The sequence below is a fragment of the Centruroides sculpturatus genome, unplaced genomic scaffold (assembly GCF_000671375.1).
Source record: "Centruroides sculpturatus isolate CEXI.00-Female unplaced genomic scaffold, Cexi_2.0 scaffold64, whole genome shotgun sequence".
Classification (NCBI taxonomy): domain Eukaryota; kingdom Metazoa; phylum Arthropoda; class Arachnida; order Scorpiones; family Buthidae; genus Centruroides; species Centruroides sculpturatus.
Window position 1 is genome coordinate 871,331 of NW_019384335.1, and position 144,179 is coordinate 1,015,509.

At 27.8% G+C, this 144,179-nt stretch overlaps 1 protein-coding gene across 2 annotated transcripts; it reads left to right on the forward strand.

Moving 5' to 3' along the window:
* Positions 1 to 58,642: 58,642 nt before the first annotated feature.
* On the forward strand, positions 58,643 to 111,178 carry LOC111631585 (probable G-protein coupled receptor No9). Of its 2 annotated transcripts, XR_002757729.1 has the most exons (3): positions 58,643 to 58,920; positions 108,206 to 110,006; positions 110,972 to 111,178. XR_002757729.1 is itself a non-coding variant. In XM_023375852.1 (2 exons), the coding sequence occupies exon 2, from the start codon at positions 108,275 to 108,277 to the stop codon at positions 109,898 to 109,900; it is 1,626 nt and encodes a 541-aa protein (XP_023231620.1). In that variant the 5' UTR covers positions 58,643 to 58,920; positions 108,206 to 108,274; the 3' UTR covers positions 109,901 to 110,200. The 2 variants fall into 2 exon arrangements, 1 of the variants encoding a protein (XP_023231620.1); XM_023375852.1 differs by lacking the exon at positions 110,972 to 111,178 and having other exon boundaries at positions 108,206 to 110,200.
* Positions 111,179 to 144,179: the final 33,001 nt, after the last annotated feature.

A 144,179-nucleotide genomic window follows, 5' to 3' on the forward strand; every position in this document is an offset into this window, starting at 1 on the left:
GCACCTTAGGACCTCACTGTGTTTGGAATTTTTCATTTGTTTCATTTGAATGTCTACTTGAAAAATACTTCAAATTGTACCTCAATTTGAGTACTTTTAAAATAGACATTCAAACTTGCTCCAAGATTTTATTAGACGATTCAATTTCTCAATTTGAGATAATAAAATGTCACCATTAATTAAAAAATTACAATTAAAAGCTCTGATCAATTTAACTCATAACGTCTTAGCTATGCAATTGGTTGTTTTACTCTATCTGTTGAGTGACTCCTTTTCTAGTTTCACTGATTTGCTACTTAAAAAATATTTTAAAATATAAAATGCAAATCTTCAATATTCAAATGTTTTTGTTTTTATTTCGATGAATATACGCCTACTGAAAAATAAATATCTATTCTTTACACAGAAAAAGCCATATGTTATTTTTTTTTATCGATTTTACTAAGAAATTTTTGTTCCTTTAGGCTACCAATAAATGGGCACTGTCTGGAACATTGCCCTTGAAAGTGAAACCACTTTGCGTGAAGCATAATATAGCAATACGTATGTGACTAAAGTACAGTACCATGCGATTGAAATCAGAGATGCCAAGTTTTATTTGCTGAAGCAGGTTAAAATAGACTAAATAACATATCATTCAATGAATGAATAACACAGATGGAGACAACATAAATATGCAATTTTTATTCCAAGTGCTGGACACAAGTGCCGGCTCGCTGGTAACTTTCACCTGAGACGAAATCGAATTTTGTCCACCGCTTCTAGAATGGTTTCCAATAGAGAGAAGCACGTTTAGGGCTGGCATTCTTGTGTAAACTGTTTATAAACAACTTAATGTACATTTATTGTATTTGGCTTATTTATTTTTTCTCATTTTCAACATTTCTGGTCGCACATTTTGCCACCTCTCTCACTTCTCCTCTTGAGGCAATCACGTCGTCGCCTCATCCATCAACCCGGCTCTGCTGAACACACTAAATCTATTGATAGTTGGCCAGGCTCCGGTGCATTGCTGCTGAGATATTACCAATTTCTTTGCTACTTACAACAAACATACATTTTTTATCCTGCTTCTAACAAACGATGAGCTGTGATGACGTCATGTATTCATCATCATCAGGTACCAGATATGAATTTCATGTTAATTCGTTTATGCACATGCAAAAACGAATTAACATGAAATTTAATCATTAATCGATGAATTAAGATTTACTGATTGATGTTTTATAAATAATATATAGGCTTCTACTATTGTCGGTAAATGCAAAACAAGATGGAAGCTGCTATAATTCAAGAAAGAAAAAAATGGAAGAATTAGTTTGTGTTAGTACTGAAACATTAGAATCTTAAACGTGTTTTATAAAATGAGTAAGACACACCATAAAAGCATATAACGCATACTACTTGTAGAAATTTGTGTAAATCTTTTAGCTATTACATCGTGAAACTGAGAAACGTCTTTGATGACTTATAAAGTAAAGGCTAGGCACCCAGATGTTGTTTACACATACACAGAAAAAGCGATATCAGAAGCTATTTGCAAGAGAAAATTTCGTACACTAAGTTATTTTTCAGTCTTGAATATTTAAGGACACGTATAAGCCAAAAAGGATATGTTTACGAATTTCCGAAAAGTTTTTATTCTTTTTGGATTTGCATATCATCAGAGGAATGCATAAATGTGCTGATGGAAACTTATCATAAGGATGTTATTATTGATTTTGTTAGAAAACTGATGCATTTTCATGCATATTCACGTAAAAACAGAACCACGAAGAACTGTAATTTAATTAGCTTCTCCTAATGTGAAACTAAGACTCTTCTATAGTTTACACTTTACCATTAAGTGGCATTAAACTTTAAAACTGTTTTATTCCTTAGCAGATATAACGAATGTCGGTTATAAGGAATCGTTTCCTACGTAGTATTGTGTAGATTCGTTATAAGTAGACAATACAAGAACATTCTATTGAGTAAATTACAGATGTAATGAGAATTAATTATAATTTTTACACGTTTTAAATGTATTATCATATAAAAAAAAGTTACTGCAATGGAGACATCTGACGTATATTATTCAAGAGAAACAGGTAAAAAATATTTATGAAATATTAATTTCAAATATTCTTTTTGTCTGTTTCATTAAAATAATAAATGGTAAATATTTACTTAAATTTATAAGATTAAAAATACACTTTTTTCGTTAATTCTAAACTCGAGTTTATTTTCAAAAAGTATTTCTTTGTTTATATAATATATAAATAAGTTATCTATACAAAGTAGATAAACAAATAATATTCTATCAACAATTTCGAATTTTAAATTTAACAATATTAGATTATTTCGTTTGCTATAATAATCAATGTTGAATTTACTCATTTAAAGACTATTATTTGCTTAATTTTTCCTATTTTTAGTGTATGCCAAAGTTATCAAGTTAATGAAGTCATATTATTGACGTTTACAAGTTAATTTAAACATGACAAAACTCTTAAGGTGTATAAGAAAGATACTTCCTGCATCTTTAAGTATAAAAATAAACGGTCCATTTCATTTTTACTTGGTAAATGGACCAATATTGTATCAATTAATTAACATATAAAAAGCTAAGCTCTAAATCTTCTATTATGTGATAAATTATTTATATTATTTTTTATTACTGTCTGGAAATTAATTATAATTATTGATTACATTAAGATACTGCGATTTTTGAATATAAAATCCGATTAATTTCATTAAAAATTAAAAGATTATCATAACACAAAAAATTTAAAGACTAGAATTATCCAGTTTTTCGAAATCTTTCTTTTAGATAATTTGAAGTCTCCAGCTTCTCTGAATTCATTTTTATAATTATAAATTTTAAATAAGACAAATGATTAACTGAATTAATATAAGAAAAATTATATGCTAATTTTTTAAATATGTAATTTATATTAAACCAAGGCTTTAGCGCCTATTTTTAAATCTCAATTGTTTTGAATAAACTTGCCGTAAAATTCATTAATATTTAACTGAATAAATTAATATTTCGTATAAACTCTAAATAATTTCTTCACAAATACTTACTTATTCCACTTAGAAGAAACTATGCGACAATACGGTCGAGCATGCAGGTACACAGACACCGTATAATTTGTCTACTTATGTTACAACTGCCGTTCCAGATTCCTCATACTGGTAGATAATTGAAGCTGTCATCCAGTCTGGTTCCACAAATGTCCAATGGCCGACAAATCTGCAGACCAATGGACCAAGTAAATGTGACAACTTGACGGCGATATCTTTGGAAAACCCTACTATATATGGTCGAGCATCATGTTGCTAGAAAGGCTACAGACATAACAGGCAATGCACGAGGCTACAGAGTTGTCTCACTTGTCAGTGTACTTCTGTATCGTCCATGTCCTCATACCACTACTAAGACAAAACGCTCAATCAGTGGTAGTGTGTCGCTCAATAGTAGAGGCACGACTGAAGCGGTTACCATCGGTGGTATATATTCTAAGTACTCCCTCCATATTGTAAAACGGGAGTTGGTTATTCCCAAACGAAACCAGGAATCATCATTAAAGATGATACACTTCCAGCCTGTAGCAGCCCATGCTTCTTTGTCATGGCATCACTGCAAACGAAATCGATGTTGGGTTGCTAACGGCAGGATTCGTAGTCGTACATAAAAATTTGCTTACTAATACTGCGGGAACAGGATTCTGTAGTGAGGCTTTCACCTCTCTGGATGATGGACAAAGAGTATTACACCTATTCATGCCTGTTTGATGATAACACAATCATCTCTCCTGATGTCCGAGATGTTCAGAATTTGCTTACCATGTACGTGTGTCCTTAACGTGTTCTACTGCATGCAATTCAGATCAAAACGGCCTGGTGATGCGGCCTTTGTCAAACTCGTCAGCTGTGCGTAATGTTTTGACGTTGTACAGACATGCATAACGTTCGAAGACTTGCATAAATCTAAATATTTATATATTGCATAATTAATCTTTATATATTATAAACAAATTTATACAAACGAGACATTTGATTTTTGTTAAAGAAAAATGTTATGTATTAATAAAGTTATAAAATATGTATAGTTTTATTAAATAATAAATAAATAACCAAGTTTATTTTCATTTGTGTACTCCATAATAAGAATATCAAAATAAAAATACATATAGGGGAGACCGGGGCAAGTTCGGCATGCGGGGCAAGTTTGTCAAGCGCTTTTTTTTAAAAACAAATTAAAAGGAGACTTTGGTTATAGGTTAGGCAGTTGAGTTTTATTGGTGGCTTGTTGAGTGTAGTGTTTTTATTGTTCTCCAACAAGCGTAGTTGAATTATCAAGCAAATTTTCATTTTCGTTCAATTCCATATAATATTTTTTTTCCATTTATATTGAATTGGCAGGTTTTGTTATAATTCCATGATAACGAAAGTTACTTTTCCTGTTAGAAGGATGTAACTTCAACTTATTCACGTGGCCAGATCGTGGCTTGGCATTCTGTTCTCAGGGTTGTACTTAATGTTTCGAAATCATGACTAGCGGGGTAAGATCGGCAACATAAAGCCACATTAGAAGCAAAGGATAAAAATCAAACAGATGATAAATGAAAACATGTTTGCATTTGTTATTCATGTATATATGTCTTTGAACTTGCATTTCGTTGTAATAATATTAAATGGGTGTTGGATTTGTATTTCTTTGTTTTAATAGTGAATTCCAACTTATACATTGTTAATAACATAATTTTATATACGTGCCTATCTTGCCCCATTACTGTTGCCCCTATACCAGGGGCAACTTTAATAAAAATAATTAAAATAATTACAACTTTACAAAAAGAGAGAAGTTGCCGATCTTGCCCCTATACCCGGGGCAACTTCGTCAATTTCTCTCTTCTTGTAAAGTTGTAATTATTTTAATTATTTTTATTTCCAAACTGATTTTAACCAGTTCTATAGTAAGGTAACATTCCAATAGACAATATGCAAAGCTTTTTTTTTTCAGTTTACAGCAGTATTTATTACATAAAATTTAAGTAAAGCTTAACATGCCGATCTTGCCCCGGTCTCCCCTAAAATTAAATTCATGATTATTAACTGACTAAATTCCAGTTGAAGTATGAAACATGGCTTCATCCAGATTTAATTTTATATAAAATTAAAGAACAATTTTTCATTCATTATTTATAAAAATATATATATATATAGGAACCACATATTTATAATATGAATTTTATGACAATTATGCTTATAAAATATAACTATAAAATGTTAATATATGAATACAACCTATTGTTAATAAAAAGATCGTCACGTAAAATTGTAGCAAGTTTGTTGTATAAAATATTATTTCTTATACATGAAAAATAAGAAGTTTTCTTGTTAATAAGAAGTTATTCACTTTACATCGCTGATTTAAGATGTACTTTTTATCTCTGTTGATATAAATCAATGTTTAGAGGAATAATATAGTAGATACACACGAATTACAAATGGGTTTGACAAGTAAATTCATTTGCTTAAGATTGCACTATAGCAACAATATTCCATTGTTCTGTATGAAAAGGCAAACTCACACCTGAATAATTTAGATTATTTACTGTTAGTTAAGTGAAAGGTTATTGAAAGTAGACTTTTAAACGTAACCTTATTTAATTGAAATTTATTTGCAAAACTTTTTCTATCCTACACAACATTCTATACTAAATTCTATGCAATATTAGTGACAAATAACAAATTTAATTAAAATAATTATAAGTGAATGGAGCACAATTATTGGATGGCAAATTTATTCTAGGAATTTTCTAAATCCAGCTCCTAGAAAGATCGATCACAGATTTTATAATTAACTTAATCAAGAATCTATCTAATGCATTCGATATAAAACTAATTAATGTTTAGAATGTATTATTTTACTGTATTATAAATCATGAATTATTTCAAATAAATTCAATAATATTTAACAGTTATTTTAATATATATTAATTAATTAATGACACAAATTTGTTTATGAATATCCTTTGTATTTTGAAAATTATTATCCGGAATAAAAATTTGTAAAAACTAATTTTTTTATGTTCATTTTCTTCCTCGCTGTGTCAGATATTTTCAGTAATATTTTACATTAATACATCGTATAATAGGAGCTAAATATTTTGAAGAATTTTACTCTAGTGATCCATTCGAAGAATCTAGTCATGGCAACCGTCTCCTAAGAGAAATCGTAAGTTGGGGTTTTTTATGATTAATGTTTTTATGTGTTTACTCTAACTTATTTGTTATGTTTTCAATTCCAATAAACAAATTTAAGTTAACAGAAAAATCTCATAACGAAAATAATATTTCAGTCCGTATAAAACTGCAAATGCCGTTGAGAGAAACTGTATTTCAGTACTTTTAAACTTATTAATTTTGTATAATTTCATGTATTTAAAATATAATGGTAATAGTAAACAATTCTAAAATTTATTTACTTCAATTTACTTGTTATTTTTTAATTAAAAGATTATTATCATTAAATAATAGAAGAAAAGGGCTGAAAAGCATATCCTAACGAATTTATGGTTCCAAAGTAAAATGCACAATGAAGTTCAGTAGAAAAAATAATATACACAAATAATAACTAAAAATATTTTTATATAATTGTATTATTTATAAACAGATGTTATAAAAATTAGTGTTTTCGGTTAGTTCGACAATTTATCTTGATAATGCAATTATTGACGGATAGGTATAATCACAGAAGACTAGCTTCAGGTTTTAATTATTATACGAGATAAATAAAGCACATATTAAATTTTAATGTAAGCGTACACATCCGTTGACATATTTTTAACCTCTATAAATATTAAATGAAATCATTTTCTATCAAAATGCCTATAAAATGTTTTCAATTGTCCAGATGACAATTAATTAAAGTCAACAAAATGATCGCAGAATTCGACTTCGATTTCTTCAAAGAAATGAGATTATTGGCATTTTTTCAGTCAGACTTATGTCAGAAATATAATCAAGTGTTAAGTAATATTGTTTTGAGGTCATAAATCTCACTGACCTTTATGAAGCCAAATAACAGGATAAAATTTAGAATACTTTTAAGGTTCCCAAATTTCAAAGTAAAATCATTCTTCCTCAATGATAAAGAAAACAATAACAGAAACCACTGTACAGATTTTTAGATGTAAATAAACTATTTAACAAAAATATATTATATTTCTATTATGGATTAGAAAAAATGGAATTTTTCTCTACAAGCATCCCACATTTTGTTCTCATAATACGTGAATCCTTATTACTAGTATTTTCCTAAATTGAGTCAGGAAAATTGAATAATATTGAAGATGAAAATGTGTTGAAAGAAACATATCACGACAATTCAAACTAACACATAACACAGACAACATGGTAGGAGAATCAATAGTTTATTTATAATTAGCGCTTCTACAACAATTTTCTGAATTACACCCACTCATCTGGGATCTCGAACAGCAAGATGTCGTAATTTTTAATTCTTTAAATTTAAAATTTTTCCATCAAAATGTCTAAATTAAATATACATATATTTAATGTAGACATAAGCTTATTAATCTAAAACTTTAAAACGTTACCAAGTACCAAGAGTTTTCATTGGTTATAGCACATGTGTGAGTAAATTTTGTTACAAATCGGTTTCTTAAGTAGATTCCCTATAGGATAATGTTTAATCTTATTTTCATCGTAATGATGTTTTGATAAAACGAGATAAAATTTAATTAAAAAATAAATAAATTACTTTCGATTAAATGTTGAATTATTTCAATGAATACGAACATTTCTCCAATGACGTTTTACTTTTTATATTAAAGTTTCGTGTAATTTATTTCTAGTTGCTGATGTTATTTTTCTTTTTATTCGAGTTTCTAACAGCTAAAAAGCCATTCATTTAATAAGAACCAACTTCATCAGTGACAATACGAAGTACAATACATTGATAACTTATGAATATCTGACCATTTCTGTATAAATTCCCATTCTTTTCAAATTTCCAAAATCATTTTTTTTAATTTTCTAAGCCGATTTAAATGGTTTTTTTTTCTTTTATTCTAAATTAGTAAACAAAATTTCGCTTTGTAGAAGTGTATTTTTAACGAGACAATCGCCTCCTAGAACGAGAAAATTAGTTTTAGATATGAAAAAATATTACGATACGAAACAAAAGATAATAAATATACATACAATAATTAAGTAAATAAATACTTATTACTATTTACTCACGATATTATAAAGTATTATATTATGTTTAAAATTTTCTTATGGACAGTTAGAAATACATTGACTGGAAAAGGTCTTTTAGTTGGAATGATTTGTAAGGAAAGGTTAAAAATCACCGTTCTAGAGATTTTCTAGAAGACCAGGGATTGAAAATTTGGCTGATTTCTATATGTCGTGTCTCGGCCCTCATCATTAGGCTACCCCCATTGCGGTCATGCAAAACTCATAATACATGTGGAAAAGTGCTTTTTTAGTGTTTACAGGCGAAAAAAATTAAGAATTAAAATACGTTTAATCGATAGTCAATTGTATCTAAACTTTCCAGTCAAATCCTGATATACACAAAACATACAACCTCGATTTTTAAAACTTTCATTAACTAAATCACCTCTAATCGATAACTATTTCTTCATTCTGTTATCAAAACATCCTTATTATCGACACGCATCCTAGAATTACAACAATTTAAATCATTTTAAGAAAAAAAAATACAAAATACACTTTAATAAAATCGATAGATAATAGCAAAACAATTATCTATTTACAAATTATTTGCTATGCAACATTAAGAAATAATGCTGTTGTAGACTTAATAACTTATTATTATGAGAGCATTTTAATTCTCGGTGAGATCGATCAGCCACTGGATAAAAACCAAAATACATTCTTTGATTAAGGAATAGCTAAGCAAAAAGTTACAAACTTAACTTATATATGATAAATTGGAGAAGTGCGGATCAAATTAAACTCAACTTTTATGATAAGACAATGATTACAACCCTATCCCAATGTTTATCAACCTCTTTCTAATAGTGACCCCTAACATAAGGAAGTAAGGATGCTCCTAATTTTTTGGAGGAGCATCTTTACTTCTTTATAAATGTAGAGTTAAGTACAATATCTTAAGATGTGTTATGGTGCTGATCAACAATATAAACGAATGCTCTATCAGGCAATTATATCTGTTCCAATAGACACATTTTCGAAAAGTATCCATCTAATGTAAGTATCCATCTAATGTAAAAAATGCGAGCTAAAATTACAGAATAATCTCAAGTAGTGTGAAAAAATTAGTATTTGATAAATCGATATTTTCGATTTCGATGTTATGACAATGTACGAAAATTAAGTTTTGTTTATTAAAAAAATATACAAATATACGTGCCTTATAAAAAATATTTTCTACTTAATAACCATTTTCTTCAACAAAAACTTGTCTTTAATATTTTTATGGAGGATGGAGGATAAAAAAAAGTCAAATCATCTCCATTTTCAAATTCTGATCGATAACAAATATTTTTTTAAAAAATAAATTAAGTAAAAATCTTAAATTTTAAAACATTATAAGTTGTTGTCATTACCATATATCTTGGCTTATAAAATTCCTATTATTATATGCATCTCATCTTATAAACTTATTAATCTTATTTTCTTCAACTTGTTTAAGTAGACGTTAAATTCATGTTTACCTAAGAAGTGTATTTATTTTATTTTTAATAACTGAATAAATAAATTCAAAAAGTAACCTAATTATAACTAGTAAATAAAGATGGTTTTTAATTTATATAAAACTGAATATGCAATATAATATTTTAAACTTATTTGTCTTGCAAATACAAAGAAAACTCTGTTTTACGTACTCATTATCCGTCCATCATATCTACTATGGAGACGATATGGACTCGATATAACAAGGTCAATTCATTCATACAAATTAAGAAGATATGGAATTAATACAATAATTTATTGTATTAAGTCCATATCTTTTTAATTGACTATTAGTTTATAGAGTAAGTTGACATTTTGGATATAAATTCTCTCCTGAACTACGAATAAATGCTTTAAAGTTTTCCTGGATAGACAAGATACTATATCCATTATTACCAGGAACAATTTGATCTTTATGTAATATACTAATATTCTATAATAACATTTAATTTTATATATTAATATTGTAACATAATTTAATATTTATATATTAAATAATTGCTATCATAAAACGTTTTAGTCTAGACGGTATCACTAAAACTACGACACTAAAGATTAAACAATTATTTAATAGTTATTGTCAAATAAAGTTTCTTAAAACAAGTAATAGTTATAGCTTTAAGAAATTTCAAAGGGGTGAAATTCACTGAGTTCAGTTCAGTTAAATACATAATAAAAGTAGATTTGAACAAATAATTCGAAGAATTGGAAACATCAGAAGACACTGAAATGCCTTATTTTACTATTGACTTCACTTAAAATACTGGTAATTATGTACCGGTATTTACAAAATAAATATGTTTAACACAATATACGTGATTCACTATTTTTATTGATATAATTTTTGATAATATTTTAATACATTGTATTTGCGAATGAATAGAATTTATATCTCACACGTTCATGTTATTCCACAAAAATTAATCTGAAACTCAGGTTTAATATTTAACTCTATGAGCTGATAAAAGCTTATTCTGAACATGATATTTTAATATAAATGAATTAAACATAAAGTGATATTGTTTGACAATGGCTTTTTGAATACATCTGATAGAATTGTTCCTATGTTTCGAATGGAAACATTTTAATTACTTTTAAAAGAACAAAAGAGTGGTAGGATTAGAAAGCTATAATTACTTTTAGAGAACAGTAAAATAAAAATTGATATGTGCTTCACATTTAAAAAAAAACATTTATATTACTTGGCAAGTAAGGTATCTTTGGAAGCCTTCAACAGCCATCTTAATCCAGTACTATAAATACTATGAATCTTCATCAAAAAGACTAACAAGGAATGACAGCAGAAACAACAAAGAAAAATAAGATCAGCAGGAAAGAGAGGAAACAGAAATAAAAGGCTCTCAGTAATTTTGGACTTTCGGAGAAAAAAGAAAGAATGGGTGAAGATAGTTTTGAAGAAGAAAAGTTAATAACTAGAATAACAAGTTAAGATTTACAAGGTTCTTAAGAGGCTGTTGAACACGGAAAAGATCTATTAATGGTATTTTTGTGTTCGACAGCCTGAATAAAAATCTATTCATGTAGTTATCTCATCATCCAGTCAGTTGAATATACAAAGAATATTATCCAAAAATGGCATACAAATAGATTCAATCGGCATATATCTTAATATAATATTAATACAAGCTATATACAAAGTGGAAAACATTACAAATGTGTCTTCAGCTCACTTTATCATTATATTATATTTCTGAAAAGTTTACTTTAATATTTGTAGAGGAGTTTGCCATGTTTTCTTCATGTTTGCAACCCCTATGCAAATATTAAGAAAATTCTCATTATGCAAACAATACTCTCGTCATTCAATTGTTCCCTGATAAGAAAAAATTAAAATATTTGGCATTATAATAAAAATTTAATTTATAATGACGTTAACATTTATTAAAATGTACAAATTTTAAGTTAAATGGATTTATATGCAGGTTTAAATATTAAATTTATAACAATTCATGGCAGATTTAATCTACATTGCAATAATGTTTGCTTTACCTTCTGGGCATAGACTAATAAATTAAATATAAATCATTAATTATGCTCGAAATTTATCAATATATAAATCAAATTTAGACTGAAGCAAACATAACATAAACATAGATTACTTCTAATTTTCAGATTATCTCCCCGGAAATTATTTTGCACAGTGTAATAACAGTATTTATTGGAAAAGAAAATTTGATTTATGATAACAAATCTATTTTCACAACTCGAAAGAACGTATTCCGAATGTAATAATACCTATTCAATTGCTAAAACATGAAGAATGAATGTTTTTATAGAGTTATTGGTGTTATAAAGTTATCTAAAGTATTAAATATATTATTAGATGCAACACGACAATAATATATCTGCTTTAACATATTAAAAAGACCATATTTATACTTTTAATTTATGATAAACCGTTGTTTTCTTATGTAATATCTATCGTGTAGGATGCAGGGTTAATGGAATAAGGCAAAATAACACATAGGCAAACTTTCCAGGAGGACTTTCAGAGGAAACTGGCCCCTACTAAGTGTTAAACACGTGAAAAATCCCAAATAAACTCCATGTCACAATGTATAGATGAGGGGTGAATCCATAATCGACTAAACAGTATTTAGGGGTTTTATCCACTTGGCATATATAGGCGATCTGCCGGATTATATAGGGCAGTAATATGGCTGTAATTATTATTAATTACTTTTAAGTGAAAATTTTAAATTAATTTCTTAATCGAAAAAATTAATGAAAACATTTAAAACGATATTTGAAGAGTTGAAATAATTTAATAGAGAATTTTTGTTCGAATTTAAATAGAATTAAATTAATTTTTAATCTGTGTTATTACATGAATTTACAATTGTTAATAATACTCTTAATATTAAAATTGGAGAATGTTTAAATAGAATTTTCTAATATAGATTTTCTGCATCTTTGCATCTCCATTAAAAAATCTGTAATTTATATTTCCTCAATATTTATCTTTTAAAAATTAATTTTGAAAATCATTCTATTTATAATCTTTTCTCTTTTTTAATGTAGTTTATCATTGAAATTTCTCAAAGAATAAATCAAATTTTAAAAATAAAGAAATTTACTCGATAAAGTAATTGAAAATTCTATGTATCTTTTATTTATATTTTTCTGTGTAATTTTAATATCATTTATATTCTAAATAACTAAAATACAGATATTAGTTTATTTTAAAATGCACATTTTGTCAATTTACAATAGTAATGTCAGGGTACCACTTCACAGTAGATTGAATCTAAATCTACTTACATCAAACCTGTGCCATGATTTACATTTCATTGCGTATTATTTATAAATTTATTGTATCGAAGAACTTATAAAACATAATAAAAATACATATATATAAATATTTCCATGCACATATGAGGTTAGATTTGAGTTATTACAAGTAAAATTTTTCTTTTACAAACATTTCGAACAGATATTTATCAGTTTAAAAAGGGATAATGCTTAATTAATGTGTTAAAAATCAGAAAATTCGAAACAAAATATTAATTTTAAAAATCATTGCAGGTGAAGATCAAATGGAAAATCTTCAGGAAAAATCCTTAACAATTAAAGGGATATAATTAACGTTACACGTTTAAAGTTTTTTATGTGTAATGAATATATTTTTTTACGAAAATATAATTTGAATTTTGTAATTTTTATTGCATTTNTTTTTTTTTTCACTAGCCTCTGAAAGTAGTCTATTTGTTTATATCCACTATTTTTAACGTAAACCAGCGAGGCATTTGTACTAGAATTTTATTTTTCTAACCGGAAAAAAATAATTAAAAAAATTTTTATATCAATTTTGCCAAATGGAAACGTTATTTCTGTAATATTCAATTAAAATAAATAATTTAATTAGCGTGTTCCTGAGATTTATTTCGATCGATAACTGGGCTATAAGAAAGAAAGATATAAAAAAACAACAGAGCGAAACACTGCAGACAAAGGAGGCTACTTCGCTACTTCCAGGCCAAATAATAGACAGAAAAAATATCATTTAGGTCAAACATTGTGGTTTATGTTATAGATTTGTTCTTCAGATAATCCTAACTACAGAAAGAAGATGTTGATCACAAAACACGTCCAATTAAACCTATCCTACTTCTAAACATGGATCGAGGAAATAAGCTGTGAGAAATGATATGTTCTATTCGAATAAGATATCCTGATACGGCTTTTTGTTTATTAATGTTGGATAAAGTAAAATAATGCTATTCATATGTATTAATTCATTGTTTAGTAGACGAGAAATAATATAATAGAATCATTTTCTTTACTTAACATTACGTAAATTGTCATTAAAGAAAATCTGTGCTTGAAAATATACAATTTGTGAATTTTATATTAATAATAAAAGTCATTTAATTTAGTTTTTTAATCAAATAATTAGGATAAATCCTACAAAAATAAGAATTAATAAATTTATGACGTTCGAGACGAAATTATAACAGTTTAAATGAATTAAACTGACGAATCCTATGTATGATTTTATTGAAGATATTGTAAAAGGTTATATTTATTATTATATAAATAAAGAATTTATTTGTTTTTTTTTTTCTTTCTAGGATTGAGTGGTTTCATATAGTGTTTGAATACACTGAAGATCTTGATGGTAACCCAATGTAAGAGTGCCTTTTCTGTTTTGAGTTGAATTCCTATTTTTTTACTTTAAGTTTTCAAGTTCGAGTTACAATTTCGAGTTTTCAAAAGTCCTTCAGTCGAGTTCAAGTTGGAATTTCTCTATACGTCAAGTTTTGTGTTTGGGTTCGGTAGTAAGTATATCAGCATACATATGTTTACCTGTTTGTACCTGATTATTATTACTATTATTTAAATTTATCTTTTATAGAAGTAATATTATAATATAGAAACAACAGCTGCTCTATATGCACACGATCTAAACTTATCCTCATTATCGTCTAATATTACAAGTAGCAAAAAAAGATTCTTCGCTTGTTACATCTGTGGCTAGAATATCAAGGTAAATCCTTGTTATAACTGTTACGTGAAATTGGTTGATAGACCACCACTTGAATGGATTTTCAGTACAGGTAACACAACTTTTTTAAGCTATGATACAACTGCTGCTCTCTGAACATTCTGACTTGCAACTATTGATCAAAAGAAATCCAGAGATTACCCTGTCATTACAAATGTTAGCCTGATTAGTAGTTGTCTTGATTTCGGAAAATGCCTTGTTTTTAATAACATTCTTACACTGGATCCAGCAGCACAGCAGCAGCTTAAATCTTGGATTCACTGCTATTAAAATGTTAGTATTGATATTAACATTTGGGATCTTGGTTGAAATTGCTTTATTTCTAGAAATATTGGCCCCAACATAATAAAAAATTGCATAACTTGTCAAAAACGATTTGCGATTACGTGTGTAATTTACAGACGAAACTTTATCATATGTACTTACGTGCTGGTCTATATATGGGATTTGGTAATAGTACTAAGGAACTTGAAATATATGCTCTGAGGATAAGGCGTTACTGTATACTTACGGTGTTTATAGATGCCTGTTAGTTTCCAGTAAATACCAAGACCTGTGATGCTTGAGTTTTCTGTATTAGAGCAATGTCAATAAACCTTTACTTTTATCTGATTGCAGGTTGTTGTATATCTCGTGCACTTAAATCGTGCTTTTTTCTAGAGTTTGCTCTATGGTATCAGAAGTTCCCATATGCAGCAGAATTATATGCTCACGAGAATTTAAGCTAGGAAAAAGTCTAAAATTTCAAGATTTTTCGAGTTTTAAAATAGAGTAGAAGATGCCAGTTGTGTGGAACACGAAGTAGTCAACAATAAAAGATATTTTTATAGTGTTACATGTTGTGCATTAATTAATGCCAAGTCCAGCAACTTAGTGACATTATTCTAAACGTATTTTAGAACGCTTTATTAAACCTTCTGGCATTATATTTATTATATTTTTTGTAAACTTCAGGAATTAGTTCTGATTATGAATGATTCTCTTTAAAGAAATCATTATCGTAAATAATAGATGCTTCCCTAAAAGTTTTTATTCTTCTTTTGAAGTCTTTCGAAGCCAATAGATTAGATTCAAACCAACTCATACAATGACTTTTTATACTAAAATTATGTAGCATAATCTAGTAATTAATAAATAAAACCAATAAATTCTTGTGTAGAAACATTCTTAAACGATAAACAAACAATATTTTCAATTTAAAACACTGCTAACTGCACAAAAAGTGTTTTTCATAAACTAGCAACTTAGGTACAGTACAGTACATTGAATACAATGTGACATCATATTTCACACCGCCTCTACCTAAGTCTACTCTGCAAACTGTCTATTTGGGAACATGGTCCCATCCACCCTTTGTTAGCCAATCCATATAATTCGCAATAATATATAAAAATATCGACTTATATCAAATACAGAATCAACAGTCTTTGCTATCAGGAAGAGAAATATTATAACATATATGTTACCTACTCACCAACAACAATAAAACAATGTAGAGTGGACCAATATGTCTTGACTTTAAAAAATAATCTACTTGAGGTACGAATTGAAAAAACAAATAACTAAACTTAAAACTGTATACTATACAGCTGTACTAAAAATTAATGAGAAACTGCAACAAATTCATAAATTAAAGCATAATCCCGATACTGCACAGTTAATCGCCTTAGGAAAGAATATTTTAAATGAGAATAAACTTTTTTATATATAAATAATTTGATTACTCTGATACTAATAGTAATATAAATTTTCATATTTTCATTGTTTAATTTAAATATCTTAAGTATACAGTATATGATTTATTATGATTCAGACATGTTTAATAATAAGTAAAAAGACTAGAAACGAAAATTTTGTTTTTTAAAATATAAATCGAATAAGATAAATTTATTCTTACTAATTAATTACCTGTACTACATTAATGTTTAAATAGCTGGTGACTTGAAANGAAATATATACTGTAAATTTAATTTTTTGTTTCTGTGGTTGAAAAATAACATTTTCTGTTACTATTATAATAAAAAAAGTTATTTAGGAATCAATAGTTTAGAATATGGTAAAGTTTTAGTGTTTTCATTGGTATAATTTCACGGATGTATGCTTCGTCTGACATTGGACTCAGGGGTCAAATCCAACGCCTGTTGATACAGTAACTAATTAGCAGTAAATGTAACACAAATTACACAATCCACCTATCCCAGGCCATGAAAAACCACGGCGCCAGATAAATATGTAACAGTTAGTACATTACTCGGCATGAATTTTATCAATAGAAGAGTTTACGGTTTTTTCAGTTTCATTACAACGCATTCTTACAAACACCACTCACGATAACATTCGCAATCGAACCATTATCTAGTTTATTTGTGGCATTTATTCATTTACGTATCACACATCATCGCCGTAAACAACATCGTAAACATAACATAAACAACGCTTCCCAAAATTCATTTTCTAGTTCTTCGTTCCGGGAAGTGAAAATGCCACGCGGTAATCTGGAATGATGACTAAAAGGGCTCTGATACACTAGATACTTCTTTAAAACTTTCCTGGAAAGCGATATAAGGGATATTTAAAAACCAAGCTGAAACTTATATATATATACATACTGGTACATACACTCTGTATATAACAGGAAGACCGGAAAAATCGAAAACACAAGAGTTTTTTAATCTATATGAAGAAACCCATTAGTAAAGACAAATATTTTTATATCAATTGATACTTAAATCCGTTGGCCACTGTATGTATACGACATTAAAACATCTAACCGATTTTTTTCCCCAAAAAATCTAGACAATATGCAGTGTCTAGTATTTCCATAGAGCGGTGGTTGAAGTAACTGGGCAACGTCAGACAACTAGAAAGTGGATAAAAACTTGTCTGACAAAGGAGATAAAAAAATGAAATATAATTTATTTGCACATATTCATGTTAGAAATTGAAATACAGATTTGTCAATTTATAGAAATAAAGGAAACATCTCAAATATTTAATCGTTACAATTTAATATTTGATTAGGAGCAAACGTGGCGATTGTTCGAAATCGCCATGTTCCTAATCAGTTTTGGAAAGATTGAGATTACCAAATCTACATTTTGATACTAGCAAGAAAAAAAAAACATTATAATTGCACTTATAAAGATAAGTAAAAACTCATTTTGTTACTTGTAATAAACATTTTCCGAAAGAGTAAAATCTTACAAACACAACGAGTTATCAGCTTCACGAGGCGGACGAAAAAGCGCGAGCGACGATTTCTATCAGCCACGTGGCTGATAGAAATCGTCACTCAACGTGACATGCTGCCAATTTTTATTTTTTACAATATTTCATGTCCGGCTTTACCCAGTGTCCGGGATGGTCCACTTTCTCCTATATATATATTATTATTATTATTATCTCTTGTGAGGCTTTTCCTTTCATTTGTATTTATTCTAGGATAACAATATCTGGAAATTGTTATTCGTTATAATTATTTTCACTGTTTCTATTACATTTTACTATGATTTTGTAGCAATTTTATTTTTAAGTATGAAAATAGAAACGAGAAATAACAAATGACCAAATTAATATAAGATCTAAAAGTTCTCATACATGTATAACGATTAATGTCTCCAAAACTTTTCGGACTATAGCCCTCTTTTAGTGCGTATATTTCTTATTATTATTTGTTTCAAAATGAATTGTTGTCCTCCCTGTTTTCCAACACTTCTACTTCCCCTTAAATCTTCTACCACCCTCAAAGCTCCCTTGAGTGGTAGAAGATTCAAAGGAGGCTGGTAACTTTGGGAATCACTATTTTAGATATTACAATTGAGCCTGAATTCCAACTAGATTATTTATTATTTACGTATGAAGGATGAGGAAGAAATTCTGATCCTTTCATTCGTGAAAAATCACGAAGATCTGTATTGAAATCAAACTCGGATCTCTTATCGCAATAGAAGTGGATTGTGCTTCTACTAACAACAACAAAAAAGTCATGTCTTTTGACGTTAGAATCGATTTTTAATTTGTAAAATATACGGTAATTATAGAATCTCTAGAATCTCTTCTTTCTATTCAGATTCTTAGAATCAATTCAACTTTGGAAACGGTAATTATAGAATCTCTAGAATCTCTTCTTTCTATTCAGATTCTTAGAATCAATTCAACTTTGGAAAAGCTTGGTTATATAACAGAAAAGTAAGCTTCAAAGAATCGAAAACTGGTCCACATAAATTTAATTTTAAAAAATAGTATTGTTTTTCGAAGAATATAGATTTCAACGAAAATCCTCATTCAGAAAAATAAGATTAAAGACGATTTCTTGCTAAAATAAAATTTTCTGGATGCTTGTCTCGTCAATTCAAGTCACAAACATCCTCAATGATCGTGATTAGAAATTATCATTCATAGATATTCAAATGATGCACAAATGTAATTTAACTCTTCCTCTGTATTCAAAAAATAGTCTTCACGTCTACTGAAATATATACTGTAAATTTAATTTTTTGTTTTCATTGGTATAATTTCACGGATGTATGCTTCGTCTGACATTGGACTCAGGGGTCAAATCCAACGCCTGTTGATACAGTAACTAATTAGCAGTAAATGTAACACAAATTACACAATCCACCTATCCCAGGCCATGAAAAACNTTCATAGATATTCAAATGATGCACAAATGTAATTTAACTCTTCCTCTGTATTCAAAAAATAGTCTTCACGTCTACTGAAATATATACTGTAAATTTAATTTTTTGTTTCTAATACGTTGATTTAATATAAACGAACAAAAATTATTGTCACATCGTCACAATGACGGATTGTAAATTTTAATCATATTCTTAATTTATCTGATTAAATATATATGCTCTCTATCTCAAATTAGTAGTGGCTTACCCCTGTAAATAATACTTTTCCTGATAACAAAAAAGTCATGACAGTCATCTATGTATCTCCATTCTGATAAAAATTATTTAAATTGAAATCATGTTGTCATCGTATATAGATAATTGGGTAAGTTTTCACATCTGGTGTTGAATTTCATCTATTTAACACCGTTATTGAAATTAGGGAGAGAGAGAATGGAAATTTATAGGTCTACAATTTTTTTTCAAATTGTAGCCCAATCACATCATCACTATTCGTTTTCATCACCAGAAAATTTACTTGTTACATTTAAATTTCAGAATGTAAAGTGATTAACTATTTTTTTTAATCTATAATAAAGGTAATCGTCAATATGGCAGATGGAAAAGTTCAATATGAAAGTTGGTGAAGTTATCGTTAGAAGGTGGAAAGATAATCATAAACGAAATTCTGTCAGATGTCTCATTTAATTTAGCCAGGAAACATTCTGAACATATAATTTACTCTTAATACAATAAAATTATTTATTTGTGATCAAAAGTTTCATTTCAAAACAATAATTTGTTTCGAGCAGCTTTCAACTTGAAGCACAGAAAGATTTGTTTACAAATTTCAAAGAATTATGTTAGAAACAGTAAGAAGATTTCAAAATATATTTTATAACCTTCTTACTGTTTCTTACTTAATCTTTTTATACAAAATTATAAATTTTCTTTTCGATAAGAACATCATTATTTGAACTAAGAAGAGGCGACAAAATCTTTTTAAGTGTAAAAATTTAATTATCATCATTATTATCAATTTATTTTCTAAGAATTACCATCTTTAAAACGTGTTTAAAACATCTTAATTAGCTTCTGAGCGAGTAAATCATTGAAGTATTCAAATGCTTCATGAAGAATTAATAATCACATTACATAAAACTTTATTAAAATTAAATATGCATTAAATAATTTTAAAAAATATTCGAGAAAAACTTGCCCAACTGCGCAATTTCCTTACTGTAAACTTAATTGAAAAAAATTATAACAAATAAAATATAAATTTTACATGCAAATTTGATAATTTTAAGTAATATTTAGACATTAAATTTATATATTGATATATTTGTATACTAATATTGTGAATATAATATAATGTTTTTGATAATTGATTCTTTACGATACTCATAATATGTTATTTTTCTTGTTTCATATTTGAGAATATCATAAATTTTAATGTATTAAAACAAATAAATTTTGAAAAATTACTAAATGGCTCAATACTGAATTAAATATTTGTTTAATTTAATAGTCGTGATTTACAATAAAATTGTTTATTTCCATCGATCTTTATAAATTAAAACTGGAAAGTATTATTAATAAAACGTTGAGAATTCTCAGATGTTGCCTGTTGCTTTAAATCAAGATGACTTTTTTAAAATTTTGTTAAAATATATGGCCAAACTGTTGGAACATATTTGGAAACTATCCCATGTAATTTTTCTCATATTTTTTTTTTTTCACTAGCCTCTGAAAGTAGTCTATTTGTTTATATCCACTATTTTTAACGTAAACCAGCGAGGCATTTGTACTAGAATTTTATTTTTCTAACCGGAAAAAAATAATTAAAAAAATTTTTATATCAATTTTGCCAAATGGAAACGTTATTTCTGTAATATTCAATTAAAATAAATAATTTAATTAGCGTGTTCCTGAGATTTATTTCGATCGATAACTGGGCTATAAGAAAGAAAGATATAAAAAAACAACAGAGCGAAACACTGCAGACAAAGGAGGCTACTTCGCTACTTCCAGGCCAAATAATAGACAGAAAAAATATCATTTAGGTCAAACATTGTGGTTTATGTTATAGATTTGTTCTTCAGATAATCCTAACTACAGAAAGAAGATGTTGATCACAAAACACGTCCAATTAAACCTATCCTACTTCTAAACATGGATCGAGGAAATAAGCTGTGAGAAATGATATGTTCTATTCGAATAAGATATCCTGATACGGCTTTTTGTTTATTAATGTTGGATAAAGTAAAATAATGCTATTCATATGTATTAATTCATTGTTTAGTAGACGAGAAATAATATAATAGAATCATTTTCTTTACTTAACATTACGTAAATTGTCATTAAAGAAAATCTGTGCTTGAAAATGGCTATTAAACTTATTCCTTTAACGAAATAAATTAAATATTTGTTTATAAAGTTTTATTTATTATATTTAAAATAGAATAAATATATAATTCTTGTGAAATATTTAACACGTGTAAACATGTTGAGACGTATAAATTCATGCTACTTTTTCGTTCATGCTAAGTACATGATCAACTAATGAATCTATACAGGTTTACTAGATGAAGATAATCTATAATACGGTTTTCTGTGTTGTATAAGGCACATAGCTTATTTTTATGTATGAAAATGTACATAATGTGGTCGTTTATAAGTGATGAAACTCTTCTAACATCATTCATATTCTCCTTTGTGAAAGGATCCTTCTATCCAATCAAAGATTGGGTTCCAATTTTAATTCTAAAGATTTTGTTTTCATCTATTTCTATGCGGATGATCTCATTGCAGCCAGACCTATCCGTAATGGACAAAATTCAGGCAAGCTTAAAATGATTCAACCTTTGAAAACAATTTAATTAACTTAATTAGATTTTCTTTTTTGTCAAATTTTTCTCCTACAAGATCCTTTGAAAATTTTCTAAGATTTGAACACTTTGAATATGGCATATAGAGAATTACATTACAATAAAATAATGGTTCATAGTATATTAATGGAAGTTATAAAACTTGCATTGGTATTGTCGATTTTATATTTAGAGAAGTTTCTAAATTTTAAATATGTTTCTTGATATTTTTCAAGTGTTTCCATTAAAATATTAAATTTTTCAACTTAAAAGTTATTGTGGAAACTTCTTCAACAAAAATATAAATTGTTTTGATATTTTTCTTGGTGTTTAAAAAATATTTTCAAAAAAGTCATTTAAAGAACAGCTGAAAGACTCATTTCTTCGAACTGTATTACGGATCCGAAAGTCTGAAAGTTTTAAAAATATTCCCAAGTTCTTTAGATTTTAGAGAAATGGCTGTGTATTTTGAGGTATGTTTTACTATGATCCATAGAATCCTTAAAGTGTTCATCTGAATATATTAATCATTTCATAAAAATTCGAAACCTCAACAGAAAAAACACGACATTCAAATTAATTGTAATGCAGAATACAGTATATTATCAAGTCTAATTTTAATATTCTTCGATACATTATAACAAAAACTAAACTTTTTCAATTAACTAGGTGCTTTCATTTGATAAACTAAAAGTAATGTCTATAGAAAGTGATTAAAAGACACGGACTAACTACTTTGAAATGAATATATTTGCGAAATACTTTGCCAAGTAATTATCAAAATTATTTATTGCTGCAACAGATCGATTAATATTATAATTAAGTTTCAGAAACAGTTTTCTGAATTAAGTTCAGTTGTATTTGCTAAATTAGTTACATCTCGGAATATATTTTCAGATAATTATAAGGAATCGTCCGCAAATTACGTAACGTTATTTCCATACTTTTCGACTTCCATTTCACCCCTCTGTAACGTTCTATAACTCTATCACATTTACCCAAAATTACATAATGTATAATCTCGATCAACCTCTCAATTGTACAAGGAATAATATGCCACGTACAACAGAGGTACTAAGTGTTACATTACTTTATTAATTACACGTATAACACACAAAGCAATGCCATAAACAGTACTTCAGAAGCAGAAATGCGTTATTCTGTTATCCAATAATTAAAATCCTATCAACACACCAACCCCCTTACGTAATTTATAATTAAAAAAATGATACTTTCTTGTAATTTTAATAGATTTTAATTATAATATAATAAAAACATAAAATTACTGCACAAAATATAGATTTAAATTAAAATTCATTAAAAGAATTCGAAATAATAATTTCATATAATGAAATTTCTGTTATATTAATTTTTTTAAATTTCAATAAATCGAATAGATTAAAACTAATCTTTACTAAATATTAGTAAAAATTACTTTTACTTTCACTTAATTCTTAAGGAGAAATTTAGATATGAAGTCCATCGATCAATTTTTCATTCATTTATTTACGAAATGAAGAAAATTCATCAAGCATTTATCGATCGAAAAGTTGAGTTAAGGTAAATTTTCTTATTTCATTTCGGACGGGGGTTTGATGTAGATTAAGAAGATTTACTGGAAGGAATGTATAAGAGAATTTTCTATGTTCTCCATTGATTTTGTCAGAACCTTTCTCCAAATCGCATATGATACGGTGACATCTTTGGTCCGGAGATTTGTTTCCTCCAAAGAATAAATAGCGAAAGAGCCATTCGAGAAAACAAAGTGAGATTTTCAGCAATCAATTTCTTGCATGCAAAAGAGCTTTAAAATTTCAAATTTTATCTTTAACTTTATGATTTTAATTTACATGTGGCTATAAATTTAGAGAAATTGATAATAAAAAAATAACTAATTCTGAATAAGGAATAAATAATAAGAATTGATGTGAATTTTTAATGAATTTATTTTTCTTCACAATCTTTGCAATTTAAAAAATTGTAGATGTATAAATTCCCACCGTCGCCTGTCTGTCTGTCTCCCTTCCTTAATCTCGAGAAAGGAGTTAGGTAGATAAAAGTCTAAACAAGATATGAAAAGCTTAAGAGCAGGAGGCCCTGATTAACTATACATAAATTTCTGGTGTAAATCGGAAGTCACGTTATTTCAGTTCAAAATGAACTGAACGAAATGGAGTTAGATAGATAACCAGCACGACTCTGTTGCTAACAGTAAAAGTATTATTTGTAGAGGCAAGACACTACTAAAATTGAGAGCATTGTGAGGATGTCACAATAAATAATTGCTCGTGAAAATTCTATTGAAAAGTTTAATGAAGAAAGTTGGATTTTACTGTGATTTTTGTGTTATAAATGAACATGATAATGATAATTAATAGTGGAGTTGACATTATGTGTGGAAACACCGGAAAATATTAGTGCATAAATTTTTTAAAAACTAATGTAAAAATACTTTTATCGTCTTAGCAATGGTAACGTAAGATGGACGGAGTAAAGCATGGAAATACTGTACTTAGAAAAGGGGAAGCTTCCCGAGAAAATTTTTTATGGGAAACGCCCTTATTTAGGTATTATGCACGTTATACACGTGAAAAAACTGGAAAATTCCACGTGACTAGCTCTCCGGTGAGGTGCGAACGAGCAATCAACTCCCAATGCAGTGATGTCCACTAGACAACTGGTTGACCAAGATATAAGCAGAGATGTCCTGAGGGGGCAAAGGAGCGAATTGTCCTAAGCCGCGAGGAATTAGGTGCTTTATACAATTCTTCGTTTATCTCCATTAATATGATAATGTAATTTTCTATATATCTCTAATATGTATTTCGCCTCAGGCCTCCATTACTATGTAGGATGACATACATCACGTATAGATCAAACGGTTTAAGGATAAGAACAGTTTTCTTGTGTTTTCATTATTTTATTGAATTGATAAAAGTTGTAAGTTGTTATTATTGCGCGATTAAAAGAGATTAAAAAAATAAATAATTTCATTAAAATTTTCGAATTTATGACTTTAAGTAAAATATAAAATGATCTGATATAAATCATCGAATTAACGATGCTTTTATGATAGACTGTACTGTACTGTAAGTGTAATACAAGTAAGGCTTTTTTGTTTTCTGTATAGAAATCGAGACTTATGACGTATAATACGCTGAATTCGGACACGGTCCATTCACAGATAAGAAAGACGTGTGCACCATCTAGAACAATGCAATCCGTCTTTGGAAAATGGGAAGTGCTGCAAGATTTAGTAAGAAACTAGAATAAAATAGACTGAGAGAGAAAACAGAAAAGTTGATTTACGAAGAACAGATATCGGTTGTTCGAAATCCTCTGAAATATGGATGGTTTCCACCCAAGTGTTTTCTTCCAACTTTCATAGTATTCTATAGATATTTGACTGAACCAAATCGACCTCTCTATCCGATTTGGCTCTTAGCCAGAACTTGGATTAATCATTGTTTTTACTTGTGGAAATCGTCGAATGAACTTAAATAATGTTTCGGTTCCCCTACAAAATAAAAATAGCAATAATATAAAAAAAAAATAAAAAAAACNCGATTAACTATATACGAAATTCCGGTCTAAACAGAAAGTCACATGATTTCAATTCAAAAATATTCTCCTGAACAGAGTTACGTAGATGACCGGTATGATATGGTAATTATCAGGAAAAGTATGATATACAGGGGCATGACACTACTAGTTTGAGATCGAGAGCATATATTTTAAATTAAATAAATTTAAAATATGATTAAAAATTGCAGCCCAGCATTGTGACCATGTCACAATAATTTTTGTTCGTTTTACTTGAAAATACCCCAAAACAATTTACATCCGTGGTAGTGTATTTTAAAACACGTGACCAAAATATTATACGAACTGTCGCAGTCATCTGTGATTGATAATAGGATAGAATAATCGGAGAAGATTCTGAAACGAAAATTTTATCAGTTCGATATCACGTATTGATCCGTCAGACATCGCATCGTAAATCACAACTTGCGATTTTTATTCGATTTATCTTTTGTTGATTCGCAAATGACAAAATCGTATGGGAATGGCGTCACAAGAACATTTAACTTATGCATAACACGGACCAATGTATCATTTTAACGCGTGATACTGCAACTAGTGATAAAATTTCAAACTTAATATCACCTTAAACCAAATGTTAAATGTTGATTAAAGAAATTTGATTTCAAATACGAATTTCTCATAGAAATAATTAAATAACGCCGAAGAAACTGGATCCACATTTATATTTTTTGTTATTATTCATCATCAAACGGTAGCTAAACAATTTGATATTCTAAAGTATGTAATTTAATAATAAATTGTCTTCGAAGTTTCTACTTTGGTAATTTTTTTCTTACATTTATAACTTGTAATAAGTTTACTTTTAAAGAAAATATTTAATATATTCCATCCAATCTTACTCTACATTTTATTATAGTTTTAATTAAATGATTCTAGAAAAATTTTTTAAATTTTATATTTCTTATTATATAATACAAAATAACTTTAAAAACATGTATTCAATATACTTAATTTTAATCAAATTTTTAATCAAAAATTAATTTATGATACAATGTGTTACGAAGTGTAGAGAGTTCTTATAATAAATTTTCTCATAGAAATACATACCATACGAACGAAAATTAATGTGACATCGAATTGTAATTTTTACTCATATTTTAAATTCATTAAGTTCAAATTCGCGAAATAATGTTAAAAATGATTGATATTAAATTAATTATGATAATGATTATGATAAATTAAAATATGATATGATCGAAAGCATATATTTAATCACAATTTAGTAGTGTCTTGCTCCTGTAAATCATACTTTTCCAAATAGCAGCAGTCACGCCAGTCGTCTATGTAACTCTGTCCTGGGGGAAATTTTTGAATTGAAATCATGTAACCTCCTGGCTAGTTCATATATAGTTAATTTGAGTCTCCTGACCCTAGTCTTTTCATATCTGGTCTCGATTTTCATCTATCTAACATTGTTCTCGAGATGAAGGAAGAACAGACAACAGACAGACAAGAATGGGAATTTATAACTACAATTTTTTTCAAATTACAGCCCAAAAACTTGTATAAACCGGAATCTCAAAGTATCGAATATATTTTTCGTTTAAGCATCTTTCCGTTTTGGATAGGTTTTGTTGTATTCCTGGTTATAATAGGTTACATTCTTGCTTTCAGTATGACGTTTATTTACTACGAGCGAATTGAAATGTATTTTAATTCGATATTAAACAATGAAAGGTTAGTGTTTTACTAGTTTATCTTTAATTGCGAAGTTTTCCAATTTATTTTATAAAATAAATTAACAAATTATTAACAATGTAATTGTTGTTTATATCAAATTACAGTACTTCCCTTATTCAAAAGTTTAAAAGTATGTGTATCGATAATTTTAAATTTTGTTTAATTAAATATATTGATAACACGATCGAATTTTTATTTTATTATTGGTTATGAGTCTGATTTATATTTGAAATTCAATATTTTATTAAATTTATTATTTGCTGATAAAATTATTTATTTAGATTTATATTTAATAAATTATTGTTAATATTGAAGACCAATATTTTAGGAAAAATTTAAATTAATAATACTTCAATAATACAGCATACAAAAAAATACAGTAAAGAAGTAAGATTTTTGCATATAGATTGAATTATAATATAATATAATATAATACAAGTATATAGGCCTAATAATTATACAATATTGATTATAATGTAATATAGATTTATTCAATTTTTTTCCACTATATATTGGAAAATTTTAATAGACTTTCTCGGCATTATTTATTTTCATGCTCTAGTTATTACCTTTAAGTCTTCAGATTGATTCGGGATAAAAAGAGGGTGGGCAATATCTCTCGAGCTAATGATTTGATTTTCCAGAAAATTTCTAGAAACATTTCCTTCTCATTAAACTTTCCTGCAAAACTTCAGAAACTTTTGAGAAAACGCACAGAAGTTATTAAGCTTTAAAGTGGACCTTCAAAGTGGGCCCAAACTAACATCCATAGATACAAAAAAAATCCCAAATTCTTTTGCATTTCAAGTTCTTGTGAGTTTAAAAACATTCTAATTTATATGATAAGAAAATTATAGGCATATATGATTCCTCCGAAACAAGTAATGAGATTTTAATTAACTTTCTTAACAAAAAATTATTTATTTATCAATCAAAATCATCATCAAATCTCTAAATCCATGTTCATATAGAAAATTTCGGAAGTCTCATATATGAATTTTAAATGGCATACGTTTATAAATAAAATTTGCATATGATAACAGCTAGGATAGTATACTGATTGTGGTTGATACCAATGCAAGATTTTGAAACAGTCGAGAACAGAACAGGTAATCCCTGTGGTTGGAATTTAATCAGATTCTTAAGCTCACGTGCATTAATCATCTCGAATGACTGTTATCGAGGGCATCCCATCGAGACCCACTTATATCTTTAAATTAGAAACTTCACTATAGATTTAGAAATAGTTAATCACGGTTAGCAAAAAAATGCAATTTACAGTAAATTTAAATAATTATATTTAAATAATTTACCGGTTAACAAATCATACAAAAAGGAGAGAAATGGATGATGGATGATAGATTTTTTTTTACACTTGAAACAGGAAAGAATTAAAAATATTATCAGCTTTTATTATGAAATAAAACTTTATTTAATAAAAATATATATGTATGTAGACTTTTATTTTATTTTTGACTGTAAATACTAAAGGTTTTTAAATCATAATATTTATGGGTCTTATCAGGCTCATAATAGAAGTGGCGAAATGTTGAGAGACGGGCCTAACACGTCTCTAACAGAACACCTATCGTTGGCCAAGTGGATAAAATTATAGAAAACTGGGACTTGTTAGTACGTTCGTATCTGATCACATGGAGTTTACCGGATGTTTTCACATTTGTAACACCTAAAAATAGGGGGAAGTTTCTCAGAAAGCCTTCCTGGGAGGAACACCCCTCGGCAGATGGTACACGTGTTCGCGTGTCGTATACAAACAAACAGAACACTCACTGGGGTTTTCTACCCTTCAAGGATAATATGATAAATATTCTCTAACTTTATAATGTTTAATTAGAAACGAATAGCTACATATAAAATACATTAGAAAATATAACAAATGATATTCTGATAGAAATATTTAAGTGTAATTGCGAATATTTGATAAATTTTATGAATGTTTATTATAAATATGTGAAATAGTTTCTGTACTAATTGATATTTTATGCGATGATTAAGAATAATCCGATAAAACTATTTATATTGTAGCAATGATATAAACAGATTTCAATAATAAAAGATTTATGGAACGTTTTATAATCCCTTTAATTACTCCATTAACAAGGAACTAATAAAATATTATATTATAAATACTGAGATATTTAAGTGTTGTAGAGAATTTACAAAGTTTAATTTAGTTTTCTATATCTCAGCGATGAATAAATTTCTTACATTTTCTATGTTTATTATGGAATAGCGATAAATAAAATTTCTAATCAATTAAGCGATCAAAATATAAAATATTTTAGTAATTAAGATATTTTTACCATTATTACATGAAATAATTTAAGTTCAATTACACTTATCTTTAAATTAGGGAATAAATCAATTTAAATGTTTTATAAATGAAAAATGCAATAAATAACATTTATATCACCAAGTTAGAAATATTTTAATCATTTTTAAAGCCTTAGCCATTTGTAAATCTATAAATTTATTTCTATGCAATTCAAATAATTTTAATTTGATGGCCGAATGGCTGAAGCCATTAAGGATTCAGTTTACTACTCTGGGGAATCCAGAAACGAAACAGAATGATCGAAAAACCCTGGGAATTTTTCGGGGATGGTCTCATCAACCGGCTGCTCCTAATGTGAGCCTTGTCAAAGGACACTAAGACCTTCATCATAAATGGGTTTGCAGGTATGCTGAAGATCCTCTTAGTATCTTCAGAGCACAACGATTCAAACATGAAAAAATTCAATTAGTTTCTTTTTATTTGTTACTACCTTCTATTATTCTGAAATACAGTAAAAACTGTGTATACCGGAATCGCAAAGTGCCGAATATTTTTTCCAGTTTGGCAGGTTTCTGTTTTGGACAGGTTTTGTTTAAATTAACATAAAAAATCGCTTCCTTCTTAATAATTTTTTCCGTTTAGACAAGTTCCATTTTAGACAGGTTTTACTGTATATTCTAATTAACAGAAACGTAAAATTTGGAAAGTTAATAAAATTGTTGTAATAAAAATCTTTTAGAATGTTTTTCATTAAAGTATTTGGTATATATTCTAAATGGAAATATCAGAATTTATTTCAATTATTCAGGAAAATATCTATAATCATCGTTTAAAATTTTCAATTTTCCAAATTTTGTTGGCTTCAGAGAAAAACCAGAAAATAAATAAATAAATATTTTTATTATTTCTCTAGCTAAAGGAAGAAACTACTTAATTATAAAATATTAGATACATTTATTTGTATTAAAGAATGTATTTGTTTCGTTTTATTGGAAACAATTACTTTAATTAATATGTTATCTGTAAGCTTTAATGCTTGTGGTTTATTCATAAAACGATTTTTAGGACATAATTAAGAAAAAAATATACTTTTTTTTATAAATATCTTGGTTTTCTATATTTGGCAATCATCAATTGAATTATAAGTTTTCAGATAATTAAATTATTTTTCTAACTTGGCCTGTTTAAACAATATAAAAATGATTATTTTATTATCGATCTTAATAAATAGTTTATGCGGTATTTTATAAATTAAAACTGTATCCCTGTACAAGGGGTGTTACTTGATGTTAAAGCTGGAAAGTATAGGACACATTTTCCACCATTGTTTCTTGTTAACCAAGAAATCGAGTAGTGTGTGAAGTGTGTGATACTTTCTTCTGTTGTAAGAAAACTAAAACAGTTGATGTGTTAAAACTGTGTTTACGTTAAAGTAGTCCTTGTTAGTAGATATCTGTAAATGAAACTAATCTCAGTTTGGATTGTGTTAGCTATAGAAATAAATTTTGTAGAATTGAGGGGTTACAATCTACTAAGAATCTGATAAAAACGTAGGGAGTGCAGACAGAGAAGTAAAACATCCCGTATCACGGAGATTTAACCTAGAAGATAAAGGAAATTGGTAATCATGTCATTTTGAAGAGTGGAATTATAACAGAAATATCATTTTATTGCTCTCTTATTCTTGTAAAACGATTTTCTACATTCAATATCATGTTGTCACAAGTTATACTTTTATGTTGCTGGTAATAATAATAATAATAATAATAATAAATAAGATTAAAAATATTTGTTTTGTGATATTTAGAAAAAATTAATATTTCTAATGAATAATTTTTGTTTTCCCTTTTTCGTTTCTACTAGCAATCGCCGAGGGAAACATTGTGATAGAGTCCACTATAGATTCATGCAGCAAACACGCTGTCACAAATTTACCCCAAGTGACGAAGCAAAATTATGACAAATATTTTTCTATTGTTTTAAACGATAAATTAACAATTAAGAACACTGTGTGTAAAGAAATGAAAACACTAAATCATTCTAAAATGACAAATAACGACACGTATGCTCCAATAATCCAGTATTTAATATTAAAAAAACGAAAAAGTATAACAAAGTAACTCCATTTTACCTGTACCTAAAATCTAATTACAGAAAATATAATTAAATTGCTTAAATAAATAAGACGGAACATACTGTATAAACTCAGTTGAATGATTTAAGAACATGAAATAATTAATGTAAATGCTGAAAGTCAGCTTCATTTCACGTAAACGATGTAAGAAAAATTATATAACAAGTAAAACAATAGCTAAATAACACTTTGTACTTTTGCTTTTCGTTGCATTCAATGCAATGACTTCCCTCAGGACATGGCACTTTTCAATTATGTCTAAAATGTTTATTTTCTTTTTGATTTGATTTTCTAAAACAATTTCTTTTTCTATTTATTATATTACACTTTTTATAATTTTCACACATATAAATAATTCCATTAAATTATAATTGCTGCTTTATTTTTGCAAGAGATGCTCGGTAGATATTTTCTTAATGTATTTTTTCTTCCCCTGATTCAACTGTGACTAATTTCTTGTATAGTTTCATAACACTCTGTGTATTGATCTTAGCTTCTGATCTTTCTAAATATGCTACAGCATCGATCTCGGCCACTAACAACGTTAGAAAGATTGATCGAACTAACTCATCGATTTAACGATTTACACTATTAAAATGTCGATTTACCTGTCCTGTTTGAAGATCGAGATGTTGGGAGTAAATGTAATTTTATAGGATTTTCAATGATTCTTCATTATGAAAATTTTAACCATTCGAAAGTATGGGATGAAAGAGGCGATCCGTTATACGAAAATATTGTAAAATTTATAATTTAATTTTATAAATATGTTAAATTATGTTCTTGCTGACAAATCACGTACTTAAAAAGTGTTCGAGAAAATCTTAAATATCAAATATTAAGTGAAGAAACTTAACTGTAAAATAAAGGAGATAAAAATTGGAAATGGAGTGAGCTCTTAAATCATTTTGGATTGGTTGGAGAGGCAGGAAAAGTGTGATTCTATGCTCAATTGCTGTGCTTTAAATGCATGGTCTCCGGAAATAACTTAGAAATAGAAAATAATAATTTTTCATCAAAAATTTTCCAAAAATAATTCATGTGCCACTTACTATTATTATTATAACCTCTACAATCAAAACTACGCTGTAAATATCTAAATTTATAAATAAATGTATGAATTTTTATACTCATTGTTTAATTATTATTATTTTTAATTTTCTGGTTGATGCTACAAATTGAATTATCGCAAAAACTTTAACTATAAGTAATTTCTCATTTTCGACTAAATAATTCTCAGACATAGAATTTATTTTTATAATAAAAAGTTAAATTAACATATGACAAAAGTATATTAACAGGATTCTAGTTTGATTTGAGATTTCCTGAATGAAATGGGAATGTTTCTTTTCATTTCCTTGAAAAGAATGCATATATTCTCTACTCATTTTCTGTAAATATTGATGAAGCCATCATCTAACTCATTATGTAGACTAATTCGATATTTTATTAATTAGATGGCAAACTACTCAAATTTCAATTAACTTTACTTATTTTTCATCGTTGGAACTGAGTAATCCGATATATTATACTGTTTGCATGCTATTTTAATTCTAAATATATTAATTCATGCATGTTTTACTGTAGCATATAAGTAAATTATTTAAAATTTAAACAAATAAGCTCCCCGTAATGCCATCTATTGTTCAATAGCTATACTGTTTGATACTTGGAAACATCGAAAACATGAGAAACTACATTATAAACTTATTTCACTGCCATAAAAAACATATTTTTACATCACTAAACTGCGGACTAATAAATAATAAGATCGTCTTATAAATTAAATTTAGGCCTACGTAGAAATAAGGAAGATTAACAGTTCATAATCAATAAATTTTCTTTCAAATTATCACATATCTTTACGTAATTTGGTAAAATGTGCGATAGGAGCCAGACGAATCTCATATTTAAGCATCAAAAACTATCACGTCAGTAGTGAACTGTAAACATTGTTAACAATGAGAATTCGAAATATTCTCTGCAGTAAATAAGAACGTTTCGAGTGTAAGCTGTGTTAAAGATCATACTACAATAGCGAGTAAGTCTCTGCTCCATAGAATGTTAAACAAGAAAGAAAACAAAATATCCGAAATCCAGTCTAAAGGTGAATCGATGTCAATTCTTGAAATTCTAAACAAAACGAACAAAAATCATTGTGAAAAATTTCTAATCATATTATTAATTTATTTAATTTAAAATATATGCTCTCCATCTCAAATTAGTAGTAGCTTGCCCCTGTATATCATACCTTTCCTGATAACAACAGAGTGATGCCGATCATCTATGAAACTTTATTCTGGGGAAAATATTTGAATTGAAATCTCGTGTATTCTTCTAGACACGTGACTTCAACTTCCTCTAGATCGGAAGCGCTTTCATAATTAATCGGGGTCTCCTGCCCCTATTCTTTCCATATATATATCTAACACTGTTCTCGAGATTAAAAAATTTATAGGTCTACAATTTTTTCAAATTGGACCCCAATCATACTTGTTCCCTGAATTTATCCTCTCACTCCTAAACTTGTTGTGACGTCAGTTTACTGTAGACAATATGAATCATAGATGACCTTTATATAAATCTAGAATACTTACTTTAACAGATTTCCTTGTAACGAATAAATTTCACATAAATATATATATTTTTTCTAATATGAAAGATTTAATAATTTATCGTACAGATTATTGATACGAATTCTTACTTTATTGTTTATTTCAGATTTTATTTCAGATCATAAATGAATTTATGGGATCGAAACAAAATCGAAAATTTTATTCATTTATTCTTATAAGTATCATTCTTGATAAAAATACTTTTGTGATTTGATTTTTATAAAAAAATTTAAATTTTTCCTTTGAGAAATTCTGAATTTTAATGAGAAGGAAACCATATCTATAAATATTCCTAGTGATAATAAAGCATCCAAATTTATTCATGCACAGTAATACCAGCTTCAATTTATGAATCTTTTTTGCTTCTACATCTTTCGTTACACTTTTATAAATTTACACAATACACATCATTAGACAAATCTTTCACCAATGCTTAAAGTAAAGACAAAGAAAAACCCAACTCATTTCACAGATGTTGTCAAATGTTGGCACTTTGCATATATTAAGGCATACAAATCAATAATTTTCTAAGAAGCGACGATTTATTTCTGAGAATTTCTTTAAATCTCAACCTTATACGAACAGAAATTATTGTTAAATGGTCAGAATGCCTGCAATTTTTAATTATATTTTTAATTTATTTAATTTAAAAATATGCTCTCCGCTCAAATTAGTAGTGGCTCTTCCCTGTACACCATACTTTTCCTGATAACAACAGAGTCTTGCCGGTCGTCTATTTAACTCCGTTATGAAAACAAATTTTGAATTAAAATCACGTGACTTTCGGTCTATACCGGAAGTTTGTATATACTTAATCAGGACTTTCTGCCCCATATCTTTCCATATCTAATCTCCATTTTCATCTATCTAACACCGTTATCGAGATTAAAGAAAAACAGGCAGGCAGACAATTTATACGCGTACAGTTTTTTTCAAATTGAAGCCCAATAAACAATTCATTGATCTACAGTTATATAAAAACAATTCAAATATCTCATTAGCCAGAAAATTGCAACAATTACTCTAATTAATATTTTAATATCACACGTCAAATAATCACATTCCGCCTTTGTAATTTCAATTAAAAGCTGCGTACTTGATCATTATAAAATGTATTTAACTTTCTATTCAATGTTTTCTTGACATAAATGGCATTTTCTAATAGCAAAATTAATCATAATTTATGATAATTAATCTTTGAAAGAATCTTAGCTTAATTAAAAGATAGAATGTTTACTGTAAGTATACTTATATAGGGAGAAAATAAAGATAGAAAAGTATTTAACTGAAAATTTTGTTAGCAGAAAATTCTAAATTAAAACTTTACAAAATAATGGCTTTAATTTTCAATAAATGCTGGACAATATTCTTATTAGTTAAATTATTTCCGCTTTAGTTGATTAGAATTTCGATAAACAAAGAACTTAGTAATGAAGTGTTTTATTTTTTGAAGACGTGATGCGTTTTTAAAATGGCCGAAGACAAAATTGTTTTCTATTTGTAGAAAATAATTTGCAATTTTTTTCTTCCTTTCATTTTTTAAAAATTAAATTACTAACATTAGAATCTCTATTAAATAACTATATTTTAATAACAATTCTACGCAAATTTTTAATAGGAATTTAAACACGAAAGTAAATGACCCTTAACAATCAAAACTACGCTGTAAATATCTAAATTTATAAATAAATGTATGAATTTTTATACTCATTGTTTAATTATTATTATTTTTAATTTTCTGGTTGATGCTACAAATTGAATTATCGCAAAAACTTTAACTATAAGTAATTTCTCATTTTCGACTAAATAATTCTCAGACATAGAATTTATTTTTATAATAAAAAGTTAAATTAACATATGACAAAAGTATATTAACAGGATTCTAGTTTGATTTGAGATTTCCTGAATGAAATGGGAATGTTTCTTTTCATTTCCTTGAAAAGAATGCATATATTCTCTACTCATTTTCTGTAAATATTGATGAAGCCATCATCTAACTCATTATGTAGACTAATTCGATATTTTATTAATTAGATGGCAAACTACTCAAATTTCAATTAACTTTACTTATTTTTCATCGTTGGAACTGAGTAATCCGATATATTATACTGTTTGCATGCTATTTTAATTCTAAATATATTAATTCATGCATGTTTTACTGTAGCATATAAGTAAATTATTTAAAATTTAAACAAATAAGCTCCCCGTAATGCCATCTATTGTTCAATAGCTATACTGTTTGATACTTGGAAACATCGAAAACATGAGAAACTACATTATAAACTTATTTCACTGCCATAAAAAACATATTTTTACATCACTAAACTGCGGACTAATAAATAATAAGATCGTCTTATAAATTAAATTTAGGCCTACGTAGAAATAAGGAAGATTAACAGTTCATAATCAATAAATTTTCTTTCAAATTATCACATATCTTTACGTAATTTGGTAAAATGTGCAATAGGAGCCAGACNATTAATAAGATTTATTAATAAAAATAATAACAATTCTCTGTTTAATTTACTGAGCTAACAATAGAAATAGTAGACATAAAAAAATTAAAAATCGTGTATTAATAATTATTAAAAATAAAGAAATTTTTAAAAAATTATCTAAAATTAATTTATTAATTACGTATTTAAGTTAAATTGATTAATTCATTAATACAGTAAATGTAAGTTTGTATAGTTTTTCAGATATCGATGAACTTCAAATTTAGTTTATCACGTTGTAAAAATATTTTTTCTGTGATATTTGATTTAGAATTTTCTCATCAAAACGAAAGTTTTATTTTTCTATATTATAAATTTATTTTTAAGTTACAATTGTATTTTTTCAACGAAGACTTTTGTTTAAGTTTATACTCGATAGGTTTATCTGTTACATCTATACTGTGAAGACGTGTAATTATGATCTTGTGTATAAATTCAACTCACCGGAAATATTTCTAAAAATACAATTTTTACTCTTAAACAGTTTTGTTATATTTATAACGAGTCATATATCATTTTAAGAAACTTGCATCTGGTATTTTTATCAACATACTTCGAAAGTAATCATTAAAGGAAAAGAGTCTTTATCTTTAATGGTTCCATAATTAACACTCCTTAAGGAAATAACTTTTGCTTACATGAAAATATCAATATTACATGCAAAAAGTTTTCTCTTAAATTAACATTATAGCAGTTGACATAAAGTTATTTCTATAAAAATGAGCTTTAATTAAAATGCTTGTCGTCGTGTAAAACTTGCAGACGATGTACTGTACAAGCGCTTGTCTATCAATTAGAAACTATTATTCATGGCAATTTATAAAGAAGAATTGTTTTTAAATTTAATAAATTATTATATTAATGTGTATAGCTCGTTTATTCTCTTATATTATGAGGTTGACTAATAAAGAAAAAAAGGATGAAAATTAAGAAAACAGGTGGACTACACAACGCAATAAATCATTGTATAACATTACAGAATAATAGAAATTTAAGTTAGATACTGTTTATTTAAGACTAGTTAACTATTGGAAATTGCAACGTCTAATAGAAGAACCTGTAGAATCATCTGGGAGTATATCAGGTAGACTCGGATAATGCATAGTGCAGGAGAAAGTCAATATTGACTTTACATCAGATTCAAGAGTTCGCCAAATTGTAAATTTGTCCATTGACAATGAATACCATTTTCTACGACAAGTTCGCCATCTTAGAGATTTTGTTACGAAAACTTCTGTTCGTATTGATTGGGAAGAACATAAATGCAAATCCTATGAGTGACAGATGCAATATTGACTTACAACAAGTTTCATAAAAGAAATCAGATTACATTACATTTTTAAAGGAAAAGAAAAACTGAACATTTGCATATCCTTTCAGGGAATAAATATAAAAAAAATAATAAATTCTATTCAAATATTTCGCTGTTTTAACTTCTCTCATTATAACACGAGAATATGCAAATCGAGTGATAGAAATTTCTATAAATAGGCCCACTTTATATTAATTTCAACAGGAGATTAACAGTTACAACCATTACACAGTGTATTATGAAGTAATATGATAATAAATTTATAATTCTACAGGAATTTTATGTAGATTTTGAGGAAGTAAAATACATTTTATTTCGTGTTTAAAGCTTCAATTTATTAAATAAGTTTTAAAGCAAAAGGTAGAATAATCTTGTAGTAATAATAAATTTGAAAGTGTCTACATTTAAGAATAGACTATATTAAACAGATACAATTACATATCTTCGTGCCTATAAACTGGATTATCCTATGCGTAATTGGACAGTTATAAATTACATAATTACCCATCGATATATGAAGAAAATAAATTCAACAAATAAATCACAGTTAAATCAATAATTTAGTTAAATTTATTTATGTAATCAACATTAACAGATCTCATAATTATCAACATAATGCAGAAAATAAATCTCTGTCTATTTGATTAATAATAATTAACATTATAATAATAATACAGTCAGGAGTAAATGATATAAACAATATTTCAAAAGATAATTATGTATAATCTATGAACTAAGCGAGAAATTTTATTCATAATCGATATTTATCGAAGGTAATATTACAAATGTAATTATATAAAAATTTAATAAATATAACTGTATAATTTAATAAAATTTATTCGTATATAAATGAGTTACTGTATAAATTAACTGTTTCGTAAATAATAAATTACAGTGAGTTAATATTTGGGTTTGTGTCATATAAAATGCATCAAAATCTATAAAATTTTTAACTAAAATAAGTAAATATATACGAATTATGTAAGAAAAAATCCAGCAACCAGTTGCTTAACTTTCCCGGCAAAAACTTAAAATTGTGTGTAGCGCCATCTGTTACGAGATTTTTTAAAAATCTATTTTATATTATTAATTATTATTAAATGGCAATAGCTTAACGAGGGTAGAGATGTGTTTTATAAAAAAATTGAAATGCTAATAACGAGTAAAATCTTCATTAAGTCTTACCCCATTTGAGATATGACATGCGACCCTTTCTATCTTCCCACTCCCTTGACCTTTAACCATGAAAATTCATCAGCATCAACAGCCCTAATACACAAATCTCTCTGCAAAATTCCAGAAATTTTCGACGAAAGGCACAGGACTTATTAAGCTTCAAATTGGGTAAACAAAATTGTGCCCTCACCCATATCCGTATATACAGGAAAAAAAACAATTTTTTNTTTGATCTTGAGCACCTGAACGTCACTTAATGTTTGCTTCACTGCTCTACATCCACTAGTAGCATTATACTCTCTAGAGCAGTGAAGTGAATGTTAAGTGACATTCAGGTGTTCAAGATCAAAAAAGAGAAACTAGCACACAATTATAGGCAAAAGCCTTGTTTTTATATTCATTAAGCCAAATACGTAACATCAAAAAATTAAAAAGCCGACAGAGAAGGGGCAAATGCCCGAAACATGTCTCGGCAAATAATGAACTGGATTAAAAGCAGGACATAAAGAAAAGCCTTATGTCGATTGTACTGCACTTCATTGTATGATAGAAACAAAATAAATGTAAATTTTGCGTGTTACATTTGCAGGATTATATAATTTAAAACTATTAATTCCAATTTAGAAATTCCTTTTTTTACATTATTTGATGGACTGAAACACATTCGCGTTGTCTGCTTATATCTCCTATAGTATCTAGGAGTGTTTTAAATAAATATGTACATGCATAATATATTTGTTTTGTATAATTTTGTAATCACGATGATCCTAAATAGCCTAACATATTCTATTTTTTTTTATAAATATAATATATTTTGAATAATATTTTATACTATAAATTGTTTTGTACAATAGTAAGACAAAAAAATATTCCTATAATGTAGATACTTTTACATTCTCTCTATACTTTCGTTATTTAAGTTACTTTTTAACCTGTCTGAAAGCCGATGACGATTAAATAAAGTATTGTTTTCTCGATTAATACAATAATGAGCTTGAGAATACCCAAATAATTATTTATTTATCACGAATAAATAAGTATTATCAGTCGAAAAATGTAATAGAAACATGTTTACGTATTAATAGAATATTAATAATTCTATAGTAAATAAATGATTCTGTACCTGTAAACACAAAAATAAAATATAATAAAGAATATATTTTATTACACTACGTGCAACAATAAGTTTTGTTTATAAATACTAGAGAAAGGTTAAACTTATTTTTTATTTTTTTAAGGTCTGAAACATAAATTTTAATGGAACTATTATATAATATAAACTTATTTTAATATGAAATATGTATAGAAATTTCAACTCAAAACTGAAGTGGGTTATGGCAAATAATGCTTTATCATTTTGGGATACGGTCGCCTTTGGGACATGGCTGTCAAAATTTGTTGATGGATTGTGGTGTGAAAGCATTGCAGACTTTATTAATGTTCGATGGAAAGTATTGGAAAGAAATCTTTTCTTTTTATCAATAAGATGAGATAGACAGAGAATGGTAAAGAGTTTTTGCAAAAATTACAATAGGAAAAAAAAACTAAGTTTGTAATTTACAAATACCGATTTATGACTAAATAAATCGTAAAAGGGTAACTTATTTTTTTATTATATTTTAATAATATTATGCAAATTAGAAAGTATATTTTCGCACATGATTCATTATTGTTATGTCATCGAGGAAATTGCATTATAGGATATTGTTTATATTGAAAATGTTAAAAACTAGAACGTTAAATGTAACGTAACTGATAAAAATTAGTACATAAAGTAGCCTATATAAATATTTGATAAATCTAAACAAAAGTTTCACGCAATTAAATATTTCGACAAGGTTTTTTTTTCAATTTGAATTTTCAATGATGCAGATTTCCATATAAAAATTTTATGGTAAAAAAACGATGATATTGTGAAATTATTAGACTGATAATTTCTACTTTTATTTATTTTCATTTTCCTCTTATTAATTAGTAATAAAATAGATGCTCGATACTGCAATTAACAATATACGAACTTCCGGTCTTGGACAGAAGCCACGTAATTTTTTAAATTAAAATGTGATTAAAAATTGCAGACGTAATCACAATAATATAAATCCAACTTTTATATATATTTTATACTGCAACATAGAATCTGTAAGGCAATTTTTGTTTATCATTATCAACAACTCAATAACTTAGAAATATTTTATCATCATAAATTATTTAGAATCAGGTATTTGTATCTTAAAATAAGCCACAATAATACGAAGGAAGAAACTTTTCTAAGTGGAAAAATTGCCCGATATACATACAAGTTGCTTCTTCATCCACGATGACATTAGAAGAAATATTTGACAGATTCTGCAATTTCTTTATCAATTTCGAAATAATCTTTTAAACTTAACTTTAACACGAGTATAAAATTTAAATTCCGTCATAATTCTTGACGACCCTTATCATTTTCAATCGTCAAACAGCATGGTAATTTTACGACTTCGATGTTAAATAGTCTAAATGGAAGAATTATTATTGACTCCCTTTCAGCTTCAGTTCGATTGAATCTTTCTAATAGAATTATGTCTTACCAAATATAACGACCGATCGAATCTTCTATACGGAAAAATTTACTTTTACTAGCATAAAAAATTAAATTTTATAGCTACACATGTTAGTTAAATTTAATACTCCATTTTAATTCCGTAAAAAATTGTTTGTAGTAATAATATAATAAACTCGTGTTAACGTCAATAAATACTTTCTATCTTTGTTTATATTGTTATATAAGAGTGAAGCTACTTTAGCAACAGGTAAACATTTTTTGCCTGAGGCTTCAGTTCTGTAGAACGCCTAGAGACAGCCAGTTTCAAAAATAATTACTGAAAGATTCGGTAGACTAGAGATAAAACGAAGATAGAGGACTTATGTTTGAGTTAAAGATCGATCATATAATTTTTTAAACACGTAATTTCCTTCGATGTATACAAAATTTACTTTGTACTAATATCTATAACAGCAATACAACAATTACAATAATGAATTAGGATAATGAATTAAAAATTGGAAAAATATACTGTAATTAATTAAGATACGACGATTTTTTTCCGGAGAAATTATTTAAGAATTCTACTTCTATAATTAGTTTTATATTGTCCGAAACAGATAAATATTTTCTTATGTTTAGACACTAATTACAAATAAAATAATGTGTGGTATCATAATATATAAATCATCACGTTAAGTATAACTGGAAAGTGAGGAGCAATTCAATAATTAAGAAAAAAAGAAGAGAAAGAAAAATTAGCATCTTATGAATATTGTTTCAGAATAAATCATCTCACTCAGATTGCTGATGAAGAGATTTATTTTTCAAAAATTTTTACATTAATAATTAATATAATAATTTCATTTTTTCATTAAATATTTAAAATACTTATTAGTTAAGATCTTAACCATTTTTCCTCCCTCTCTCCCCTTTACAATGCGTGAATTAAATCTAAATAAAAATTTTAGAAAATTTAAATTATTTCTTTAATCATAAGAGTATAATTTCATTTCGAGGGTATTCTTAAAGGATTGTAATTATTCTGATAAATTTTCTTAATACCATATTTACAAAAAAAAAAAAATACTACAGAAGTTAGGTTAAATGCAAACTAACCTAATTAAATTAGAGTCATCTTTCTAATAACTGTAACGTGAAGTGGGTTAAATCACTTATTTCCCTATTAGAGTACCTGGAATAGAAGAGGAGCTGCACCAATCGATTTCCTTGAAAGAACCGATCTCATACTGTTTGTCTTTCGAGTAGGCATATACAATACTTTATCCAGTTTTTACAGTGTTGTTATCTACGATCCCTTTCCAACTATCATTATATAATACGGATACTTTATCATAGAAGAGGAATTCTGGATAAAAATTATTTTCACTACGATTCCTGAACATAATTTAATTCACGTTTTCTGTTTGTTTGTTTTTCATATTTTTTTTTTACAATTGTAGTTTTTATCTGTAGTCATTTCTCATTCATTCAGAAGTGTACTTCTTTTCTGTATCCAATAGTTTTTTCAATATTTAAATGAATTTATTCCCTGGAGTCACATTCATTTTGAAAATTCTCAAATCTTTTAGTCTGGGAGCACAGGTGTTGGTATGTTAGTTAAATCAGATATATCCAGTGTAAGTGGAAAAAATTTCTCTTAACAGAACAGCATTTGTAAAAATTCTAAAATTTTATACAGTTACTAAGAAAATAATTATATGCAAAAATTAAATTTAATCTATATTTTAAGTTTTAAATTAATGAGTTGTAAGGAATTTTCTGTGAAGGCATCTTATAATTTAAAACACAGTACATTTTTGTACTGGGCATTAATAAGATTTAATACAATATTTTAAATTCTTAAATGATTACGAAGATGCTCCTAACCTTTTATTTTTTATGTTTAAAAAGTCAAAACATGCAAATTATACACTAAGGATATTAGTTAATTTACACCTCAAAGGTTCTCTCGAGACTCGTCTCGTAATTCTTATAATGAACTATTCAGCAAAAATAAACTTTTATCTAATAAAAAAAATGCCGATCTATTTTAATTAATTAATTACGGTTATAAATTACCTGAAAAAAAATCCCTCAAAATATCTAAGTCAGCAGTTTCTTGTTTGTTCTTACACTAATTGATAACATTAGCCAAGGTCATAAATGAAGTTTCTGTAAAATTCCTGTATTTCACTGATTTGAAATATGTGTAATTGCGTATAACTTGTTAATCTATCAAAAATCCAATGCTACATATCGGTTATAAATTTGGATTTATAACATTCCAGAAGAGTTATGTTTGACTAAAGGAGGCGTGTTACCATATATGGCTAGACATTTATCAAATTTTATTGACAAATTTCGGATTACGTCCAATTCCGCTCGACATTTTCTTGACAATTTGCAAATAAATAGTAGATATTATTTAAATTAATTAAGTTTCCTCGACACAATTAACAATTTTAAACATAAAAACGAGTATTTTAAACACTTTTACAGCTATAAAATTATTCAGTTATGACCTTTATTGGCCCAGTAATCGGTACCTTGATTTACAGGATATGATATTTCCTGTATAATATTTTAAAACTTAATTTTATGGTTACAAAACGGTAAAAATTCGAAGTTAATCAGTATTAAAAAAAATAAACAATAATGTAACGACTACTAATTAAAATAATTTAATAAAAATCTTAATTTTTTAATACTTAATTGCTTATTTTTATAAATTGAACTAAATATGCGATAATAATAATAATAATAATTTTTTTAAAAAATAGCAAATATTTAATGACATTTTATGGGTCATTGTACTCCGAATTTTGGACGACAATTATTAATTTTTTTTTACTTTAATAAAACAGACACTTTTTCTACGTTTCTATTCTGAACATTAGAACATTATGCAGAGAATATTGAACAAGAATTTATATTCACACACGCACCTGTGATTTTGTATGGACGGATAGATAACAGTTTGAACATTTGTTACAAGTATTCAACCAGCGTAGAGAATTATAATGCTAAAAGAATATTTAGATAACGGCATATTTTCAATTTAATTCTAAATTACAAACTGTTTTTCCATTATTTAGAAAATATTAATAAATTTTTAATATATATTTTCCTGTAATAACTTAATTTTTTATCTGGTACTCCCCCCTAATCAAAGTGAAGTATCCGTGATTGACAAATCTTGCTTCTCGGAATAATATTTTTGCCAATGGTAGTTGGATACGAGTGAATGTAGCTTAAGGCAGATGTCACCGTAAAATTGACGAGGAAATCACTATGCTATTTCTTATCTTCTTATTAATAATTTTTTTTAAAAAAGCATCTCTCCTTATTGAATAAAGTGCAGTTATTTTCAACTCCCAATTTGAAAATCTCGATAAACACTATTAAATTCTAATTTATAGACAAGATAGACATTTCCATTATAGTGATTTCATTGAAAATTTTTGTTAACTTAATCGATAGGAAGTGAAAATGAGAACGTGCAAAAAAAAAGAATAAAGTTCCTTAATTTAACTCAAGTAAATGCTGGCAGTTTTTATTTTTCTTTTACTCTTTTTTTTATTTTTTACAATTAATGGATAAGATAAAATCTTTAATTTGCTTTTAAATGGGGTAGCCGCCTTCGATTATATATCAAATTCTAATCAATGGCAAAATAATATATATCAGTATGTAAGCTGGTAAAATTTTGAGGGGGTTTTTTTTTAAATTAGGAAGGATTTCTTACAAAAATTAAAACACCATTAACTGATGCAAAAATGGTTAAATTTCTCATTGAATTATATAAAAGTATGAATAAGAATAAAATAAAATGAGAGAAAACTTTACATAATCGACAAATTTGACAGTTTTTATGATAAATTCTATGAGAGTGGCTCACAAACTTAATAAATTTCATCAATTCTAACACATTGATAGCTGTCATATAAAGAATTCACTCGAAATCACAATACTGAAAACAATTGAAAACCATTAACTAGATTTAAATATCTTTCAAAATAATCAAACAATACAAAATACTTTAATATTCTATAGTTATTAATTGCATAAAACTTAACTTTTATTTCGAATATTCTAAAGTATTAATCATTAAAAATTCGATATTTATATGCTGAACTCTCTTCAATTTTTTTCATATTAATTAATAATAAAATTGTAATTGTTAGATATAAATTCATAATTATATAATTCGAGTTGAAATTTGCATAGTGTAAACAACAACTGTGCAGAATAGAATACATTAATGCTCTCGTTGATAATATTTTAATATGAATTCGTTGATGCAGAACATGTAGTTCCATTCTACTAAGCCATGCCAGGGCAGGAGATTTGTCTTCTGACGAGTGGTGACAGCATTTACTGTAGACTCTAAATGAAGTTTGGGCATGCCGCTATCTCTTTAGAGTAATCAGTCATTCGACAAAGTACAATGACAGAACTTTCTAATTGCATTTGTAATGACATCTGACTTCCAGCAGATTGATCATGCAGGTAAATGCAACTATTGTAATGACTACCAACTTATTATGATACTTTTAATTTCAAGTTTTTCTTTCATTCTTATTCATTCTTTATAAAAATATTTAATTATCTTTGAAAATTGGTTAAAATCAACTTATACATTAAGGGAGAAAGAACGTAATTAATTAAAACTGCTTCGTATATTATTGTTATCTTGACAGGATATACATATCTTTCCTCCACTGTGAGCAATTCTTTGTCTGTGGTATTTCGCCAGATTTAAATAATTTAAAATTATTGTTGAGAGTTTAAAATTTGAGTTATTAATGATGAAGAAATTTGGTTATAGTCAGTCTATATCTATCTAATAATTGGGCTACAGTTTTTAAATTTCCAACCTTTCTACTGTCTGTCCTTCGTTAATTTCAAGATGAAAATCGAAGCCCGATATGGAAAGCATAGGAGTAGAGGCACTGACTGATTAACTATATTTTCTATTAATTAAAGATCAACAGAAATAATTTCTAGAATTATAACTTTCATACCTATCTTTCTATTTTAGATGTAAAAATACTACATTTTCAATATAAATTTGATAAATTTCAAATTAAAGTGACTGAAGGAGGTAGAATTCTTTTCCCCTTAACTTTGAATTTTGCATTGAATTTCCATTGTAAAGCTCTGAAATTCTCATCCATCAAAAATACTTATGAGACATTCAACCACCCATACTATTTCATTTGGATCTACGTAAAGGCTTTATCAAGATGTCGAGACTTTATGTATTGAAAATTTCTTACATTTAAATATATTTTATGTAGTAGATTACTATTACTTGTTATCGGGGTTTAATTATATAATTTATTCTTTGTATGAAACAATTACCTGTTAATATTTAGTGTTTCAGTAAACGTTTAAATCATTTTAAATTTATAATCGAATCTTTATAAATAGTTGTTTTCGTTGTTTTAACGAGACATGTTTATAATGGTTCAATAGTAATTTTTACTTTATCTTTCTTGATATGTTTTTAATTTAAATAATATATCTTTTGGGATTGTATTAATTGTTAATTATGCAAATTAAGTTATTCATTAATTTTGGAATTATTTTGCATATCTTCTGCTTAAACTGTAAATTGTCCTTGATTTCTATTTTAAAATTAATTAAGAATTTACAGAGTGGATCAATTTATTTGCTATATTAAGCGTTATATTAAAATTTTCCTAGTAATGTATTTTATACTATTTTGATTAAACTAATTGTAAATTATTTTAAAAATCTAATTGACTATTAAGAGACATTGAAATACACTTATTGACAAAAATGTACCAAGAAAGAGGCGTTGGGACCGAATGAAACTTTATAGTGACAATGGTGATAAGCGATTACAATAACGGTACTGTACAATTTCCTGTGCAACAATGGTACAGTTTAAACGAACCAATAATATCTTGTGCGATCAGATGTTGCAACTGCCGCTACAGATCTCTCACATTCGTAGATGGCCGCAGCTGGAGTCCAATTTAGTACGACAAATGCTCGATGAGTGACAAATCTGGAGACCGGAATGGCCAAAGAAGTATTCAAACGTAACGGAGACAATCCTAGGAAATCCTAGTTATGGGCAGCCAAGCATTATCTTTCTGGAAAATGGCTGTTTGCAACCCTGCTATAAAGACAAGACATTAGGGCACAAAATTTACTGAACGTAGAACTGTGCCATCACTGTCTCTCTCTTCATCGACTATCATATCAGTGGCTCTCTATATCATCACTCCAGCAGTGTGGACAGCTGCCGCTCAACAGAAAAGGTAAAATTTAAACACTCACCAGTGGTACTCCACTCTCTAACTTAGTGGTTATCTGTTTTCAAACAAACTGGGATTCGTTGCTGAAGACGATAAACTGCCAGTTCGTAGAAGTCGAAGCATCTTTGTCAAGGCATCGCCGCAAACAAAGCAGAGTTATTGAGGTGCTAATGGTGTGCGTAACAATCTCTCTGCATACAAATTTTGCTTCTGCTAGTATCCTGAAAATGATAGTGGAACAGACAGGATTCTGTAGCGAGACCTTTCTCTGGGTGGTGAACAAAGACGCCGTTGAAGCCGTTCTTGCTTGTCTCACGATGTTGGTAGTCTGTCTGTTGGCAAACTGTCACGAGTACCAGAGTATGGTCGTGCTTTATATATATTCTCTGGCATATCTACTGCCCTCAACATTTTCTTGCAGGTTTAGGTGAAGGCATTTGCGCGAAAGGGTCATCTTGCTTCCCTCTGCCTAATGATGCGATCTTTTAAATTCCATCAATTGTGCATAATATTTTTGACTTCGTCGTATAGGCATGCGTGACGTTTTAGATTTACAAACAACAGATACGCTAAAAATTGTGATCACAGTGAGCACTTCATTTTTTATAGGGTTTTTGGGTAGCGATTTTAAGACACTCTTATATTATTATTATTATCATCTAGTGTGCAATCGGACAACAACCTTGTCTGAGATGTTGTTTTATGCCGAGTTTTGCAGTAATCACAAGCTTTTCTGTCTATTAATGTATGCTAATAATCCTTGTATGGAGCATTGCGTTTAAATGTAGCCGAATAAGTCAAACCTAAGATTTGATTGAAAGACTCATTCAATTGACTACAAAGAGACTTCAAAACTCAATTTAAAATTAATTATTTTAAATGTTCACCAAATATTCTTATAAATAGTGATTTATGAATGGTGATTGCTAAAAGCAACAAATTTTGGCCTGTAATTTGGATTGTAAATATAGTCATTAATTTAAATTCGGTTCATTTAGTTATAAAAAGACTTTGCAGTTAGTTAAACAAATGGTATGCATATAGTTAAACAATTCATGAATATCACATTTATGTGGACTTTAATTGGTGATTTTTTCTGTTCATGTTTACGTACAATTCTAATGCTAAAAAACTAACTTTAATAAAAATAATCGTTAGAGATGTAATAAATGTTTCATATTATTTTTTTTAATAAGTAGACAATTATTTTTAATTTGTTATTACTAAATTAAGTTTTTATTCATTAGATTGCATTGTTTTATTTAATTTTTTTTGTCAGTATTGATTTTCGTTACACATCATTTACCTTGTATGTATTCGATTGTTATTAGTGTTTTTAATAACTTATATAATTGGTTAAAATATATAAATATATATGTAGCAATTATATGTAAAATTTATCTTGTTTATTTTCGTTTGTGACATCCAGCATCTAGGGACTGCATGTTATGTATAAAAATTTAATTAATTTTACTACGATGGGTTGACCTAATTCTAATGAGTGGTCAGCTTGTGTGGGGGATGATAAAAATTCGAAACGAAATACAATAAAGATTCAAGCTCGAATAAAACAAGAGTTTATTCTATCGAATTCGGTGAGAGACATTATCGTGAATCTCGATCAATCCAAATCAATGAACATGGTCAGTAAGCTATTGATTTTAGATTGATCTATTTGTTAAGATGAATGAACTCTGATGATTCAATATGATAATCAATTAAATTTCATGCTTTTTGGTACAGTAGTTTAAAGATCTTGGCTATTGCAGTATTGCATAAATCTGTCGCGTGATGGATATTATCCATTGATACGATAATGTTCAAACATTAATCTTTCAGGACGCATTGAATCGTATTAAATCATCTGTTTGATTTTTCGTATTTACTGATAATAAGGCTATTCTCGTTGTTTCTAAATATTAAATGATAAGAATTTATGGCTGCTGTGAAAAAAAATATTTGATTTCAGGTATCTTTACGTGTTCTCATCGTGATTGATCTTGAATCTTCTGTAATGACATTTTATGTATGTTATTAAGAAAATCAATGGGATTTTCTAAAGAATATATACAGGGTAATCTGTTTGGTTGGGATAGTTTAAAACTGTGTTAACACATTAGTTACGTCAAGTTCAAATTCCTTCGCAACGGTGAAATAAGACAGGAGTTTCATTGGATAGTTCGTCACGCGAGAAATGTAAAATGGCATTGTCTTTGGAGTTGACTGTGCTCACACAACAGTTTAATGCAGTGTTAAAAATGTACTGGTGTTGCTTACATCGAACAAGCACTATGGGTGCATTTCAAGTATCATGAAATGTGCATTATTAACACATTGAGCGATCATACTAAGGCGGCTTTCCGAAACCATAAACATGACAAAATTCGTATTAAATAGCCTTCACACTCTAAAACTTTGCATACCAAAGGACAAACTCAGCACGTCGCTCTATGGTCGGTGCTATTTTCAATTTTGTCGTATAACAAAACTATTTAATGAAACTCCCAATCTTACTTTGCCATCATCGTGGCAGAATTTGAAATTCGTGTAACTAATATGTTTATTATGAAACAGCCTTCAAGTTATCCTCATTCAAACAGATCAGTCTGTATAACATGCAAGCTTCTTAACTGTTCTATCAGCATAATTAATTAAGTTCAATAATTTAATAAATTATTTTTACTTGTTTATTTACTTATCCTATTTACAAAGCGTACACTTAACATGTAAACTTCAAGTATATCGTACACCATTGCTTACATACAAAAATGTAAAATGTACACGGAATTATTTTAAAATCAAGTTGAAAATATAAATATTTACAGTAATTCAATTAAGCTACACTTTTAACACGTGTTAAAATGCAATATTTAATTACAAAATCGAAAAGTTTTTATATTATTTGGTTCCATGAAACTTTAAATATTTAAAGTGGAGTTATTTATTTTTTGTAATAAATTGTTATAAGTAATAAATAACTTTACTTTAAATGATTTTACTCTATCTCTGATTTCTCTTAATTCATTTTTATATTTTGTTAGACTCATATCGTGATTTTAAAATGAAAGTTTAGGAAAATACAAGCATTTTCAAATAAATATTTCAATAAATAATTAAGAGATATAACGTGAGTAATTTAAAATATAATCTTTTTAACTTTTTTAATTTACAAAAAAACATTATTCTTTGACCTTTAAAAGAATATATTTGAATTGCTGTAATTAGCAAAACTAAAATATAAAAACAAGTTGTTAGCTATTAAGAATCCGTTATCTTTTCTGAATATATAATATACAAGAATAATTTTGTACATTTAAAATAGTCATATTAAATGATATTTAAAGTATTAATAGAAATAAATCAGGAACATACTGTCGCTCTTCTTGTGGATTCCAAGAGAGCCTATTTAAGCCCATTATGAATTAGTCTGGGCCCACAATATCGGGATGGATCACCACCAAAAAACTCCTGGAGTTTTTGACCCTCCAAATTCGATTCTGGGTCGCCCAAAGCGGTAACTGTCACCTCAACCATTCGACAATCCGGCTGTTGGAGGAATATCTGAGCATTTATAAATCTCAGAAAAATCCAGAAATCGAACGTTTTATGATAAGAGCATCAATATTTTCTGTTTAAGAGCGACAAAGAAATATTAATCATTGTACTGATTTATAATATGATAGAAATTTTGCGAATATTTAATAATTTTCATATAAATTTTGCGCAAATTTCAAAATCATTCGATGCTTTACATAATAATACATGAGTACAATATCAAAAAATCAAATTATAAGCATTCGTTTATAATTATTTACTAAGAGAAAAATAAATAGTATTCGATCTACACCAAGGAATCCATTTTTGATTCCGTTTTTAGACATCTTATTTGAAAATGCAAATATTTGTGCACATTCCGGGAAATGTATTTTGAAAATAGAAAATTTCAAAAGTTTATTACCATAACTTTACGCTACAATTCTTCGAGTAATACCGTATTAAGAAATCAAAGATGTCCACAGGAATTGTGCTTGGCTAATTGAAATTTTCTGCGATATTTCATTGTTTATAATATATTTTTCACATAAATCAATTAGTTAATTTATTCCACGGATTACTGAGTTAATTCCAAATTCCTGTATACAGCAAATTTTCCCAATCATAAGACTTACAACTAATTTAATCAATACATTGATAATCTCCCTAACTAATTTCAATGATGCATTATTCTTCATTTATGAAAGGTTAGCATAATTAGTGTTTTTTAAATGGTAATAAATATTTCGCTTCGTGTAACAGTAGAATATTTTTTAAAATATTTATAACAGTTAATTAAAGTTTGTATATAAGAAAATATTGTTCGGTAATAAAGTATAAGTTTAATTATGCGATTACATAATTTAAATTAACATAATATTTCGTTAGTTCAATTTTATTCATTGCTAAATTATTTACTATGGAATGAAATTAGCTAGTTTTTCAGTCTTAAGTTCCAAGCAATATAATTATAATGATTTAAAATTTTTTCTGGTTATATTTTAATCAGTCAAAATTTTCCCTAAAAAACTTCTTATATTACAGTATAAATATTCAACCCTGTTTAAAGAAAGATTCAGTAGTCTAAATGTAACTAGCTCTGATATGGTTACATTGCAAGAAATAAGAGACATACTTTCATAAAAAATTAAAGCATGCCAACTCACCACTACGGCTATTTTGGCACTGCATAGAAGACGAAAACAATTTCGTTTTCATAAGCACATGTGGCAACTAAGCTTTGGAAATAAAAGTGGCCATAACTTGAATGTTGTTTTTATCAGCTACGTGGCCATTGCTTTGCCGATACGCGCATTTATTGTAGCTTTTTTGTGGAAACAATGGAAATGCCATGGCTGCACTTCTTTGTTGTAAGAATTTACACTGACAACCATTGACTTCACAAGCAGCTCTCAGAAGAATAATTAATCGATTCGAGGAAGCTAGGTATGTAGAAGTTCAATCAGGTCCAGGATTCAACCCATTTCGCAAGTCACTGAAGATGTTTCTACAGCCGTTGTTGAACAGTCAATAAATAATGTTGCAGGATATAATAGAGCACGGCAGTTGGATGTTTCCTATAGCATATAGTATGAATGGTAATGAGAGAGTTGGTGAATTACCATCCATATAAGATCAGTCACAATGAGCCGTTGTTTATCACTGACAGGAAACTCCGACTAAACTTCTATACTAGAATGATAGTAAATGTGTGGTGATCATGAAGATTCTGTGTTCGATGAGGCACATTTTCACCTCAGTGAAACAGTGAACATCCATACTGTCTCATTTCGGCTATGGATAGCCATTTGTTCTCCAGCACATTCCACTGTACTTTGCCTGAAGTTACAGTCTGGTGTGAATTCAGTTCACATCCTTGAACCAAACATGTTCGAAATAGTTATTCCCGATGGAACTGTGACATGCTGTGAAGGCCCACAGATACTGAGAGATGCTCAACATTTCTGCTGTATTTCAGCTGCAACACTGACAATGTCATGAATGCACTTTCATTTCAGATGGAATGCCTACACAAATAAGATGTTGTCTATACCACTTTCTGCAACATTTCGTTGATAAGAGAGTGATTTTTTTCTGCTTTTCCTACCGCATGGTCATCTTATTACCCGTATCTTAATTCGTGTGGAAACACTTAAAACGAACTTGAACAGTCAGCTGCTGACACTCGCTGTTCATCGCATTCAGATTTTACAATTCAGATTAGGGATCACACTAAGTAGTATTCCCTACTTAGTGATCACGAGTCTATTGTACAAATAAAATGTTCATTGCCTATAAAAGTGCCGTAGAGCTGAGTTTTCGTATTACGTTTTATACCGAAATGTCTTTCTCGTGTCCTGAAATGTCACCTTCCAGATTTAGTAGCAATTGGACAGTTTATTTGTCTAAACAGAGGTCAGCAAGTCAGCAAATAGTATTTATGTAAACATGTATTTAATGAAAGAGGCTTGATTCATGCACAATAAAGAACATTAAAAATGATGAANTAAATAGTTGTTTTCATTGTTTTAACGAGACATGTTTATAATGGTTCAATAGTAATTTTTACTTTATCTTTCTTGATATGTTTTTAATTTAAATAATATATCTTTTGGGATTGTATTAATTGTTAATTATGCAAATTAAGTTATTCATTAATTTTGGAATTATTTTGCATATCTTCTGCTTAAACTGTAAATTGTCCTTGATTTCTATTTTAAAATTAATTAAGAATTTACAGAGTGGATCAATTTATTTGCTATATTAAGCGTTATATTAAAATTTTCCTAGTAATGTATTTTATACTATTTTGATTAAACTAATTGTAAATTATTTTAAAAATCTAATTGACTATTAAGAGACATTGAAATACACTTATTGACAAAAATGTACCAAGAAAGAGGCGTTGGGACCGAATGAAACTTTATAGTGACAATGGTGATAAGCGATTACAATAACGGTACTGTACAATTTCCTGTGCAACAATGGTACAGTTTAAACGAACCAATAATATCTTGTGCGATCAGATGTTGCAACTGCCGCTACAGATCTCTCACATTCGTAGATGGCCGCAGCTGGAGTCCAATTTAGTACGACAAATGCTCGATGAGTGACAAATCTGGAGACCGGAATGGCCAAAGAAGTATTCAAACGTAACGGAGACAATCCTAGGAAATCCTAGTTATGGGCAGCCAAGCATTATCTTTCTGGAAAATGGCTGTTTGCAACCCTGCTATAAAGACAAGACATTAGGGCACAAAATTTACTGAACGTAGAACTGTGCCATCACTGTCTCTCTCTTCATCGACTATCATATCAGTGGCTCTCTATATCATCACTCCAGCAGTGTGGACAGCTGCCGCTCAACAGAAAAGGTAAAATTTAAACACTCACCAGTGGTACTCCACTCTCTAACTTAGTGGTTATCTGTTTTCAAACAAACTGGGATTCGTTGCTGAAGACGATAAACTGCCAGTTCGTAGAAGTCGAAGCATCTTTGTCAAGGCATCGCCGCAAACAAAGCAGAGTTATTGAGGTGCTAATGGTGTGCGTAACAATCTCTCTGCATACAAATTTTGCTTCTGCTAGTATCCTGAAAATGATAGTGGAACAGACAGGATTCTGTAGCGAGACCTTTCTCTGGGTGGTGAACAAAGACGCCGTTGAAGCCGTTCTTGCTTGTCTCACGATGTTGGTAGTCTGTCTGTTGGCAAACTGTCACGAGTACCAGAGTATGGTCGTGCTTTATATATATTCTCTGGCATATCTACTGCCCTCAACATTTTCTTGCAGGTTTAGGTGAAGGCATTTGCGCGAAAGGGTCATCTTGCTTCCCTCTGCCTAATGATGCGATCTTTTAAATTCCATCAATTGTGCATAATATTTTTGACTTCGTCGTATAGGCATGCGTGACGTTTTAGATTTACAAACAACAGATACGCTAAAAATTGTGATCACAGTGAGCACTTCATTTTTTATAGGGTTTTTGGGTAGCGATTTTAAGACACTCTTATATTATTATTATTATCATCTAGTGTGCAATCGGACAACAACCTTGTCTGAGATGTTGTTTTATGCCGAGTTTTGCAGTAATCACAAGCTTTTCTGTCTATTAATGTATGCTAATAATCCTTGTATGGAGCATTGCGTTTAAATGTAGCCGAATAAGTCAAACCTAAGATTTGATTGAAAGACTCATTCAATTGACTACAAAGAGACTTCAAAACTCAATTTAAAATTAATTATTTTAAATGTTCACCAAATATTCTTATAAATAGTGATTTATGAATGGTGATTGCTAAAAGCAACAAATTTTGGCCTGTAATTTGGATTGTAAATATAGTCATTAATTTAAATTCGGTTCATTTAGTTATAAAAAGACTTTGCAGTTAGTTAAACAAATGGTATGCATATAGTTAAACAATTCATGAATATCACATTTATGTGGACTTTAATTGGTGATTTTTTCTGTTCATGTTTACGTACAATTCTAATGCTAAAAAACTAACTTTAATAAAAATAATCGTTAGAGATGTAATAAATGTTTCATATTATTTTTTTTAATAAGTAGACAATTATTTTTAATTTGTTATTACTAAATTAAGTTTTTATTCATTAGATTGCATTGTTTTATTTAATTTTTTTTGTCAGTATTGATTTTCGTTACACATCATTTACCTTGTATGTATTCGATTGTTATTAGTGTTTTTAATAACTTATATAATTGGTTAAAATATATAAATATATATGTAGCAATTATATGTAAAATTTATCTTGTTTATTTTCGTTTGTGACATCCAGCATCTAGGGACTGCATGTTATGTATAAAAATTTAATTAATTTTACTACGATGGGTTGACCTAATTCTAATGAGTGGTCAGCTTGTGTGGGGGATGATAAAAATTCGAAACGAAATACAATAAAGATTCAAGCTCGAATAAAACAAGAGTTTATTCTATCGAATTCGGTGAGAGACATTATCGTGAATCTCGATCAATCCAAATCAATGAACATGGTCAGTAAGCTATTGATTTTAGATTGATCTATTTGTTAAGATGAATGAACTCTGATGATTCAATATGATAATCAATTAAATTTCATGCTTTTTGGTACAGTAGTTTAAAGATCTTGGCTATTGCAGTATTGCATAAATCTGTCGCGTGATGGATATTATCCATTGATACGATAATGTTCAAACATTAATCTTTCAGGACGCATTGAATCGTATTAAATCATCTGTTTGATTTTTCGTATTTACTGATAATAAGGCTATTCTCGTTGTTTCTAAATATTAAATGATAAGAATTTATGGCTGCTGTGAAAAAAAATATTTGATTTCAGGTATCTTTACGTGTTCTCATCGTGATTGATCTTGAATCTTCTGTAATGACATTTTATGTATGTTATTAAGAAAATCAATGGGATTTTCTAAAGAATATATACAGGGTAATCTGTTTGGTTGGGATAGTTTAAAACTGTGTTAACACATTAGTTACGTCAAGTTCAAATTCCTTCGCAACGGTGAAATAAGACAGGAGTTTCATTGGATAGTTCGTCACGCGAGAAATGTAAAATGGCATTGTCTTTGGAGTTGACTGTGCTCACACAACAGTTTAATGCAGTGTTAAAAATGTACTGGTGTTGCTTACATCGAACAAGCACTATGGGTGCATTTCAAGTATCATGAAATGTGCATTATTAACACATTGAGCGATCATACTAAGGCGGCTTTCCGAAACCATAAACATGACAAAATTCGTATTAAATAGCCTTCACACTCTAAAACTTTGCATACCAAAGGACAAACTCAGCACGTCGCTCTATGGTCGGTGCTATTTTCAATTTTGTCGTATAACAAAACTATTTAATGAAACTCCCAATCTTACTTTGCCATCATCGTGGCAGAATTTGAAATTCGTGTAACTAATATGTTTATTATGAAACAGCCTTCAAGTTATCCTCATTCAAACAGATCAGTCTGTATAACATGCAAGCTTCTTAACTGTTCTATCAGCATAATTAATTAAGTTCAATAATTTAATAAATTATTTTTACTTGTTTATTTACTTATCCTATTTACAAAGCGTACACTTAACATGTAAACTTCAAGTATATCGTACACCATTGCTTACATACAAAAATGTAAAATGTACACGGAATTATTTTAAAATCAAGTTGAAAATATAAATATTTACAGTAATTCAATTAAGCTACACTTTTAACACGTGTTAAAATGCAATATTTAATTACAAAATCGAAAAGTTTTTATATTATTTGGTTCCATGAAACTTTAAATATTTAAAGTGGAGTTATTTATTTTTTGTAATNTATTTTTTATTTTTAATTTTTACATCTTATTTTTCTTAATATTTTCCCAACATTTTCCTTCGAAATATTTAATATAAAACATGTATTAAGGTGGTAATCTTCGTCACCACCAAGCAAATTTTTCCACCGTTATAACTAAAAAAATCACCACCCCAACAATTAACCCCTGTATTCGACAATTTATACATCTACCTGTTTTAAATATTTATATCATTTTTATTGCAGATGTATCCTGATATTATCTAACTTGAAAAAAAAAAAAAACAATTTATTTGTGACAATTTTCCTGTCAGTTGCGTACTGTTAATTTCAGTAAGGACGTGTTAGTAGTGTGTGTGAGTATTGTTAGCGAAGACAGGCGAAAATTGCTACGTGTAATATGTGATTTAGAAGATTCAACAAGTAGATTTTTCATTCTCATTTATGACCCGATGTAGGACGAAGTAAAATGTAGGAGGTGCAGTGGGTTTGCGCAGTCGCATGCCATTCCGGTATTCAATAGATTGTGAAGTGCAGTTGCAGTCAAGATCGTCAGGCGGCACAGCTGTGTCTCCACAGTTCACCCCAAAAGGATGTGCTAGGTGAAAACATGAGTTGGTTAAATTATATATCTTTTTGCTATAAACAACATATTGTTATCAGATACATTAACGGAATTTAAACAATCAGGTTAGTTTTATTTTATATCATTTTAACTCTAATAAATTAACCTACTACAACAATCAAACTTAACATAACTTTTGAATAATTAATACAACTGATTTATTTTGTTAGAAATGACTTACATTAAGAAATTTTTCGCCAAATTATTTCGTTTTTTCTACTTTTTATCTAACGAAGAATTTTTTTAATACAAAAATAAAAAAAAACGGGGATTTTTTTCGATAGAAAATGGCGTTGAATTATATTTATTCGGATCGTTTGATGTGTTTTAAAGGTGACGAATGGTTTTCTTTATTTATTTTCTTCGACACTTTTTTTAAATGCAGAAGGCGTTTTCTATACGCTTTAGAAATTTGGGATAAAATTGGAATAAGAGGCTATTCAAGGTCGACTATTATCTGAAATGGTCTTTACTAGATTATAAATATACAAGTGATAATGTCCAATTCTTTTATATAAATCAGAAAGTTTAAAAAAAGAAGTACAACGACACACACACGAAAAAAAAAATTCGAAAGATCTCACATAACCTGAAATTGCAAGAGTTTCCAAGAAGGAGTGTTATTTGTAAAGTTTTATTTTAAAATTTCGCTTTATCTTACATTCAAAAAAAATCGAGGAAATTCGATACAGAAACACAGGAAAAAATGTCTACTTATGTCTGTTAAAGTCTTTCAACACTTCATAGTATTAATCTATAGATTAATCGTAATCAATTCAACCACTCACTTAAAATACCTGATCATTTAACACTATCAACAATTAATTGTACTTTAATTTATTATTATTCCGTTTGCTCTCTAACATCTTTATCTATTCAAATTTTAAAATATTAATTAAATCGTTTTAAAATGATAAAGGAACGAAAGGATATAAATGAGTTTAGAATTTTTTAATTTTCATAGATATTTTTATATTATGCTAAAAGAATTTTTTTTCTTTATTTTTTAATAAAAATAGGTTGAGTAAGTTTGGAATTTATATATAACTTGTCTGAATTTATTGCAGGAAAATGCAATTTTATTCCAAGATAAACAGCTATTTATATGTATGTGCGATAAATATTTAGTCGAGCCGATCCTATATAATAATTTATGATGAAAGAGCATATTTCCTTTCAAACTCCGTAAAAATCTTATTAAGTTATTGATATTTAAAAAGAGAATCAAAATATACTAAAATCCTTAATTTGGATAATCCCTTGACATACCTTTCACAGCACTGTTTTTATTTTTTCTGTTGCAAGTATTCCATTAAGAGATTATGCAAATATATGACATAACTTCCTATTGTGATATATAAATATATAGAGAGGCAATGTTTTGCTTTTGTTATATGACAATCCGAGTTAATTATGTCATAATTAAAATCTCATTGCACATTTTTATTGATCGTTTATTAATTGTATGAGTTAGTTTGTCGGGGAATTGCGATTTTATAGAATTAAAATAGAAATGAAATGATGCTAGAACTTTTACCTAAATGATTGTAATTCTTCTAATTGTTTCGTTTCTACTAGATTTTTAACATGAAATATTCATGGAGAATCTTGTATAAATCTGATAAATGAATACATTCTTGTCAATATAGCTATTTATTTTATAGGTTGCGCAGCCGTTATTAATAGCTACTGAGTTTGGTATGGCATTAGTCGGTTTATGACTGCTGTAGAGTGCTAAAGGAATTTTAGTTGCTGTCAGAAATGTTTTCGAAAACCATTCCAGTAAATATACTCCGTAGTTTTATCGACGTTAAACGTTAAAATCAATTTTGACACTCGGAATTACTTTAATTTATTTTTAAAAATTAACCAAATTTATCGCCTATAAAGACACTAATGCTTGTGTAGACACAAGAAAAACACTAATGAATAAATTAAACTATATATTATTCCCATGATTATATCCTTTAAAATATTAATAATGATCTTTTTATGGTATATTTGAATGCATATTGCTTGTTATATAGAGTATGATGGGCATAATTAACTGGGTCTGCATCCTAGAAGAAGATGTGAATAATTTATTTAAATTACTAACGTTAAAGTTTTATTTTTAAATATTTTATAGCCTTAAATAGAATTTAATTAGCACAATCGATGTAGGCTAATTAACCAACATTTTTACAATAGGAAATTTTTATTTTAGAATAAATAAAAATATAATCATTTGTGACGCATTAAAAAGCCGAAAAAGTAATCATTATTTTCTCTATTTTCTAAGTTATTAGCTTTTCTCCCTTCCATTTTTTTTACGAAAATTTACAATAAAATAGGAAGAAAAATCTGAAAAAAGTTATTAGATTTAGCAGAACTTAACCACATTTCTGTCTTGTTCGCATAATAATATCATTTTTCTGGTTGTGAATCTACAAATGTCAACATTGTCAGATTGTGGGATTTGCTGTGACAAGTAAATTTCTAATTAGAAACGATATGATTTGGAAAATAAAATATGTTAGAGATAAAGAACCAACAAATCAGGGTTACGACGAAGGAAATAACTATATTTTCACTCTTTCATTTTAGTTTTTTTTTCACCTTCTACTTTGAAGAAGTGACGCGTGAAGAATAGTTCTTTTCTTAGAATAACTTTTATCTCAAGAATTGCACGTTAATGATGCTTTATACTAAAAAAAAGCAAATCAATTAATATGCATATAAAAGTTTTGAGTGTTAGGCAAAGTTCTGATTATAGTAAAAATATTTCAAGTACTCTCTCGAAATTTTGTAATAAAATTTTTCATTTGTCCGGGTCGTTTCTTCTATTAAAATTGTAAGCAGATTATATACAATGTTATACTTTCTTCCCAATTAATTTCTTTGTTGGTTTCTCTCAATGCTTTTTATTATGTACTGTACAGTACTGTACGTAAATTTGTATTATTTTTTATTATACGTTACATGTTGGCATTTCCTTTTTTTTTCGTGGGGTTATAAGGTATGTTTTACTAGTAGTGGCTATACAATTTCCCGCATACTGGCAAAAAGTCAACTTTCGACATTCCACGCCAGCGATTTTCAAGATGGAAAGAGTTGTCATGCGATTAATAATATCCAGTATATCAACAATTCTTTTATTTTTTGTAAGAACTTTATATTATTAGATTGCATATTGATTTATAACTGTAGAAAATAAAAATAGACTTCAACTGTTTTTTTTTAATTCTTTTAAAGCATGGATAAAGTTATTCTTTAAGCGACAGTATTTTCCGAATATATAATAATAAATTTAGATTTTGGCAATATTTAATTAATATTTAAATATGTAGACGTGAATTGTTTTCTGCGTAAATGATTAAAGGGTACCGATGCAGGGTGCATTGACTTCAGTTATTATGTCATATGCTACAAAATTTGTAAGGATGGCTCCTGTCGGCCCAGCTTCAAGCATAAAATCGAAATATCTGCCGCCAACAAGGCGCACATTACCTCCAAGATATGGCTGATAGCATTGAGTTTGGAAGATGTGTTTTCTACTGTTTAGGATTCGAACGTGCTTCGATAATTAATTAAACTATTATTTTACTTTCTAACATTTTTTTTCTATTGATAAATAAGTACGAAACACATTTTTTTAAGTCGCTTGATAGCTTAAGTGTCTGCATTTTTATATTCTACTTATGTATTAAGCGCAGACTTATTAAATTTCTTTACAATATAAGAGACAGATACTTAAGATACAACAAAGCAAAAAAATACATATATACGAAATAAATTAACAATGCAAATAAACATGAAAACATTAAATTTGTAAAGTAAATAAACTAGAAAATGTATAATATAATAGATTCGGTATCTGCGGATAAAAGCTAATTAAAATTTACATATTTATATTTTCAATAACATTTAAATTATGTTTTCTGGCGCAGAATATTAAACTTGAAATGAATTAAAATTAATAAAAGGATATAGAAAAGTTTAGTGTGTCGATCACATTTCTGCTATCCTGTCCTGTATGATTTGGAGGAAAATTCTCCTAATCACACGAGTCGTGGGTGTGGTTAAAAGGAGTTTTTTTCTTCTTCACTTATCACGCATTAAACCAGAAGTACCAAGAAATGCTAAGCTCGCAAGTACTGTATAAAACTACTGTGTTACAATTATCGTACACGTTATAATCTATGTATTAATTAATTATGAAGAACCTTACTATTGATATATTTTACATCTATAAATAGTAAGGCGAATAATTAATATAAGCTTTAAAATAAAAAATAAATAATAAAGTTGTAAGCACTATTTTACATTAAATTTATTAGAAATTCTAATACGTTCATAATTACCTTTATAATTATTGCTAAAATTTTGGTTTAAATTTACTAAATTTATCATTTTTATGGTTTATAATATAGTGTATATTTCGACCATTTTTAAGTTAAAATCATTATCAAAGTTAATCTTAATGAATCGTACCCGACTTTATTTAATTCCAGAAAATTAATGCGTGAAATTATGTAGGATTTAATGCGAGTATGCAAGTTTTCATAGATATTTACTCCAAATTTTTAATAGTTTTACATAATACTTTTGTAATTAATGCTAAAATTCTTATATATATATATGTAGTAAATTTATTATAAACTTGGTATATATAATTGTAAGGAATATCCTTAGATATAAATTTCAGTCTGAAGTTCCAAGCAATATAATTATAATGATTTTAAAATTTTTCTGGTTATATTTTAATCAGTCGAAATTTTTCCTAAAAAACTTCTTATATTACAGTGTAAATTCGCATCCAAGCATTGTTTAAAGCTTAGTAAACTTAGGAAAATTTAAAAACAGAAGGAAAAAAATACAATTATCATAGGAAATAAACAAAAATTTAATTAAACTTTTAAAATATTCTCGAATAGTAATTTTCATTTTAAAAAATAAACGTGAAAAGCTTTAAACATTTAAAAACAGGAAAATAAGATTTTAACTTAAAATGTGGAATTTCGAATGTTTCATAGTCGTAAAAAATACATAAATTGAATTGAAAACATGAAAGAGAATTCAAATATGTCTTTGCAAACATAGATTCTTTTAATGGCTAATTTGTTTGTTAACTCCATCTTAGAAATTAAATCTAGCGTACTTGAAGGTTCACTTAAACTGAATTCGTCACCTTTACTTATCATAAGCTTTATTTCAAAGGTTGAAACACTTTAGTAGTAGGATGTAAGTTAAGTGTTTTAAATATTAATTAAATTTCTTTTCCTTCTTAAACGAATTAAAAATGATCTACTTAAGAAATCCACTTTGCATATATATATTTTAATTTTAAAATTTTAATACTAATTAATTAATTAAAATTTATAATTAATTTTAAAAGTTATTATCGTTTATATCCATTTATCAAACCTGGTTGATGACATTCGTGCATTATTTGTAAGTTTTGTGTGTTTACTGAACTTTCTTACATCCACACAGTTGTTTGTTCAGACTCCCCTTCAGCCAATTGGTTTCATTCATTTGGGTTCCAGACTAGTATACTTGATGCCGAAGGCAGAAACCTGTATTCGTTCTAATGTCTTTCCAGCAAATGTGTAAATCGATCGAAAGGACCAAAGCTTTGCGAGGTATTTTTACCGACTTGTTCACGTTGCACGCGAACAAGTCGGTAAAAATACTAGTAAAAAAAATAAGAGCTACTACTTTAGAAGTCGTCCATGTGAAACATTCACAAACACTTGCTATTTTTTAACCATAGATTTTATTATTCCCTTGTAAAAAAGGAGAAAGTGGTGTTTTTACCTACAGTTCTTTATCGATTAACGAGTGTGTGTTTGATCCTATGCTTCAGAATTACACATTTCTAATTGCTTGAGTAGTAATTGAATGCAATAAGGCAAATAAGCGATTCCACTCCCCCCTTACTACTGATTGTGGTTTTTCTACATGAATGTTTCTGATACGTAATGGATACAAACCTTGACTTACTATGCTCTAGGATTTCCTCCATCGGCAGCCTTATCTCTACCGAAGAAATAAGGAAATGCTTTCTAGAAATAACAACACTTGTGTTGTCATAAAACATTCTTTATCACACAATATCTAAAGTATCCGTTCAACTTTTTTCTTCCAGCTTCAAAATTTCGAAAGGGTGTTTAAATTTATTTTTAATTAATTAAAAAATGCTTTCTTTATAGCTAATTAGCAAATAAATGGTGGGGTGTAAACTATACAAAATTAATTTAATTTTTTTTTTACTTTAATAAAACAGACACTTTTTCTACGTTTCTATTCTGAACATTAGAACATTATGCAGAGAATATTGAACAAGAATTTATATTCACACACGCACCTGTGATTTTGTATGGACGGATAGATAACAGTTTGAACATTTGTTACAAGTATTCAACCAGCGTAGAGAATTATAATGCTAAAAGAATATTTAGATAACGGCATATTTTCAATTTAATTCTAAATTACAAACTGTTTTTCCATTATTTAGAAAATATTAATAAATTTTTAATATATATTTTCCTGTAATAACTTAATTTTTTATCTGGTACTCCCCCCTAATCAAAGTGAAGTATCCGTGATTGACAAATCTTGCTTCTCGGAATAATATTTTTGCCAATGGTAGTTGGATACGAGTGAATGTAGCTTAAGGCAGATGTCACCGTAAAATTGACGAGGAAATCACTATGCTATTTCTTATCTTCTTATTAATAATTTTTTTTAAAAAAGCATCTCTCCTTATTGAATAAAGTGCAGTTATTTTCAACTCCCAATTTGAAAATCTCGATAAACACTATTAAATTCTAATTTATAGACAAGATAGACATTTCCATTATAGTGATTTCATTGAAAATTTTTGTTAACTTAATCGATAGGAAGTGAAAATGAGAACGTGCAAAAAAAAAGAATAAAGTTCCTTAATTTAACTCAAGTAAATGCTGGCAGTTTTTATTTTTCTTTTACTCTTTTTTTTTTATTTTTTACAATTAATGGATAAGATAAAATCTTTAATTTGCTTTTAAATGGGGTAGCCGCCTTCGATTATATATCAAATTCTAATCAATGGCAAAATAATATATATCAGTATGTAAGCTGGTAAAATTTTGAGGGGGTTTTTTTTTAAATTAGGAAGGATTTCTTACAAAAATTAAAACACCATTAACTGATGCAAAAATGGTTAAATTTCTCATTGAATTATATAAAAGTATGAATAAGAATAAAATAAAATGAGAGAAAACTTTACATAATCGACAAATTTGACAGTTTTTATGATAAATTCTATGAGAGTGGCTCACAAACTTAATAAATTTCATCAATTCTAACACATTGATAGCTGTCATATAAAGAATTCACTCGAAATCACAATACTGAAAACAATTGAAAACCATTAACTAGATTTAAATATCTTTCAAAATAATCAAACAATACAAAATACTTTAATATTCTATAGTTATTAATTGCATAAAACTTAACTTTTATTTCGAATATTCTAAAGTATTAATCATTAAAAATTCGATATTTATATGCTGAACTCTCTTCAATTTTTTTCATATTAATTAATAATAAAATTGTAATTGTTAGATATAAATTCATAATTATATAATTCGAGTTGAAATTTGCATAGTGTAAACAACAACTGTGCAGAATAGAATACATTAATGCTCTCGTTGATAATATTTTAATATGAATTCGTTGATGCAGAACATGTAGTTCCATTCTACTAAGCCATGCCAGGGCAGGAGATTTGTCTTCTGACGAGTGGTGACAGCATTTACTGTAGACTCTAAATGAAGTTTGGGCATGCCGCTATCTCTTTAGAGTAATCAGTCATTCGACAAAGTACAATGACAGAACTTTCTAATTGCATTTGTAATGACATCTGACTTCCAGCAGATTGATCATGCAGGTAAATGCAACTATTGTAATGACTACCAACTTATTATGATACTTTTAATTTCAAGTTTTTCTTTCATTCTTATTCATTCTTTATAAAAATATTTAATTCTCTTTGAAAATTGGTTAAAATCAACTTATACATTAAGGGAGAAAGAACGTAATTAATTAAAACTGCTTCGTATATTATTGTTATCTTGACAGGATATACATATCTTTCCTCCACTGTGAGCAATTCTTTGTCTGTGGTATTTCGCCAGATTTAAATAATTTAAAATTATTGTTGAGAGTTTAAAATTTGAGTTATTAATGATGAAGAAATTTGGTTATAGTCAGTCTATATCTATCTAATAATTGGGCTACAGTTTTTAAATTTCCAACCTTTCTACTGTCTGTCCTTCGTTAATTTCAAGATGAAAATCGAAGCCCGATATGGAAAGCATAGGAGTAGAGGCACTGACTGATTAACTATATTTTCTATTAATTAAAGATCAACAGAAATAATTTCTAGAATTATAACTTTCATACCTATCTTTCTATTTTAGATGTAAAAATACTACATTTTCAATATAAATTTGATAAATTTCAAATTAAAGTGACTGAAGGAGGTAGAATTCTTTTCCCCTTAACTTTGAATTTTGCATTGAATTTCCATTGTAAAGCTCTGAAATTCTCATCCATCAAAAATACTTATGAGACATTCAACCACCCATACTATTTCATTTGGATCTACGTAAAGGCTTTATCAAGATGTCGAGACTTTATGTATTGAAAATTTCTTACATTTAAATATATTTTATGTAGTAGATTACTATTACTTGTTATCGGGGTTTAATTATATAATTTATTCTTTGTATGAAACAATTACCTGTTAATATTTAGTGTTTCAGTAAACGTTTAAATCATTTTAAATTTATAATCGAATCTTTATAAATAGTTGTTTTCGTTGTTTTAACGAGACATGTTTATAATGGTTCAATAGTAATTTTTACTTTATCTTTCTTGATATGTTTTTAATTTAAATAATATATCTTTTGGGATTGTATTAATTGTTAATTATGCAAATTAAGTTATTCATTAATTTTGGAATTATTTTGCATATCTTCTGCTTAAACTGTAAATTGTCCTTGATTTCTATTTTAAAATTAATTAAGAATTTACAGAGTGGATCAATTTATTTGCTATATTAAGCGTTATATTAAAATTTTCCTAGTAATGTATTTTATACTATTTTGATTAAACTAATTGTAAATTATTTTAAAAATCTAATTGACTATTAAGAGACATTGAAATACACTTATTGACAAAAATGTACCAAGAAAGAGGCGTTGGGACCGAATGAAACTTTATAGTGACAATGGTGATAAGCGATTACAATAACGGTACTGTACAATTTCCTGTGCAACAATGGTACAGTTTAAACGAACCAATAATATCTTGTGCGATCAGATGTTGCAACTGCCGCTACAGATCTCTCACATTCGTAGATGGCCGCAGCTGGAGTCCAATTTAGTACGACAAATGCTCGATGAGTGACAAATCTGGAGACCGGAATGGCCAAAGAAGTATTCAAACGTAACGGAGACAATCCTAGGAAATCCTAGTTATGGGCAGCCAAGCATTATCTTTCTGGAAAATGGCTGTTTGCAACCCTGCTATAAAGACAAGACATTAGGGCACAAAATTTACTGAACGTAGAACTGTGCCATCACTGTCTCTCTCTTCATCGACTATCATATCAGTGGCTCTCTATATCATCACTCCAGCAGTGTGGACAGCTGCCGCTCAACAGAAAAGGTAAAATTTAAACACTCACCAGTGGTACTCCACTCTCTAACTTAGTGGTTATCTGTTTTCAAACAAACTGGGATTCGTTGCTGAAGACGATAAACTGCCAGTTCGTAGAAGTCGAAGCATCTTTGTCAAGGCATCGCCGCAAACAAAGCAGAGTTATTGAGGTGCTAATGGTGTGCGTAACAATCTCTCTGCATACAAATTTTGCTTCTGCTAGTATCCTGAAAATGATAGTGGAACAGACAGGATTCTGTAGCGAGACCTTTCTCTGGGTGGTGAACAAAGACGCCGTTGAAGCCGTTCTTGCTTGTCTCACGATGTTGGTAGTCTGTCTGTTGGCAAACTGTCACGAGTACCAGAGTATGGTCGTGCTTTATATATATTCTCTGGCATATCTACTGCCCTCAACATTTTCTTGCAGGTTTAGGTGAAGGCATTTGCGCGAAAGGGTCATCTTGCTTCCCTCTGCCTAATGATGCGATCTTTTAAATTCCATCAATTGTGCATAATATTTTTGACTTCGTCGTATAGGCATGCGTGACGTTTTAGATTTACAAACAACAGATACGCTAAAAATTGTGATCACAGTGAGCACTTCATTTTTTATAGGGTTTTTGGGTAGCGATTTTAAGACACTCTTATATTATTATTATTATCATCTAGTGTGCAATCGGACAACAACCTTGTCTGAGATGTTGTTTTATGCCGAGTTTTGCAGTAATCACAAGCTTTTCTGTCTATTAATGTATGCTAATAATCCTTGTATGGAGCATTGCGTTTAAATGTAGCCGAATAAGTCAAACCTAAGATTTGATTGAAAGACTCATTCAATTGACTACAAAGAGACTTCAAAACTCAATTTAAAATTAATTATTTTAAATGTTCACCAAATATTCTTATAAATAGTGATTTATGAATGGTGATTGCTAAAAGCAACAAATTTTGGCCTGTAATTTGGATTGTAAATATAGTCATTAATTTAAATTCGGTTCATTTAGTTATAAAAAGACTTTGCAGTTAGTTAAACAAATGGTATGCATATAGTTAAACAATTCATGAATATCACATTTATGTGGACTTTAATTGGTGATTTTTTCTGTTCATGTTTACGTACAATTCTAATGCTAAAAAACTAACTTTAATAAAAATAATCGTTAGAGATGTAATAAATGTTTCATATTATTTTTTTTAATAAGTAGACAATTATTTTTAATTTGTTATTACTAAATTAAGTTTTTATTCATTAGATTGCATTGTTTTATTTAATTTTTTTTGTCAGTATTGATTTTCGTTACACATCATTTACCTTGTATGTATTCGATTGTTATTAGTGTTTTTAATAACTTATATAATTGGTTAAAATATATAAATATATATGTAGCAATTATATGTAAAATTTATCTTGTTTATTTTCGTTTGTGACATCCAGCATCTAGGGACTGCATGTTATGTATAAAAATTTAATTAATTTTACTACGATGGGTTGACCTAATTCTAATGAGTGGTCAGCTTGTGTGGGGGATGATAAAAATTCGAAACGAAATACAATAAAGATTCAAGCTCGAATAAAACAAGAGTTTATTCTATCGAATTCGGTGAGAGACATTATCGTGAATCTCGATCAATCCAAATCAATGAACATGGTCAGTAAGCTATTGATTTTAGATTGATCTATTTGTTAAGATGAATGAACTCTGATGATTCAATATGATAATCAATTAAATTTCATGCTTTTTGGTACAGTAGTTTAAAGATCTTGGCTATTGCAGTATTGCATAAATCTGTCGCGTGATGGATATTATCCATTGATACGATAATGTTCAAACATTAATCTTTCAGGACGCATTGAATCGTATTAAATCATCTGTTTGATTTTTCGTATTTACTGATAATAAGGCTATTCTCGTTGTTTCTAAATATTAAATGATAAGAATTTATGGCTGCTGTGAAAAAAAATATTTGATTTCAGGTATCTTTACGTGTTCTCATCGTGATTGATCTTGAATCTTCTGTAATGACATTTTATGTATGTTATTAAGAAAATCAATGGGATTTTCTAAAGAATATATACAGGGTAATCTGTTTGGTTGGGATAGTTTAAAACTGTGTTAACACATTAGTTACGTCAAGTTCAAATTCCTTCGCAACGGTGAAATAAGACAGGAGTTTCATTGGATAGTTCGTCACGCGAGAAATGTAAAATGGCATTGTCTTTGGAGTTGACTGTGCTCACACAACAGTTTAATGCAGTGTTAAAAATGTACTGGTGTTGCTTACATCGAACAAGCACTATGGGTGCATTTCAAGTATCATGAAATGTGCATTATTAACACATTGAGCGATCATACTAAGGCGGCTTTCCGAAACCATAAACATGACAAAATTCGTATTAAATAGCCTTCACACTCTAAAACTTTGCATACCAAAGGACAAACTCAGCACGTCGCTCTATGGTCGGTGCTATTTTCAATTTTGTCGTATAACAAAACTATTTAATGAAACTCCCAATCTTACTTTGCCATCATCGTGGCAGAATTTGAAATTCGTGTAACTAATATGTTTATTATGAAACAGCCTTCAAGTTATCCTCATTCAAACAGATCAGTCTGTATAACATGCAAGCTTCTTAACTGTTCTATCAGCATAATTAATTAAGTTCAATAATTTAATAAATTATTTTTACTTGTTTATTTACTTATCCTATTTACAAAGCGTACACTTAACATGTAAACTTCAAGTATATCGTACACCATTGCTTACATACAAAAATGTAAAATGTACACGGAATTATTTTAAAATCAAGTTGAAAATATAAATATTTACAGTAATTCAATTAAGCTACACTTTTAACACGTGTTAAAATGCAATATTTAATTACAAAATCGAAAAGTTTTTATATTATTTGGTTCCATGAAACTTTAAATATTTAAAGTGGAGTTATTTATTTTTTGTAATAAATTGTTATAAGTAATAAATAACTTTACTTTAAATGATTTTACTCTATCTCTGATTTCTCTTAATTCATTTTTATATTTTGTTAGACTCATATCGTGATTTTAAAATGAAAGTTTAGGAAAATACAAGCATTTTCAAATAAATATTTCAATAAATAATTAAGAGATATAACGTGAGTAATTTAAAATATAATCTTTTTAACTTTTTTAATTTACAAAAAAACATTATTCTTTGACCTTTAAAAGAATATATTTGAATTGCTGTAATTAGCAAAACTAAAATATAAAAACAAGTTGTTAGCTATTAAGAATCCGTTATCTTTTCTGAATATATAATATACAAGAATAATTTTGTACATTTAAAATAGTCATATTAAATGATATTTAAAGTATTAATAGAAATAAATCAGGAACATACTGTCGCTCTTCTTGTGGATTCCAAGAGAGCCTATTTAAGCCCATTATGAATTAGTCTGGGCCCACAATATCGGGATGGATCACCACCAAAAAACTCCTGGAGTTTTTGACCCTCCAAATTCGATTCTGGGTCGCCCAAAGCGGTAACTGTCACCTCAACCATTCGACAATCCGGCTGTTGGAGGAATATCTGAGCATTTATAAATCTCAGAAAAATCCAGAAATCGAACGTTTTATGATAAGAGCATCAATATTTTCTGTTTAAGAGCGACAAAGAAATATTAATCATTGTACTGATTTATAATATGATAGAAATTTTGCGAATATTTAATAATTTTCATATAAATTTTGCGCAAATTTCAAAATCATTCGATGCTTTACATAATAATACATGAGTACAATATCAAAAAATCAAATTATAAGCATTCGTTTATAATTATTTACTAAGAGAAAAATAAATAGTATTCGATCTACACCAAGGAATCCATTTTTGATTCCGTTTTTAGACATCTTATTTGAAAATGCAAATATTTGTGCACATTCCGGGAAATGTATTTTGAAAATAGAAAATTTCAAAAGTTTATTACCATAACTTTACGCTACAATTCTTCGAGTAATACCGTATTAAGAAATCAAAGATGTCCACAGGAATTGTGCTTGGCTAATTGAAATTTTCTGCGATATTTCATTGTTTATAATATATTTTTCACATAAATCAATTAGTTAATTTATTCCACGGATTACTGAGTTAATTCCAAATTCCTGTATACAGCAAATTTTCCCAATCATAAGACTTACAACTAATTTAATCAATACATTGATAATCTCCCTAACTAATTTCAATGATGCATTATTCTTCATTTATGAAAGGTTAGCATAATTAGTGTTTTTTAAATGGTAATAAATATTTCGCTTCGTGTAACAGTAGAATATTTTTTAAAATATTTATAACAGTTTAGCATAATTAGTGTTTTTTAAATGGTAATAAATATTTCGCTTCGTGTAACAGTAGTATATTTTTTAAAATATTTATATCCTAAACGATTGGATTGGCTTGATGGAATAAGGCAACTCAACATATGGGTGATCTGCCAAGGGTGCGCCTTCCGGAAGGACTTTCTATGTAACTGGCTTTTATTTAAGTGTTACGGCAGGAACAGGGCCGCCGAGAGCACACACTGTCATTTTCGCATATAAAATTTAAGCGCGGAATTCTGCACTAGCGCACACAGACAGATATTTATCGCGCGGAATTCAGAGGCAGGTCGTAGAGCGGGAGAAACTGGGGATTTTCTGCGTGTCCGGATAAAACTTGAGGTCTCGTAGTGGTTACAATCATTATAAATTGTTGTTTTACTAACAAAAAATAAAATCTTTAACAGTGCGTTTTATTAATAAAAAAACATTTATATATTTATTTATTTATAAAGAAAAAAAACATTTCATTTGTTCAAAAAAAAAGCACAAGGGGATCCGNTTAAAGTTTGTATATAAGAAAATATTGTTCGGTAATAAAGTATAAGTTTAATTATGCGATTACATAATTTAAATTAACATAATATTTCGTTAGTTCAATTTTATTCATTGCTAAATTATTTACTATGGAATGAAATTAGCTAGTTTTTCAGTCTTAAGTTCCAAGCAATATAATTATAATGATTTAAAATTTTTTCTGGTTATATTTTAATCAGTCAAAATTTTCCCTAAAAAACTTCTTATATTACAGTATAAATATTCAACCCTGTTTAAAGAAAGATTCAGTAGTCTAAATGTAACTAGCTCTGATATGGTTACATTGCAAGAAATAAGAGACATACTTTCATAAAAAATTAAAGCATGCCAACTCACCACTACGGCTATTTTGGCACTGCATAGAAGACGAAAACAATTTCGTTTTCATAAGCACATGTGGCAACTAAGCTTTGGAAATAAAAGTGGCCATAACTTGAATGTTGTTTTTATCAGCTACGTGGCCATTGCTTTGCCGATACGCGCATTTATTGTAGCTTTTTTGTGGAAACAATGGAAATGCCATGGCTGCACTTCTTTGTTGTAAGAATTTACACTGACAACCATTGACTTCACAAGCAGCTCTCAGAAGAATAATTAATCGATTCGAGGAAGCTAGGTATGTAGAAGTTCAATCAGGTCCAGGATTCAACCCATTTCGCAAGTCACTGAAGATGTTTCTACAGCCGTTGTTGAACAGTCAATAAATAATGTTGCAGGATATAATAGAGCACGGCAGTTGGATGTTTCCTATAGCATATAGTATGAATGGTAATGAGAGAGTTGGTGAATTACCATCCATATAAGATCAGTCACAATGAGCCGTTGTTTATCACTGACAGGAAACTCCGACTAAACTTCTATACTAGAATGATAGTAAATGTGTGGTGATCATGAAGATTCTGTGTTCGATGAGGCACATTTTCACCTCAGTGAAACAGTGAACATCCATACTGTCTCATTTCGGCTATGGATAGCCATTTGTTCTCCAGCACATTCCACTGTACTTTGCCTGAAGTTACAGTCTGGTGTGAATTCAGTTCACATCCTTGAACCAAACATGTTCGAAATAGTTATTCCCGATGGAACTGTGACATGCTGTGAAGGCCCACAGATACTGAGAGATGCTCAACATTTCTGCTGTATTTCAGCTGCAACACTGACAATGTCATGAATGCACTTTCATTTCAGATGGAATGCCTACACAAATAAGATGTTGTCTATACCACTTTCTGCAACATTTCGTTGATAAGAGAGTGATTTTTTTCTGCTTTTCCTACCGCATGGTCATCTTATTACCCGTATCTTAATTCGTGTGGAAACACTTAAAACGAACTTGAACAGTCAGCTGCTGACACTCGCTGTTCATCGCATTCAGATTTTACAATTCAGATTAGGGATCACACTAAGTAGTATTCCCTACTTAGTGATCACGAGTCTATTGTACAAATAAAATGTTCATTGCCTATAAAAGTGCCGTAGAGCTGAGTTTTCGTATTACGTTTTATACCGAAATGTCTTTCTCGTGTCCTGAAATGTCACCTTCCAGATTTAGTAGCAATTGGACAGTTTATTTGTCTAAACAGAGGTCAGCAAGTCAGCAAATAGTATTTATGTAAACATGTATTTAATGAAAGAGGCTTGATTCATGCACAATAAAGAACATTAAAAATGATGAAAGAAATCGGTTAGAGAATAATTAAAAATGGGCAAAATTATAAAAATTTTCCGTTATAAATGTCACAACCAGAACTGCAGATAGTGTCTATTATGTTAATTAGCTCCCTGTAAATGTAAAATTCCATTGAATTATACAAATTTCACACTAAAAGTTGTTGTTTTTATTTAATAAACTTTATTATTAATATAAATCATATTTCATCTTAAAATGAAAACTTTTACTCACTAGAAAATGAACGTGAGCAAAGAAATCAACATATGGATTTACAAATAAGTGTAATACATACTTTAAAAATTTCAATGCTATTACAATGCACTTAAAACATCTGAAATATTATTTACCAATAGGATTACTCATTAAATTATATTCTTGTTCATGCCATCATCACTACAATGCATTCACACATATACATTTAAAATATATAATTTATACAACGTGTTCTATTGGGGTTTTCGTCTTAATTGTTAATGGAGGTGGAGATCACGTGATGTTTGACATTTCCTTCTGTGTTCATAATAAATAATAAATATTATTTACAAGTGATATTACTGATTAAATTCCAAGTTTGGTAGCGGGTTTCGAGTGGGCCAACCATCTAAAATGTCATTGAAATGCAGTTTTCAGACTCAATGTTTCAGTCTTCTATCTTAATTAGCGGATGAAATTTGAATTACAAGATTTTTTGACGTCATAGAAAGCAAGTTAAAAAAAGTGTTTATTAACAAAAATAGTAGTTAATAAAAAGTGAATCATAGAATCTTATCAGATTTTATTTCAACTCCGTTATTGTACTGTTTAATAGGTAATCTACCCGTGATACTTTCATCAAAATTTACATTATATACATTTAAATATTTTATTATATAACGGTAAAATTGTTTATAGACTGTGACAAGTGCATACTTTTTTAAAGTACGATATTAAAAAGTACAATGTACCAATTCATACAACACTACACACGCACAGAACACTCATGAACAACAAGAATACAATACACACATACAACAAACATACACGCGTACAATACACTACAACACATGAATACAATATGCACGCATACAACACACACGCATACTTACATACTTACATACAATACATACAGATTAAACATACTGTACTTGTTCCTTTGCTTGATTTTCTGTGTGAGAACGGAAGTCAAGGGATGCTCTTCCATTATATCATCTTGAAAATCTGGAATCGATTCCTGATCCTTTTCTCTAAAGAATTAAAGTTTTCATTCTATCTAGTTACTCGATAATAGTATTAAAACTAGAAAAATATTATCAAACAGTGAAGCAAAAGCTTGGATAAACAATATCTCACATTCAATTTATTGAAATTACAATAAATTCGGATTAATTATTTTTGAAAGCTTCTACAATTTTTACTTTTATTTGTATACATCACTATAATATATAAAGTCATCGTTCAGTATTTAATAGATAAAAGAGAAATAAGGAAAATGCTGTAATAAATGACATTCTTATTTGCTGAAAATATTACTAATTAAATAAAGTGTAATGTTATTTTAAATTATTTGTTTTATATATTAGTTATTAAATTATTGTAAATAACACATGAATACTTAGTTGTAAACAACAATAAATATCTCTAAAATAGTCGTTTTTTTTAAATTTTAGAATTACTTTACATGGTAATTATAATGAAAGCATAATAAGAGGAAAATTTGAATTTGTTTTTTATCGATTCTTCTTATATATTTATCGTTTTATCTACGTAACAATAGTTCATTGACTAACCTATCGGGTGTTAAAAGCTGTTAAACGAAATACCAATAATCGAAGATTTGTAAAAAAAATCTGTTAATGTGAAAGATACTTATTTACTTTTATACTTTGATCATGGAACGAAATAGACATTCAACATATAAAATTGTTTCGCCGTTTAGAAGTGGAATAGACTAGTTGAAAGTTAAATTAAACACATAATCTTCAAGATAAAAAATTCCATTTTTGTTAAGATTATTCTAAAACTTTTAGATAGATTATTCTAAAACCTATTAAATATTTATTCTTGAGAAAGTATATTACTCTTTTTCTTTATGTGATCAAGTAGTAGTTGTGTTTTATCAATTTAAATTATTGGATATTTATCCTCTCGAAATTAGTCGTTCAATCACTGTGGTATACTTAGTTTAATGCTGTTTATATAATTCGAAAAGGGAAAAATTCCATAAAATTTTGTTCAGCCAGAACAAATTTACATAGAAATGGTTCGTGTACAATAAGTTTTTTCTTTATCTAGTTAAAATTATTTTATTTATGACTACATTGAGCCATTTATGTAAGTTAATTCGACACTGTTGAATCATCTACTTTCTTTATCTTTTCTGATGATTTTTCATTTATTTAAATGAATATTTTTCTATTCGTTTGGAATATTTAAAAACATACGTATATACATAATTAATTTATATTATTTATATCATTATATGCATATATAGAGTAATATATTGTTAGATATTTATTATAAAGTTTTGAATTTTTAATTAGATTGTTGAATGAAAAATTTAAAATTATCGATCATTTTCATGTTATTAATTAATTATTATTATTTATTAATTTATTCTTTAATAAATTATTTATTGTTTATCTCTGAATTTTCCTGTTGAATAGCGTTATTATGTAAATAGTGAATTGTTATTTTCTAGATCCGGATTACGTGTGCAATTCGTACTTAGTTTTTGTGCTTTCAGGGATTTGTAATAGGATCCTTACTGGCCTATAATGTTATATTTAGGTTTTCCAACTGTTATATTTGATTTTATATATTAAAATTTAGTCAAAAACATTTTTCTCTTGAGTTTTGTTCATGTACCAAAGAATAACACTCAGAAAAAATATATTCTAGAGATAAAAATCTGTTTGTTATCTATAAAGGAGAATGTTGTTTCATCGTATTGGGTGTTTTCCAATTGTAAGAAGCTAGCTTCGATTTTATTGTGATGGAAAAGATTTTTGACAAAGTATCTAACAAAATTGCTATGTTCTATTAAATAAAGAAGTTTTAATTTCAATTTTAAACAATCCAGCAACGAGTTGCGTGACTTTTCCGACTCTATCTATTATAATGTTTTATTTAAAACTACGTTTTATATTATTGATTATTATAAACTTGTAAACAGATTAATTTTAGGGGTAGGTATGAGTTTTATAAAATATTGTAAATAATAATAACGAGTGAAAATCTTCATTAAGTCCGACCCTATTCGAGATACGACACAATCCCTTCTATCTCCAACCCCACAGTCAATTTCAAAATATACTTCAGAACCAGTTAAATTTAAAACTTAATGTATATTGAAAATAAACGTATGTACAGTTACAATTAAAGTTCACATATAAGAATTACAAACATTAGATATTAACAAAGTTCAAGGTAATCATCCACTGCAACAGGTCCGTCGGAAAAGCACCTTGCGACGTACAAATTCAAAGTCCACAACAATACAACAAGATGAGGCAATCTTCTAAGACAACTTAGGCGAACTAAGGTCAGCGTGAGTTCACTTCCTAATGTCCGAAGCAAACTGAACTTCCCGCCAGAACTCCAATGCTTTTATAGGATTGAAACAGCATTGGCTTCCACCAATCAGCATTTACCAGCTCTATAAGACTAAGAATTTTGGAAAATAAATTTCAGAATTTCCAATTTTAATATTAAAATATGTAAATTTTAAAAAACATTGATTACTTATTATCATTTTACTTCAGTAAACATAAAAATCTCTAAGGATATTAAGAATTTAGTCTTATCAAAAGATTTTGAATCCTCGTAACAGCGTACTGTACTTATATACGCTGAAAATGTATTAGAAACTAGTTATAAAAGAGTTATAGTTAGAAACTAAAGTTATAAATAACCAAGTACATAATTTGACAAATTTTATTTTATTTTATTTTTAAATTGTAGGAATTTATTTATATATATTTGAATGGGAAAATTGTGTTAGTAATTTAGTGTATATAGTCGAAAATGGAACCCGCCCAAACGGAAACAAAGCGATTTTCTGTGTTAAAAGATCTGTTCTAAACGGAAACCTGCCAAACCAGATGAAATATTTGGTACCGTATGAGTCCGGTTTACACAGGCTTCACTGTACTGTACATCTTTTTTTGTTTGATTGAAATGTTATCCAGTCGTTTAATACGATCAGAACTATCAACAACGCATATAAGTTAAAATATACTATAAAAACTTTGCTTATATTGTAATCAGAATCGCTTCGAATATATAGTAGTCTTGGTAATCCGAAATCCTATCGGAACATTGTCGGATTAAGGAGATCGCAGAGTTATTGGTAATGTTGCCAAGTTAGTGAATTTCCACTAAATTTAGCGGGAGATTTAGTGGAAGGTACAGTATTTTTGGTGCGAAATTTCGGATACTGATGAAAATCCTAACAATCTTTAATATTGTGTCCAAATTCGAGCTTGATATCTTACCGCGTTTAGTAGAAAGGTATTCAATTCAATGGGTTTGAAATAGTAGCAAGCTTGTCTACAATTTGGCAACAATTCCAGCAGCAATAATACCCGAAAGTCGGATTACTAGACGTGTCGAAGTCGCGAACAGCCGGATTACCGAGATTGTAGTTTATTTATTACCATCATATAATAGAAATAGGCGTTTATAAAATGTCGTGAGGTATTATCGCTATTAATGTGTGACTGATAACGCGCTGTCGTTAACAGTTTTTCTTTAAATGTTATACATTAATTGTTTTAATGGTTATTTTCTGTAATAAACAATAAAACTTGTCCAAAACGGAAACCTGCCCAAACGGAAAGTTTAAGAAAGGGGCGATTTTCTGTGTTAAAAAAACCTGTTTAAAGCGGAAACTTGTCAAATCGGAAAAAATATACGGTACCATACGAGTCCGGCTTACACAGGTTTCACTGTAATAGTTTAAATTAGCATTTCGTGCTTCAATTCTACGCCATGTAGTTAAAGACGGCATACAAACAACACTGGATTAATTGTTACTAATTAATAAATATATATGTTATAGAATAGATGTTTGTTTTCATTGTTATAACACGTCATTTTAATATTAGAGTCAATAAAATCAGAATTTTCACTAATTGTAATCTTATTGACTTACTTCGCTTAATGTTAGTAGTCGTTTACCATCATTGTTATAAGCACATACCGAGTGATTACAACAAACGAATTGTACTGTGCTCTAATATATATATACGTATGTGTGCTTTATATAGTTATAATTATATATAGCTGTGTTATGTAATATGTAATACAATACCTCTTTGCGTATAACATACCTATACGATAATATAAATTATAATATTTACGTTAGTAGTCATTGTAAAATTATTTTTTTTTAATGTTGAAAAATTACGTTTAAAAGCTCATAAAATTTAATTTAATAGAAAGAGTCAAAATAAAAAATTTTAAATGATATAGTTTTTAATTATTTTATAACAAGAAATATGGAAAAAGTTTTATAAGAATATGATTTATTTTGATATATTTAATGGAGAACAAACTGCTGACAGAGAACATTAATCCTGAATAGAACAGACAATGCCTTGGTGTGAGAATAATAAATAAATAATCCAAATAGATAACAATATGAAAAATCAAGATGTGACATCGCTTTGTGATGGATTTCGGCCGAATTTAAAAATGAATAATTGGTGGAAAAAATCTCAAAATTCTTTTTTTAATTATATTTTTTTTAAAAAATTGTAATTTAAAGAAAAGCAAAAACGAAATTAAGTATGTTGTTAAAATTCTGAAGTATGTTTAGCTAATGTTAACTAATTAATAGCTAATGTTATATATTTATGATAGGTTTTCAAGTATGTGAACATATACCATATATAGGTATATATGCATGTATATAACACGTTAAAAGTGTGTTTATTTATATATACACACACACTTTTACTGTGAAAATAAATTAATTCAGTTCAAATCATGCATGGATCGATGTTAACTTGTGTTTAAATATGTGGAAAAAATCTATTTAAAAAGCGAACATTATTATAATTTCCAAGAACGTTATTTTTTAAAATAATCAAAGCGAGAAATTACTATTTTAAACCGTATTTTCGAGTAAATAAATCATAAATTGTACGGATACCTTTATTAAAAATTGTTAGTTGGTTAAATTCACGAGTAAGTAGAATTGGATGCAGTAGATTAGACGTTCCCAACCTTTCTTTAGTCATGAACCTCACAGGAGGCTTCTTAAATTCTATGACCCCAATATCACAGTCGAAACAGCCGTCCTGTTGCACTATACCCACCCGATTTAAAATGGCTTTAGTTCCTACTGTGTCCAGTGTGTTAAGAATTTTAAATTTATATTTACGCTAATGTGTGTAATTTTTTTGTGAAGATCTCACTCACCCTTTGTTTCTTAATGTCTCCTTTTCTATCCCCTGCCTAACATTAGGAGAAGGAAAAGTAGCAATTTTCTTCCTTCCAAAACCTCTTAAAGGGGTTGTGGAGGAGTATGATCCTCGTTAAATGGGTTATGTGGTCTCCAGGGAGGGGTATGATCCTCGTTGAAATGGATGCACCAGATCATCTCCGTTATTTAAATTTTGATATCAGCTTCAGTCTATAGAAAGTCTTCAAGGATATTGTTTTAGTATTTTGTATCATGGAAACAATTATCGTGTGTGTTCAACTGCGAAATCGGAAGCATTCTCTGCATTTCTAAAGTTTAGAAGATTAATGAATGAAATTTGTTCACCAAAGCTTTTGCTGAAAGAAAATTACTGTGTATGTGTTTCAAGAAGAGGAAAGAACGACAGCGTCGAAAAAAACAACATTACTATTGAAAAATTTAGTATTTATTCAGTAATAAAAATTGAATTGAAACTCTATAAATCCTCCTAAATAAAAAATGTCAAAATATTTAATAACATTTTTCAATTCAATTAAGATAATTTGATTGAAATAACGAGAATATTTAGAATAAGTTTTTTTTTTAAATTAAGGCTATCATTTAATATAATAAACTATAGTAAAACCTGCATAAACCGGAATCGCAGAGTACTGACTATTTTTTCCGTTTTGGCAAGTTTCCGTTTTGAACAGGTTCTTTTTAATACAGATAATCGCGTCGTTACGAAGAATTTTTCCGTTTTAGGCAGGTTTTACTGTACTTAAAATTCAACGCATTTGATAAATGGAAACAAAGAAAAATTCTTCAAATTTTATAGCAATTTTAATGATTTTCGTTTATTACGAAATTATAATACAGTAATTATTTCAATGACTAAAAAGAAAATGGAGTAAATAATTTTCATCTTAATTAAAGTTTCATAAATAAATAAATAAATAAATATTGAGGCTTGTTGCATATGCAAATGATTTATTAATTTTACTTTAACTGAAGATCAATGAAAGAATTTTAATTTACATGAATATATTAATGTGGTGGGGAAGGTAAGCAGCATGCTGTACTTGTCTTCATACAAATCTCTGTTACTACATCAGGCATAAAAACTACGAATACAATCGAATATTCAGATAGTACCTTGATGTTTATTCCGATATTGCTGATTAATCTGACATACGAAATTCTGGGTTTGCAGATAAGAAAGATATGCAATCCTTCCTCATAAGATTTCTTCGTAATATTTCAAGACATTTTTGGATAAACAAAAAGTAAGATTGAGCAATCTAATAGAATATATTGTTAAAATTTCCTTACATTTTGTCTTAGCTAGATATTCTAAATACTTGGATTTTTAGGTTCGTTGCTGAGAAATAGGTAATTGTGTCATTATTCATATATATTCATAAGACAAACGTTCATTGGAAATTTTTGGAAATTGGGCACTCTGATAGATTGCCCAATTTCCAAAAAATTCAGCACACAGCAAAGCAGTTAAGCAAGTAAATGATTACAATAGTGATTCTATAACAAGCCAGGTATTGCCACTAGAATTCCTCAAAACTGCTACCCCAGTATAAAACGCTCAAGAGGCGTCCTGTGTTTAAAACTTGGTGATCTTCAAATGCCAACTGTGTCTGNTATAGAAATTATTATAATAAAATATCGTAACAGATGGCGCCACAGCAATTTTAAACGTTTATGCCTGGAAAGTTACTCAACTCGCTGCTGGATATTTTCTGTACAATAAATTATTTTAAATGTCATAAACTTAAGAAATTATAAATCATTCGTGATTTACTGTTTAATTTTAACTACTGAGAATTGAAAATAAACATTTGCTACTTTTTGTTAAAGAACTACGTAACTTTTAAATATTGATATAAATTTATATGTTTATATAAGCCGCTTTTAATGTTTATACTTAAGTTTGATTTAGTTTTTAATGTATTTTATTAAAGAACTTGGCAATAAAGTAGAAATAGAGAAGAAGAAGGAGAAAAAATGAACTTTCAACATCTACAGCACTCATCAGTTATGCAATGCTCGAATATTCTATAATTAACTAAAGTTTAAAGGAAGTTTATAATTCTTCCATTTATCTGATGTCATAAATCCGCTCTCGAATTTTGGATTGTATAAACTATAAAACTTTAAACCACAAGTTGAATTTATTTAAAATTAATTAATAGGAATTCATACGGATTGAATTTCGTGTTTAACAACTGAAACTATTGGATTTATGTTTTGCATTTAGATCAGATATCAATCTTAAATTCAACATTTGTAACGTTGGTTTTCTCGTTAAGCTTCTAACATTTCCAATATGCGGCTACTTATATAATCTTATTAGAGATTCCTCAGCAGAGAATCTCATTTGCATAATCATGAGGTCATTGTAATCGTTGAAGTATGGAAATTTCTCGAATTGTTTGCCAACAATTTATGATTCGTTTTCATTAATTCTCACAATATATATATATTATTTCATGTTTAAAAACTTTACAAAACTTTACACGAAAAAAATGATGAAAATACTTAAAAATTTTTAGTTTAGGAAGGGAATTTTCATTTTATTAAATACTCAACAGGACTATTCATAAGATTTACTTATTCTGTTAATGACTTACATATTGATTATTCGTTTTCTCAGATAAAGATAACCCGTGTTTATTTAATAATCTATCTTGATTGGCTGCTATGGTTAGTGACAGCATTACCACCTATGAATGATTGATGAAACCATTCACAACACTAACAAAATGCCAACATGTTTAAAAGAAGGTATTGTAACTGTAGCCGCCAAATTTCGCAGCTCGTCATTTTACTTTTCTTCCTTTTTTTTCTTCTACTCTCTTTACTATTTTTTTCCTTTTCTTTCAAAATTTCTTATCTCTTATAAGTACACTTTACAGCATATTTTTCATAGCAAACGTTTACTTTTAAACTTAAACAGAATAAAAAAATTAATAATTGTTGACATTTAAACATTGTATTAATATAAATTGAAAATTAATTTTTAAATATTCTTAAAGAAATTACTTAGTTTATGCATAAATTACACTATTAAAGGCTGAAATATTCGCATACATACAACGAAATGCAATAAATTAAAGGAGAAATGAATATAAATATCTCAAATAAATATTTATTACGATATTTTTTGGAATATAAAAGACGAAAAATATGTATATTTCCCTATTATATTGTTGTATGCTGTATGCTGTGTGAGCTCTATGCTGTTTGTGCTGGGTATTGTATAAAACTGTATTAAAAAATTCTAAACATCACTTCTTATTAAATTTAAATCTTGATTAATTATGTATTTAAATATAATTAAGTAAGATATTTAATTAATGAATATTCGTACACAGTATAAAGGTTATTGGCCTCTTATTTAATGAAAGGAAAAAGAATAATAAGCTCATAAAATGAAAAGCATGCAAGATATACATTGACAAGTATAAGTACTGTGCCTAAGAATAAATTACTGTGTTATGTTATTCTAAACACTTAAATATTGTAACTGTCTAAATTACGAAAAATTTCATACATTTTCAGTTTTATTACCACTGCATTAATACAAAAATAAATACTTTTTTTATTCGTAATATCTCGCTGCTGCTATATGCATTGCAATTGATTTTCTGTTCAGTTTATTTATTTATTTATTTCGTTTATTCTTTCAAATTATTTACCAAAAAAAAAATTAAAATGTAAAATGGATTTAGTAATTTTAATTTGAAAAGTTATCAAAATTGAAACAAAAATAAATACTTTTTTTATTCGTAATATCTCGACGTTGGTTCCATCGATATCCAAGCGAATTATTATTATTTATTTATTTATNTTCTTTTCTTTAGTTAAATTAACTAAAATTTAATTCTTTGTCTAGCAATATTACAAGTTAATTTTTAATCTAAATTATTTGGTGACTAAAAATATTAAGCACAGATTCTAATAAAATAAAATTATTAAATTTAATTCATATATTAAATATCTCGATTAAATATAATTAGTTAACGAGAAGCATTTTAATTATATTTAGAGCAAATTATCTTCGTAACTATGTACGAGAGAATTAATTTTATTTTATTTAAACATTTTCTGGAAAAATATTCTTAATAACTTGCATGTAAATAATCGAGTGTTGAGTGATTTAAAATTGATACGTTGAGCATAAATAAAAAAATTAATAATAATAATTTTATAAATTTTTATTTATTAATAAATTCAGGCTTGAAATATGTAAAAATTATATTAATTATACATGATTTTATTGATTTAATCTTACGCCTGAATGGAAGTTTATAAGCTGAGTGTGCAAGTTCAGTTAAGGAAATTGTTAAATCTTTTGCTGACATTGTATTTTGATGATGAAAGTATCATGAAAATAAATCCCAATGTCTTAAAATTTAATAATCCTTTTTCCGTCAAAAATGATTAAAGTAAATTTCACTTTAAGATGTGATTCCCATCCCCCTCGTGAATATCAAATGATTACTTTGTTTTGTTTTGCTTATTAATTAATGAAAATATTATACAAATTAAATAAATCTGAATTCAAAAATTAATTTCGTGTTTGTGTGTACTGTGTGCTGTGTACTCTGTGTGTTATGTGTTCTGCTTGTTGTGTATACTAGGTCTTATGTATGTTGTGTGTTATGTGTGCTGTGTGTTTTACTATTTACTAAATTTATTAAAATAAAATGCTGAAGCTATAAAAAATTCAAATATAATAGCTATTATTTGGATCATTGGGCAATGTTTTATTCAGATTTGTTAAGAAAAAAATCAAGAAAAATCTCTCAAGAATGGTTAGAAATATTTTCATATCAAAATATCGTAACAGATGGCGCCACAGCAATTTTAAACGTTTATGCCTGGAAAGTTACTCAACTCGCTGCTGGATATTTTCTGTACAATAAATTATTTTAAATGTCATAAACTTAAGAAATTATAAATCATTCGTGATTTACTGTTTAATTTTAACTACTGAGAATTGAAAATAAACATTTGCTACTTTTTGTTAAAGAACTACGTAACTTTTAAATATTGATATAAATTTATATGTTTATATAAGCCGCTTTTAATGTTTATACTTAAGTTTGATTTAGTTTTTAATGTATTTTATTAAAGAACTTGGCAATAAAGTAGAAATAGAGAAGAAGAAGGAGAAAAAATGAACTTTCAACATCTACAGCACTCATCAGTTATGCAATGCTCGAATATTCTATAATTAACTAAAGTTTAAAGGAAGTTTATAATTCTTCCATTTATCTGATGTCATAAATCCGCTCTCGAATTTTNTAATGCTGTTTATTCTATTGTTATTTGCTTTAATTGTAATTAAAAGACGATAACAACTTTATTATTATTTGTTTATTTGTTTTCTTAAATACATGCATCTTCTTTAAAAATTAATTACTAATAATAATTACATACTTAATTATTAACAATATATTTTATTTAATTTCTTTAAAAATTTTAATTAAAACATTTTACAGATATTTTTTTATATAAGTGCTATTTTTATAATTTATTTATTAAAAATTCAAATTTAACGAAGAGATTAACGGAATTTTTTATTTAATTTTCAATTATTTTTTTCACATTTAAATAATTAATAAATTTTATTTTAATGAAATATATAGCAGTAAAATGTCATTACGTATTACTTTTAAATGAAAATATATAGTGGTAGCGAAATTTGAATGAGAATTTCTCTATTTTCCTCCTTCATTTTTAAATCAGGAAATTCATATCAACACGATCAATAAATTCATTAACATTTTAAATATTTTATGTACAACTAAATATAAATTTACGTTATAAACTGTTAAAATTATCACAATTTAATTTGCCATTATTTAATTTTTGGTTTATATCAGGCAAAAATGGTTTTAATTTATGAATTTATTATAATTATCCCTCCATTTTTATCGATTTTTAAAGGGAAATCCAAAGATACTTTCAGCAAAGTTAGAAATGTTAGGACATGTTTATCCAATATTGAATTTAGAAAATAGTTAATCAATATAACGAATCTAGAGAGCCAGAATATGTCCAATTTAAGTCGATTTTTATAGAAAACAAAAAAAAATATTTAAAAAAATCAATAGAAACATTTACTGAAAACTAAACTTCGAGAGTCGATGGACCGAGATTTAATCGTTTGATAAACATAAATCTAGTTTAAATTGTTAATTTAGTAAAGTTAGAAATATATTAAATATGTTTCTCTATGATTATATACATCTGTAATTACGATTCTATAATAATTAGACGCTTTATATCACATTTCTGATTCGATTCAGCACCTCTAAATTCAGTTATTAACTTAACTGTGATATAATTAAGTAGTTGTTGACTAAATTGTAGGTTAAAAATTTACAAATTAAAAACAAACAAAGCTTTTAAATTTATATTCACGGATAAAAAACCAAATTGTATGTTATCTTAATTATTAATTATCGTAATAAAAAATAAAATACGTAAAATGTAGCTTGGTATATTATCACGGTGGTCAAACTGGGCTCTTCTAGACCCTTATTGCTGCTCCTGTATATCGAGTCCTCACCTCTAATATATATTATAGCTCCTAACATGACAAGGTTTGTCCACTCTTAGTATATTATATCATTATCAAAATACTAAGCAATTACAATTGTAAACAATGATAACCAATAGTCACGTAATTAAACAATAGTCTTGTTTAATTATGCATAAAGTGTATAATAATTGTAATTAAGCTCATATATTGACAGACAAATTTACTAAGTAGCCCTAACTAAAACAGACTTTTCTGTTAGATTACAGCAAGAAAGATCTGTTAGAATTAAGTCCACATCATTTTATGTACTATTGTTCAACGTAAGACTTACTTAATACGAAAATAGCAAAATAGCATGGAGGAATGTTTATTAATACTTCGATTCTATTTGTATAGAATGTATAATACTTATTCACGAAAGGATTTATTGTATATTCTTTTAATTTCCTAAAATTTTCCGGTCAATTTAAGATTAAGATCGCATTACAATGCAGCGTAACTTGAGTAAAGCTTTAGTATGTGTCAAGGTTAAAGAATTAAGCAGCGTGTTTCTTGCGTTGTAAATAGGTATACGTTTCATATAGCTTTGTCATGCACCCTCTAAATCAATACTAAAGAATTATATATATTATATAATGCATAATGTTATTTTTATTACGTATTACTTCGATATGTTAGTGGGATTTGTTTTGGGATTTTCGTTGTATTCGGGGTGGAAATTATTATCTTAGTGACATTACCTTTATTTCACGAATAAATTAATAAATTTATATAAATATTACTGACAAAATTTATCGTTTTTTTTTTTTGTTTCCATAGCCAACTATAAGGTTAGCTAGTTATTATCATTTAAATTGCAAAGTTAGTAACCGGAGGAATAATAACTAATGTCAATTAAGAAACAAAGTTAGAAACAATAGGTGAGTAGTTTTAAAAACATTATAAAGGAACAAATAGAATAAAAAGAATAAAACTAATCGGCTGGTATTAAAAGATCTGTGTGACGTATTATCAACGTAATCTGTTACATGCATCCAAGTGTCATTACAATATACATAATTTCCATATCATTTCAATGATTTAAATTTTAAACAAAAGCCTTCTTGGTTTTATGCCTTCGTTACTTGTTTTTGGATTAAATAATTATTATTAAATATATTATTTTTAAAGTAAATCTTATTAACAGATAAATACAATAAACTTATTAGAATTTCATCTTTTCAAATGAAGTTATTTGCGCGTGATCTTTAATGAAGTTTAACTAATCCGAAATTTACATTGAATTGTAATTATTAAATTATATAATTATTTAATTAACATATTTTTCTGTCTCAGTTATAATTATGTGAATAGAATATTATATTATATATTCATATACAAGTATCACCATAAAAGGTTATGAGGAAATAGGGAATTAGGGATTATGAGAAATAGGAAAAGGGGTATTTGGAGGTGTTTTTATATGTGTGGATGTGTGTGGAAGTACGATTTTGTTCACCCAATTTGAAACTTAATACCTCCTATTCTTTTTGTCGAAAATTTCTGAAATTTTACACAGAGGTGTGTATATTAGGGGAATTAATGCTGTCAAATTTTGGTGGTTAATGGTCGAGGGTACGGAGAGATAGGGGAAATCACATGCCATATCTCGAGTGGAGTCAGACTTAATGAAGATTTTACTCGTTATTAATATTCCTAATTTTTTTAAAAAAATAACATGCATCTTTGTTATATTTTGTTTACTTATTTTTAATTTTTGGCTAAGGACACCTCTCGAATACTCTTTTCACATAAGGTTAAAACATAAATTAAGCTTTCATGCAATTTTTCTTTATTTTAAATTTTAAAATTTAGAATAGTTTATAGAACATTTGAATTGCTAACTTGTATAATAATTTTACTATTATAATACTTGTATAATATGTAATATATAATCTATAGAATTACAACTTAGAGATAACTTTCATACTCGCTCCTATACGGACCAATAATAAATTAATGTTATATCTATGCAGTGATATTTTATGGCATACATAAAATTCCCTGTAAGCGATAAAATTCGAAGGTTTAAAAAAACTTGATATGATTTGTGAGCGGAATCACAGCAAGGACATAAAGAAAACTTTTCTATTATATTTAAGTTCACTGTTTTGCATGAGTTGTATTAGGAACCAAGCATGGGTTTAGCTTAGACGAAATTTAATATTAAAAAATCACTTTAAAAAGAAGAAAATTTTAATTCTCTTTTCAAACTCAAAATTGTATACAGAAATAAATGTTTTTATTTTATTACTCTGTTATAAATAACAGAGCTGAGAAAACTCGATTTTGTTCACCCTCTTTGAAGCTTAATAATTTCTGTGTTTTTTGTCGAAAATTTATGAAATTTTGCAGGGAGATTTAAGGACATTAATACTGTTAAATTTTGGCGTTTATAGGTCAAGAGGGTGAGGAGATAAACAAGGTTGTGTATCGTATCACGAGTACGATCGGACTTAACGACGATTTTACTCGTTATTAGCATTTAGAATTTTCTATAAAATCCATCCCTATCCTGAAATTTAACCTTTTTGCCATTTTATAATAATTAAAAATATAAAATTTTTCAATAAAATATCACAACAGATGGTTTTAAATGTAACCGGGATTAAATGTAAAGTTAAGCAACTCGTTGCTGGATTTTTTAATTAATTAGAAAGATGGTAAACGGAAATATTAATATAAAAGTCTTTCCGTGTGTGAAGAAACAATAAAAAACAATTATTAAAATGTTAAGAAATTTTGGTTTATCGTACATTTAGATGACTGTAACTATCACATGGTTATGGTAAAGTCATCCTTTTGATTTTTTTTACGTGTTCACCAAAGAAATATTTCTGATAAGGCATTCCTAGAGTTCTTGAACTCACTTGAAGCGAACAGTTAGAAAATTACTTTTATTTTTTTTCCTCAGTTTTTTTTTACTTTATCAACACAACATAAAAAAATGAATGCTGTCACTCTCTATTTTTATAACTTTCGAAGTAAAAACAGATAAATGTACTTGGAAGAAAAAAGTGAAAAAATTAGATGAAATAAAATTTAGTTTTTTAAAAAGTTGAAATTTTCTGTTTATCTAGAAAATGTGCTTTTGTAGTTATTTTTTTAAAGGATGATGTGCTGAAAATGACGTTTAAATTTCGTGATACGACACTCTAATATATATATATTTTTTTTGTTGGACAGTTTTGATGACAACTTAAAATACTCGAAAAATATATATTATTTACAAAGAAGTTCTCCTTTCCGTTTAATGGAATTAAATAGTATTTTATACAGTCGATTTTTTTTTCTTTCATTCTTGAAAAATTCGCATTCAGTGGTATGGCCTCAGAAAATTTCCGAATTGTTTACATTTTTCTTGTTTGATTTTATTAATTTCTATGTTAATTTCTAAGAAATTCAGCCGTTTGATTGTGGAATTTAAAATATTAAAATTATATTAGCATTTCTCTTAATTTTTATCGAATTTAATAATATCAGGATAATTAATTTTTCTAGTTATGAATACGAAGTGCGGTTTACGAAAGATATTTTTTCCATTTATAATATATTAAATACCAATAAAAAATAAATTTAATTCGGTTTAAATTTAGAAATTTCTGTAGCATCTAATTAGAAAGAAATGATTGATTTTACTTTTTTTTTATTTTACTTTCCAGCTCATAAAATCTCTAAACACGAGAGTTTAACTAATAATTACGTTGGCGAAATAGCAGCTTTTAAAATGAAAATGTCCTTTCGTAAACCAATATTTCATAGCATCATTTTGTATAATTCATAATCCCAGACAGAAAAAGAAGTAGAAACTTCTCCATGTGATATTTTTAACACATCAATGATAAATTGAACAAATTGCAACTTTCAACACACGCATTCTCTCATTCCGCTTGAGAAAAGAACATCGATTTGATATTTTCTTCTAAAAAAATTGAAATTATAAAAAAATATTTTAATTTAAAATTTATTTAAAAGCTTGATTTTAAATTTATTATTCAGAAAATATTAAAATGCAACACCACTATTTCAGTAAATTTACATCCCGTTTCGTGTTAATAGAGAGACTTGTATATTGATAATAATTTCTTTATACAAAGAACTACCTTTAACACTTCCCATTTTAAGGGTTATTAAATAATACAAGTGCTCTATTGATTTATTTCACACTAAAACTAATGTATATTCTATACACTTTCATCTGCAAAAACAATTCAACATACAAAAATAAATGCGACTGATTAATTTCTACGTCCGTTGCTTATTTATTTATTAGACTGCGATTTAAAAATATTGTAGACCTATAAGTTCCCACTGTCTGTCTGTTCCTCCTTAATCTCGACAACGAAGTTATATAGATGACCGGCATGACTCCGTCGTTATCAGGAAAAGTATGATTTACAGGGGCAGGACACTACTAATTTGAGATGGAGAGCATATATTGTAAATTAAATAAATTAAGGTTTATTTGGTATGTTTTTCTTATATTTAACTGAAAATTAAGACAAATAACTTAAAATATCTAAATTTATACTTTAAAAGTGGGCATATATTGAGGAAAACACGACTCAATTTCTAACATGAATTCGATTAGAAATATCAAAGATTGTAGGCGGTCTATTCAGGAATAAGATGGTTGTACTGAATAGAAAATATCGCTATTTTTGTTAGTTTAAGCTAGTATCTTCGGCTTCTCACAACCTCTTTTTTCACTTAAATTCTTCTAAAAGGATTTTTTCATCCAAATTCAATCGAATAAAGAAAATTTATAAGTTCTTTACCTTAGATGAGTTTGACAATAGAAACTTTATCTTACAATTCATAGCATTTTGGACCAAAATCTAGCGAAAACATGCCTCAACTTTTATTTATAAGGGTACGATTGTATCAAACTTGCACTTACATCGAGATCTTATCATCTATATACTTACTACAAATAATTGAAGTGTATTTCCAACGCTTTATTTTTTAAATTAGATAAACATTTTAAATATTTATTAAACCATCGTATACATGTATGCAAATGAAGCAACATATATCAAAATATGTACTACTGTGAATAGAAAATGTATTAATATTATTAAAAGTATTTTCATATTCTTATATGTAAACATACTTTAAATAAAATTTAATAAAATATATATTACATATTAAAAATATAAATATATGTGTATAATTAGTCAGGTTGATAGTTTACCCTTCTAGAAAATATAAATTTTTGGGTAAAAATATAAAAATTTAAAAGAATTAATAAAGGGAAATAACTCCTGAGGGTAATATAAACTCCCGAATACTTGTTTATTTCTATTTATAGTTGGAATTCAATGAAAATAACATAAAGACATTAACAAACCAGGAAATTTTTATAAATATATTTAATGTATGTGACAGCAAAACGTAACAAAACATTAAATTTTCTAAATATATTTTAAATTATTTATTAAGGAAAAAATCATATACTGACTGAAGAGGGCCATTGTAAAGGCCGAAATACATACCAGGAAAATAGTTGATAAAACTTTTTTTGGTGTATATTAGTCCAATGGTATTTACTACAGTCAAATTTGATAAATATACGAAAGTATACACGGACGACAAGCATAAAAACAATCCTTAATCACGGTAGAAATAATAACGTAAATAGCACGAAAATCTTATCTTTATCAATAAAAACGGTTGTATTTTTAAGAAATAAGAATTAAATACTTGTTAGAATTTACTTAGAATTGTATTTTGACGTACAATAGTTACAAATTTCCTTATACTGTAGTTGTTTCGAAAAACATCAACGTATCCAAGTAACAATAATACAATATAAAGTTATATAATTTATCATTTTAGCAAGTTTACTGATAATATAACTGTGAAATAATTCATAGCAGGGAAAAACTATTTCCTTGAGCATATTGTTTAAAGTTTAATTTCACATTATTCTGTGTACCAGAATATAAAAACATAATTATGGTACAATAAACGTAACTTTAAAAAGTAGTCTTTATCTTTATGTTTGTATTATTTTTTTATAAATTAAAGTTTGAGACATTTCTAACATTTGTTAAAAAATATTTCAAAGGAAGAAAGAAGATGCCATACATTTCGAAAACAGTTAAGACATGTAACAAATAAAGAAATTCTTTAGAATACGTTCCTTTTCGAAATCTTCAAATTGAAAGTTTCTGGAATGAACAGTTCTTAAAATAGGGGAAAAATGAAATTTATAAAAACTTTTCTTATTTTAAGATATAAAAATGATGATTTTTTTTATTAATTGTAAGTTTTGATATATTTATTTTTATTGAATTTCATATTTTAAGCTAAAATTAAAATAGAAAATAATATATTAAAATAGCTTTGTAGTATTTTTTATTATTATTAAAAGTGCTATATAAAGTAATAAATCATTGTATATTAATCTTTGTAATAAAATAAACAATGAATATAACATTTGTGTATGTGACTTTTCGTGTTTTGGGTGAAAATTGCTTCTCGTTTCGCGATAAAATTCACGAATCTTTATAATTAAACGGTTGTTTATTGATAAATTAAAGCCTTTAATTAAAATTAGTATACTTTATTTAGTTAACTCGAAGTTAATTTCTCTAACAGCTTCAATATTTTGAAGGTTATCTTTCAGGTATTTACTTTCTGCTTCCTTTATCTGTTTATAATTACTTGGTGCATCGTATCACGAAGGTTAAATATATTATTATTGTTTATTATAGTGTATATCAGTATAAAAGCGTTTGTATTAATGGTATGAAAATTGCAACATCTTTATCACTTTTCTGAATACGTAAAAACTTTATAACTATAATTAGTGCTAATTCAGAAGTTTAACTTTAGCTGTTGCCTTTCTTTCTCAGTATACCATTGTATATAACTTTGCATGATATGCTAATTCGCGTGAAATTTATTATAGTTTAATTATAATCAATAAATTTACATTATGAATTATTAGAGGCATATAATTAAATTGTTTATTATTCTTAAACATATAAATTTAATTTAATTTAGAGCCTGGTGTTAGAAAAACGGCATTAGTTGGGAGCTTGCAAATAGAATTGTTTTAGACGACGTGCCACTTGGTTATGCAAACGTCTTGGAATCCAGGATTGGACCTTGGTGTCACTTGCACCAAGGTCCAATCCTGGATCTTGGTGTTTTGATTGCTGGCACAAAGTTTACGGGAAAAAAAGTTCGGCCTTTAGGATAGAAAAGCTTTTTCTCTACCCTGAAGGCATTAAAAGGGCCTTTTAATCCATACCCTATTGTGGGTTCGGTTATGTCCACAATGGGAGCAATCGATTGATGAGGAATGAAAAATTAAAAGATTGAAGAATATTTATATAAAAGTACACGCCGTATGTAATGATATATATATTAATATATTAAATATACGAATAGTTTAAAATTATTCATTTAATTATCTTATATATATCATGTTTATTTAAGTAAATTCAATGCCAGAATTTAATTAAAACAGGTTTTATATTTATGTCAATTTTATTTATGTAATGTGCCTACCGTAAATATTGATATGAGATTGCATCCAATCCTGGAAATGAAATTTTCATTTAATTCTATCTAACGTACTGCATATTACTTGGCAAGATGCCATATGAAATCCTAAGACTTTTGACAAAAATCTTGGAATCCGGAGACAGCATTTCTGGGATCTAGAGACAATCCACCTTTATTAATTTCTTTCAGAACGTTTTTAATCGAATAATTAAAAAACAATCTCACTTGTGAGGTAAAATATTTAAGCAACGTAAGAAAAATTACGTGATTAATTTGTATTGTTATTATTAAAAAGAAAATAAATGACAAAAATGTACGATTCCCTTAATTTCTTATGGCATATTAAATATTAGGGACGATTATACCAAAGATTATACTGTAGGCTATATTTTGTTCTATTACGCGGAGACTAACCCACATTGGGATTAAGTCCATTACAGTATAGATCGGGTTCAGTTCAAATCTCTCATATTTTGGTTAATTTTTTCTCGTTTATCTGATTAACATTAACATTTATTGAATTAAATCGTTTTCTATACGGCAATGCGACACGTGGACGATCTGTCATGGAGTGTCTCCCATGGAGGATTTTTTTATAAGAAATTGGCCCCTATTTAGGTGTTACGAACGTGAAGAAAATTCGGTAAACTCCACGTGGTCAGGCTGTCTCCAGGCCACTCGGCCACTGGTGGGCCTGAACATTTGAACTAAGCGCTATTTCTAAATATTAAGACAATTTTGACTTTTAATGTAATCTATAAACAGCCAGTAAAAGAATATATGAATATCCATATTCGACAACATCAATATGAATATCCATTTTGTAAATTCTTTACTATACAATGCAATATCCGTAATTCTGTATTGTAAAACCCTTTGAAAGTCAGAACGTTGATACAAATTTTGTTTTATTCATTAAGAGTTTTATTCTTTGCATTTACTTCAAATCATGCATCGAAGGTCATGTTTAACAAATGTTACACACCATGTGTTTAATTTCCAGTTATAATTTGATTTCCCAGTATCATTAAATTTATTTATTATTTCGTAAATGTCACTTTTGTATCTATTATAATAAATAAATAAATATTGAGGCTTGTTGCATATGCAAATGATTTATTAATTTTACTTTAACTGAAGATCAATGAAAGAATTTTAATTTACATGAATATATTAATGTGGTGGGGAAGGTAAGCAGCATGCTGTACTTGTCTTCATACAAATCTCTGTTACTACATCAGGCATAAAAACTACGAATACAATCGAATATTCAGATAGTACCTTGATGTTTATTCCGATATTGCTGATTAATCTGACATACGAAATTCTGGGTTTGCAGATAAGAAAGATATGCAATCCTTCCTCATAAGATTTCTTCGTAATATTTCAAGACATTTTTGGATAAACAAAAAGTAAGATTGAGCAATCTAATAGAATATATTGTTAAAATTTCCTTACATTTTGTCTTAGCTAGATATTCTAAATACTTGGATTTTTAGGTTCGTTGCTGAGAAATAGGTAATTGTGTCATTATTCATATATATTCATAAGACAAACGTTCATTGGAAATTTTTGGAAATTGGGCACTCTGATAGATTGCCCAATTTCCAAAAAATTCAGCACACAGCAAAGCAGTTAAGCAAGTAAATGATTACAATAGTGATTCTATAACAAGCCAGGTATTGCCACTAGAATTCCTCAAAACTGCTACCCCAGTATAAAACGCTCAAGAGGCGTCCTGTGTTTAAAACTTGGTGATCTTCAAATGCCAACTGTGTCTGTACGACACACTGAAAACCATTCACACAGCTAATGGAATTTGCATTATTGAATCAGGAAAACAGGTTGCCTGCTAACTGTGTCGCTCTGACCTGACCGTGAGCAGTGAATACATCAAGACACACGTACACAGTGGGCAGGCTCTGGACCCCCAGACATGCCACCAAGAGGAATGATCGTCTGATTATGACACAAATATGAATAGCTGCAAAAGTATCCTGGTCCACTATCCAGAAACAGATACAGAATCTTACTAGGCAACTACCAGAGACAAATTTACAAATATGCTAGTTTAGGTAGATATCTCGTAGGAAAGTGGTTATCTTTAATCTTAAAGTGATTGGAGGAACATTGATGGTACAGAGGTATGTTTAGGAAATTCTGTGCCCTCGTCATTGTCTCTTATGACAGGGTTGCAATTATTTTCCAGACAGATAATGCTCGACCGCACAGAACTAGGATTTTCCAGGAATTATTCCATCACATTTCCACATTTCTTTCCAAATTTCGCATCGAGCATTTGTTGGATTCTAGATAAAAGCCAACTTTGGCACGTCTACAAATTTGAGGGATCCAGAGCGGCAGTTGCATATCTACAGACAAATTTGTACGTTTCCACACCCGACCGTATCGCCGCAAGTATGAAGGCAAGAGGGATCCTATAAGGTACTAACTAATATATATATTTTAATTGTACCTTTCTTTCATAGTCACTTTGCTATGATATTGTAATCGCCTATTAGTAGTATCATTAGGTTCACACTAACAAAGTTTCATTCGATTCCAAGCCTACTTCTCGGTGCACTTCAATGAGTATAATTAAAACTTTATGTTTCTTTATTAGTAGACATACCTTAAACGCACACTATCTCCTCCACATATTAACAATTATTAATTTAACATTTTATTACTATAATGTGATCGATAATAAAAATAAAAAAATTTAAAATATTTTTAAAATATACTTACAAGTAAGTTCCCTGATATTACAACTATGCTTGAGGGCTTTCATATGTTAAATGACTGTTTAATGATCAATTAAATTCCTCAATTTTCTAAACTGATTTGATGTTTGAAAATAAAATTCTCCATTCTCAATTGAGAACATACAAAGATCCTCCTTTAATTCACATTTTACACAATTGTAATTTTAAAAAAATCACACTTTAGTATCACTAATATTAATTATACTTAGTTGTTTTAATCGTGTTTACACAATAGAAATAATATTTAATTCAGAAATATCAATTTTTCATTTAAGTAAATTATTTTTTAATATACTCTAACATTTAAAAATTAATTATAATTTGATTAATTTGCTTAAAAAGTTAGATATTCTATAAAGTGAATAGCATAACAATATCATTTTCTATATCTCATAATGTAAGGGAATTTAAATAATTTTTGACAAGGAAATTTTCTAGGATAATTCTAAAATTAAAGATGATTTATTTCTTCTTTTTAAAAAACGCAGATTTTTTTTTTAAATTCTAATTTTTCTTTCTCTCTGTTAACTTTTTGGCAGAAGAAGAAGTTTAAATTCTATGTTGATCTTAAAGTCTTGTCAATAAAAATTAGAAGGCTGAACAAGTCTGTAAATGGAATCAAAAGACGGTTAACTTATTCAATAACGTCTTTGGTTTCTTTCATCTATTATTCATAAATTTTTGTATTGAAAAAATAGCATTTTTAACCATATTTATTGCCATAATAAATAAAGAAGATAAAATTTTTATTTAGGCAAACTACTGCGCAATTATTTAAAGTCTACATAAATTTCAAAAAAATTAAATTTAAATAGAAATTTATTTATTTTCTCTTACGTGTTTAAATTAGTTTATGATCTTAATAATAGTATGTTATATTGCAAGGGTGGCCAAACCTTGTCACGATAGGTACCTTACACCACTAACAAAATTAGGTAATAATCGCATCCTATATTTGAATGGTATTTTATATAACCTGTACACTTGTACACTGCTGTACACTATATATATAGCAGTAAAATCGGATCAACTCCTAAGTAATAAGGGGTAGGGATCCGATCCGTAAAGAGTTATCAGATCCCCTACAGAAACCACCTTATTTACACATACTACTTAATAATATTACTATATATATATATAGTAATATTATTAAGCGAGTACTATATATATATAGACCTATATATATATATTTAGCCTATACTATTAAGTAGTACCGTATAAAGAAATAAGTTATGTACATATTTATGTCATTAATCGTATTTTAGAGTTTATTACTAATTATCTTCTAATTTAATTAATAGATTGGTTTACAAAGATAGTAATATAAAAAATCTTAGTATCAAGAGCAGTATAAGATTTACTTTATACATGCATTTTAATACGTTACATTCATTAGATTAGTAACACAAACTGTATACACTGCGAATCTTTCCACTAAATGTGCCACAAAATTTTTTAAAATAATTAAATTATGGTAATTGTTTCTTCATTTTAAAATATTATTTATATAAAAGTGCAGCTCTTCAACATCACTATTTATTTATACGAGTATATATAAAGGCTTCTGTCACACTGGATCGTTGGTGGACCACTAACTATAGTACACTCGAAAAGATAGAAAAGTTAGATCTGCAAACTTAATGTTTTAGAAACTTAAATTTTTAAAGGATGATTGTTACAACAATGAATCATATGTTTTCCAATTAGTGAGTCGCAATTCCCACGATAGAATCACAAACTCCAATTACATTAAATGATATAATAAATTAAAATTCGACAAATATTAGCTTAGACAGCGAGTTATTTTGTTATATATTGTACTCAAATGTAATATAAGTATTAGTTATAAGTATTGAGGCTTTAATAATCTGATTTAACTTAGTGGATTATTGATCGTGCTTTAATAATCCCATTAGTGTTATACATTAAAACAAATTTTAATTAGACGAGCATACTGTATACGGTTTAAAACAGCAAACAGAAATATTGTATTAATGATACAAATCTATAAAAGAAACAAACTATTACATCTAAAATATAAATGACTGATTAACTTTCATGTAAAACAGAACAGAAGATAATTATCTTTTGAAGGTCGAGATATACTTAGTTATGTTTATATGAATTGATAATTAAAATATTAAAAAATTTTAATTGCTTCTTAAACAGATAAAAATACTATTCTGAGATTTATACAAGTCTTCAGACAAATTTTCCAGACACCGTAAAATCATAAATTTAAATTGAATAAATAAACAAGAAGTAAATTAGCAAAGTTCAAGACATTTTCGATATTATTCGTATAAAATATGCAGTTATATAAATTAATTAAGTGTTGATTTAATCAATAACACTTATTCAAGTATTCAAAAATAATTAGCTACTTCTAATTATTTTTTAATAAATTAAATGAGGATGTGATTTATAAAGCTGATGAATTCTTCTGTATGAAAAATCACTAAGAAAAGATATATATTCTATACCCGTCTAACATGAATAAACGTTAGGAATTCCGACCAAATGTAACATCTGCGAGACAAAATAGTCGAAATTATGAACGAATTCTGTATAAATTTATATATTTTTTCGTATGTAAAATGGGATAACAGATGAATAAAATATATCAGAAATAACCTTCCTGTTTCAGGCCTTTATAAGGAGATAATTTTAATAAAAACTTTCAAGTGGTGGTATTTGAAAGAAGCAGTAAAGTCTAGCTTAATTCGATTGTGCATAAGTATCTTCAATCGATAAAATTCGACAGAACCAATTATTTGGTGTGAATTATGAAGCATTATCACCGAGAATCGTTCGATAACTGCAAAGACAATGGATAATATTTATGATTATGACCCAACCAGTGACAACTTCAGAATTTAAAATATATCCCATTTTCACATCTAATGGTCGGGAACCTATAACTTAGAAGAACGAATTAATTTTTTGATAAATGATTATTACATATTACTTTATACAATAATATATAATTTACTATTACTTCCGAAGATTTAAATATAGAAATTTTTGATACGAATATTTTCTCTTATTTAGGATTAAGTTAAAGAGAGTTATACGAGTTTATTAAGTAAAGCGAAGAAAACTATTTGGGTGTAGTTAAATTTATTACACACTTGACTCGACCTTGGAGACACAGTCGAAAACATTATAACCCGCACACATGTTGAAACACATCAAGAATGCTTATATATCTCCATCTCTAAGAATACATTCGTTATTTGAAGCAGCATAAAGTATAAGACCACAGCTTTGAATAATCGATGTTTGGTATATACAAAGTTTCTACACTTGGCCACTCAGCCAGAAAGGGTAAATGTGTTTTTGGACCTTTGAACTTAATCTTTTTTAATGAATTCTATTTAGTAATGCCATACGTTCAATTATTTATAAATTAAATTTTGATTTTTCATAAAGTTAAAAGGTTCTGAAACATCTTTCCTTTAAAGATAACTAATATAGAAAATTTTTTATTATATCTAATATCTGTATGCGAAAATAATTTAAGTTTTAGATAGATTTTTTCTCTCCCCCTTCTACTAACGTGGTCTCAATTCGCATTGGACTTTGCATTAAAAATTCATTCCCCCCTTAAATCCCGAAGTTATAATTCCAGAAAATGTTTTTCGAGATCAGAAACTTTTAAATAGAATTTTCTGTCAAATTTTTAAAGATATACTTTCTTTTTTCCCCTTATTTTTTCCAATCTGACAATTACACTGCAGCATCGTCACATAGTTTTCATAAAGCCACACCCGTTGTAAGAACCCCGGGTTAAGTAAAGTAATTACATTTGGAAATTGTAAAAAAAGGAACTGCATCACCGAAAATTTTCCATTCTTGATCAAGGAAACATAAAATAAAAAACTGTATTCCTCCTTATCAACTCCTCCAAACTACATGAATAATTCCAACATCTGAAAAATTAATTTTTTATTTTCTAATTTTTTTTCTAAATGCTATAAGATGAATGATACGATTAAGAGGAAATTCTTGTTTCTTCGTTTGTTATTATTATTTAAATATTTTAATTTAAAATTTTTTTATACCTTGTTTAAGTAGGACATAAAATTTTCAATAACGTAAGCTCAATGAGTGTTTAAATTCACGAGTCATTATGTTTATATAATATATTATATATTCTATAAAAGTTTATTACAATATTCCTTCAAGATGGTTTAAAATGTTATGGAACTTTTTATGATAGCATAAAAATGATATCCGTATTTTGAATTTCCATTTCTGAAATTTANATCTAGAAAATGTGCTTTTGTAGTTATTTTTTTAAAGGATGATGTGCTGAAAATGACGTTTAAATTTCGTGATACGACACTCTAATATATATATATTTTAATAAATGTCTTAATAATCTCTTACAGTTCATTGGATGTTAATGATAAATTCACTACAGTACAATCGATATCTATGGAACTTCTTGGTTTCATGTTCAATATAAAGTAGTTATTAAATAGTTCTTAAATATATTTAACAGTATGTTGTAAAAGATACCACAGAACGTAGGACCACCTTCAACTTCTCGCTATCTAAAATCAATAAGTCTACATAATATGCCCCAAAATCAATAGTCTGCATAGTATACTTCAAAAATATAAATGGTTAAATGATGACATTAAAATCTACTAAACCAATAAATATTTTGAAAATTAAATTGCAATATTTCTTATATTTTACTGTACTTAAATTATTATTAATTAACTTAATAATTTTCGATGCGAGTGATTAATTAATTGCTTTTTTTCGTAAACAGAGCCGGTTAAGAATTGAAATATTATTACTTAAATGAATGAAATGTTTGATTTTAATTAGTTTAAATCAGTGATTTACTACAGATGAATATAATATTACATTTAAAAAAGGTAAATTTTATACTTGTAAATAGTAGAATCGCCTTCAGCGCAGTTTTATAATAGAAACGGTTTATTTGCTCATCCGGATTTTCTTTCTTTGTTTTGCCAACTTTTTTCTATTGATTTTGATAAATTCTGATCTTATTTCTCTTTATTTTATTCATATTACTGTTTTTAATTATTGTATTTTAAATAAATAAATATAATTTATTCATGTTAAGTATAACTTGCTTACTTATATCGAAGGGTGTTCACACCCTTCGATATAAGAAAGAAATAAAGGACTAGAAACACGTATCTTAATGTTTTATTCTTCTTTTTATTCAGATAAACCTTAATTTTTACATTAATTTATAATGAATAAATATATATTGGAAAGAAAAATAAATTATAATTTGCTAACTTAATCAAAGACGAAAGAATTTATTAATTTAAAGAAACAAATTCTAAATGGATATTTCAAATATTACAATTGTAAATTTAATTAGATGCAAACTATTTTAGCAATTAAGCGAATTACATAATTCAATTAACGAAAACTGCCAAGTTGACAGTTCTTTTAAATTATAAATATCATGTATTATTTATCTGTTGATTCTTAGTGTATTCAGTCGAATATTTAAAGAGTTTCCTTTCCATATTTCTTTATCAATATAACGTATTAACGAAGGAAACTGGAGATGATGATATAACATGATTTTTGTGCCAGAACAGAAGATGAGACGAAATTTCCATCGTTTGTCACCTTCACTACCTCAGTGTCAGATGTCACTTGTATAGACTTTTCTGGCTACACCAGGTGGTCGAAACCAGACAGCATTTCAACTTTCCTGTCAATCATCATTTTTTGTGTCTGCTCCTCGGGTTGATATCATTTCTTTTCTCTTAAAAAAAAGGAAAAAAAAACCATTTAAAACATTTTTTTTCAAACTTTTTCAATAAGATTTAACCTTGTTTTTTTTCTATTATATTTTCTTCATTACGTCAATTTTTTTCTCTATTATTTAATAAAGTTTCGCAGAAAAATTCATAAATTAATTATTATATTTTCCTAATAATTTCTACGTAAAATAATATTTATTATATACATTTTAATTATTAATTGCTAATTCTGTTCAGTTCAAACTTTAAAAAGAGAGTTTAAAATACTTCAAATCATAGACTAATTAATAATAAAATATAAACCATCGTATATAATAAATGTGGAGGGAAAAAAATCTTATAAAATAACATGTAGCTCCATCTATTGATAATATAAGTACACCTGTACTTTTTATATATAAATATATATATATATATATACTTCATCTATAATATGGTTTCTATATTAGATAATTATAATTAATTGAATATAACTGTATTTATAATTACTGTTGCTTTGTCACATGTACAATATGGATCTGACATGGATGACATTATGACGACAGGTGGTAGTGTCATTTGTTTTATTAATCCACTCGGCATAACTTAATTCAGTAATCAGAAACGCAATCTTGTTCAATTTTAAATAAAAATATTTTATAGAAAAATAAATAAATAAATTATTTTATTTTATTTAACGTTGATTTAAATCAATTTCTTAAAATTTAAATTTGAATATATCCAATTTGTGTATCGGAAATAATGATAATAAAAAAAAATCAACAATTCTGAAGGGAATTTTATGACTGTACAATTACATATAATCATATTTCGAGGACAAATGATCTGAAAAGGTACTTTTTTTTTGCTTTTTTTTTTAAATGAATGATCGAGAATCGATAACTGATCTATGTAGTCTCTGATACTAACCGTGGAAACTAACCTTACCTTCATTTCTTTTAATAGAAACTAAATGTTAAATAAATAGCTTACTTTCTATTTAATTTCTGTTGATTAATAAGGAAAATTAACTTTATATATTATAAATTTAATTGCTTTTTATCGAGGTCATACATTTTATTATCAAGTAATTATTGTAATTTAAACCAATGATTTCTAAAGTAGATCCTACTCCGTTATGGTTGGTAGAAAATTCAAGGAGAGTTTGAAGACAAAGGGGAAAGCAACAAAATATAAGAAATATATGTACTAAAGGGGGTGGTGGACCGAAAAATTTGGGAAAAAGAGATTTAAACGAATCAAAAATACGTTGAATGTAACTCATTGGCAATGTTAACTTGTAAAATATCTTATCTTGAAAATACAGTTGAAAATATATTATGTTTTCGATTCTATCGAAGACATGTTTCTGTTTTACGGATGATTCCGTAGCTTCCATTCCTGGATGTGACAGCGCCATTTATCAATGAAAATGTTTGATTGTCAACTTTACCCACCTTTGCCATATCTTCTATGGTCTGCTAACTCACAAAATGTATTTACTCTGCTGCTAAACTTAAAAGAAAAGAAGAGAAAGAAAGAAAGGAACCAAAAAAGAAAGGTGTAAATCGATACCTTAAAAATATTTCTAGTCCTTAGATACAATTTTTTAAAATATATTTACGTACACAATATAGAAAATTAGGCAATTATTAAGAATTATGTATTATCAATTAATTAAGTTTTGTATTTCTAGATAAAAATTAACTCGAATGTAATCTACTTAATTCTATTCTAAGCCGGAATTACACTTAAATTGTTTGAAATCAAAGTGAAGATAATCTTATCAGTTTGATGACAGTATAATGATAAACTAATTATTACACCTTCTCGTTAAACATATTCTATTTAGAAAAGTTTTCCTGTTTGTTTTAACAGGATTTCTTAATTTAATTATTGATATTTTTTTCTATTTTACTCAGTTTTATAACAAGGGAGACAGGACAGACACTAGGACAGAATTGTTGTAAATTTTAAATATTATAAACATTGCTTTTCGTTTGGATTTCGTGGCATTCTTAATTGGTAAACATGAGCAAAATTATATACTTTTAAGGTATTTGAATGGAATTTGACTTATTCTTATAATTTTAATTAAGTGTTTATTAAGAAAATCTCGAAATTTTTGTGGCTGCATGAAATGTAATTTAAGTAAATATCTAATTTTAAAATCAATATATTATTTACTTACATAAGATGATAAATAAACTTGCGGAACCTTATGTACAGTACTTTTAAGTAATCATTAAGAACTTTATGTAGTTGATGATTACTTAAAAGTGAAGCTATTTTATAAATAGTTTTAATTTAATAAAACATAAAGTGCTTAATGTAGTAGAAAATTAAAAAAAAGCAAATGCAATCGAACCTGCAATAATGACCACCTCTAAACAGCAGCCGTTTTTTTCAGAACATTTTTTTAAATATATAAAAATAACCTCCAAATAGTCCATCTTTATATTTCTATCAGTGGCCGTTGTTCAGAGGTTTGACTTTATAAGCCAAAACTAGTAAATGTTATTTTGCCTTCTTGAATTTCAATGTTAGTTCTATAGACAAAGATAATTTTTTCTTTCTAAATTATTTTAGCTTATAAATTTATATTGCTATTCTTTCCATATAAAAATAAGAGAGAAGTTTAAAAAACAGTATTTTTCTTCGTGTATTTACAAAAATATACGAAATTTAAAAACCTATATAATTTTACGAAAGCCAGATGGCCGAGCGATTATAATGGCATCCTACTACTCTGGAGGACTCGGAATCGAATTCGGAGAGGTCAAAACCTCCAGGAATTTTTCGCGGATGTAGAGGATCCTTCACCACCCTGTCTCCATATTATGTGGACCTGACCAAACTCATAAAAGAGGCCCTTATATTGTCCATCGGGGAGAAGAGTTAAAAGAAACGTATATAATTCACTGTAGTGTTTAGAAATATGCAAAATAAATGTAACTGATTAATTCCTAATTTTATGTATTGTTTAAAAGTTGGTTTTATGTCTTGTACCTTTTTTATTTTTACATATGACGTATAATTTTATAATCCGAGCTTTGAAAACTCAAACACATATTTTTGGCTTAAAATATGGATCCGATTTATAAATAATTTTTCAGAGCTTTTCTTTGTTCTGTAATATGAAGTCTCGTATAAGGTTTTCTTCCCAAAGGTAGCATTACTAAACAGAAAATTGTTACAGATACGTAAGTATAGAGAAACCTATTAACAGATTAAATTTTATTTTATTTTTTCCACCAAGAAACAAGATAGTTTATTGAATAAATAACAACATTTCTCACAACCAGATTATATTGATATTTATGCCAATAACAGGATTTCCTCTTATCATGGCGTACCTTTACATATAAATGTAAACGGTTAATATTATTATTAATTGCTTATTATGAATGCTTCGCAAATACATGGAAATCAATAATAATAATAAGAGGCACTGATTATATTTTATTTTAATTGCCAGGAACTAAATCCAATCAACGTCGCTTCAAAAGTTGCGTAAGGATATAAGGTTAGACCAAAAATCCGATATATGTCAAATAGTAATCTTGTGACAATGCATCGTATTTAATTACAGATATTTCATTTTCTCTTCTATAAACTTGCTGATTAACAAATGAATTGTCTGATTGTGAATATATTCAATCGAATTCTTAATTGCGATGGATAATTTGATGAACAGGATCATGAGAATGTTATATCCATGAATGCTTACCTGAATTTAAACACATTACAACTTGTAATGTAATATAATATATATGTTAATATCATGTATACGATAAGTACCCGCTGATAGATAGATAAATTATTGTTAATATATCTGAATGGTTTATAATTCGAATAACTTCCTAACCAGCTAAATTTAAGTGCCGTTTCGTAATTTACGTTATGCTAAATTAATAGAATTGGTATTTTTGGGGGGCAAAACTATGCAAATTTATAGTTTATACGACTTTCTTTATGATATTTATATTATATTCTTAAATAATTTAAGGCTATAGTAATGAGAAATGTGTTTATAGCGATGAATTTAATAGTTTTAATGGAGTTTTTTTTCGTTAACAGGAACACTTAAAATTGAATTTAATGAAGAGTGACAGAAGTTGAAGAAATGATGATGATCGAGGATCAAGGATGACGGAAAATATTGTTAACGTTTCTACTAGTATCTTTGATGACCCCCAGCAGGGGGTTCAATGTATCGAATTGAACATTTCTGAAAAGCTTCAAGGTGCCAGAACTATTGCAACTATCGTGTTCTTGGGCATTATTAATGTGGCAGTCATCGTTGGGAACGCTTTAGTGATTTTAGCAGTGTTTGCTTCCGCAAAGCTTCGAACGGTGACAAATTTTATAATTATGTCATTAGCAGTAGCAGATCTATTAGTTGGTATTGCAGTTCTTCCATATTCCATTACACTAGAAGTACTCGAAGTATGGGTATTCGGTCATATCTGGTGTCAGATTTGGCTAGCAGTAGACGTTTGGATGTGTACAGCTTCAATTCTGAACTTGGTTGCTATCAGTATAGATCGTTACTTGGCTATAACGCGACCCGTACATTATAGAAGTATTATGACTTCTCGCAGAGTAAAACTATTGATTGCTTCAGTTTGGATTCTTTCATTTCTCATTTGTTTCCCTCCTTTAGTAGGATGGAATGACGATTCTAGGAGTAAATTTAATGGAAAGTTAAAAGCGAACGTTACTATCGATCAACAAACAGAAACTGAAGATGTGTTTCGAGAACTAGACCTAAGTCAATTGTCAATGTTTTTGAATGAAACATTTATAGAAGCAAATGACTCGATTGCACTTTCTAATGTCACAAATCAAACATTAACAGAATGGACCGAAACCGATTCCGAAACTAATATGATGGATCGATGCGTTGCTCCAGAATGTTCATTAATCGGTAACAAAGGATACGTAATATACTCTGCACTAGGTTCCTTTTACATTCCAATGCTGGTAATGCTATTCTTTTACTGGCGAATTTATCGTGCTGCCATAAGAACAAGTCGTGCCTTGCAAAGAGGATTTAAAACTAGCAAAAATGATGCGGAAAATACCCTAACTTTACGCATTCACAGAGGTAAACCTTCGACAGACGTTACGGTTTCTCAAAATTACGGACATGTAAGACGTGAAGGTGATATGATAGTGCCAAGAAGAGCTTTATCGGCGGGGCAAGCTACATTACCCACCGTGAGAATTAAGCCAGCGGTGAAGAATCGTAGAAGTTTGCAAGATATGAACGGAGGATACTATCCACCCGTTAGAACTAAAGAATTATCCATGTACAATTCCCCGACGAATCTGTGTCAAGGGAATTTACCGGGAACCTCTTATGCCACCAATGGCAAGTCAAACAGGACCTTCTTTACACGCATAAGTAAACGAAATGCCAGATGGCATGCGAGACGTTTCCACTCAGAAGCCAAAGCAACAAAAACTGTTGGAATTATTGTTGGTGGTTTTATATTGTGTTGGTTGCCATTCTTCACCGTTTATCTGTTACGTGCTTTTTGTGACGATTGTTTCTCTGATATCATTTTTAATATTTTCTTCTGGCTCGGTTATTGTAATTCTGCTGCAAATCCTTTAATATACGGCATGTTCAGTAAAGATTTTCGAGCAGCATTTAAGAAAATCGTATGCCGTTGCAAGTTAAAAGAAGATGGCATCACGTCGCTCATTAAACAGATACACATGCCTACTTTTTTCGAAGATATGCCTGATGATAATTCTCAAGAATAGTACATTTTTGCTCTAAATAGTAACCGTCCGCCATTACGACAAACGACGATGCTCCAAAATTTAAAAAAAAATGTATTTTATATTCAGTTCCGAATTCTTATTTTAAGTGAGTGATATGCGTAAATATTCTTCAAATTTAATAAGTACAAATATTATATAAAATTACTTCATTCATAAATTCCCTTACCCAAAAGCAATAAGAGCTTAAGCCATTTTATATAATAACCTTATCTATCCATAGAATATTTTAATTAAAATAAGTTAAGTGCATGTTAAATAATATATTTATCTGAGCCTAACTTCGGCATAAGTATTCTTTTAATATAAAAAAATAATATAAATAAAAATAGATTATATCGTGTATTTACAAAAATATACGAAATTTAAAAACCTATATAATTTTACGAAAGCCAGATGGCCNAAAAAAAAATGGATAAAAAATAATAAATATAAAATAGTTATTTAATGAAACGTTTCTTAAACAAATATATTAATTTTATTTAATAAAAGTTCAGGAAAATGGAGAAAAACAGAAAAAAAACTGCTGAAGAATTTTTGTGTAAAAAAAGAAAATATTTATACTAAAATTTCACTCGTTATTTTTTAGGAAAAGAATTCAAGAATAAGCAGAAGATACACTAAATAAAGATGGGGGAAAAACAAGTTAGGCTTGGATATAGTAGTATTTATTTTTAATTAAATGAAAAATTAATGAAATGGTGGACAAATTTGCTGTGATAAATCTCATGGTTCGATTCATGTGTAAACTGCATAATTAGAATATTTTCTGGTAGATCAATTGACAGATGAAGTGTGATATTTTTTTCTAATTTTTACACAAATTGTCAAAGTTAATTGTTGATATTATTAACGACAATCATCTCATTATTTTTTTTAATTAAAAAAATATATATAACACGAGGGTATAGCTTTTAAAAACTAATTATTTTTACATCTCTTTTTTCGTTGGTATAGAACAAATCTCATTTGATTTAAATTTATTTTTACTTTTAAAATATTTATTTGTGCGATTAAATTTATTTTTTTACAATTTTATTATACTTTTTTAAGGTGTAGAAAATGGAAGCGTCGAGTTTGAAATAATACAATTGGACCAAATCAAACTAAAACTAATGAGAAATCAATTCAACTAAACCAATCACGTTTCATCTGTCAACTGTACTTTATTGAATTAGTTAGATGAACTATATTATTGTAAATTAAATGTTACTTTATGGTAAATGTTTGTTGTTGTGTTCGAAGATCAATAAAATTACTGTATCCACTGTAATGGTTATAAATTCAAACGGAGAAAACAAGCGATATCCACCATAAAATAAAATAATATATTTATGTATACAGGCGAGAATATTCTACATAATTACCGAAAAAATTCACGAATATAAGAATAATTTTAAGTGGAAGTATGGCATACACATCTGCATGTTTAAAGAATAACAACTGACCTTGCAATACCCTTTATCGATTAATCTAACAAGGACCGGTATGATTAGAGTACTTTTGCCAGAAAGCTAGACAGTAGGGTAGAGTTAGGAAGAAGAAAAAGTTATAAATTCCATATTAAATACAATAAAAAAAAATATCGACAACGATATAAAAAATTAATTTAACTTCTTATTGCTTGTTTACTACCTCAAAAATCATCTTTACCTATTTAATTTAAAATTTATCAGTTTTATAGCGAGTCGAGTATAAACATTGGAAGCGCATAATTCATTTATTCCTTTTATTTGTTCGATAAATATTAACCTCCCGACAGACGAAGAAACTTTAAATAAATAAAGAGAAAAGAAAAAATAAAAAAAAATAAAGTCTCTATTAAATTTTTACCTCAAAACCCATTATTGAACAAAGCGCAGTACAGTAAAGAAATCATGAAAAGTCTATTTTGCTCAATGTTATCGGTTGGAAGCAGCCACTAGTTATAAGTTCTATCCTTTCACCATTTCTTATGATCGATGGATCGTTACAACACTACCAAATCTAACCTAATCCAGCACCTTGTCATCATGGGAGACAGTGATTTTTGAAGGAGGCGTGAAAATCTACAAAACGTTCTGTAGAACAGTGATAAGTTTGAAAATTTCTCATCTTTCGCCCTATTTATGCTATTGGAAATTTTGCAGTAGTTTCACACTAAAAATTACGATTTTATGAGTTATTTCCACTTTCGATTTTCAAAGTTATTGTTATCTTAATAGATATATATAAGAAAAAATCGGTATATTATTCCACGAATCAATAAAAGGAAGAGATTAGAAAGTATGTGTGTAGATATATATATATATATATAAGGAAATGTCAGAATTGATAAAACATCACCTGTTTTAGAATATATATAAATACATCTGACTGGCATGCGAGATAAGATATTTTTATGGTTTGTAATTAACTACTGCTCTGGAAAATTTCAAATATTTTAATGTCGTTTATAAAGAATAACTGATAGAAGGCTTATATATCAAAGTTAACCGAAGAGATATCTTCGTATCATCTTACATAACTGATATTAAAAGATTAAAAATTTATAAAACATCCGTAAAATTCCACCAACAAGTTTATTTATTTATTTATTTTTTCCTCATAGATCAAATAATCATAAATTTCAAAAATAAAATAAAAAAGAAAAGATATCTGAAGAGAAATTTTTAGAAATATGATATTTGCAGAGGAAAACTAACCAGTAAAATTTGCATCTACAATCTCTTCCGGTAAGTCATGTGGGAATTTAGAAAATAAAAGAGATTTTCTTTTCTTCTTTTTCTTCTTCTTCTTCTCTATCGGAGGATATAAATAATAATTTTTAAACTGTCACATCACCGATATGTAAATTTTCAAAATTGGTATTAGATGGGGGGCTTAATATGCGCATGTTATTTACTGTACGATACAAATATCGAGCTGATTTAATGTCAGATTGTTGCTGATTATATGAATATATTTGAAAATATATCAACATATATGACACATTTACGTTTAAATTCTTTATTTTTCTAGCAGTTATTCAATTTTAAACTGATTTAAATCGAATTCTCCCTCTCCCCTTTTACTTCAAAAATGTATTGTGAGCAAAAAGAGCATTAAACAATTTACCATTTCGATTTTTTCTTCTGCTTTATAGAACGAATTTATATAAACAAAATTGTTTGATGGAAGTCCTTGAAAAATGCTGATATAGAAAAATTTGGGATTTTATCATTGTCGATATATTTCGATAATATTTATCCTCTGCCTGATCCTAGATGACAATATAATCTTTCATAACGTTTCACGTTGCTACATTGATTTCTTAAGCTTCTGAGATAAAAAAATTGCTCGTATGAATAGTATTTTCTACGATATTACCTATATTTAAATAAAAGTTTTACTACTTTTGCTTAAATATTTTATCAGTGATAAAAATTTCTTTTACTTTTTATCATAATTGTTGTATATTTTTAGAAATTCGAGTGATATTTTTTGACGAATTCTGATTACAAAAAAATTTTAATCAAGTTTTATTTTATAATTTCAAATATTTCATATAAATTTTACTTCAGTTTCTTTTGTGATGGAACATAAAATAAATTTCTTAACCATAAATCTACTAAGACGGATCAATAGAGTTTCAAATTTTATCTATATCAACATTTTATCTTTTGCTGAGAGATAAATATACAAAAGAATTGATATTATAATGTGACTCATGAATTATTTATTAATGTAGAAAGTATGGAAAACATGAATTATTTTTGGATAAAACTTTATAATTATTTTTAGAAAGCGAATTCATGCTAGATGTAGACTTACTCCATTGTCTGTACAGAAACTTTCTTGTGTTGTTCCTCTGTTAACCTATAAGTCACTCCTTGTTAAAGGACTATAAAATCTATATTTAGGATAAATAGAATGTATAGAAAGATGAATAATAAAAAAAGAAGTTTTTAAAAGAAGTTTAAATCCGCTTGACAAGTCTATCAACTCTCATGTCATCTTGTTTGACAAATTACCTTTCCAAAAACGTTTCATGTCAAAAGTTTTACTTGTCAACAGAATTCGGTATATATAATGTCGAAAATCAATAAAATGTACCAAAAGTGGTAAAATTTTTAATGATTATTCTTAAAAAAAATTTTTTTTTTATTTATTGAGGACGGTGATGTCGAAGATAACGCTTGAATAACCTTAATTTTAGAAGATAAAAACGAACTCTCGTGATGTAAATTAACAAAAAAAAAACACAAGCTACTAGTAAACAAATTTATAAAAATAAGTGTACTCTGCAATATATTTTACATGCTTTTCATTAAAAAATAAATAAAAAAATAAAAGATAAAAATCCACTTCAGTTATCAACGTGTTCTTGCCTCTCTACTCTTTAACATGGCGAAACGAAGAGTTCTTTTTTTAATTATAGTTACTGTGTTAAAGTAGCTCGAAAGTATTTTTAGTGCTACTAAAACAGTGCACTCTTCCACATTATATAATATAAACTAATGTGTTTGAATTAGAAAAAAAAATACATCCTTAAAACTTTCGAATGGATACAGAAGGTTAAAGATTTAACAGATGTAGAAGAAAAGAAAAAAGTATAATTGACTCATAAAAAACTAATTCTTGAACTGAAATACAGGATAATGGCGTTGATCAGCCTTTAAAGAGGTTAATAATGTGTTAAGGGAAAACAGCAAATGGAAAGATACTTATCTTGTAAAAATAGCAAATCAGTTTTCCTTTGCAATTTCCAGCATCAGCAGTAAATTAAAATATGTCTAAAGTTTTTTTGGGGGTAACATTAAGAAGATTCAACAACTGTCATTGAACCAAATTAAATATTCTTTATTGTGTAATATAAGTTCTTTTTCTTCCCCCTTCTTCAGATATGAATAAGAATAATGATGATAAGGATAAGAAAACCGATATGTCATCTAAAATAGATTTTTCAATAATCGATATGTATCGATATATTACCATATCTAAAGTTGGTATATACGGATTTTTTTCTTTCTTTTTATAATTTCCTTATCAATCAATAGGAATTTTATAATGCGTTCTACTGATAGGTGGTATTAACATATATTTAATTATACTATTGGATAATTTATAGTGTTTAAAATATATCCCTTTATAGTCTTCAGATTGGTTCGGGTGATATTAAAGGGATAAAGTCATATCTCTGGAAAAAATCACCTGATTTTCATGAAAATTTCTAGAAATATTTCAACCTGTTATACAAATCTTTCTACAAAATTTCAGAAATTTTAGACGAAAGGCACGGGAATTATTAAGCTTTAAATTGGGTAAACGAAATCGTTCCTCCAACACATACAGATAACACCAATCTTTCTTTCATTTCTAGTCCAAAAAATATAAAAATCACGAATTTAATTTTTTAACAATTGCCATACTTTCTTCCTATTATATAACAACCGGGAAAGTAAAAAAATAAGAGAGAATAAACAAGTAAGACAATCCTTTGAGATTAACACGTAAACAATGTTGTTATATGTTAATAGAGAGGAACATCGCTTCGTTTTTAAGCAATTGAACACTAAAAGTAGCAGGGCTTAAGTCATATTTGAATGCATTGAATACTTTTCAGATAACAGATTTTTATCAGAATCTCATAAAACCATCGATATTTTCCCTTATGTATTTTCAAACTGAATTTCTTTTTGGTCCAACTTTTACGATATCTTAAAGGAAATATTCTCTATTGACGTGCAAATCGTCCGACTGCAAAATCTTCAAGTTATAAGAGGACACTCGAATTATCGATTAACCAGTCGAATTTTGATATAAAAAAAAATGGCAGCGCAGAAATATCAAATATTGAATCTGTATTCATAGAGTAAGTACGTTATTAACTGAAGAATTTCCTAACATAAAATATTAAAAATAGAAGATAAATTAATTTCGAAAATATTTTTCTTCATCTTAATATTATCAATAGTGAAGAGCGAAAACGGTTTTCTATGAGAAGAAATGTAATATTTTATTATAAATGATTATGTTTATATCAATTGCATGTAAAATAATTGTTACTCCACGTTCTTAGCAGTGTTATTGAATAATTAATGTCCATGCTTCAGTTAAATCGAAGAGCTCGTATCATTTGAACGTATCCATTAGCGTTTAATCAATCAATTAAAAATAACACATGTAAAGTACTGAAAATATCGACAAAGTGTCATGTGACGTGATGTTTACATAACACATAACAAGGAAAAGAAATGGCTAGCAGATACGACCCTATGAAAGAACCTTGTTTAAAGGATGACGATAACTAATATGCCTTATATCGAATTACTTAAAGGAATAAAAGACTCGATTCATAATTAAGGCAACTCCAACAGAGAGTGCAGATCGAATTGAATTATAAAAGTTTTCTTAATTAAAAAAATACTTTTTGTATACACACGAGTAATTTACTTGTGATATCAATCAATCCGTTCCCGTCTCTAGAAACATTTTACGTATTAAGCATGAAAAAGATGTAGACGATTTTGTCTTTCAAGTATTTTATATAATAAAACATTTAATAAGCATTTATCTATATTATTAAAGTCAAAATATGAATGTACGTATGTTAAGGGTTTTGTACCTGTACCATTCAACCTATCCGCATCAAATTTGGCCTGAATATTCTTCGACATCCTATAAAACATACTCCCAAATCAACCACCCCTAAAACTCACCACCTCTTAACTTTACCCCGAGTAATTTCTTGTGTTTTGCATTTTTATCACCCTCTTCTAACCCCACCTTACAATCTCCTCCCTCAAAACCCTAAACAAAGTCCAGCACACGTAACTAGTATTACGTATATTAAGTAAATATTATCTGTAATATGTAAACATAATTATTTACACCGTATTAATCAATACAATTATATATTTACTATGTTATACAGCTGTTAATAAAACTGTAATATAAAATATCTTAACGTCGTTTTATATCAGAATTAGTTCATAATTAATTTATATTTACTAACTTATTAATTAAATAAATTAATAAAGTGTAGGCTGGAAGAAATTTGTTTATAATACTTGAGAAAATTTGAATTATTTTCTGATACATAAATAGTACGTTTGTATATTAAAATGCTTATTAAAGTTTTAATTTTGTACTTAAATAATATATATTATCGGGTATATTATACACTGTCATAAAAGTGCCAAGACAAACATTCTTGTGTGGCTATAAATTTCGTATTAAAAAAAGACTTTTTTAATCATCATCCGGTCTACTAATAAAAATTCTCTAGAGAATAAGCAAAAAGTATCATTTATAAGTAACTAGACGATATACAAATTAGTATAATTAACTTATTTTCAAGGGGAAAGGAAATTTTATGGAACTGATTACTGGTTTAGCACACACTTTTGTTTCCCCCTTACATTGGAGGGGAGAGATTAATCAGCATCAGTTTTTAATTCTAATTTTCTAGATATAAATGATTCTCTCCTTTAATGACCATTTGAAAATTAAAAGAAAAAGGTTTGATAAAAATCGTTAGAAGAATTATGCAAATATATAATTGACTCGCTCTTTAAGATTTATATAAAAGTTGTCACAAATATAATTGATGCTAGTAGTGTTATATTTAGTATCTTCTTTAAAAAGAATATGTTAAACTACACGCAATGCAATTTTCTCTATATAATCATTGAACCATTTATCATTGTCGTTTCGTCCAGAATATTTTGTTTCAAGTATTAACCTTGTAAATACAGGGGGGGAGGAAAAACTCTTTTCTTCTATATAAAACAGAAAAAAGTTCCTTCACGCTACTTTGTTTCTCGTGTTTAGGACAAATCCCATTAAGGGGTGAGTGAAACTATCGCTTGTAAATAATTTTTAAAAGAAGAAAAATATATTTTTAAAAGAAGTAATTTAGGCTACTTGAAAAATTTATAAGATAATAATGCGATATAAATTTTGTATTTTGAGTATCTCAGACAGTAAACTGAAAAATTTTATTATTTTTGTTTCGCCTCAACGTTAAAAATTGCTGAGTAGTTGAGAATGTTTAACAGTAACAACCGAGGCTTTAAAACCTATACCGAAATAAATATTTTAGTGCAGACATAGCCTTATACAGTAGGCGTCGACTCTTTCGTCTTCTTGACCTTTCAACTCTCTTTAAATTGCAGAAAAACAGTGCCACAACGCATAAAGAACAATCGCTTTCTTGTTTTTTTCACACACAATGAATAGAATAATATCCGGGACGTATTGTCTTTACAAAGTGGGTTTAAAATGACTTATTGTCAGAAAATTTTTTCCTTGAGAGCTTGGATAAAATATTACTGTACAAGTACATCCCTCATTTTATTTTAAAATTTATTTAAGAAAAAAAAAAAAAAAGATTAGCGTAGCCATTTTCCGACACGAATTGCTCCTTTTAAGTATAGAAAGTAACACAAAGAAAGTATTTGAGACTCAAATAAATATATTTTATTAAAAAATTCTAAGAAAATCGGCAAAATATTCTAATATTAAAGTAAAATATTCTTCTTTTCTCCACGTATTAACCGTAACATATTTCATAATTTCTGTTGCGAAGCAATCTGTTAAACGTTAGCATGTCAACATGCATCAGACGTTGATTTGGAGTAATGAGTTACAATAAAATGGAACAAAAATAAAGTTTAAACACTTTCCCAAAAGTAGGATTAATTAATAAATATTTATACTCGGTAAATAAAGTCGGAAATAAATATTAAATTTCACCAAACTACATCTGTTTTACATCAATCCAACACTCTCGTCTAATATTGTTAAGTGACTTTTATAAACAACAAACACGAGATAGGTCAAATGTATTCATTTGTCAAAAATTAAATTATATATTACTTAATTTTTTTAATAAAAAATAAATAAATTTAGTCACGTGTTTGTAATATTATAAAATATATATAATATNCTACACAGAGAGAAAGACAATACCTGTATAAAAAATTAAATTTTATTAAAAAATCAAATTGAATTTCGTCCAAAGGCAACTTTATATGTTTTCTTTAAACTAAATTTCACATATCTATTCGATTCATCTAAGCAAATAATAAACCAGTCACTTGGCAAACATCCAGCAACACCTGTGGTTTGATATTTTATATCCCTTTTCTTTATTCTAAACCTGATTAACAGATTATATATCACACTTTTCACTAAGAAATAAATCAAATATAATTTTCACAACCAAAAAAATAATAATGTAAAAAAGAAAATTAATTATATGAAGAGCATGAAAATCCATAAATAACCCAATCGATGCTGTCAGTGAGCTTTTGTAATCGTGTAAAACAAAGTGTGCTCCCTATGAAAGGGTTTTATATATAAAAGGGGGGAGGAAATACAATCTTTGTCTGGTGATTTTTTTATTATTTTTCTTTGGTTTACTCTCTACAGATTTCCATAATCTGCAAAGTGAATCGAAAATAAATCGACTTTTAAGATTTCCTTAATACTAAAAATACACACTATACATTTACATTTTATGAGTTTCTATGACTCGAATATACTTCTTGTCGTCCAAAAATAATATTTTGAGATCAAAACAAACTACGTTATAAAATACAATACTTCAGATACTTTCGGGGTGTGTAATTTTTACAAAAATAATAATAAAATTGTGTTTTGAAATTGCGTTTTTGTCTGCAACAAATTATAATTTTAAAATAGATAAAAGGAGGAAATATATGAAAATTTCGTTGGGATAATTTGAAAATGTAACATACTTTTAAACATAAAATGTATAATTAGTAAGTTAGTGATATTAAAATTAGTATTTCTAATAATAAATTATATGCACGATATTTTGTCCGATAGGAAACACTTGTCACGATAATAGAAGACAGTTTAATTTCCGGTTACAAGCATAACATTTGAAATTATTTACAAAAATCAATTAATGACGTAAAATGACCGAAGGACGTCACAAATTCGTGATTAATATCTACTTGTATTTCGTCCATTATTATTTTTTTATTTTTTTATTTTTTACGTTTAGAAAATTCTATGTAAAGATTTCTTTCCTATTTTGTTTCCTTTATTCTTTATTCATAGATAGAGAAATTCCACGTGAAGCCTCTCCCACAACAGAACAAATAACAAAATAAAACGAAAGACTTTTGTTGTTTGTTTTGTTGTAGAATACAAATTTATTTTGTAAATATTTGTTTTTAACAAAATGTTTTCGAGAGAAGAATTTCTTTCTTTTTTAAATGGAAAAAAAAGTGTTTTATAAATTATAAAACAGGAATGAATTATGTAATAATTAAAAATTTTATAAGAAACTCGGATTTTAACGGTCATTTTATTTAATAAAGTACGAAAAAGCATAATAATTAAATGAAACTAACGTGGAAGAAAAATTATCATAATGAGAAGAGAAAAAAGAAAATTTTTAAATTCATTTTGATATTTTTTTTTTTTTACATAATTTCGTGTTATAAGTAATCTTTACTCAAATCAAATCCATTAAGTTAAATACTAAGTCTTTAACTATTGAAATTTCCATTTACTGTACGCTGCTTGACCAGATGAAAAAATAAAAAAATACATCATCTTTTTTCCTCGGATGTTAATTGCCATGGCAACCGTCAACCAAGCGTGAAACCAATTGTCACATTATTCGGTCACAGCATCCACCCGTGCAATTAACGTTGTAATTAATACGACTAGAGACGAAGTTAAAGATATTTATAATAACATTTATATAGAGATTTATAGCATCACTACTGTAGCATCGAATTACTTCCAAGGGTTACATTATAATAAGCTATATTGTCGATTATTTTATCAGTTGTTGTATCTTTACATACCCTAAAATATTCGAGATTTAATTATTTAGAAAAATATAATAAAAAAATGGAGATTTCTATGAAAGATATACGTTTTCTTAGTAATTAAAAAGTTGAGAGTACTCTACAGGAAGTAGTATAACACACACACACACACACATACACATACGGTTTTTGTTAACAGGAAAAGCACGTCTATGTAATTTTATATTTATATTTTATTAATTCTAACTTGTATTTATAAAATTACAGGTAATAAAATTTTATTATCTGAATAAAAGAGTGGAATTTTCCGACAATCCTTTTAAGAGAAAGAAAGGAAAGTTGGATAACAACGCGTATAAAGATCGTCATCGACAATAAATACTTAACGCTCAGCAATTTGATTTTATGTGTAAAGGGAGTGTATTATTAGAATCCTGTACCTTGAAAAAATGATATTGAAATCCACAGGTAATAAATTCAACATCTGACCTCAATTATCGGCACTCTTGTCAAGGTAATGCGCAACGATTGCCTTAAACGAAAATCAGGTTAAACTACAATAAAATAATATAAATCGTTTCCTCATCATTGCTTCAAAAATTTTATGTAAAAAGTTTTACAACTACTTTTTCTTCAGCTGGTAAAATGATAAATACCAATTTATGTGACTCGTCCTATGATATAATTTACATAAAATAGCCATCTTTGGATACTAAGAGAGGGGGTGCCTCTATGAGACATCCATGAACTTTAGGAGACCTATCAGAGGAAAAAAATTTAAAAACTCTTCCAAAAGGGGCCCAAAACGGTGTTTGCACCGACCTCACTCTCTCGGGGGCCTGTCAATATTAAACACTATTACTTTCCCGGCTCTGTTATATATAACAGAAGGAAAGTATGGCGATCAGTCCTCAAGGTTTTTACATTTATGAACTCAGGAAACCTTGAAACGTCAAGAAATGCAAAAAAAAATTCGGGGAGTTTCTATATACATGGATGTTAGTGTATGTGTCTGTTCACACACTTTGAAGCTTAATAATTCCTGTGTCTTTGGTGAAAATTTTGTGAAATTTTGCGGGAAGATTTGTGTATTAAGGGCATTAATGCTAATAAATTTTGGTAATTAAAGGTCGAGGGGATGAGGAGATAAAGAGATGTCGTGTGTCATATCTCCAGTAGGGTCGGACTTAATGAAGATTTTACTCGTTATTAATATTTACAATTGTTTTTATATAAGCCATCTTTACAATTAAAATTAAGCTTTTTGTTATTTTATAATAATTAAAAAATATAAAAACTTTTTAAACAAAATATCATAATAGATGGCGCCACACACGCCTTTTTAAATGTTTCCGGGAAAGTTAAGCAACTCGTTACTGGATATATGTTTTCCATAGAATTCTCAACTTTCCTAAATAATTTAAATCTCAAATATTTATTCGAGGTTTAAATTATTCGAGGGTATTTAATAGACAGAAAGCTCCTATTATAACTATTAAAATGTAAGTGATTCTAATGATACAAATATCTGTATAAATATTGTTTAAAATAACTGTAATGTATTAATGCTTCCAGCTAATATTTTACGTTTATTTTTATAATAAACATTGATGTATACTAAAACGTATTCGTTCTTTTATTTATGACGTTAATAAAAGCGCCGGTGTATATTAATGACTTACTAATGTTTATTAATTAATATTTAAAAAATAGACTTTATAAGAAACAAAATAATTTATGATTTATTTACTTTTTTATTCATACAAAAATCATATTTCTTTTTTTCTTTAAGGTAAAACTTTAAATTTGCATAAAGCACTTCGAATAGTAATCAGACTCTATAGAGTAAGACTCTGAAAAAAAAAAAAAATATTTTAAGCTCACAAAGAAATTTTTTTGTCAGAAATTTACTTTAAAATATTTTTTAAACGTCTAAAACTTTATTTTTTTAAATAAATTTTCTTTGTGTAAGTTGATTACACCGCTTCAATTTCCTTGTATTTTTTTTTTTTTCTGGAGGGGGATGCATTACCGAAAATATAATTTACTTTCTAAGAATTAATTTACACCGAAATAATGATTTATGAATTTATGAAAGATAATTTTCTTTCTGATTGATAACATAAATCAAAAATTAATTAATTAATTAATATATTGTCATTAAAAGAAGACAGCATTACTTAATAAATCATGGCGCCATCTGTTATTTAAAAAAGCATTAAGTTTTATTATCTTTTCTCTCTTGTTTCATCATAAAATATATACATATACAGTATATATATTGCGAGTTAATAAAGGGAAATTATTCATTTAATAAATTTTTTTACTTCTTTTTTTAATCTATTTTCAGCTATAAAAAAATAGTGAATTTACATTCAGTGGCAAGTGAGATTTTCATATTTACTTTATATCTTTTTCTTGATTTTTATTACGTGAAATCTTTCTTTTTTTTTCTGTTTTTATCGAAGTTTTTCGAATTGTAAAGGATAAAGAATGGAAAGAAAAAAATATATATTATTCCATTCGGTAAATATTAAAAAGTTAATAATGTCACGTGATTGTAAATTAAAACACTTTTAAAAANTATATTATAATGATGTTGTTGATGTAGCAATCATTATCTTTATTAATACAGATGTTATGGTCGTAATTTTTATTATTATAACATTGCAGACTATAGTAAAAATATATGTTCGGTTGTTTGATTGGAACATGATATTTCTATTATAATTTATAGGAATAAATTATAATTAGGACAGATTAGAGGAAGTTGAAGTGGGCGATCATTCTATAATTGAAAATGGAATGACCAAAATATCAAATAAGGAAACATATATATGCCTTGTTTATGATATTTTTAAGCTATGTCTAAGGCATAATAAATATTTTATTAAAATTATTCTGTGTAAAGACGAGAAAGATAAATCGATTTATAATTTATTTGTTTTATAAAATGTATAAATTATTATGTATAAATCGAAATGAAGATAGACGGAATTAGCTTATACCGAACGAGGAACGGTAACTTTAAGAGGAGTGTGTTTATAAAATTATAGGTCGGATTCACAAAGAAAAAAAGAATTACCTATGCCGATGTGATAACTGAAACTGTAAGTGCATTGCCACCACTAATGCTTTTTCAAGGACGTTCAGAAAGTTTGAAGGGTACTAAGTGGTTAGATAAATTTTTTGACATGGTATAAAAGAAATGCATTGAATTGAATGGATAGGAAGGAGACAACCGCTCATTTAAAGTCAGATTGATCGAAACAGATTTTTAAAACAGTAAGCTTATTCATATTCTTATTATAAATATTATAAGCGATAATATTAATTAAATCTTATACTGCCATTCATATTGAAAAACCGGAGTAAATAGATTTTAAAAGGTTTTAATGAGAAGCATGATTAATTAGAATAGTTAGGATCTTTTAATCCTATTTGAATATTTTTGATATTTTTATATGGGTCGAAAGCTTGATTGATATTCCTACACGTATCCTGCAGCTTTAGTATTTTTTTTTTATTTTACGTTTTTTTCGTCCTGTGGACACTAAGAGGGTTTTTTTATATACATATCGTGGGTTGTTTGGGCCCACAATGGGATTGTCCATGAAAAATTCTAAAATTTTTGACAGTCTGGATTCGATCCCGGATTCCCCACAGTGGTACATTCAGTTGTTCTTAAAATTATTTATTAAGTTGCTTTTTTCAAAAATCGTAGACCTATAAATTTCCTCTGGCATCGTGCTGGGCGTCTATCCTTCCTTAATCTCGAGAAAGAAGTTAGATAGATGAAAGTCGAGACCAGATATGGAAAGCTAAGGGAGGGGCAAGAGGCCACGATTACATACAGACTTCCGATTTAAATCGGAAGTTACATGATTTCAATTCAAAATTGTTCAAAATTTTTATCTATAACAGAGATAGATAACAGGCATGACTCCCCTGTTAACAGGAAAAGTATGATGTATAGGGACAAGACATAACTAAAATTGAGAGCATTGTGACGAAAAAATTGCAGCCAGTATTGTGACGATGTGACAATAAATAACTGCTGGTTTATATTTAGTTAAATTACAGAAATTATTTAAATTATAATTTAATTAATGGCTTAAAATCCGAAGTAAACCTTAAATAATTTAATAAATAANAAGTCCGACCTTACTCCAGATATGATACGTGACTACTCTCTATCTCTCCACCCCCTTGGCGTTTTACCACCAAAATTTAAGAGGATCAAACCCCCTAATACCCAAACTTCTCTGTAAAATTTCATACATTTTCGAAGAAAGGTACAGGAGTTATTAAGCTTCGAAGAGGGCGAAGGAAATCGTGCCCCCCACACACTAACATCCGTACATACAGAAAAAAACCATCCAATTTTTTAATTTCTCGACGTTTCAAGGTCCCCTGAATCCAAAAATATAAAAATCTTGGGGAGGTCATTTTTTTTATCAATCGCCATACTTTCCCTCTGTTATATGATATAAAGTAAAAATCCTCAGTAAAGAATTCGACATGACATTATTAATTAATACGCATAAATTTAGCTTAGATAATTATATATTATTTTACTTAATTAAATTATTATTTAAATTTCAATTAATGTAAAGTGATATATATATTATTTTACTCTGAAATATATAAATTGTAAAAAGTTTCGATCATAAAATGGCTACTAAACAACTAGGAAACATATTAGATTTTATCAGTTTTCTTTATACTGCTGTTTCTTCAATCAATAAAATCATTGCAAATTCTTTGTATGCTACTTACAAATTCTAGACATAAAGTTAACTTAAAGACTTTATTGTCAATATGCATAATGGCCGAGAAAATAAATTTAACCGCGATATTAAAATAATAAAAATTATACAACTGAAACTTTATTTTTCTGTTATTAATATTTATTATTTTTAGAAACATTATATACCGCACAGGGCAACCGCACAGGGGGGAAACTGGGTACTTCCCCCTATCTGTTAGAGTAAAATATTCCCACAAATTATAATGAGATATATACCCTTACACCCTCGACAATGGGTTGCTTTCTGTATTCTACAATGTACTTGTGAAGACCCCCAAAAATTAAATAATTAAATAAAAATGTATTGAAGTAGTTATTTGTCTGCAAGCTTTCCCCCTTGGAAAATTTTGTGCACAAGCCCATTATAGTATTATATTATATTAAAGCGTAATACAGTAAAGTAAAATAAAATGTATGAATTAATTATAATTTTATTTATAATTCGAATATATTAATTTATCATTGAATTTTCTATCAGAAAATCATTTTCCAACAGGTAAATATTGAAAATATATTATTTTAATGACATCTGTACAGTATATTGCTGCTTGGATACAGAAATTAAGAAACAGTGTTTATTTTTGTGTTATTTTAAGAAATTAACACTGTATTTCTTACACTGCTTTGTACACAAAATTAATACTGTGAATACAAAACTTATAACTAATACATAATAAGTACAGGTATTTTTATTACTTGAAATTAAAGATTTCACTCTTTTTATTCCTCAAATAATAAAAATAATCAATTACTACTAACTGCTAATTACAAATTGAAGTTAATTGCGAGTTTGAGAGAGCCATTTCCAAAAAGAACCAATCCAATTATTTAAATTGGAAAAATCTCTAATTTTATACAACTAATTCTAAATTCGTAGCCTAAATTAGTGATTTTCTTACTTTAATAATTAGATTGTTTCCTTCTCTGGATAGATCCCTCAAAGTCTCAATTAGTTTTACTTAATAATGATGGTGAAAAATCCTTCAAAAGTAGGGAAATCAATAAAAAGTAGCCCAAGGATTTTGCAAAAATTAATAAAAACAAAATATACTTTAATTGGGCAGCAATTTTCAGATTGCAGATTTATACATTCCCACTGTCGTCCGTCCGGTTGTCTATCTTCCGTTAATCTCGAGAATGAAAACCGAAAGCTTAGGCCCTCCGGCTCCAATTAACGATATACGAACTTCCGGTCTGGACCGGAAGTCACGCGATGTTTTAAATTAAAAGATTATTAACACTTGCAGCCCGGCATTGTGACGATATATCAATAGTACACATTCAATTTTTCTTATTTATACGTCTATAAAATATACAGTTGTGTACGATTTTCCTTCCATCTGTATATTTACTCTAACAAAGAAAATTTTAATCAACATGACTGACTCAAGTGATAAAAACACAAGCCACGAGACCCCTTAAAACTTGCCTAATTTGCTATTTTTATGTGTATTTTTATAGTTTATGAGGCTGTCCACTCTGGCAACCTAAGAAACCATTTACAGTGTTGAGGGGGAAACTGATTCAAGATAAACGAACTTTTATTCTATTTTATTTTATTTTTTTATAAATTTCGTATATTAATTCTTATCCTATAAACACTCGAGAGAATCAAATTAATGATTCTTAATCGTTACAAAACGAATAAATAATATATATTTAACAATGTGAACATCGTTTCGAAAGTTTGTATGCTGCCATCTGTTGGTGTAAATGAAAACATTTTAGCAAAACTTAATATTAAGTGAACTGGAGCTTTGAGTAATACTCTACTTGGTTTTAATATTAAATTAATATTTAAAATATTTGAATATTTTTTAAAATTAAAATTTATAATAATCCAATAAACTGTTATATTTTTAAAATATATAAACTTTATTAATGCAATTAAAATTAAATAGATGTAATTGAAGGTAATTAAGTTAATAATTACACGCGAAATTAAAATAAAGTCGAAATTCACTAAAAGTCTAATTCCATGCTAACATTATTTATTGTTACATAAATGATATATTACGTTGTTTATTTGATTCCAAATAATTAAAATGAAATTTAATTAACTAAAAATTTTCATTTTGATCATTACTATTTTAAACAATTCATTCTAATTAATATGAATTAGTTAAAATTAATTAAAAATTCGCAAATTAAAGAAAAAAACTGACGTTTTGGCGTCTTCATAACTTTTCTTTCTACAACACAAGATCACAAGATCACAGATCACAATGATCACAATGATCACAAGATCACAGATCACAAATGTCACAAATCACAGAGGTCACAAGATCACAAGACCACAAAGGTCACAAATCACAAAGATCACAAGATCACAAAGGTCACAAGATCACAAAGGTCACAGATCACAAAGATCACAAGATCACAAAGGTCACAAGATCATAGATCACAAGATCACAAAGGTCACAGATTAGAAAGGTCACAAGATCACAAAGGTCACAGATTAGAAAGGTCACAAGATCACAAGATCACATAGATAATAGACTATGATGTTACATACTACAAGATCACAATATAACAAGATCACAGGAGAAGAGTCGACCTTATTTTAAGGCTTTATATGCTCTGTATCAGTTCCGCCAAAACAAATAAAATTATTTAAAGACCTCACGACATGAATATAGTTTAAAAATTATAACTTCTGTAACAATAAAATATCAGAAACCAAAAATTATAGATTTTTTTTAGTATCAAAATTTGTTTTATTTTTAATTTTCGAATTTTTAAAGTAAATTTTGATTCTGATATCTTATTGTTATTATTATTAATGGAGTGTTATTATTTATTGGAGGTTAGCTACCACTTTAGCAAACTTTTTTGTCGATTCTTTGAAGTACTCAACAATATTTCAGTGTTCAATTTTCTCGATGCTTTAATGCACGGAGAAAATCTTTGGCTACATCAGAAACGAATTTTTGTATCTTAAAACATCAAAAATTCACGCTAAAGCTGCATAATACATATAATATTTTATTCTATCGACAGTAGAAAATTTGAATCATCTGTCTTTACAATAAATAAATAGGAAAAATTTGATATTTCTTATTTTAAAGACAAATTGAGCGACTTTAATATTGCACATTCCACTTCTGAGAATCGATAAAATGAGATAAATCATTGAACAGATACCCAAAATAATAGATTTCGATAAAATAAATATGGTAAAGAGAATGCTAAAATGAATTTATACTAAAACGCATTTGTATTGAGATATTTTTAAATTTTTTTTTAACTTGTTAAAACGTCTNCCCGGCATTGTGACGATATATCAATTGTACACATTCAATTTTTCTTATTTATACGTCTATAAAATATACAGTTGTGTACGATTTTCCTTCCATCTGTATATTTACTCTAACAAAGAAAATTTTAATCAACATGACTGACTCAAGTGATAAAAACACAAGCCACGAGACCCCTTAAAACTTGCCTAATTTGCTATTTTTATGTGTATTTTTATAGTTTATGAGGCTGTCCACTCTGGCAACCTAAGAAACCATTTACAGTGTTGAGGGGGAAACTGATTCAAGATAAACGAACTTTTATTCTATTTTATTTTATTTTTTTATAAATTTCGTATATTAATTCTTATCCTATAAACACTCGAGAGAATCAAATTAATGATTCTTAATCGTTACAAAACGAATAAATAATATATATTTAACAATGTGAACATCGTTTCGAAAGTTTGTATGCTGCCATCTGTTGGTGTAAATGAAAACATTTTAGCAAAACTTAATATTAAGTGAACTGGAGCTTTGAGTAATACTCTACTTGGTTTTAATATTAAATTAATATTTAAAATATTTGAATATTTTTTAAAATTAAAATTTATAATAATCCAATAAACTGTTATATTTTTAAAATATATAAACTTTATTAATGCAATTAAAATTAAATAGATGTAATTGAAGGTAATTAAGTTAATAATTACACGCGAAATTAAAATAAAGTCGAAATTCACTAAAAGTCTAATTCCATGCTAACATTATTTATTGTTACATAAATGATATATTACGTTGTTTATTTGATTCCAAATAATTAAAATGAAATTTAATTAACTAAAAATTTTCATTTTGATCATTACTATTTTAAACAATTCATTCTAATTAATATGAATTAGTTAAAATTAATTAAAAATTCGCAAATTAAAGAAAAAAACTGACGTTTTGGCGTCTTCATAACTTTTCTTTCTACAACACAAGATCACAAGATCACAAGATCACAGATCACAATGATCACAATGATCACAAGATCACAGATCACAAATGTCACAAATCACAGAGGTCACAAGATCACAAGACCACAAAGGTCACAAATCACAAAGATCACAAGATCACAAAGGTCACAAGATCATAGATCACAAGATCACAAAGGCAAAAAAACAAAAAAGGCAAAAAATAAAAAAGGCAAAAAAATAACAGGTTACCAAGATAATAGACTATGATGTTACATACTACAAAATCACAATATAACAAGATCACAGGAGAAGAATCTACCTTATTTTAAGGCTTTATATGCTCTGTATCAGTTCCCCCAAAATAAGTAAAATTATTTAAAGACCTCACGACATGAATATAGTTTAAAAATTATAACTTCTGTAACAATAAAATATCAGAAACCAAAAATTATAGATTTTTTTTAGTTTCAAAATTTGTTTTATTTTTAATTTTCGAATTTTTAAAGTAAATTTTGATTCTGATATCTTATTGTTATTATTATTAATGGAGTGTTATTATTTATTGGAGGTTAGCTACCACTTTAGCAAACTTTTTTGTCGATTCTTTGAAGTACTCAACAATATTTCAGTGTTCAATTTTCTCGATGCTTTAATGCACGGAGAAAATCTTTGGCTACATCAGAAACGAATTTTTGTATCTTAAAACATCAAAAATTCACGCTAAAGCTGCATAATACATATAATATTTTATTCTATCGACAGTAGAAAATTTGAATCATCTGTCTTTACAATAAATAAATAGGAAAAATTTGATATTTCTTATTTTAAAGACAAATTGAGCGACTTTAATATTGCACATTCCACTTCTGAGAATCGATAAAATGAGATAAATCATTGAACAGATACCCAAAATAATAGATTTCGATAAAATAAATATGGTAAAGAGAATGCTAAAATGAATTTATACTAAAACGCATTTGTATTGAGATATTTTTAAATTTTTTTTTAACTTGTTAAAACGTCTTGTAAATTGTTGAAGAGATAATGCTAACGAATCTTGTTAATGTAAATTAATATATTTCCTTTGTTAAAAGATAACCGAAAACATTTTCACTAGTAAACATAAAAACAAATATCTATCAGAAAACAATTTTCTAATCTAAACGTTAGAAAAACGAATTAGAAAATTAGTGTTTGTAGCAAATTGTGAAGAAGCTCTGTATACAAGAATATGTCACCAGCATCAACTATTGAGTGATTACATATATATATAAAAAAAAAAAAAAACGTCAGCAGAAAAATATAAGCCATTCGGGCATTTGGCTTATATCTTTAGGAATATGACAAAAATTTCCTATATTGTCACAATGTTAAATGGCAACAATAGCAAATGTAATAAACACGCATTCTTGGAGGATGTTTCTGTTTGTAATTAGTGTTGAGGACTTCAGGGCCTTACTCAGTTCAATTGTTAAAGTAACTCGCTTTATCCTTCTCTGAAGCCAGTTCCTATAATGTTATATCGAAAAATAAATAGATCAAGTGTAAATTTAAGTTACAATTATACTTAGAGTATTATCAATAAATACATGTGTGGAATTTCCTTCCCATGGGTTATTTAAGACTTCCCAAAATTGAAGAAGCAAATAAAGATAATTTTTACATACTTAAATGCTCACAATATCGAATAAAGAGGATAACAAATATTTAGGCTAGGGTGAAATAGAAAACCAAAACGATCTTGACATAGAAGGAGATAAAAACAGGTACAGACACACAAGTGCCGAAATCAAAGATCGGCAGGACCTCACAATCGAACCGTATCAAACGTGAACAGTTTAGATGTTACGTAATACGAACGTAGTCTGCAGTTGCTGAAAGAATATAAAAAACGAGCAGGCACTCACTGTATAAGAAATAGAAATGTTGCAAATAGTAAATCTTCGAGAACATTTACAAAAATTAAATTTGCTTGTCACAGGTAAAAGTCTGAACTGGTCTATAGATTAACAGCTATATAACAAGCAATCTCAAAACGGAGTCTGACAATGGAAGTGAACAAGAAGAATCGGAAAGGGAAGAAGAGTGATACACAAAAATCGCCTTTAATGTAGCCATATATGCTCTTCGAAAGATAGTCACATTACAATTAGAAATGAATGAGAACTGCATTGCCTATTTGACTGGAAATGGTGGATAAAGATGGATTTGGTAGTATTACACAAATAACTTATGATACGTGAGACAAGACGGAAAGCTCGTCAGTATAGCTACGCCATGTTATGATTGCGAACCAAGGCAACATCGAAGAAGAGGATCTAAGACATTGTAGATGATGTTCAAGCTACAAATAAAAGTGTTTTATAAGAAATATTAATACTACAGGAAAAGAAACTTTGAAATGTATGAAAGAATGAAAATCCAAGCAGCAGTTAAGCCAAAAAAAAAAAAAAAACAGAATTTACAAAAGATTCAAAAAGAACGAAATCAAAAGCTAAAAAGAAACATTTGAACTTAAAGTAGAAAGGTACCTAAATAAAAGCAAATGACCTAAATGTTTCAAAAGCAACTAGTTCGTACAGATTTTATTAAGGTGCGTAGACAAACTACAAGCGATATAGTTTATTTTTATATTTCTCGTCGATCTAGACGTTTTAAGAAGCGTGAAGTCAATGTTGTTCATTGCGATGTAATCATTTCTATTTCCATTGTCGATATGATTGAAAATGACGTAAATGCAATATCCAGATGAGTACGTAAGGATCAGCAGCTCAGCCATACTTGTGTATGGCTGAGCTGCCAATCCTTGCATATTCAAGACAATGCGTACACATAGGCGCTTTCACACGATCTGGGTGTTTGCTTATACGGGTAAAACCCGTATAAGCAAATTAAATGTTTCCCGTATAAGTAGCAGTGCATTGCGAGGCATGAGACCCCACAGACACGGATACGGAGGTTTAACTTTGCCAAATGGCAAAGCTAAACCTCCAAGACAAAATATAGGTATTGTAAATGTCTCAAACGAAGAGCATTTTGGATGAAAAAATGAAGTAATGCCGACCAGTTGTGTTATTCATTTCAGTAAAAATAAAATAGTTTTCTTGTCATTGCTCCAATGAATGATAGAGTTTATACAGTATGCCTAAATTACAGAAAACGTAAAAAGATCGGAGGAGACAGATCCTCGGTGCCATCCATTGGAGACTGTCTACATTCTTACATTAATGCACCTGTGCTTTCACAGATCAAGTTAGATGGTTTTTTTATCTTCCTGTCGCCGCGATTAGTCGAAAATATAACTTATTCATAACTCAATGGTCAATACAAATTCCTAAAGACACTTTTCGGATTGAACTATAGTCCAACGAGTTTTCTAAGATTTATTCAAGTAGTTTTCAGAGATCTCATTAAGAGAAAGGTTGTACACTTATGGACGATGTAATTATTCAAGGAGTTGATAATAATGACCCATTTTTTAAACTTGAGGAAACAATTGTAACTATTGATCATAGACGTTAGTGATTGGAAGAAGTAACTTTCTTCAAAGGAAAGTTAAATTCCTCGGACATATTATATAATCTAAGATTAAATGCATGGCTGGCCATGCCGCTGTACAATTTGTTGAAAAAAGGGTAATGGGTTTAGTTTTGGAATCAAGAAAGATGCCTATTTCGCTCTCTAAAAGACTCATTCATTAAAAGAATGGTCTTGCGTATCAACAACACTAATGTGATTAATGAGTTACATGCCTCGCTGACCGGGAAGAAAATGCACTCCAAGATAGATCAAGAATTATGTCCTTTATCCAAGAAGAGGTTGTCACGCTTTACAATGAACGTCGCGAAGACCCTAGAGCCATAGCCAAGAAAAATCTTAAAAATACAAGAAGAAAACTGTCGAAACAGCAGAAATGTATCAGAAAAAAGATCTAGTAGATATTCGGTGGGCGCAATTCGAACCCACTCGAAAGAACCTGCCAAAATGTATGAGGTACTGTCACGTAATAAAGTCAAATATAACAACCGCTACAAAGTCTTGTTGGGAAGACCCATTGAAAAAGAGGCCTTCCCTCCGAGACTTCGTAGCTTTGAATGTGGAGAGGAAAATCCCAACAGAAGAATCCATCGATCCGAAAATAAGAAAAACAAACTGTGCGAGGTTACGAGAAGAAAGATGGCATGGCAAATTTTATTCCTTTCAACACCCATAGGCAAAGTAAAGTTCAAATACCCACACATACGCCGATTAAATTCAAAACGATATATATATTAAAAATAAACGTATGTACAGTTACAAAGTTCACAAAACAAACATTTACAAAACGTTAATTATAACAAAGTTCAACAAATTTATCCACTACAACAGGTCCGTCGAAAAGACACCTTGCAACGAACTAACTCTAAAGTCATTTACAGTCCAACGAGACGAGACAAGCTTCGGGACCAGCTTAGGCAAACTGAGACCAAACGTGAGTCCACTTTCTGAGTCCACAGTGAACTGAACTTCCCGCCACAACTCAACCCTTTTATAGGATTGAAGCAGAATTGGATTCCACCAATCAGCACTTAGCAGCTCTTCAAGACGTCCACCGATGGTGTGATGTCTCTCAACCAATCAGTGGTCGAGTTTTCAAAAGTGGTCCGATTGCTGTTTCTATGGCGACAACAGTCGTTTGTTGAACGATTGGAAAAGCGCGGGAAAACCGTGCGCCAGACGATTTTTATCCCGACAGGCAAGTTCATTTAGAAACCGAAATCCAAATAGAAAATCTTAGATGAATTTTAATTCACGATTATTCGAAAAATCTCTTTCGATTTTTGTGTACCATCTCATTATATGTATGTTATATTAATACATATTGTCTGTTACGTTTGCTCAAAAATTTTGTTTCTTTTTTCTGTCTTAAAGACAAGCTCTGAAGATAATACAAAGAAGGCCAACAAAAAATATAGTACTTAAATACAATACTGTATTTTTAACATTCATAATAGAGAATTAAGAGAAGAAAAGAAACAATGTGGTGCTGCAGAATAACACTACAGTATTTATAAAGAATTTTATGGTATGAAATTAAATATTTAGTATGAAAATTGGTTCAAAGATGGCGCCAGTTGAAATTGAATAAGTGATAAAACAATAAAATTATGAAACTAAGTTTTAAATTGCAAAATTTTCATTGAATTTGCTTATTTACACACTTAAAATAATTTTAATTACAGTATTAAAATTTGATTTAAATTTTAAATTCAATAACAGATGGCGCTATGAAGAGTATAACCTTGTAAATTTCAAAACAATAGGCATTTTAATATAAATAAAAATTTATAATGTTATAATTAATTTAATAAGGCAGTAAACAGTGTTATACATTTAAATAAATGTTTAAATTAATTTAAAAGGTAGCGTAATTTTTAAACCTCCTCAAAGAAGAGAAAAATATAGAAACTCAAATCACACAAAATAACAATAAATAATATAAATTTAATATCTTAAGAAAGTAGGATTATTTGGAAAGAATGAAAGAATGTGAAGATGTATGGAATTTAAAAATAAATAAAAAGGAAAGAAGAAGGGAATGCCATGGAAGATGGATGAACAATATCCAAAGGACTTCAAGAAACTAAAAGGTTCCAACTGGACTTGAGGAGGGAGAATAGACAGAAAATGGATAAACATTAAGGCCATATCTAAAAGCCTTTCATTCTTCCATAAAAAAGAAAATTCCCCATAAAACATATTCTTAAATTTCAATATTTTTGTATTCCTTTATGCATATTTATAGTCTTATTTTCATTTTTTACATACAGTTATATAATAAAATGCCTATCGTTTATATAATAGATGCACTTAAAAAATAAAATTTATTACGGCAATAATATTTTTTTTTAATTTAAGGACGATTTTAAAATGCCCTAAAATAAAATTTTGCGTGATTTCTTTTAAGAAAAAACATTATTGTTAAGAAGTAATTCGGCCATTTCAATTATTACTTATATAAAAAAGTAATTGTAATAAAATAAAAATGATTTTTTTTAATGGAAAAGAATTAAATTTCGAATTTAAGTAAATAATGTAGTAAATTTAATACTAAATTCGTAAAAATGTACGCTTATAAATATCGAAAATATGCTATTATGGAAGTAAAGTGGAAAAAAATAAAAATGATAACAATTGAGTAAGAGGCAATTGAAATGTTAGCTTTAATAAAAAGAAATAAGAATTAGCCAAAGAAATTTTCGGTATTTGGAATAGAAAGGAAGGAAAAAAAACTTAAAGTAGCATTATTTAATATCTCTAAAGGAAAAGTTTAAGTTTAAAGTAAGGTTATATTTTCTAAAACAGTTTTTACAAGTAATCCAACACTTCTACAGCAATTCAACTGAGCTTTTTTTAATCAATTTTTTGGTAAATGTAGAATCTGTTCTTGACAACAGAACATCACTTCTTTTCACATCATTCCTACAATCTTTTAAGTATTATTATACTTTTTTAAGGAGTTTATTTTAAAATAAAATTTGCATTAATACATTTTATTTTGACAAATAATTTTTTTTTAATTTAGGAATTATTAATCAGAAATTAATTATTATTTACTGTGACATCATCACAATGACAGGCTGCAATTTTTAAACACCTTTTAATTAGAAAAACCCACGTGACTTCCGGTCCAGAACAGACGTTTGTATATAGTTAATCGGAATCTTCTCCTCTAACCTTTATATATATATATATATATCTGGTCTCGATTTTAGTAGTGTCTTGCCCCTGTACAGTATACTTTTCCTGATAACAATTGAGTCATGTCAATCATCTAACTCCGTTCTGGATAAAATTTTAAATTGAAATCACGTGACTTCAGGCCCAGACTGGACATTCGTATATAGTTAATACGTTATAGATGAAAATCGAGACCGGATATAGAACGATTCGAGCCTCCCTCACAGCTATCCATATCTGGTCTCGATTTTTACTATCAAACTTCATTCTCGAGATTAAAAATAACAAAGAACAGACAATAGCTTATCAACAATGGAAATGCCAAAGTCTGCAAATTTAAAACTTCATCCCAATAATTTTTTACAAATAACGATGTTGTTCAGTCTTCGTGATTACGTTCTCATTTTGACATAAACAATAGTAATTATTGTTTACGTTTATTGATTAAATCTAATTTACCCACTCGAAAGAATCTGCCAAAATGTATGAGGTACTGTCACGTAATAAAGTCAAATATAACAACCGCTACAAAGTCTTGTTGGGAAGACCCATTGAAAAAGAGGCCTTCCCTCCGAGACTTCGTAGCTTTGAATGTGGAGAGGAAAATCCCAACAGAAGAATCCATCGATCCGAAAATAAGAAANGAGTGAATTCATGTGCAGTCATACAGAGTAATTTCTATATCTTCAACAGAAAAATGCAAATGTCCAAAGCTCGATAAATTTCTCAACAGTGTATTAGATTTTTCATCATATTGACTATCAAAACTTTATTACTGCTCTTTAAATACAAGATTTTTATTTTCAATAATAAAAACTTTTGAAACAGATCCTCGAATTTTCCAACAAAAATGTTCGAATATATTAAGAAGGAATTTTTCAAAATTTATCCATAAATTGATGATATATATAGATTTTCCATTTAAATCTTTAACTAAAAGGAAAAAAATATATATTGATTCAATTATGTCCAGATGTTTGAGCGTTCTCTATTAATATTTAACGTAGAAAAAAATCCTAGTTTATGATTCTCATTAATATTTAATGGTTAAACTTCACAATTGATAAAAAAATTACTTAAACAGGTTAATAAATAACTAACTATTTAAAAAAAACCTAGATCAAATTTAAAAGTAAATATAATCATATTTTTAATTTATTTAATTTAAAATATATGCTCTCCACCTTAAATTTGTGGTGTCTTGCCCCTGTACATCATACTTTCCTGCTGGCAATAGAGTCGTGCAGGTGATCTAACTTTTTTCAAGGGAAAATTTTTGAATTGAAATCACGTGACTTCCGATGCAAACCGAAAGATCATATATAGTTAACCTGAGCTTCCTGTTTCTAATTTTTCCATATAGCTAAATCAGTTATCGAGATTAAGGAAACACAGATAGGAAATTATTAGGTCTACAATTTTTTTCAAATTGCAGCCCAATTAATTTCAATAAAATAGATTTGTACTCATTAAAAAGTATGTATATTTTTACTTAAATATAATGTTAATTAAAGAAAGAAGATAGAATCGATTATCTTGGGAATCTTCAAGATTAGGTAATTAATCGTAATCGCAAAGGAACTTTGTAATGCTCTAGAGACGTAGTTCACAATTAGTTATATTTTTCATCATCACATGGTTTTATTTTTGTTTAATTTGTAAATAATATTAGTCATATTACTTCTTTGAATGCTAAAAATACTTTTATTTGAATAAATTCTTTGTACAAAACGAAGAAGAATTTGAATTGGAGAAATAAAAACTGTTTTTACTCAAATAAAACGTAACAAATTCTTCACTAACAGCTTCAAAGAAAATGAAGAATAAATTCTGTCATTATTCATTGCCACGAGTTAGTAAAAAAAGAGAAAAATCAATTAAATGACTTTTTTTTAAAAAAAGAATTTAAACGGTTAATACATGCAATTTTCTTCCTTAAATTTTTAACTCTTTTGAATTATCGTTCTTTGTATCTTTGAAAGTGTCAAAATTATTGATAATTGCGTGAGCTTTAATTTAATCTGAGTAAAGAATAGATTAAAAATGTATTGTAGAAAATTCTTTAAAAAGTTAATTACTTTAAAAAATAAGAAAATCAATATATATATATATATATATATTCTTTCAAATTATTTTATTGTAGAACTTTTAAATCAAAGAAATATAATTTAAGAATAGTTTCCGTTGTTTATATAAAAATTATTCTTTAAAACTATTGAAAAGTTTTTGTTCTGAGCTTATTTAAATTTTGTAAAAGAAAATACTAATTTTATAATTGAATTTAGATAGCAATTTTTATATTGCAGATCAAGAGAAGTAACTATTAAACTGATTTTACTTCATTATAGTCTTCGATTTTACTTCATTGCCCTGTTCATCAATTAAATAAATTTTTAAAAAAAATGCTTAAAAATTGTGACAATGTCACAATAATTTTGTTAATTTTTACATAAAATTTTACTTTCGGGTTAAATTATGTATCAATTTTATATATATATATATTATTGAAAGTATCGTTCGAAACATTTCAGTTTTGCAGCCACTCCAATTATATTCTGTGTTTCTTTTACTTATAATTTACTTTTCCAAACAGAAAATAAAAAAGTAAAAAAAAAACTATAAAAAGTAATTCAAGATAAAGCATTGTGATCAATTCTTGGAGTTCATTTTGTTGCATCGTCAGCCTTGATTCTTCTTCTAAAAACATGCAGTTCAATAATGGATCGAATGTTTTTCAAAGTTTTTGTTAACACTGTAACAGCACACTTTTTAAATTATCCACAATAGTAAATACTTGATTTATGACTTAACTTTTTTATATTCAGCTTATTAACTTTTTTTGATATTTCCTTTATTATTATTATTATTATTATTATTATTATAATTTGAATAGTTTCAAAGAAAATTATGGAAAGTTTCTCTAAAAAAATAAAAGATATTGCAGCACACTACACATCATAAAATAATGTAAAAAACTATTTAAGTTCTAAATAATAAGGAAATTTATACATGTATAAAAGTTTAAATTTTTATATTAAATTTTTCAAAAAGTATTGCTATTTTTTATATCTTCTGCTATGAGAATTTATAGATTATTACTTTCTTTTGCCAAATTTTTCTTTGTTATTAACAAGAATTGACAAGTGTTAAAAACTGCAGCATAGAAGATGTGTCAGCAAAATCTATTCTGTGTCTTCAGGCATGTTAATGCCTGTCTAGTCAACATCTTAAACTCAGGTTTGCAAACTGCAAGAAGAGCTTCAAGAAAAAAAGGAAAAGAAAAATATCAAACTAGCAGTTTTTTCGTAAGAACCTAATCATTTTCAGACAATAAAACAAGTAGTAAAGAAATATTTCCAGTGAAGCATATTCAAAAGTGCTTTACGAAAATTTCACTTCTCTCAAGCTAAGAAAACAAAGAAAAAAAAAAAACAATATTCTGTATTCCCCGTAGAAAATATATTGCCAGATAATAAATTAAATAAAGTAAAAACAACTTACCCCGTGATTTATGTGATCAAATAGGATCAACATTTAAATAATGTTATTCGATATTATACAAAATAGTGGATCGATATACGACAACACATGTAAATAATATTGAGAAATCGTGCCTAGGAATTGAATAAATGCTGTAGAAGAAACAGTGGAATTTCAGGTTGTTTTGATTGATGTAAATTGTTACCGAAAGAACACTTGTAGGGAAGAAGAAGCAAAAATGAAAGTGCTGTCACATCGAAACCATTTGGAACAAGAAGTATTGGATATTCGATCGTATTCAATAGCATCTCCTATTTTTGTTCTTTGTTAAAAAAAATATTTCAATGTCTCCTGCTGAATAACCTTAGTAAAATTCTTTTTACCCCTATGTCCTTAATGTTTTACGTGTTTTCTTTTATAATGCCTACTTGGAACTTGTTTATAAATAGGACTTATTATACTAGTGTAATTTCTGATTAGCAAAGAGAGGAAGTCTTTCTCAAAATGTAAAACAAAATAACTTTATTTTCACCTGAAAGTTATTTTGTTTTACATTTTGACTAAGATTTCTCTTTGCTGGACAGAAACTACACCAGTATAATACGTCCTAATTATAAATACAGTCTAGGTAAACAATATGAAAAGAAAAAAACCTTAGTAAAAGATTATTTAAGTCTAATTTTTTTTATTTTAATGCTACTTTTTTACAGAATAAAACACTTAAATCACGCTAAACTACTTATCTGCAATGTGCAATCCCTAGTCAAATGTTTATTTAGTACATTCACTATTGATGTAACAATCTGGATTTGTTTATACAAGTTTAAGCAGAAAATCAAGTAACTGCTAGTAAAATATAACTGTCGTGCACCATTATTATTATTATTATTATTATTTTGGTTTTGTTTTTTGCAAACATTAGCAAAATTAAAATTCTTTGCTGCTTCGCGCTTATTTTTTGTATTCAAATCCATTTATCTTCATAGATTTATTTATAAATTTTCAATGAATTTGTATAAATAAATGATATTCAATATTCGACCACTCGATTCGATCGTTTATAACGTATACAAGCGACTGTATGTAAGTCCACCAATTTTAATCCATTTAAATATTAATAAATATAGATTTCGAGATAAATTAAATTGTAAGCAAAATTCATCAATAAATTAAGCATTTAATTTATTAAACACTTAAAATATTTTTAAAATATAGAATTTAAATTAATTCATTCAACAAGCTTTATTAACTTAATTATGAAATAGAAAAAATATTAAAGCTTTGTTATATAAATTTTATAAGAAAATATATAAATTATTAGAATGTATTTTTCATTATATATGCCAGAAAAATTAATATAAAACATAAATATATGCATTAAATATTATTTTTAGTAATAAATAATAAATTATTAAAAATATTTTTAAAATAAAAATGATAAAACGTTTACAAATCTCACTTCGTTTTTTTTATGTTCTACGCGAAAAAATATATATTTATAAATATAAATTTTTAAATAAAAATTTAAAAACAAAAGCATTTATTATACGATGAAGAATATTGTTAAAAATTCTAAAAGAATTTTAACTTATTATTTCTTGTCATTTTTTATTATGAAAAAGAATAAGAAAAGAGTAATAATTTAAAATGTATTTACAGTTTTAACGTTAAAATATAACAAATACACCTACATAAAACTTAAATTTTATAGATTTTATAATTAAATTTTACTATCGTTTAATTTTTATAACGAATTATTTGTTTAGAGTTGTAAATATTTTAGTGCCTTAAAAGTTTTGCATGAATAACAATTTAAATAATTTATTAAAGAAAAACATATTTTTTAACTTAATAATAACAGAATAATAAAGATTAAAATGATAATATACTACGAATGGAATTAATGTAGTCAAATCTCAATTAGTTACATTAAACAGCCGTATAGACGGAACCATTTGTTTTACTTTTTTATCAGTTTTATGTGAAGAAATTAATGAAAGTAATCACGACAGATTACCTACCAACAATGTTGGAATTTCTTCCGTTTGTATGGATATTAGTATGTGGGGAATGCTATCTTTTCATCCAATTTGAAGCTTAATAACTTGTACTTTTGTCAAAAATTTCTGAAATTTTGCAGTTAGGTTTGTGTATTAGGGTGAAATGTTTATTTAAATTTTCAAGATAATAGACCCATTTGTTCGGAATATATAATCTCCAACCCTTTAATATTTTCCGAACAAATCTGAAGAGTTAAAGGTAATGAAAGCAATTATCAGAGATGAAAACAAAGAATTCCGGGAAAGTCCAGCAACGAAGTCTAACTTGGAATAAAGTTTAATTTGCTTATAATTTAGAAAAAAAGTTGAAGATAATTTACCAAAAATCTATTTTACTTTCGGTTTTAAGGTAAAATTTTACAACATTGCTGGCTCGAAGATTTACAATATCAATAGGTTAGATATGGAAAAGGTAATCATGCTTAACAAAAGAGTTTGTGATTTTTACATTGATCAGATTACAACTTAATAAAAATAGGGAATATAAAATTATTCATAGCTTTTATGGACTTGGAAAGAGCATTTGATACAATTTATGTACCAGCTTTAGTTCAGAAATTATATAGTAAGGGAGCAAGATATAAATTCTCGACCATAGTCATGAAGTTGTTTTCAGGCTATAAAATTAATATTTTGATGAGAATTACGTCTCTCCCCGAATTTAATTTGTGTAAGGGGATTTTGTAGCCACTTTCCCTATCTCCATACTTATTTAACTATTATTTATTAGACATAGGCAACACATTTCAAAGTTCTAGTGATGGTGTGTAAATTAGTAATGAAATATTTCATACAATTTTCAGAAGAATTAGTTTTCCTAGGACCCACAGAAATCAAATTATTTATTAACTACACCTGAAAAATCAAAGATATTTTGGAAAATTGATAACAATAGATGAAAGAATATAAAGAAAATTAACATTTGTGGCAGAAATTAATTATTTGGGAGTATCAAAATTCTGGTTTTTAACTCACTAAATAGAAATAACCAATAAATTAAATGTTTTAATTAATGATCTAATTTTTCTGTATAATAAATTGAAATTGCTGACATAAGAATTAATTTAAAACTGTTTACATCCATAACTAATTCATACTAGTTCAGTTGCAATTTGAAAAAGTTTGTACATCTATAAATTCTCACTGTCTGTCTGTCCTTCCTTAGTCTCGAAAACGGAGCTCGATAGATGAAGCTCGAGACCAGAAATGGAAATCGTAGAAGACGTAGGCCCCAATTAATAATATAAGAACTTTCGTTCTGTAATATAAGTTACGGTATTTCAATTTAAATATTTTTTTTCTCCTTAACTCCCGGAGTTAGATAACCGGCATGACTTCATTGTTAACAGCGAAAGTATGATGTACAGGAGTAAGACACTACTAAACTTAAATGCATTGTGACAAAAAATTGCAGCTCGGCATTGTGACAATGTCACAATAAATAATTGCTCGTTCAATTTGGCTCTTGTCATGAAGAGCACTTAGACATGAGACTAACCAGATTTAGATTTTTAAATTCTTTTTTAAGCGCCTAATCAAATTATCTTCTCGGTTAAAACAAAATTTAATGTAAATTCTCTTATATATGAAACTATGACAAAAGAGAAAATACTGTAATAATACTAACGATCTTTGGCTTACATATTAAACAAATTGTTACATAACTTCCAACCTATTTATTGAATAACAAAGAAAAAATTAGAATAAGGTATACATAACAATATTTAATTCAGCAATTTCTCACTATTGTATATGATCAAAGTTCATTAAATCAATCCAAGTAACATTCTTTGTGCGAAGGATCAATTCGACCCTACGTCTACAGAAAAATTGGTCTTAACAATAAAAAAACTTATTACGCAAATCAGGCTCAACAATGAGTTCTTGGAAACTACGACGTTAAATAAAATGTTATAACGAAACTAATTTTACCACAAATTAAACAATATAAATAAGAGTTAAGTTTCTTCTATTTGATCGTGTTTGCAACATCCAGCAATTAATTTTATTGTTTTATAAAGAAAATTCAACAGTAACAATAAATGATTATACGTATCTTTCCTGAACGACGTTATAACAAAACGACGTTAAAAGTCAGGACTTGCTGTATAAGAAAGTTCTACGTTCTTTTCAGAAAATTTTACATATTCTGAATGACTTTAAGGGTATATTTCAAGATAGCAGTGACCATAATATATTATGCAACACATGATTATAGGAA

Bases quoted from the DNA above. Each gene is read 5' to 3' on its own strand.
- LOC111631585 (XM_023375852.1), top strand. From the start codon at position 108,275: ATGACGGAAAATATTGTTAACGTTTCTACTAGTATCTTTGATGACCCC.